Source organism: Balaenoptera musculus, chromosome 14 (genome assembly GCF_009873245.2).
Source record: "Balaenoptera musculus isolate JJ_BM4_2016_0621 chromosome 14, mBalMus1.pri.v3, whole genome shotgun sequence".
Taxonomy (NCBI): domain Eukaryota; kingdom Metazoa; phylum Chordata; class Mammalia; order Artiodactyla; family Balaenopteridae; genus Balaenoptera; species Balaenoptera musculus.
Window position 1 is genome coordinate 51,064,348 of NC_045798.1, and position 144,179 is coordinate 51,208,526.

General features: G+C 39.1%; 1 protein-coding gene across 2 annotated transcripts; it reads left to right on the forward strand.

Moving 5' to 3' along the window:
- The first annotated feature begins 12,146 nt into the window (after positions 1-12,146).
- On the forward strand, positions 12,147-95,206 carry GALNT1 (polypeptide N-acetylgalactosaminyltransferase 1). 2 transcript variants are annotated; one of them, XM_036874174.1, is made up of 13 exons: positions 12,152-12,201; positions 14,763-14,804; positions 24,753-24,996; positions 35,325-35,499; positions 59,006-59,172; positions 64,572-64,779; positions 69,469-69,639; positions 71,756-71,873; positions 73,339-73,519; positions 74,403-74,542; positions 86,453-86,551; positions 87,028-87,162; positions 93,002-95,206. In XM_036874174.1, the coding sequence occupies exons 3-13, from the start codon at positions 24,858-24,860 to the stop codon at positions 93,146-93,148; spliced, it is 1,680 nt and encodes a 559-aa protein (XP_036730069.1). In that variant the 5' UTR covers positions 12,152-12,201; positions 14,763-14,804; positions 24,753-24,857; the 3' UTR covers positions 93,149-95,206. The 2 variants fall into 2 exon arrangements, with proteins under 2 accessions (XP_036730070.1, XP_036730069.1); XM_036874175.1 differs by lacking the exon at positions 14,763-14,804 and having other exon boundaries at positions 12,147-12,201.
- Positions 95,207-144,179: the final 48,973 nt, after the last annotated feature.

A 144,179-nucleotide genomic window follows, 5' to 3' on the forward strand; every position in this document is an offset into this window, starting at 1 on the left:
AAGTTCAGTAATTGTTGCTATGCCTTTATTCTCCTTTAAAAATTTACATTCCTACTAAAAGAAAGGATAACCTTTCTTGCTTTGGGAACTCTAGGTATTTTTTATCCAGCCTTGCACTGCATGTAGTTAACGTGACTGATAGTAAGGCTTGAAATATCCTCACCCTGAAGTCTTGAATAAGGTTTAATTTCTTTTAATTAGCACAGTTCTTGAGACCCTCTGATGTTTTAGTGTCATGTTTAGATCACCAAGCTCCATGTAGCTTGCTAAATACCTGACAAAAACAGTTTCCAGTGTCACTTAACCTTCCTCTGTAGCATTTAGCATTGTGGAAAACTCCTTTCTCAGAACTCTGTCCTTTTTTCGTTTAATGTGCCACGCTCCAGATTCTTCTCTGACCTCTTAGACCTTTCAGTTCTCTAAATGCTGCCCACCCCTAAAATCATGACTTACCAGCTTTTTCATCTGAAAAATGAAGATAAAACCCATTCAGACAATTTTCCCCTCAATCTTATGTGTGTGGCTTCTGTTCTCTATAACTTTCTGTCATACCACCCTGATCACAGATGTTCATACCGACTGTCTCTTCCCTAAGGATAGTGACATTGTCTAACTCATCTTTGTTCTCCTAGGGTCTGGCAACCTGCTTGGCATATAGTACATAGGTGCTGATTATATTCAAGTTAAGTGAATGAATGTATTCATGCCTTGATTTTGTTCATAAAACACCAGTGTTTGCAATATTTGGCCTGCCAAAGTAGGATGTTAAATCTGTTTGTAACCCTAAATTAGCTTTCAGCTAGCTGAAGCAAACTTAAAAGTTATTTCTTTATATTCAAAAAATTCCAACACACATAAAAGTAGAGGAAATAGTAAAATGAACCCCCTGAAACCTGTTTCCATCTTCCAGATTCAGCAGAGGTTAAGATTTGCCACATGTGCTTCACTTCTCAATCCTTCCCACCACCTTCCTGCCAACCCCAAGTATCTTTTTTTTTTTTAAATTAATTTTTATTGGAGTGTAGTTGATTTACATTGTCATGTTAGAAACCTAAGTATCTTAAAGCAGTATGAGACACCATGCTATTTTACCTCTAAAATTCTTCAGTGTGGATCTTTTAAAAGTGAGAACGTTTTCAAATCTAGCCATAATGATGTTATCATTCCTAATAAAACTAACAATAATTCCTTAGTATCATCTTCTACCCAGTCCATAGTCATATTTTCCCAGTGGTCCCTATAGTGTCTGTTTGAGTTGCTTTGTTGATTCAAAAGTCAAACAAATCCACACATTACATTTGGTTTTCATGAGAAAACTCTTCTTATGAAGAAATAAAACAATACCTAGTTTTTATTATTTCTCCCCCCCCCTTCTTTTTCTTTTTTTTAAATACTCTCCCTCAAGATTAGGGTTCTTTATAATAAAACCAGGGGCTTTGCAATTTTAGGTAAAGGTTTCATCTCCCTTGAGACTGCTTTGCTGTTCTTTTTTGTTAATCAAGCACTTTAACGTGTATAGGGCAGTACTGCACTTAACAGCACAGCAAAATGCGAGACTGAAGGTTGTTAAATTTAACTGTTCTCTGCAATACTGTTAGGACTTTTCATTAAGGCTGTAAAATTATTTTATGTTCATTAAAATGTATATGCTCTTTGATAACATTTAAACATACCTTAAATATTTTAGAGTTATTTTTCTTGAATTTATGGTTGTAAGGAGGAAGCTAAATTTAGGCTGTAACACAGTATGTGTATTTGGAAAAATCTGCTCACGGATGAACTTAATTCTTACATTCTCTAAAGCTGAAATAGAGAAATGTCATCTGCAAAAAATTTATCTTTTAGTTATGGTATTTTTGTCGGTAATAAAGAAAAACATGTGTAACTGTTCAGTGTGTAATAAGGGAAGATAACCCAAGTGTTTAGAGGTTTTAGCAGAATGCAATTTTGAGAATTAAGTGGAATTTTAAAAAATAGTGCAGAAGTAATGTTTTGAGTTATTGATGTGAATTAAATAACAGGATTATTTCAGGGACTTTTTCAACAGTTTTCCTGTTAACTTTCTATTATATTGTTAAGTGAATAACATCCTAATTGCAGTGGTTTTGAGGGTTTCTGAGAGCAGGAAGCAAATCCTATGTCTACTCCCAAAGAGCTGAAAAAAATTCCAAGAAAAGGCACTTGGGGTGTTATCTCCTAGCATGGACCTTAGCTAGTGTCAGTGCAGAAGTCCTTAACTAGTATCAGAAGCCATGTGAAACTAGGAGAAAACTAAATTGAGGCAGTGAGGTAGAGAATAGCTATTCACAAAAACAAAAGGCAAGGGGCCAGAAAGTTGAGTAAAAACAGCAAGAGAGAATGCAGAAACAATATAAGCTAAGAAAAGAAGTTAAGTGGCATTAGAGAGTAACCAAATTAGGAAAAAACCCCACAAAAGCCAAAACCAGTGTACCAGCTTGCTGACGAGTTAAGGGAAGAAGATGAAGACTGTGTTGTATAGTGTATGGTGCCTGTGATAAATCTGTGAAGTAGAATTCATGACTGACTAGAGTACCATCTTTCTGTAACACGCTAATACATGAACAAAGGGTTGTGTTTTTTTTTAATGGTAACTATAAATATTTCAGACCATTATCTTGGACCAAAATCTGATATCTACCCCCATCCCAAATTTCTGTTTTCATTTGGTCTGTTGAGCAAATTTAAAACTTTCTCGATTCCAAAAGGTCACTTAAGTTAACCTCCAAGTAACGTAAGACAGTGTTTTAAGTGAAGTAGTTCTCAGAAGACCCTTTATGTTTGCAATCGTAAAAGACAACCAAATTTCATTTGAGGGTACTCTTGTCCTTTGATATTTTTTCTTCCTTCTCTCTTCCCAGATGATTCAGTGGAGGAGGAGGAAAAGTATGGCACTGAGCTCTGGGGAATGCATGGGAGAAGGAAAAATAGGGAAAAGGGAATGACAACAGAGATTTCCATTTAGTCTGCAAATTGTTTTTGGTTTTTCTCATCCCAAGCCCAGAGCCAAGAGACTGTGGGATCTTACAGTCTTGTTTGTTATCCAAACTGGCGGTAGCAGTGCTGGTGGTAATAGCATAGTACTGTCTGCATTCTCGGTGTGGTTGGCCAGTTTCTAGTGGATTCTTCATCCACTCTGGTTGGCCACCTCATAGCACATACACGTTGCCTGTGCATTTTGGCTTGATCTGTGGGCCAGCAGCCATCTGTGGGTAACATCTGAGAATCTCTGTTTAAAATCTGAGAAGTAAAATATATTTTTTAAATAAAAGATTTTAAACATATACTTTACAGTACAGTAGCAGAAGACCAGGAACGGTCATGAACTCACCTTTCCCCTGTGTCTTATCTTTACATTTTTCTCTACTTGATTCTCTTCAGTTAGTATTAGGTTTGGCTGCATCTAAAAGATACCTGTTTCCCTTCTTCCCCCCAAAAAGGTGCTTTTAAAGAGAGTTTTTTCCTCCCAGGACATGGCAGCTGTGTGGTCATCAAGCACCCTACTCCTCTTATCTTTCTGCTTTTCAGTCCTTAGCCTGTGGCTTGCTTTCTCAGGGTCTTCTCATGGTTGCAAAGAATGTCTTTGTAGCTCCATCCTTCATGTTCATGTTCCGGGCAGTGAAGTCAGTTCCCTTTCAATACCTTTCCCATACCCCACCCAGTGATTTCTGGTTTGATCTTACTGGCTACCTTAATCTGCGTGGCAGGCCAGGATATGTAAATTGCCACTCATTAATACAGCAGTTTGATTTGTAAGAAAGAAGAGGAAAGTAGAAATTCAGTGAGGAACTAACAACCTGCCACAATTTAGGTCTTTTATATATGAAAAAAGTTCCTTTATAGTTGAAGCCCTTTCCTTCCTCCTCAGAGTTAACCATGTGTGAATTTGGTATATTATTCTCATGCATATTATTTTATCTTTACAGTATTTATTTATGTCCATGAAGTGTCTTATTTTAATATATTTTAAAACTATATAAATGGAACATACTGTGCATATCCTGCAGATTGCTTTTTTCTTCATTCAGCATTGTTTACCCAGATAGATGCACATAGTTCTAGTTTAATTTTAACTACTATGTAGTATTATACAGTTCATGTATCCTCTTGATGCACATGTATGTTGTTACCTTTTTTCCCCCATCATAAACAATGCTGCAGTCTTTGTACATTTCTCCTTATAAGTACGTGCAGAGTTTCTTCCGGGTGTGTATCTAGAAGTGGAATTACTGAGTGATAGGGTAGTGCTTTCTTCAGCTTTACTAGATACTGTCAGATTGCTCTCTGAAGTGGCTGTGCCAGATTACACTTACAACAACATTGTAGGAGTGGCTTTTTATTCCTTACTGACACTTGTGTTTCTCCTCATCTGTTGAAGTCAAACTCATTTCCCTGAATACTGCTGAGGTTGAGTATATTTTCATATGTTCATTGGCTGTTTATGGTTCCTTGTCTGTGATTTGCCTATTCATACCTTTTGGCTATTTGTCACTTGTGTGTTGTTGTTTGTTTTGATTTGGAGGAGTTTTTGATACATTCTCATACTAATCTTTTGCTGATTATTTCTGTTGTGGATATTTTCCCCTAGTCTCTGGCTTATCATTTAAATGTCTATGATGTCTTTGGTTATATTAAAATTTTTAACTTTCATGTAGTAATTATTTATTTTTTCTTTTATGGTTTGTGCTTTTTGAGTATTCTTTAAGAAATTCTTCTGTAACCAAGGACATAAAGATATTTGCCTATATTTTCTTTTAAAGTTTTAGAGATTTGTATCCTTAAATCTTTAATCCACCTGGAATTGGTTTTTTGTGTGGTGTGAGGTAGGAATTTTATTTTTACATATGGACGAACATTTATTAAATAGCCCATCCCTTTCATACTGATTTGTAGTGCCACTTGTGTCACGTGTTGTTTGTATGTTCATGTAGGTCTGATCCTGGACTCTCTGTTCTGTTTCACTGGTCTTCTAATCTGTCTCTGCCCATGATTCACACTGACTTAATTACTGTAGCTTGATTGATATATGATAGACAGAGTTCCCTCACCTTGTTGTTCGAAATCTTATTGGTTTTCATGGCTTTGCTCTTCAGTATGATTTTAGGATCTGCTTTTAAAGTTCTATAAAAGACTACATTGAGATTTTGATTGGAACTGTAGTAAGTATGTAGATTAATATGAAGAGAATTTACTTCTTTACTATGATAAATCTTCCATGTATGAGCATGCTATATCTTCATTTTTTTAAAAGGTCTTTCTAAGCATTTTCCTAGTTATTATTGGCAAAAGAATTCATTGAATTTTGTTTTTTAAATCTTTATTTATTTATTTATTTATTTATTTTTGGCTGCATTGGGTCTTTGTTGCTGCGTGCGGGCTTTCTCTAGTTGTGGCGAGCAGGGGCTACTCTTCGTTTTGGTGCACAGACTGCTCATTGCGGTGGCTTCTCTTGTTGCAGAGCATGGGCTCTAGGCATGCGGGCTTCAGTAGTTGTAGCATGCGGGCTCAGTAGTTGTGGCTCACAGGCTCTAGAGCACAGGCTCAGTAGTTGTGGCGCACAGGCTTAGTTGCTCCGCGGCACGTGGGATCTTCCTGGACCAGGGCTCGAACCTGTGTCCCCTGCATTGGCAGGCGGATTCTTAACCACTGCGCCACCAGGGAAGCCCAAGAATTCATTGAGTTTTGTGTGTTGATCTTGAATCCAGCAACCTTGCTAAAAGTTCTCATTAGTTCTAATTGTCTTTATTTTCTTGGATTTGCTGTCATTTCTTTTGTTGTTGTTCTGTTCTCGTCTTTCCAATTCTTAAATCTTTTGTTTCTTTTTCTTGTTTTACTGTTCTGGATAGGAATTCTAGTACATTGTTGGAAGGGAAAAGTGATAGAAAGCATTTTTGTCCTTTTCCTAACTTCAAAGGGAATGCTTACAACACTTCATCAATAAGTATTTTGTTTACTGTAGACTTAGGGCAGATATCCTCTATCAGGTTAACAAAATTCATTCTATTTCTAGTTTCCTAGCATTCTTTTGTTTTTGTTTTTGTTTTAAATATCATGAATAGGTGCTAGGTTGTATTACTTCACATAAAATGTTAAGTCCCTTGAAACCATATAGTTAAGCTTCCTCCCACCTCTATCCTTTGCTCTAATTTTGTCATATATTATGTCTTCATATTAATAAATTGTACAATACAAAGTTATAAATTTTGTTTTAATCAACCATGTCTTTTAAGACATCAGGAGGGAAAAAAAACAGGCTTTTGTATTTACTGATATTTACCATTGCTGATGTTCTTCATTTCTCCTTACAGATCTGAGTTTCCATCTGGTGTCATTTTCCTTCTGCCTGAAGAACTTCTGTTAGCATTTCTTGTAGTGCAGGTCTGTGAGGCATGAGTTGTTTTGGCTTTTTCTTTATCTGAAAATGTCTTTGTTTCATGTAATGAGAAGTCATCCATTTTTTTCTCTGTATTTAATATGTCTTTTTTCTCTCTCTGCTGCTTTCAAGAGTTTTTCTGAATCTTTAGTTTTCAGCAGTTTGAATATGATGTGCTCTAGTTGTGATTTTCTTTGTATTTATCTTGCTTAGGGTTCACTGAACTTAGATTTGCAATTTTATGTTTTCTACCAACTGTGGACATTTTCAGCTCTTATTTTTATGTAGACTTTTCTGCGTAATTTTCTCTGTGCCCTACTTTTTGGGACTCCAGTTTCACCTATGTTAAACTTTATGGTTTTGTACCTCTGCTCAGTGAGCTCACTGAGGCTCTTTGTTTATTAAAATATTTTTCTTTCCACTCAGATCTTCAGATTAGGTTATTGTTTTTTTTATCTGTCTTTACGGTGACTGACCCAGTATTCTGTTGTCGCTAATTTGCTTTAAACCTGCCAAGTAAATTTTTCATTTCAGACTGCATCTTTGTGTTCTACATGGTTCTGTACGGTTCCTTTTTTGTGGTTTTCATTTGTCTGATGAGAGTTCCCTCTCTTTATTATTAAGTTTCTGAACATATTTATAGTAGCCACTTTATAGTATTTATAGTAGTCCTCGTCAACTAATTCCAACGTCTGAGTAATCTTGCGTTCGGTGTGTATTGACTGCTTTTTTTTCTTGACTGTGGGTCACATTTTTCTGTTTATTCTCATGTCTAGTAAGTTTTTATTGTAAAATGGGTATTGTGGATATGTTTTTGTGACCTGCAGTTCTGTTTTGTCTTAACGATTATTGACTCTTTGTTGCTCTAGCAGGCAGTCAACTGACTAGACTTAAACTCCAAGCTCTGTTTCCCCTGCACTGGGCAATAGCTGATTTCTTTGTTCAGTTTTTACAGCTGTCTGGCTGTTGCTTTCATTTTGGACCTCTGGAGTCTCTTCCGTGTTGTATGGTCCAGGGCTTACCTAAGGATTGTGGTGGAGGTTATATACGTATTTCGGGGTTCCCTCTTTTCTAGGATATCTCCCCTCGCTTTCCTATTGCTCTTTTAGCTCCAGACTTCATATTTTGATGCCATGAACAAATATGATTATGAATTCCTTCTTGAACTTCAGCTTCTCTACACAGTGTCGGCTGGTGTCTGCCCTCGGCTGGTGTCTGCCCTCAGGCACGCACTTGTATAAAGGCAAATCTCACCTAGCATAGTTCCCCTCTTTCAAGGGTTGGCTTCTGTCTAGTTTCTGCCTTTTGATTGCTCTCCAGTGCATTTAGTTGTTTTTATCTTTCGGCCAGAGTTTATGATTGTTGTTTGTGGGAGCGTTAGTCCAGTATAAGCTGTTCAACCTTTATGTGTGTAAATCTTCTGTGCTTTCAATTTTTTTTAAAAAAAGCCTTTATTTTTGAAAGCAATTTTAGGTTTACCATAAAATTGAGAGGAAAGTACAGAGATTTCAGTCCATATGCCCCCTGCCCCCACAAATGCATAACCTCCTCATTATCAGCATCATTCACCAGAGTGGTGCATTTGGTTTTTTTGGGTTTTTTTTTTTAAACCAAGGATAAACCTACATTGACACATTATAATCAGTCAAAGTATATAGATTACCTAAGGGTTTACTCCTGGAGGTGTGTATATTCTTTGAGTTTGGTCCAATATATAAAGGCACATATCCATCACTATAATATCATACAGAGTATTTTCACTGCCCCCTAAATCCTATTCTCTATTTATCCTGACCTCCAGCCCCCATCCCTGGCAACCACTGATTTTTTTTTTTTTTTTTTTTGCTCCATAATTTTGCCTTTTCTAGAATGTCATACAGTTGGAATCATATAGTATGTAGCCTTTTCAGATTGGCTTTTTTCACAGTAATGTGCATTTATGGTTCCTTCATGGCTTTTCATAGCTTGATAGCTCATTTCTTTTTAACACTGACTAATATTCTGTTGTCTGGATGAACCACAGTTCGTCCATCCATTCACCTGAGGGACATCCCAGTTGCTTCCAGTTTTTTTGCAATTATGAATAAAGCTACTATGTAAACATCCATGTGCACGTTTTTATGTGAACAAAAGGTTTCAGCTTCTTTGGGTGAATACCAAGGAGCATGATTGCTGGATGGTATGATAAGAATATGTTTAGTTTTGTAAGAAACTGCCAAATTGTCTTCTAAAGCGGCTGTACCATTTTGCATTCTCACCAGCAATAGATGATAGTTTCTGTTGGATGAGAGTTCCTTACCAGTATTTGGTGTTGTCAGTGTTCTGGATTTTTGCCATTGTAGTAGGTGTGTAGTGGTATCGCGTTGTTTAAATTGTATTTTCCTGATGATGTATGATGTGCAGCATCTGTTCCTATGTTTATTTGCCATCTGTATATCTTTGGTGAGGTTGCTTTCACTTTTAACTTTTCTGAATCCTTATGTTTTTGATGTATGTATCATAAATAGCATATAGCTTTTATTTAAAAAAATCCAATCTGATAACTTTTAATGAATACATTTAATCTTTTTATCTTCATTTAAATTACTTATGTATGGGGAATTTTTTCTGCCATTTTGTTTTGTGCTTTCTATATTTGTGGGTTTTTTGTATTAGGTTTTTTTTTTTTTTTTTGGCTGCATTGGGTCTTCATTGCTGTGTGCAGGCTTCTCATTGCGGTGGCTTCTCTTGTTGTGGAGCACGGGCTCTAGGTGTGCGGGCTTCAATAGTTGTGGCACACGGGCTTACTTGCTCCGCGACATGTGGGATCTTCCCAGACCAGGGCTCGAACCTGTGTCCCCTGCAGTGGCAGGAGGATTCTTAACCACTGTGCCACTGGGGAAGCCCCGGGTTTTTTTTAATGATTTTAAGTTCCTTCCCATTTTATTCCGAATTGATTGGTTTTCTTATTTCTCCTTTTTGCAGTTTGGTTTTTGATTACACATACTGTTTTTACTTAATTAATTGTTACCTTTTAATTTAAAAAAATATTTAATTTTAAAAAGTCTAAATTTAATCAAATATCTCTGCTCTATACCTAAACACAGCAAGCTTAAAATGCTTTAATTTCAATTACCTTTATTCCTTCTTACATGGCATTGCTTTCTGGTATTTTCATTCATTTACAAATAATTATTGAATTCTTCTACCATGTGCCAAGTTCTCTTCTAGGTGCTGTAGTAATAGCATTAAACAAAATACAGTCTCTGCCCTCATGAAGCTTACAAGATAATTAATAAACTAATTATGATATATTTTGTTGTAAGTTAGTGTTTGGTGCTGGAATGGAAAGTAAAGCATTAGGACAAAATAAAGAATGACTTGGGGTGGAGATGCTATTTTATATATGAGTTTCTGCTGTCTTCAGACATTTGATAAGATTTTTAGGGCTCAAGTGTGTAAAACATGATTCTCATGCTGGAGGAGCTTGCATTCTAACCAGAGTCACAGGAAGAAGTTACAGATGGGGGACCCTTCAGCACATGGTGGGTAATGCTGTACAACTGGTGGATTTCCCAACGAGGCTGTTAGAGCGTCAGGCACCATGCAGACAGATCCCGGGCAGAGTGGGATGAGCCAGAGAAGAAGACTGCAAAGCATGGTCAGAAAAGTGGGAGAACAAGGAATGACCCTGGAGCCAAGAAAAGAAGAGGTTATGTTTTACTTATAGCCTGCCTATTCTGCAAATAAGAGGCTGAGACATAAAGTAGAAGGAGTATGAGAAAGAGACTTGTCTTGGTAGTTAGGACATTAGAGTGACTTGATCAAAAACAGTTTCATTTAAGTGAAGCCAGACTACACTGAGTTGAGAAGTTGAGAAATTGGAGACAGAGAATGAAGACTACTTGCATAGAAGGTGGTAAAGGAAAGAAAAGAGAGAGAGTGATAATTTGAGGGGAAGAGGGCAGCATTGTAGAACTCAGGGCTAAGGTTGGTATTCTGGCAAAAATACAGAACAAAACCTTGGAGACTTTTAGGGACTCTCTGGCCTGGAGGAGGTTTCTGCTGGATCCTTTACTTGCCAGAAACTGCTCCCCAGGATCTCTCGGGTTTTCCATTGCTGATGGTGGCGGTGTATTTCCTTGTATCTCAGTTCATGGTTGGGAGGAAAGATGTACATTTTCTGAAACCTCAGTGTTCTGTTGTAATGATTTGTCATTTGTATTCAGAGATAAAATTAAAAACATGGGAAAACTTCCCGTGACCATTGCTCTTCGAACTCCTTAGCGTGAGAGTCAAGATTTCCCCTGTTCTGAACACACCCTTTCAACCATATCTCCCAGTTTTTCTGTTTGCTGTCCCCGACATGTCCCTTGATTTTCCTGCCTCCCTATTTTAGGTCGCATTGTTTTGTCCACCTGAAACATCCTTTTGCCTTTTCCTAATTGAAACCAGTTCCCGTCATTCTCCTTCACCAGGTTCTCTCCTTTGTGCACTATAGCTCCTTGTAGCTTGGCACCTGTTGCAAAGATAGAAAAGCATTTTGTAAATTGTAAAGTGCCACAAAAACTTATTATCTGTCCTCCTAAACTACAAGCTCATTGAGGGCAGAAACTGAGCCTTCTTCATATTTATGTACATCAAACTACTTAGTTTTGTGTCTTGTACATACTTGGTATTTATTGAAGTTTGAATGAATTAGGGATTTGTGATTCTGTGATAGCTTAAATAATGCTAAGAATGGGCATATTATATACCAGGTTCTATTTTGCAGCTGTTAAATTTATACTGAAATTCTGCTCCTATGCAATCTCCTGTAAAAGTAGATTCCTTAATTTGGATCCTCCACTGGTTTACATCTCATTTTTTTCTTCACAGGATATGTGCCTTTCTAAATCAATAATTGTAGGTTGCAGAGTGATGTATTGGCATGCTTTTGACTATAGTAGCAGAATACCCAGTTAAACAAATAGGGCTTTATCCCCTCTGGTAACAAGAAGTCCAGACCTAGGAGATTTCAGGGCTAGTCTGTTAGTGGCCCCATGATAAACAGGGTCCCTTTTGCTTTCCATGTTTTCATGTTGTCATCCTTAGCATGTTGATGTTGGCTTCCCTCATGACCTCAAGATGGCTGCAGCACTTCTAAGTGTGCTCTGCAAACAATATCCAAAGCCAGAAAAGTATAGTTTCTCCTTCAGCATCTCTATGAGAGAGCATAACTTTTCCTGAATGCTTCCCAATAGATTTCCCCTCAGATCCTATTGGTTGAGATTTGGTTACTTACACTGGCAAGAGGAGTAGAACAGTCACAGTTGACTTGGACTAATCAAGAATAGGTAGTCTAGCAGAGAATGATCACTTGAATTCAGTTAGGGGTCTAATGCCGTGAAAAACATGGGGTGGGAGATAAGGAACAAACAGTTATCTGCCACAGGTGCTGTCTGTGTGTCCTTGGCCTTCCCACCTGGGAAGTTAATATCCTCATAGATTTCTAAGAGAAGGAGAGATACTTTTTACAGTATTTCCACTGAGCTTGGTGTTGGATCTCAGAAATACTTTATTCATTGGCTCACTTATTCATGTAATAAACATTAACTGAACACATAGTTTGTGCCAGGTATTGTGCTCAGCATTGGGGAAGTAGCTGGTAAGACTTGGTTCTTGTCCTCAGGTGGTGGCTGGTGTCTAGTCCAGTGGAAGAGGGTGGCTGAGGTCATGGGGGGAGGAGAGAGTTACTCTGCAATAAACTGATTTTAGGAAATTTATTTTTCAACAGGAGATGTGGGACATGTGGATTTGGGATATGAATTCATTTGAAAAACCACTTTGGGGTAAGTTGATAGCTGGGAGTAAATGACTTGAGGGTTGTACTTCTCTTTACATTGGGATTTGCTCTTATTGTGATGTAGGTTCAAACTTATGTTCATTGGACTTTATGCCTCATATACACAAGAAAATGGCTTGTACTAAAATCCTAGTGTAGTAATTTGAGAAATATAACCATCAAGCATAGCCACAGTACTAGTTAATATTCATGCATTCACTTCTCATTCAGGAGGTCAATTTGAAGACTAAATGAAGACCAGATTTAGAAATAGAACGATACTTATTATATACGGTTTAACCTGCTTGCGCTCAACCAATAATCCTGTCATGTGGACTGGAAAGCTCTCATAGCACCAGTGTTATGGAGATGGAGGGTTAAAGTTTGTCTCTGAGCTTCTCTTTGCAGTACTCCAGATGGCCGTTTGAATTCTCATTGCATCAGTACAAATATAAAAGGTTCCTGATTTTTCATTTCACCTAAGAAAGAGCCTCTAGAAATACTATTTAATATTTACTGAGTGTTTACTATGAGTGTGTTGTGCATTACTTCATTTAATTCAGGGACTATAAGGTGGGTATGTTTTTCTCATTCAGAGGAATGAAGAGGCCCACATTTATGCAAATAAAGTACAATTGTTAGGATCACATAACTAATACGTTTTGGAATTGAAATTTGAATTTCAGCGTTTGGCCTAATAGACCCTCATGTCTGTTTTAAAATGCTGATTGTGTTGGGTGTCCCCAAGACCAACCCCAGATTTAGTGACTGGCTAGGAGGGCTCATAGGATTCAGCATATGATCATAATAATGGCTAAGATTTAGTGCAGCGAAAGGATACACAGCAATATTAGCAAAGGGAAAAAGTGCATGGGGTGAAGTCTGGAGGAGACTAGTCACTAGCTTCCCAGAATCCTCTCCCAGTAGAGGAGTCCCACAGGATGAGCTTAATTCCTCCAACGATGACTTTTGACAACACATGTGAAGTGCTGTCAACCAGGGAAACTCATTAGACTCTGCCAATGTTTTTATTGGACCTGGTAATGGAGGCATCTTCCACCTAGCATGTACCAAAATTTCAGGCTCCCAGAAGGAAAACAGATGTTTTGCATAATGTTTGTATAAACAGTTTAGGCACAGTGAGGCCCACTTATCATTTAATGTAAGTTTTATATCGTTGTAGGGAACTGTTTATCCTTCAAGTCCCCAGACACCAGCCAAGGGCTAACCTTGCAACCAAGCCTTTCTAAGGACAGTAATCTCAGCCTTACATCTTAGCTTTTATCCTGTACACTGATTTATTCATTTAAGGATATTGTTCTTATGATCATTTAGCTTCTGAAAAGTAATGAGAGAAGTAGGTATTATGGCAAACGAAATTCTTTAGTGGTGTTTGTTTTGAGGGTCCCATGACTGCCCACTAGTTTGATTTGCTGGAAGGACTGACACAACTCAACATAATGTTGTACTCATGGCTAAGTTTTTATTACAGCAAAGGCTACCGTGCAAGAACAGCAGGAAAAAGATATATATAGGTGATTGCTAGCGAGATCAGGCACGGACTTCTAAATCTCCCCTCTGTGAGGATCACAGGGACATGATTTCCCCTCTAGCTGTGAGAGATAGAGACACGTACAAGATGTGTCAGACAGGGAAGCCCATGAGTATTCCAGTCCAGAGTTCTTATAGGAAGCTGGTTACATAGGCATACTACTGCCATGTGGCCAGCCATGGCAACTGAAACTTAGGGCCCCAGACCAGATACCAGGTGCACATCATAAATCTTGATGATTACTTTAAACAATGCTGACAGCCTGGTACATCCTGACTCATCACCTCTAACATCCTTAACCAGTGACTGTGAACATTCCAGGAGTTTAGTTCTCAGAGTTTGGCCAGGGGTCATTGCCATGGCTGTAGGCATCCCCCAGGGTTTAGCAAGGACTGGGTAGGACTCTTTGTTAACTTCTTCCTCTCAGACTTCTACATGAAATAATGCTGCATTTGTTGAATGCAAAATTTAATGATGATATATTTTTATAATATGATACTCTATACTTAGAAAAAATAATTGATAGTAGAAATAGTTTACAAATTTCACTTATCTGAGGGGAGGTTTGTAGATTCTTTTCTTTTAGGGTTTTATATAATGGTGACTTTTGGATTTCCCATTTTTGTCCACAATTACTTGTATTATATACAGGTATATGTTATGTTAAAGAACAATACAGAAATATGAACTTAAATTAGTTGAATCAAGATATTACAAAATTAACCTTCTCTCTCTCTGAAGGTCTGCCTCGTGAGAAGCTTTTAAACACAATGGGATCTCTTTTTTATGCAATTTGCAGATTTACAGAAATAACAGTTTTGTAGAAAGAAAATAACCCATAATTTAAAAATTGCCTGGTTCCAGGATTTGAAACCAATCTTTACTAGTTCATTTATTGCTCTTTGAAACCTGGTTTGTGTTATGCAAAAAAGAAAGACAAAGTAGATGGGGAAGGTTCCATGCTTGAATATGAGAAGTTCTGAGTTAACAAACTTACATAGCTTTCCTTATTGCAGGACTTCACAGAACGTTTGGTGCAATGATGTACAGCGAATGGAGTATGTAACATTTCCCTAATTTATTTGACCATGGAATTTCTTAAGTGCGGACTCTCCCTATGGGTCTTGCAGATAGTGTTCTTTAGAACAAAATAACAGGACATCGGGAAGCCCTTAAAGGGATTTAGCTAAAGGAGAGACAGAAACAAAACAACTATAGAAAAAAATTTAAAGAAAACCTTGTTGCAGAAAAGTTTAGTATCTTAACACTGCCTGATAAAACCTATTTAGAAACTTCCCTATCTGGATGTCTCTTTCCTGCCAGGTTTCCTGAGTTGATGTTTCTCTTTTGTAATGTGAATGGCGTGTCTCTCACACTGGTATTTAACAGTGTGATAACAGCTTCTGTGGTGTGGATCACTGCCTTCATGCTCCTGCCATCTGCAGTGTCTGACATGGTATCAAGAAGGTAGTTGGCTAAGACTCAATAAATATCCAGACAGCATGGAATGATTATGACTCTAAAATACTGAAGCCATTTTTTTAAGGATAACAATATAGTAGACATAAAGGTTAGGTGCTGTGCATTTATTTTAATAGTGCTGTCATTTTGAAAAGCATTTTTAGAACTTTTCTTTTAGACTTCTCTTGAATTCCTCTTTTCATCTCCAACTTCTTTTTTTATGACCTTTATGAATTTGTAATTGGTTTATTTTTTCAGAACAGTAGAATTGTTCTACCATAGACATGTAAGCACTTTTAACTACTAGATTTCTTTTGCAGTAGATGGAATATCATTTTAAGTAATTAAATGGTGGTCATAGCTAAGGAAGGCCAGTGGGTCAGAAGTAGCCAAGGCCCTTCTCAAGTAGTGAAAGGTGAGAATACTTGCTTTACTGTGTATCAAAAATTATTATAAAGCTGTAATAATTAAGACAGCCATGTGGTGTAGGGATAGACAGACCAATGGAACAGAACATAGAACCTCAGAAACCTGGTTTATAACAAAGTTGGCATTGCACACTTCTAGGGAGAGGATGAACTTTCCCAAATAGTACTGGGACAATTGGTTATCCACATGGAAGAAGATGACATTGAATCTCTACTTAAACTGGAAAGGTAAAACTTTAAAATTTTTAGACATTAAAACATTATTTTTAATGATCTCTAGATAGAGAAGAGTTTCTTAAGACATAGAAAATGCAAACTATAAAAGACACCTCTTGGGAATTCCCTGGCAGTCCAGTGATTAGAACTCCGAGCTCTCATTGCTTAGGGCCCGGGTTCAATCCCTGGTTGGGAAACTAGGATCCCGCAAACTGTGTGGCGCAGTCAAAAAGAAAAAAATAAAATAATAAAAGACACCTCTTGTTAAGAAGATAAGCTATAAACTGGAAAAGTTACTTGTAGTACATGTAACTGACATGGATTAGAATCTAGACTGTATAAAGATCTTCACAAACTAATAGGAAAAAGACAAAACGATGCCACCCAATAGAATAATGGACTAAACTTCAGTAGGTACATTAGAGAAGAGGAAATGGAATGACCAGTAATGTCAGAGATGGTGGGAAAATGCAGATTAAAACTACATTAAGGTAATAACTACACACTTACCAGATTGTAAAAAAATAAAATAGTTTGACATCAATAACTGTTGCCAAGGTTATAACGCATCCAGAGCTCTCATTTTTCTTTCTAATTTGTTTCAAACACCTGGGAAAACAAATTTGCCATATTAGTCATATTAAAAATATGTATACCCTATGACCTAATTCCCCTAGGTATGTACTCTAGATCAGGGTTGGTGTGACAACTCATGAATTAAGAAAGGTTTTTAACATCTTTAAATGGTTAAAAAAATAAAAATAATGTTTCATAATTTATAATATGAAAATTACATGAGATTCAAATTTCAGTGTCCATAAATAAAGTTCTATTGGAATACTGTCACACTTACTTGGTTACATATCACTTATGGCTGCTTTTGTGGTACAACACCAGATTTGAGTGGTTGCAGTAGAGATCTTATGTCCCGCAAAGCCTAAAATGTTTACAATCCGGCCCTTTGCAGAAGAAGCTTGCTGACCCCTGGCACGTTTGTTCCAGAAAATGTGTTCAGGAATATTCATAGCAGTACTGCTTGTAATAACAGAAACCTAGAAATAACCATATGTTTATTAAGGGTAGAAGGGGTAAAGTGTGGTAAGCCTTATAGTGTACAATTATATAAGCCAATTGAATATTAGACAGTAGTGAAAATGAACTGACTGCAACTACACGCAACAAATGGATGGTTCTCAGGAACGTAGTGTTAGAAGAAAAGCAGGTCTCAGATTTTTCCATTTATAAGTAGTTCAGAAACAGAAAATGTAAACAAGGCATTTTTAAGGATAACAGTGAGGTAAAACTATCAGGAAAAGAAAGAATGTTAAGTTCAGAATAGAGGTGGTCTTTGAGGAGCTAGGGAAGAGATGGTATTGGAGAGGGAACTTTAAAGGTGATGCTCTTATTCTTAAACTGAGTGGTGGATACATGTGTATGTTGTGTTGTGATCCTTTATATCTGTGATTTGTTTTATACCTACTTTTGATATTTGATATGTTTTTGTGATTTGGGGCATTAAAAAGTATCTTTTCAAATAGTGTAGTCTGCCTCATAATGTATAATTGTTTATGACTAGTAGAGGGGAACCTCACCAGTGGACCAGAACCTGTTTGATTTTTACCTGTAGGTCTCCTCTGTCCCCTACCCCCCCATCCCCCCAGTGGCCATCCCAGATGTGTGTTAGGAACCCAATTCAAACTGTCATAAACAGAAAAGGGGATTAATAGAAGGATTCCTGGGTGTTCACAAAAGCCAAAGTAGAGTCAGGGACTCCGTCACCTTTGCCTCTCGTCCTGTGTGCCTCTGGGCTCATCCTCTTGGACTGCAGGTCAGCTTTCTCTACATGTTGGGCAGTGTAGCTGACTGCAGTGCTAGATGAGCACAGGCTTCCAGCTCTGTGACTCGGGAAGCCAAGGGGTGAGGTCCTGTGGTTGGCCTGGCCAGGTCATTTGGCTATCCTGTGGCCAGGGGGCTAAGTCTGTTACCAGAAGAAATCCTTGGGGGAGGGTGGGGAGAGCACAAGTCAGAATCATGAGCCAGGAAGCCATCTCGGTTTGTGTCTATTTTATGTTTGTTCTTTAAGTATAAAACAATATGTGGCATTTTGACATAGCTTTGTGGATATCAGGGCTATTTTGAAGTGACCATTAAGACATTTGTTGCCTAAGACAGGCTAGGCTACTCAGTGGTTGGAGTGGAAAGAGAGGTTAGAAATGTCTGTTGAGCGTATTACTGTAATTAAAAAAAAATCACAACAGCATTATGACAAAGGTCTCTCCTGCTACCCCTTTATAGTCACAGCCATTCCATTCTTTTCCCCCTGATAGGGACATTTAAGACATTAAAATGTTTGAGTCAAAATAGACATTACAAACTTGCTTTAAAACGACATATCTATGAGCTATTCTGAATGACTGGGAGGGCACTTATCCCACTGGTAATAGTGTTTAGTTGGGATGGGGGTTTATAGATGGCTTTGTATCTTTTATTTTACTTCTCTGTGTTTGCCAAGTTCTTTGTATTGAGCATATATTACTTTGTAACTAGGAAAAATGTTCACTTTTAAAGGTATTGCTAGAAGCTAAGTCTGTTTATCACCTTGGAAACTGACATTCCACTTAAGATACCAAACACTGAATGCTCTAAATTAAAACATTTCAGCCAGTAAATTTTATAGGAGTCTGTACTTTGGATACCCCAAATGATAAGCTTGTTCCACCAACCTCTAAACTTGGGGTAACACCTGGGAAATAATTAAGAAAAGAGAATATCCAAATTTATATTGAATGTGGGCATCATTTTGTTACATACGCTAATACCTAAAAATTGGTACTTTTTTTTTTTTTTTAAATAATGTGAGTTTTTTTAAAAAAATTATTTATTTATTTATTTATTTATTTTTGGCTGTGTTGGGTCTTCGTTTCTGTGTGAGGGCTTTCTCTAGTTGTGGCAAGTGGGGGCCACTCTTCATCGCGGTGCACGGGCCTCTCACTATCGCGGCCTCTCTTGTTGCGGAGCACAGGCTCCAGATGCGCAGGCTCAGTAGTTGTGGCTCACGGGCCTAGTTGCTCCGCGGCATGTGGGATCTTCCCAGACCAGGGCTCGAACCCGTGTCCCCTGCATCGGCAGGCAGATTCTCAACCACTGCGCCACCAGGGAAGCCCAAAATTGGTACATTTTTTAAGCTAGTGAATGAGCCTTTTCAGTGTTGTTTTAATTAATAATCACTGGACAACTCAAAGACAGTGGCAGAAATGTAATAGGCCAGAATAGCTGCTACTTTGTTTTGACAACTTTGGCTTCAGTTATTATCTATTCATAGATTTACTTTTGTTATTGGTATATGGTAGGATATAAATTTATTTTTTACCATTTGGAAAGCTGTTTGTTCCTTTATCAGTTTTCTGCTCTGATTTATAGTAGCACATTTCCAATTTTCCACACATGTTTAGGTTTGTTTTGGGGTACCTCACGGCTGTAGCTACTTCTACTTTATAATAGAGGTTTCATTTGTGTTTTGATTAGAATTAAATTAATTTAGGGAAGAAGTTGCTTGTTTGTTTTTCCTGAACATGGTACATCTATCCATTAGTCAGGTGTTCTTTTATGTCCTTCGACAAAGCTCCACAATTTTCTCCATGTCTTGCACATATTTTGTTAAGTTTATTTCCAAATACCTTAGCGTTTTTATAGCTGCTTTGAATGTGATTTGTTTTCCTTTATATATTCTAATTAGTTATTATCATGAAGAAGTATGATTGATGTTATATGTTCACCTTTGTATTCAGCAACCTTGATGAAATAATGAATTAGCTCTAATGGTTTATTTATTGATTTCTTTTAGAGTTCCTATATAGAAGACATGCCATCTGCAGATAATTTTGTCTCTTTTTAATCCCCTAATTCTTATTCCTTTTCTTGTCTTATTGTTTAGACCTCCAGTACAATATCAGATTGGAGTGAGGATGCATAACTTTTCTTATTTACAATGTTACAGAAATGCATTGGGAATCCCATCATTAAATATGTTTGCTATAAGTTAAAGAATTTCCTTTCTAGTCCTAGTTTTCTGTTGAAGTTCTCTATTGATGAGTAATGAACTACCTAACTGCCTCAAAACTTAATGGCTTTAAACAATAAACACTTATTATCTCATATTTTCTTTGGGTCAGGAATGCAGGAGTAGCTTAGCAAGGTGGTATTGACTCAGGATCTTATATGACGTTACAGTCAAGATGAAGGCTTGACTGGGTCTGCTTCCAAAATGGTTCACTTCCATGCCTCGCAAGAGAGTACTCTTTGTTGGCAGGAGGTTTCAGTTTCTCAGCACATGGACCTCTTTATAGGGATGCTTGAGTGTCCTTCTGACATGGTGCTGGCTTTCCCCAGAGTGTGTGATCTGAGAGAGAGCTGGGAAGAACTGTGCTTTATGACTAGTCTTGAAATCACACATCATTACTTCCACCATATTCTATTGGTTAGAAGCAAGTCCCTAAGTCCAGCCCACACTTTAGGAGGGAAATTACACTCCACAAAAATTATTTCATGTATTGATTTTTTTTTAGTCTGTCTGCCCCTACAAAGTTGCACAAGAGCAGGGGCCTCTATCTGTATATCTTACAGAGATATACAGAGAACCCCACTTTGAGCCTCAAACTTTTGTGTCCTCAGCTGTGGTTAACATCTCTTTGAGGGTATCAGAGGTACCTCATACTCAGCATGTCCAAAGTCAAACTTACATTTCTTCCCATCTTTTCCTCCTTTCCAAAAATTGGTCCTCTTTTACCGGTCCCTGTTTCTGTGACTGGCAACACTCTGCATCCACTTGTATAGGCCAGGATTTCCTCCTCTGTACCCCCACCTGACTCATCCTTAAATCCCCTTGAGTTTGTCCCTTAATACCTCTTGAATCTGCCCACTTTTATCCAGCTCCAGCTTTGTCGCAATCACAGTTTTCACCTCTTTTGTCTTTGATCCACTGGCCTTTGAGTGTTGGGCTCCTTCCTGCTATAGAATCCTTGCTACTCACTGCCCCAGATGCTCATTTTCTCTTCAAATCATGTTTTCCTCAGGGAAGCCTTTTTGACAAAGTCAGATCTCTGTTACAGATGTGTATAGTGCTGTGTACCTCCCTCCAAAACAGTAATCACGATTGAAATTTCACGTTTATGTGAGTGTTCGACTAATGCCTGCTTTCCTGGAGCCAACTCTAAACTTCGTAAGGGAAGGAATATTTTGTTCACGTTTGTATTCCTTGCATTTGACACATTCCCTACATTTACTGAGTTTGTGTGTTTTGAATGTATGAAATAATAATAAGTGAATGAATAGGTTTCATTATAGTTCTGAGAAATAGAGCAAATGGAATATATAATTAGTAAATAAAATAATCTTGCTTCTCTTTACAATGTTAGAGGATAAATATCATTTTTTTAAGTCTTCTTAGTTTTTCTGGCAGAAATTTCAGCTACAAATTAAATGAATAGATCTATTGAAGGGTCTCATATCATACCTCTGCCTGGTCAGTACAGTGCAAAATTAGTGATTCTAGGTGTAGGTGCCTGAGAATTCAGTGTTCTTGGGAGAGGGGAGATAAGCACCTTAACATACTCAGAAGACTGAAGTTTTAGGTCCAAGAGAATGATGCTTCTATTTTCTCCAAAGCTGCTTTTGAGCTGAGACTCTCTTTTTAGGCTTGAAATTTCTGGAGAGCCTTGGCTAGAAGTATATGGAGTAAGAGAAAATAATTATCTAGCCCTAGAAAATACTGATCAACCTTTGGAAAAACTTGGCATATGACACGTAGGATAGAACCAGAAGTTTACTGATATAATTGATCACTGTACTTTGACATTAATTCAGATTTTATACCTTCTAAAATAATTAAGGAGTTAAATGCATTTCACATGGAAGGTTTTAATCTATTGTGGTTGAGACAGAAACTCTGAGCTTTTAATAATTTCCAAGATAAATTCTGGTATGTATCACTTGAAGAAATACACAACAGTTTTTCTCCTAAAATTGGAATTGTTTCTTTGAAGGATCCTCACCTCCCCTGTATTTATCTGTGTACAGTAAAATTCACCCTTTTAGGTGTAGTCGTACCAGTTTGGACAAAATGACTGCCGCCACCACAAGCAAGAGGTGGAATGTTTTCATTATCACAAGTTCCTTCACGGCCCTTTGAGAGCAGTCCTCTACTTTTCCACAGCCCCTGGCAACCACTGATCTGATTTGTCTCATATAAATGGAATCATACAGTATACAGTATGCAGCCTTTTGTGACTGACCACTTTCACTTAGCATAAAGCTTTTGAGATTCGTCAGTATTATTGCATATATATCAAGAGTTCTTTTTGATTGCTGGATTTCTGGGTAGTAGTATTTCACTGTTTGGTGTACCACAATTTGTTTATCCATTAACCAGGTGATGGACATTTGGATTGTTTCCAGATTTTGATGATTATGATTAAGCTGCTATAAAGATTTGTGTACAAGCCTTTGTGTAGACGTACGTTTTCCTTTCTCTTAAGTAAATAGCTAGGAATGGAATTGCAGATTCTTGTGGGAAGAAACTGCCGAACTGTTTTCCAGAGAGACTGTACCATTGTGCATTCCACTGGCAATGTATTAGAGGTCCAGTTGCAGCAGTTCCTTGATAGCACTTGGTAGTTTTCTTTTTTCCTTTCACTGTTTATATTGGTGCATAGTGGTGTTTCATTGTGGTCTTAACTTGCAGTTCCCTAATAGCTAATGATGTTGAACATCTTTTCTTGTGCTCTTTTGCCACCTGTATCACTGTTTTGGTAAAGCAACAGTTCAAACCTTTTGCCCATTGTATTGGATCAGGATTTTTAAAAATTGTATTTGGAGAGTTCTTTATATGGTCTGGATACAAGTAATTATCAGATACATAATTTGTAAATATTTTCTCCCAATATGTGACTTGTTTTTTATTTTTTTAACTGTCTTTTGAAGAGCAGATTTTAATTATAAAGTCCAACTTATCAATCTTTTAAAATGATTTGTGCATTTTATTGTTACCATCTAAGGAATCTCTGCATAACTCAAGGTCTCAAAGATGTTTTTGCCTCTCCTTTATCCTCCTTTCTCTCTACACCTCCTGCTTTCTCTGTACCGCTCTCCCAAATACACACACACCCACTGCATTTCATCTTCACTTTTAGAATCTAATTTTGCTGCCTTGGAAAGATTAAATAGGAATGAGTACAGAGTTATAAAGATTTACATTTAAGTGTTCTGGGCTGTAAGCATTGAAAAAAATAACAATCAGCAGATTTTAGAGAACACAAAACTACATTTGAATCCCAGCTATTGCTCTGGCAGTTCGACTGCTTGCTTTGCCAGTGACCAAAAGAGGTAGCCTTTCCTGTAAAGTGGCTTGAAATATATACATATATAATATGTATCTCGCTTCCCTGGAGAGAACTGTTGCTCCGTGACACTGTGCATTATAATGCTTTTGCTCTTCCCCTCACCCTAGTCACCACAGATGTCAGTTGTTGCTCACTGCATGTGACAGATATTGAGTAAGTATGATTTTGAGGCAAGAATATGACAGTAGCATCCCTGTTCTCACTGTGCAGTCAGGGAGTGTTGGTTTGATGAAAGGAGGCCAATAGGCAAGAGAACAAAGTCCCCAGAGAGATGAACAGAAATAATACTTTACATTTATAAGTATTACTTGGTATTTTGGGGTGCTTTTCAGGTTGCTGTTTAGCCACCTTGTGAAGTAGGAAAGAACTATTGTATCTTTTTCATAAATAAACTCTCTGGCCTGCCCTGGATTGTTTAGGTAGAGACATCTCTACTGTCCACCATGGAACATGCTACATAAAACTGCCCTTGTAAGAAGCTGCTATGCTGCCCATCAGCCCAGCCCTTCAGAGCATCTGCTCATTGGCTTTCACCTGTGCCCAGTGTGTGTTTCTTCCAACCACTCCCCTGAATGCACTTGGCTCATCTGTCTCCTGATCAGCAGTGACACAGACCTTTGAGCCTTGATGTCAGCGGCTCGGTGGGATGACTCCTTACCTCTCTGAGGTCCCTCGGACTGCTCCAGAGCTCCCCCAGATGAGTGCCGTATGTGCCAGAAGTGTTTCTGGTCTAGCTATCCCAAAGGACAGTTCCTCCAGTCATTTTCTCATGATATTTTAACAGATTGGGGGTGGGGGGGTGGATAGAAACTAAACATCAGGGAAGTCTGTAAAATTACTGTCAGAGCCAGGACTAGGGCTCAGATGTTTCGATATCCTTTTCTTTTCTGTTATACTTTCCATGAGTCTTGTTTGTGAACGGCTGGTGACTAGCATTTTTAGAATGGGATTCAGTGGGACAGAGGGATAAGAATCATTCCAATTAAACTGCTCTAGAAAAGTACTAGGAGAACTCATATAAATCCTTGGACCGTGGGAACTGAATGTGAGTGGTTAAAATGGACTGGGAATTACTGGTTTCTTAAACTCCTGTGGCAGTTAATGGCTTAGCTTTTGCTTTAGTGTTTAATAGGGCAATTGAATAGAAGGCAGTTAAGCCCCATGTGTTTGATGGATATAAGATAGTAGCTCACTGTTTTAATTTGAATTTTCCTCATTGTAATGAATCGAGCACCTTTTCACTTGTTTATTGGCTATTCAGGTTTCCTTTCTGCAAAGTGCTTGTTTACATCCTTTACCCATTTTTCTATTGGATTGTGTATATTGATTTGTAGGAGTTATTTGCATGTTCTTGTTACTATTTTTATATATTTTACATGTATTCTTTCAAGTCTGATTTTAAAACTTATTCTTTGTAGTAAAATTTCATATTCATATTGAATTAATCCATTGGTTCTTTTTTAGGTTCTGAATTTTTAAGTTAATCTTTTTTCTTTTTCTATAGGTTATGAACGTGATTTCTGATGAAACTGGATTGGAATAATTTTCATGATCTTTGTATATTTATATATATATATATTTTAAAATTTTGCATTTGACTTAAAGTGCCATGAGAAAATTTGCATATTGCAAGGTGGTCCTAGCCACCTCCTTGATTTGGGTACTCTTGGATATGTTCCTGCTGCTTTACTTCAGTGAATGCAACAAATGTGATGAAAAAAAAGAGAGAGGACTTCCTGCTGGGGATGGTGAGTGACATTTTATAATAGTGGACCTGTTTTGATATATATGTCACTTGTTTGTACTAACTAATTTGGAAACTATAAAATTTTAACATTTTTAGATTAATAGTAATCCCTGGCTTCCTATATATGATGATCATAGTTCCATCAGTTCTCCAGTGGGTTCTTCTAACAGTTAAAAGTATTAAAGTATCCTGTATAGAATTGCTAAAGTCAATTTGTTTGTTCAATGTTAAACGTAGTGAATTTTCTGGAAGTTATATAAATACTGTAGGGAATCTCATAGCTGGAACTACCAAAATTGTACAGGAGATTAGTCTAGTGTCATAATGCTGAGTGGAGCGTTAAAATTGCATTATCAAGTATGAGAGAGTTCTCCAGCCTTCCCATCTCAGTCCTAAGGGAAGAAGTCATTTTAGGTAGATGTGGTCTGGTGAGTTTGTTTTGTTAATGCTGTAGATAGCTCCAGTTTGCACTTTTAGGGAGAACTTATGAAAAGATCAGGCTATAAAATCTGGGCTGCAGTGAGAACACTGCAGTATCTGATATGGAAAAGGAAGGAAACACAAATATGAAGCATCTAGTTTGGAAGTACTGACATTTTTGACAGAGGACACCTGAAAAATTCAGTTTTAGACTCTGTGTTTAAACTAAAAAACAAATGCTGCCTTTTATTTATTTTTTTAACAAAATGAAAATGACTTTGCATTGTGAATCAGTAATTCAGCTATTCTGCGCTCTGAACTCTCTGTGATTAGTTATAGAATATCTGGCTAAACAGTAATTCTATTTTTAGGAATTATATGTAAATGATTACTGCTTTATTTGAATATATAGCCACATTTAAATATCTTGCACTTTTATAATGAAAGCACCTGGTCCCTTAAAATTTATAATCTAAAATTATTTATTTGTACTGGTAAGTGTGCCTACTTATTGTAATTTTTACAGATGGGATTGTGTAACCAGTTCTGTTTATTTCATGGGAAATCTGCCTCAAATTAGTCTCAGTTGCTAACACTGGACTTTAGTAATACCTAGGCTAACCCCTGACTTTTTAATTTTCACCTTCCCCATAATTTTTTTGCCTATTAATTTGTTGACTTTCCTGGTTTCCTTTATGGCCCTGCTGTTTAGTAAGTTTGTTGGGTGACAAGACACTACCTCCTTAACTGTTGTTAGAGCTATAACTCTGTCAACATTTAAATCAAATCAAAGGTATTGCCATTCACCAGTAAGAAACTAACATAATTCTTTTACCAAATGGAACAGATTAACTTTCCCCTTACTCCACCTTAATTCATTGCCATTTATAGAGGGAGCTCATGGTGTTCTGTCTTAAATGCAAAGGCATGAGAAGTAAGACAGACTGGGACTGCTGTAGTAGGTGAAGACACACTTAGTGAGTGTTTTTTAAACTCTGATATGTGCTGGGCAGTGTGCTACGTGCTAGTGACATACACTTCAACAATACAAAAAAGTTCCTCCCTTTGGAGAATCCCAATCCAACAGGAGGGAAAGAATATGGTAAAGTAGTGATATGCTAGATAGCCTACTAGAGATGTGCATGAGAGCAGGAGGAAGGAACACCGTGGGGCATCTGAGAAGGTGCAACAAGGAAGTGTAATGCTCAAGCTGTAGTATCAGGGTGAACAGGTGTTTGTTAGGTTTGATGGTTGAGGGGAATACCTTCCAAGCAAAGGAGAGAAGCATGTGCAAGATAAGCAAGTGAGAGACAGAGTTGATGGATAGGAGAATGTGAGGAAAGAGAACGGGATGAAGCTGGGAGGTTAGCAGAGGCCACATCACAGGAGGCCTTTTATGACATGCTAAGGGTTTTGGACTGAATCCTGTAGGTGAGGCATGACATTGAAGGATTTTTTTGGCTGCGTCAGGTCTTAGTTGCGGCACGTGGGATCTTTTGTTGCGGCACACGGGCTCTTTGTTGCGGCGCACGGGCTTCTCTCTAGTTGTGGTGCACAGGCTCCAAGGCGCGTGGGCTCTGTAGTTTGTGGCATGCAGGCTTTCTGGTTGAGGCCCGCGAGCTCAGTAGTTGTGGCTTGCGGGCTTAGTTGCCTTGCAGCATGTGGGATCTTAGTTCCCTGACCAGGGATGGAACCTTTGTCGCCTGCATTGTAAGGCAGATTGTTTACCACTGGACCACCAGGGAAGTCCCACTGAAGGATTTTAAACAAGGGAATAAGTAACCTGATGGGATCCAGACTTTCAGAAGGAAGTTTGGTGGTCACGTGGCTGATGTATTGGCTTGGTGTTTAAAAGACGAGTTCCTTCGGTTTTTAAATAAAAATAAAAGACACATTTTTCATTTTCACCAAGAACTTTATTGAACAACATAGTCACAGTTTTGTACCACTACCTTCTGCCATTTTTCAGGCAACTTCATAATTCCATCTTCCTAAAACTTTTTATCTTTCTGAGCAAAGAAGTGTTTCAGGTGCCTTTTACAGTCTTCCAGGGGATTGAAATTTTTTCCATTAAGAGACTTTTGTAAAGACCGAAAGAAATGGAAATCTGAAGGTGCAATGTCTGGTGAATATGGCGGATTAATCAGAACTTCCCAGCCAAGCTGTAACAGTTTTTGCCTGGTCATCAAAGAAACGTGTGGTTTTGCGTTAATCCTGATGGAAGATTATGCATTTTCTTTTGACTAATTCTGGACCCTTTCGTCGAGTGCTGCTTTCAGTTGGTCTAATTGGGAGCAGTACTTGTTGGAATTAATCATTTGGTTTCTGGAAGGGGCTCATAATAGAGGACTCCCTTCCAATCCCACCATATACACAACATCACCTTCTTTGGATGAAGACCAGCCTTCGGTGTGATTGGTGGTGGTTCATTCACTTGCCCCACGATCTCTTCCATTCCACATTATTGTACAGTATCCACTTTTCATCGTCTGTCACAATTTGTTTTAAAAACGGAACGTTTCGTTACGTTTCAGCAGAGAATCTCATGCAGAAATCCGGTCAAGGTTTTTTTTCGCTTAATTTACATGGAACCCAAACATCAAAGCGATTTACATAACCAAGCTGGTGCAAATGATTTCAGCGCTTGATTTGGATACTTTGAGTATGTTGGCTGTCTCCCATGTGATATAACATTGATTGTTCTCAGTTAATGTCTCGATTTGATCCCTGTCAACTTCAACTGGTCTCCCCGACCTTGGAGCATCGTCCAGCACGAAACTTCGCAGACCACTTTTGACACGTTCGATCAGTCACAGCACCTTCTCCATACACTGCACAAATATTTTTTTGTGTTTCAGTTGCATTTTTACCTTTCTTGTAATAATAAAGCATAACATGCCGAAAATGTTGCTTTTTTTCTTCCGTCCTCAGTATTAAAATGGCTACACAAAAATTCACCAATTTTTTTTTTTTTTTTTAATGCATGCTGATATGACAGCTGTCACAGTACAATCTAACAAAAATGTTTCAAATGAAGTTAAAGACAACTAAGCGCTACCAGAGCCATCGTATGGGAAAAACCATACCATTTGGCCCACCCAATACTAGCAGGGAATGAGACAGCAGAGACTGGTTGTGAGGCCGCTGGGAAGGTTTGGAGAAGTTCTTGGGGCCTACACTAAAATGACACTGGAGATGGGAGGCAGTAAAATATATGAGAAGTTTGTAAATAGTGGCATTTACATAGCATGGGGAGTCACTGAATGTAGGTAATAACGGAAAGTGAAAAGTCGAAGATGATTCTCAGGTCTTCCGCTTTGGATGAATTGACACGACGTGGGGCCCCCAGAGGCGGAGTGGCTTTGGTGAGAAGGCAGAAGGATGAGTTGCGTTTGGAGCATTTCACGTGGAGGTGTTGGGAGGGATGTTCGGCAGCAGAGGGTGGCTGGGGTAGAGCACGGGGGCGGCAGTGTGGGCCCCAGCAGTGTGTGGATGTTGGAAGAGACAGGCCAGTGTTGGAGAGGATCATGGAGGGTCAGCAAAGGGAAATAAGGCTTCTGGAAGTCAGAGTAGGAGGAGAAGCCAGAGGGAGTGGGGTATGGAAATCCAGGAGTGATGTTTGTTCAGAGATTTTACCTGAGATGAAGAAGTGGTTCTGATGTGTTTCCCAACAGGGGGTTTCTTGTGACCCTAGCAAGTGCCATTTCAGTGCCAGTGGATTTGATATTACTGATGTGTAGCTTATCCTTTTAGGAAGCTTCCACACAAAGAGATAGATAGTACAGTAGTTTAAAAGAAAGGAATGGAGCCAAAGTTGGTTTTCTATGTATGTATGTATTTTTTATGTATGTTGAGAGAGAGGTTTAAAATATAAAGGAATGAAGTAATACTTGAAAGAGCCAGTTCTCAGCAGATGAGACAGTGTGGTATCAACCAGAAGAAAAAGATTATCCTTGAAGAGGATTCTAAGGTTAATACAGTTTTGGAAAACCACTAGTAGCATGAGCATCAAAGAAAAGGAGTAGCTTTCATACAAAGTACAGAAGTACGAAGTAAAGGAGAAATGGTCTGAAAGTAACAATGTAGAGCTATGAGAGAGCATCGTTACCTCCTGGGAGACGGAGAATGAAAGTTGTTGAGGGTTGTGAGGTTAGTGGGCTCTGGGGAAGAGCCGGATTTAAGTCTGGTAGATGGGGCCCCTGTTGAGACAAGACGATGTATTGATAGAAGCTTTATAATGGCCTGGGGGCATCAGGGTGTTGAGTGGGACAGACTGAGAAGGACGTGAGCAGCGGAAGGATGAGAGAAGCACTGAGCAGTAAGCCAAGACGTGAGTTAATAGCTGAAGGGAGAGACTTGGAGAGGCCAGCGGTTCCAGATGGGGCCCTAGAGCATCCACTTTTTCAAACTGTGCTCCATGTAGCCTTAAGGGATTGAAGGCAAAGAGCGAGGAAATGATTTAGGGAAGGGGGACAATTGATGCTAAGCAAGAACAGTTTGAAAAATCTGCTCTGATGTGAAGTTTCAGTGCAGTGGGTGCTGAGAGGTCTCAAGTAGCATCCGAGGCCTAAGGTTGTTAAGGCTCTCAACATAAGGCTGCTGAGGAATTGTGGTGCCACTGAACAGATCTTTCTCTAAAATTGTTGGGAGAGGGTTGATAGGTGATGGCACCAAGGATGTGGACCTTCTTAGTGGAATTAGCAAGTACAGTCAGTGACCTAGAGGAATGTAGGTCTCTTTTGATAGAACACATAAGGTCTCCAGGATATTCGTTTTCTATGGCATTTGAAAAACCAAATCAAAACAAAAAAGCAAAAAAAACAATGAGCAGATACAACACTCCAGAGCAATTGACTCAGTATTGTAAGGACCTCATTTCTGAACTTCTTTGAACTGCTTTACAGTGCCAATTTGGTAAAATTTACCAAATTCTGTTCTTTATACTATTGTGTGCAAAAAGGTGTCCTATTTTTAAGCAAAATGGATTCATTATCCTTATGATAATGCTTATAAGATTATCGTTGATATATTTAGTTTTCTAGGATTCTTACATTTACTTGTTACTTGCCTGCGTCAGGTAACAACAGGCCAGTCTTTGGTGTTTCAGAGGGTTGGTTTTGTTTTGTTTTGTTTTATTTTATTTTCCTGAGCAGTTCTCTCTCATAGTTTTATACTTGTATTTTATACCCCAGACTGAGAATGGCAAAATTCTTCTGTTGCTAGAGAATTAGATTAGATTCCCTTTGAAAAAACAGGGTTAGTGTGGGTTATGTCTTGGGAATATTTTTGCAACTCTTCTGCTTTTTAGAATTAACTCATTCATTCAATTTAGGGATTTGGATGTTGCATAGACTATTCACTATTTTTACAGATGCAATTTCAAGTAGGAATTAATCCTTTGTGCCAGCACTGTACTTGATTTTCAGATTATTAAAATGTTGATTATTCAAGTTTTCATGTGCTTCTGCTAGAATTATTTCAGTTGTCAAACAGTAGGAAAAGTTTGAGAACATATTTTATAGAAGAAACTTCTGATGATTAAAAACTTAAAAATATTGTTAGTAAAGGCTTTCAGAAACTCTTTATTACAGACTTTTAGTGTGCTTAGAGTTTTATTTGAACACATTACAAATGAATTGAATATAAAATTGGAATGAAGGTTGAAACTGACAGGTGTTGAGGTAGCAGAGAGTTATCAATGAATTTAGTTACATGCAATAATATTTTGACGTTAAAAAAATGAGGTAATTTGCTTTGTTTCTAGAATACATATTATGTACACTAAGAAAGCAAAAACATTTCAGTTGTCATTGTAAGCCACATCCCAATTTCAGAGATGTTAAAATATGGGAAAAAATATTTTGGAATAAGTGAAATATAGTGCATAAAAATAGTAAAGATAGTTGTATAATAAGATAAGAAAATTGTTTGGGAGAAATGATTTTAGCCTTTTATCTTCCCCATCTTCCCCGAATGGGTATCATGTAACTTTATACCTCCTTATTCCACTTCCATGAGAAAAATACAAATTAGAAATTTGTAAGATTTATTAAAACACATTCATAGGTATGTCATGTGGTTTGTATATGTGAATCTTATTTGGCAGCATTCAGAGTGAACCTACAGTTTTTTCGAAAATTAAATTTTCTAAAACATGAAACTTCTCTACATTGTCATGTAAATGAAGTTTAACTAAAGTGTATGATAAAATGTTTGTTCTCACATAATACTTTGGAATAACACCTTAGTCACCCCCTTGTCAAAGCTGATTTGATTTTTAGAAATGATCTGCCTATAAAATTTTATGGCAACGAAAGTTTGTTTTTCAGTTTGGGAAATGATAATATCCAAACCCATTTCATTTGCTTTCAAACAAGTTTCACTGAACTCTTTTTTAATTTACATGAAAGACTGGTAAGTAGAATACAAGGAAAGTTAATGCTTACTATCTTCTTTGTTAGTTGCTTTTTAATACTGCAAGTGCATTAGTAGTAAAAATATTCACTAGCTAGTTGCATTTTATCCTGGCATCTTTGCCAGAGAAAATTAGTTTACTGGTTGGTGTAATTCTTCAGGATATTATAATTTCTAAATTAGAGTATTGTGGTGGATTCTGTAAGTCATGCAGTAGTCATATAACTTTTGATTAATGGTCATTTTAAATGCGGCTCTGAGATCGCATGTGTATCAGTAGGTTAAAGTATATAATGTAGGTATTATACCAGATATTTAGATTATTAGTAAGTACCAGGTGACCAAATTTGTAAAATATTGCAGCCAGGAGGATTTTATATGTTGAACAGTTTTGCCCAATTCTTTAAGACCTCAAGGCTAGAGTTTTACTTCACTGTGATGGGGCAGGATTTTAACTTTCTGGTCATACAGTCTTTTAGGCTGTAAGCAATCAAGTTTATACTTACTGGTTCTTAAAGTAATAATTCTTGAGTGCTCCTTCATGCTCCCCCCAGTCCTCATGGAAAATTTCCAAACATAAACAAAAGTAGAGAAAAATAGAAAATTGATCTCCCATATACCCATCATCTGGCTTCAACAGTTATCAACTCAAAGCTAGTCTTGTGGCATAGATACATGGATACCTCTTTCTTTTTGTCCTCCCCACCCCCCGTTTTTGGTTGTTGTTGAAGAAGAAGAAATGGTTTTTTTTGTTTTCTCCAGTTTCCCACAGTCAGGATTTGCATCCCTTTAATGTTTTTTTATCATTTCCTCTGTCCCCTATATTTCGTGTGAATTGGTAAGTAAATCCAGAGGCTTGATCAGATTCAGGATCTACCCCACCCTGCCCCCAGCAAAAATATGTTATAGATGGTGTTCTGTATAACTTAATACTCAATTAAAAAACTGAGTAGTGTGAAAATGTTTCCATTATAACTTTTCTTTAAAGCATCATCTTATGCTAAAATAGGGCAAGGTAACTGAAGGATATTTATAATCAGGGTCACTAGATGTCTCCCACCTGCTCTTCAGGTTATCTGTGCCATGCAGATAAAATAACTGTTACCTCTAGAACTCCGCTGCTTTATATTGACCCGTGAATGTCCCAACCCCCAAATCTGTTAATTACTCTTTATTTTCAGAGACAGGTAAGTAAGAATTGACTCTTGAGAGTTTTATAATTTATGATATTTAAAGTTTTAAAAGCTTATATGGGCATTATACTTCTGTACTTACAGTTTTTATTACACTTGGCATTGGAAATTTTTGTCACTGAAAATTTTTAATTCTTATATTTAAAGAGCTTACTTGACAAAAATTAGGCGGGATTTGTTTTTAAAAATTGTGTTATAAGAGTTTCCTATAATTTAAGTTATTTCCTAATATTTTAACTTTCTTCTTGGAATCACAGTTCATTCTGAGAATGGGGAAAGTTATTATCCACCATTTTTTTCCTTGATAGTCCTCTAGAATAGATTTTATATTCTAGACAGAGTTTTTGAGGACACAGTGAATAATATTCTGCAGCTCTGGTATTGGTAGGTTCCTTTGTACCCCATCTGAACAGTCATCCTATAGGTCAGCTTTACCAACTAGAGCTGTTCTTGGGCAGATGAAGCTTGGCTGAAATGAGCTGGTTTGTTGTCTACTGCCTTGATATCTTCATTTTTGTCCAGAGACTTTCGGGGATGCCTAAAAAACAAACTGTAGGAGAATAAAACTTTCAGCTTTAAAAATAAACAAGTAATGTACAAAACAGATATTTTCATCCCATTCTTATCCTCACCTCATTTTCTACCCATCCCTCTTAGATGGAAAGTTTAACAGTTTTTTTTCAAATTTAATATATTCTAGAACATATTTTTCTTGGAACACTTTTCAACATCTCAAAAGCATATAGCAAGGAACAAGATTTGGGAATTGCTGATCAGGAATATTATTCTTTTTACTGATATAGCCGGTCCTCCATATCCATGGGTTATATAGAGGCCTGACCGTACCACAACTTTTTATATAAGGGACTTGTGCGTCTGTGGATTTTGGTATCCGCAGGGCGGGGTGAGGGGGGTATCTTGGAACCAGTCCCCCATGGATACTGAGGGACAACTATATATTACGAGATAACATTACTTCTGATTAGAATTATATTTCTTTTTTTTTCATTAATAAGGTTATTTACTAGATATATTTCAAATATGTAATCTACATATATGGAATACATAATTTTAACACATTCCACTTAGCATTTTTAAAAATGAAGCATTTTTCTAGCCCACAAAGGAAATGTTAATACCTTTCAAAAGGTAGGAAGTTTAAGCCACATGAGGGTAGAGAACATGTAATGTGTTGTCTGCACTGATCCTCAGTGCCTGGCACAGTGGCTGCTATGATGTAGGTGCTCATTAAATATTTATTGTTGGAAGGCTGTATTTTCTCACTTAAGTGCAATAAAGTAAAGAAGTTTACAATGAATGTTTGAACAAATAAAAAGCTCAAAGCATAAAAGAAATTCAAAATAAAAGAAATTCTCAAGAATTATATTTCTTGATGCTCCACCTTGCATAATGCTTATTATAATGTCTACTATTGTCAGTTCTAGGATTTCATTTTGACTTATTTTGAATAACACTTTTACTCACATATTAATTTAGCATGTAGTTATAAAATGCCTATAAAACACTGCTAAACTCCACAGAAGGTACGTGAATGAACAAAAAACTCCAGCTAAAAAAGAGATCATAATCTAGTTAGGGGAGGGTGTCATAGGCAGGTTTAGCGATCATAATAAGAGAGAACTATTGATTAGAGACATAGAGCCCTGGACAAAATGATGTAGTAGTCAAGAGTAGTAAATGATCACTCTAGAGAGATGCAGAAAAGCTGCAGGAGAGAAGCTGTTTTAGCTGGGCCTTGAAGGACAAGTGTGAGTTTGGTATTGCTAGAGGTAGAGGTAGGAAGGAGGTGCCAAGGGAGGGGGCCAGTGTGAGGAAAGGCACCAACGCAAGAAGACATGAGGCACATGGAGGAAAGTAGTGGGTGCTGTTTAACTGGAGGATGAGGATCCGGGGGGTGGGAGGTGGAGAGCCCAGCAGGTGGTGGGTTTGGGAAGTTAGATTAAATTTCCTATTAAAGAGATTGGCCTCTAGGAGACCATGAGAATAACACAATGAAGGCTATGCTTTAGGGAGATTAATGTGGTAAGGATATCCGAGATGGGAGTGCCAAGGCCATGAAGTGGTTCAGGTGAGTGGTGCAAAGTGAGGAGGTCTTGAGTCAGGACGAGGCGTGGAAGCGGAGGACAAGGCAGCCCCTAGGCCGTGTCACAGACTGGGAGAGGATGGTCTCAGAAGTGGCTCTGGTTGTTGAGGGCATAGTTTAAACTCAAATGTTATTAAACAGAAACATGAATCAATTGTTATACAATTAATGTTAGTTAAGTTTCCTCCTTATTCTTAGTTCTAGAGCCAGTACAAAAGCCTCATGAAGGTCCTGGAGAAATGGGGAAACCAGTCATCATTCCTAAAGAGGATCAAGAAAAGATGAAAGAGATGTTTAAAATCAATCAGTTCAATTTAATGGCAAGTGAGATGATTGCACTCAACAGATCTTTACCAGATGTTAGGTTAGAAGGGTAAGTACCTAGTGTGGTCCTAATTGTATTTAATATGAATGAAAAGTATGTTATGAATTCCCAATAAATTGCACTTTAGTGTTGACTGTTCTTAAAGTGATCGTTACATCACTAAGTTACTACTTACCCCCCCCCCCCCCACTTAAATAGTTAAATGCTGATAAAATAATACCTCAAGTTCTAGCGATCATTGGGACTATATATTTTAGGCTTTGGAAGATAATTGTTTATCTTGATAGATTAGTAGGGATTTTAAACTTCATTATTAACAAAACATTTATATAATTAATTTTTTTATTTGAATTTTATTTTATTTTTTTATACAGCAGGTTCTTATTAGTTATCTGTTTTATACATATTAGTGTATATATGTCAGTCCCAATCTCCCCGTTCATCCCACCCACCCACCCCCGCCGCTTTCCCCCCTTGGTGTATATAATTAATTTTTTACAAGATTCTTTTAAGTTGTGTGTAACTTAAAATGGTGAAGTATACAGTCATAAGCATACAGATTACTGAATTTTTACATATGTATGTACCTGTCTAACCATCATCCAAAGCAAGTTACAGAACATTTCCATCACCCCTGAAAGTTCTCTTGTGTTCCTTTCCAGTCAATACTCCAACCACCAGGGGCAGCCATTGTTTTGATCTCTAAACATAGATTAGCTTTGTCCTTCTTTGAACTGTTTATAAATGGACCCATACTGTTTATATTCTTTGGTGTCTCTGAGATCCATATTGTTGCATATATCAGAAACTTATTCTTGTCCATCGCAGTGTTGTGGTTTGTTATGTGAATATACCATAGTTTATTTACATGTTGGTAGATATTTGTGTTGTTTCCACTTTTTGACCATTGTGAATAAAGGCTATGGTGACATTTCTGTGCACATTTTAGGAAGACTTAAGCTCTCATTTCTATTTGGTATACGTACTGGGGAAAGGAATAGGGTATACACTTAAGCAGCTTTAGCACGGGCTGCCAAACATTTTTCCAAGATGGTTGTACCAACTTACACTCCTGCCAGCAATAGAAGGCCCAGTTGTGCCATACGAAGAAGGTAATACAAGGTATCTGGACTGGAGGACAACAGGCCCAGTTAAAAGTAAGGGAACTGTACAGAGAAAGGTAGATCAAATGAACATATACATTCTAGCTGTTGAGACCCCCTAGCCACCTTGCCCTCTATGGCTCCCATTAATGCCAGCAGCCAGGCTTTATCCCTCCAGGCAGGAGATTGGAGGATCTTTTTCAGCAGAATTGGACTAGCCCTAGAGAAAAGCAAAACAACTGCAAACACTGACATCAGAGATTCTCCAACTTAATAGCATAGCCTGGTCACTCCAGTGGAAGATACTCATAGTCACTAAGCCTCACTTAAATATTCAGAGCTTATATTCAGTTTTTTGGCCTTCCATTTTTAGTAATAGATGGCCAAGGAATACTAGACATCACTGGAAACCCTCAAACATGTAAAGTATAATTCAAAACTTTAAGCAACTTGGAGGAAGCAAAGACTGACTATTCAGGGGGAAGAAAACTTAAAAAGAAATAATTAGTAATCCCAATGAAATAAGAAAACATATTTATATTACAACCATAAAACAAGAATAGGATACCATTCAAAAAATAGACTGAGAGAACCAAAAAGAGCTTTTGGGAATTAAAACAAAACAAAACTCAGTAGCAGGTTGGGAGGAAATCTTCCATACAAATAGATCAAAGAGATGGACAATAGTAAAAGCATATGAAATTGAACTGACTATCAATGAGGACCAATATTTGATTAATAGGAGTCTCAAAGAGAACAGCAAAAAAAGTGAGGAGAGGGGTAGGCAGGTGGGAAGGAGAAAATTTATCCACCAGATTTTCCAGAACTGGACTGTACAGGTTTTGGATTGAAAGACCATTAAGTTTTCAGGACAACAGATGAAAACAGACTGCACCCCCAAGGCATTGTGACTTTCAGAACACTGGCAATCGTTCCCTGAAAAAGACCTCTTATAAGTTTCTCTTGAGAAGAAAGCAGATCACAATCAAAGGATTATTTATCAGAATATCTTCAAACTTCTCAGCAGCAACTCTGGAAACAAAGGAGCAAAATTCTAAAGGAAAATAACTGCCAACCTAGAATTCTGTGTGCATCCAAATTAACAATAAAGTGCACAGGTTAAATAAGGACATTTTGGGAATGCAAGGTCTCAAAACATTGAACTGCCGCCACATATCTTTTCTTGGGAAGTTACTGGCTTGTGCTCCACCAAAAGAGGACTTAAATCAAGGAAAAGGTTGACACAGGATGTAGAAGACAGGAGATCTGATGTGCGAGAGATGGTGGGAATCTCTGGAAGATGGTGTAAGGACAGCCACGGGTGAGAGTTGTGCAGGCAGCGAGGCAGCCAGCCCGGGTGGGAGCAGCTCAGAAAATGCTCACCAGGAGAGACTTCAAGGAGATGTTGTTGAAGTCGTACCTGATAAGGCTGAATGTCTTGGAGAGATTTAGACAATTGATGGAGAATTTGGGATTGAATTAGTAATAAGTACATAGAAAACCATTGCAAGAAAAAAATTAAACAATCATTAAATCCAGGGAAAATTTTGTAAAGTTGTTCAGAGAAGGCAAAGGTAATCATAGTTTATTACATGGCACAGCTATGAATAAGTCATAATAAGGTAACCATTGAATATTGTGCATGTAAAAATTAAACTGAGGGGATATAGAGTATTCATCCAGCAAATTGGTTCAGTGGACATCAGTCAAGAGAAGCTTCGTTGTAAACTTAGATTTTCACAAACTGTGTACTTTCCTGAGTAATTTAAGAATTATTGAAGAAAGCTAGACTCCTCAAGGAAGTCTCAGTTAAATTCAGTGATGTGTGCATTAAAAAGAACCTTAACTATTATTGTTTATAGTAGAGTTGTTTCTGCGCTTTTAATAATTCCCCTAAATACATCACCACTCTCAACACATTTTATTGTTTATTTTTTAAAATCTTTTACGTGGTTCTTGAAGATACTTTTATTAATGAGTAGCTTATAAGTATATTAAATATATTATAAACACTAGTTTTTGCACAGTGAACAACTTCATGATATAAAGATGAGTGTTTAAACGGTGTGATATGTATGCTTGTGCACCAAATTTGGGGCTTGATGAGGACTTCTCAGACTTGAAAAAATCCTGCTTTGTGCTGGATTGCTAGTCCAGCTGCTAATACGCGGTCCTTCTGGCCAACCATTGGGTCTCTGTGGGACAGGGCTGCTTCATGAGGTGGCACAAAGTCACTACTACCACTGAATAGCCATTTTTTTGCCTTCTTGTTCCATTTCTGTGCTTTTATCCTTTTTTTTAAAAAAAAAGTTTTGAAAAACTTTTTATTATGGAAATTTTCAAATATATACAAAAATAGAGATAATAGTATGAACCCTAATGTATTCATCACCTTGCTTCGACAGTTCCTAAAAGTTCTCTTTTATACCCTCTAAGATGTCCTGCAACAATCTCCTTCTCCTGGTATTTACACTTCTGTGTGGTCTCTTCCTATGTTGTGCTAGGGTTGGTCTGTATGACCAGCAGAACACCGTACAAGTGATGGAGTGTCATTTTCAGGATTGGGTTATAAAATACACTATGGTTTCCAATTTGGTCTTTTATTCTCACTTGGATCATTGACTCTGGGGTAAGCCAGCTGACATGACAGGAATGGCCCTGTGGAGAAGCCCACATGGTTTGTGGATTTTGGGGATCAACCAGGTGCGTGAGATTAGAAGCAGATTCCCCAACCTCAGGCAAAGACCTACCATTTGCAAATATTACAATATTTGTCTCTGAAAGATAGGACTCATAGTACAAAAAAAAAGGAAAGGGAAAAATCATGATACCGTTTTTCATACCTAAAAAAAGTATTAACAGTGATTCCTTGATAACATGAAATATCCAGTTAAATTTCCCTAGTTATGTCATATATTTTCCTTTTTTAAGAGTGTTTGTATCGGGATGCAAATAAGGTGCACACATTGCAACTGGTAGATATCTATCTCAAGTCTCTCTTAGTCTGTAGGTTCCGTCTTCTTTTTTCCCTTACAGTTTATTATTTGAATACCAGGTAGAGCGTCTTGTATCTTTCCTGAGTCTGCATTTTGCTGATTGCTGGTGCCATTGATTGTGTTCTTCTGTTTCCTCTCGTCCCTGTAGATTGGTAGGTTAAAGGCGTTTTGTACCAATATCCTTGAAGTCAAGTAAGTTGTGACCCATTAGACAGGCCTATTATATGTCCCATCAGTTTGTTTTCTATCATTGAAACTCCTATTAGCCAGGCTTTGGACTGCTTGCATTGATTCTCTTAGTCCCTTTTATTTTTATCTTTTCTCGTCTTTCTGTTCTACTTCCAGGGAGAAATGCTAGGCTACCTTTCAGCTATTCTCTTGAATTTTTTATTTGTTAAATTTTTAATTACTAAGTCGTTGCTGTTGTTTTCCGACTTAAAGATACAGACACAAAACCCTGCAACTTAACTTTTTTATTCACAGAAATATTTTTGAGATGTTTAGTATAACAGTAGCATTTTAATCTTTCTAGTTTTTAAAGTAATTTTAACTTTGGTTTAAAAAATTATCAGTCCTATGAGGCAGGCTGCTGTTAAGTGCCTCAGAGAGATTGCTGTAGCCCAGGACAATTGAATCAGGTTTGAATCCAGGTCTTCTGACTTTTAATTCCCTTCTTTCTCTGCCTAATTGCTGAAGGTTATTTTTTTCTCATTTTCTTAACTATTCCTTTTAATGTTAGATGAAATTCTGGAAACAGATTAAAATCATGTATTTAGTAGAATTCTGTTTATGTTCTCATGTTAGATAAGCTTCTCTAGATGATTTGGATAAACTTCTGGGAGTTGCTGTGCTTATAATTTTTAAGATTTACGGTTTTATAATCTTTTAGATGTTTTCAGTAATGTTGTTATTCTATAAATAGTAATTGGTAGTTCTAAGGCTAATATGTATTTTGTTTTCCGTTAAATACAATTTTGAAAACAATATTCTAACATAAATTTTACTCTTTGTATTTATCCTTTTATAGTATGATTTCTACCTGCTTCATGAAATGTAAATTTTTGTTATACAAGTTTAGTGAGTTCCCTCATTTTTTATCTGTTGCCTCAAAGACACACGTGATAATTAGTAGTTTAAAAATATGCCTTAAAATATTTATCTTGAAGTATTTTTTCTTTTGTGTTTTTTTTTTTTTGGCTGCTTCGGTTGCTGTGCGCGGGCTTTCTTTAGTTGTGGCTAGCGGGGCTACTCTTCATCGCGGTGCGCAGCCTTCTCATTGCGGTGGCTTCTCTTGTTGCGGAGCATGGGCTCTAAGCGCGCGGGCTCAGTAGTTGTGGCTTGCGGGCTCTAGAGCGCAAGCTCAGTAGTTGTGGCGCATGGGCTTAGTTGCTCTGCGGCATGTGGGATCTTCCCAGACCGGGGATCGAACCCATGTCCCCTGCATTGGCAGGCGGATTCTTAACCACTGCGCCACCAGGGAAGCCCTCTTTTGCATTTTCCATCTTTCACTAGTGATCTCTCAGAAATTTTATTCTTTGGAAAACGTAGCTTTCGCTTTCCTTATTTTAGCTATTAATTTTTTTTGAATGAAATAGTGTAAACCTTCAGAAGGCTATAGGAGATAACAAAGCTTTGTATCAACCACTAACTTTATTGAATTTTAACAAGTTGCCATATTCTCTTCATAATTTGTTTTTAAAATAAAACTTTACAGCTACTGTTGAAACCATTTGTGTACCCCTCCCCAGTTGTATTCCATTCCTCTCTAACCATAGGTCTGATTTTTGCATTTATCATTACTGTGCATGTTTATATCTATCTATCTGCCTATTATCTATCTACCTAAATAATATATAGTTTCATATTTTTAACAACAAATTCTAGCCTAACATATGCACATATTCTTCTGCAACTTTAAAATTGTTCAAGCATTGATTTTGAAATTTGGCCATGTCATTACATGTAGTTCTAGGTCATTCATTTTAACTGCTTTGTAGAAGTCCATTGTGGGAATATACACCATAATTTATCTATTTTGCTTTTGCTTAGATGTATATACTTTACAGTTACAGAATGTCTATAAATATCCTTTTTAAACAAGCATGTATTCTCTTGTACAGATATAACAGTTTTCTGTGGAGCAGTGCTTTCCAAATTGTAGGTCATGACCCCTTAGTCATTAATGGATCATGAGATCAATTTAGAAGACCTTAGGCCTCAAGTTTTTTTTTTTGTGGTATTTCATACACAATGTGAATACCTGTTAGCATTTTAATTAGTGAAATAGAAGATATCGGAGTGTATCTCATGTAATAAAAGTTTTTTTTCATTAATCATTGTTTAAGAATGTATGTTTTACGGTGACGTAAAATGTATTTGTTACCATGTGTTATGGTCAGTTGCACAGAGATGCAAAATAATTGTGTTGAGAGGAATGCACTTTTTAATTTCATTTGATGTTTTTAAAAATTGCTCCCACTGTGGTTTCACCAGTTTACATTTTCCAGCTGCAGTGGCTGAGAGATTACATTGCTCTGCATATTCACGCAGAGGATAGTAGTGGCATGAGTGAGATATAATAGTGGCATGGACGAGGCTGGCACAGGTGAAGAAGTTTTCAAATTCTGATTGTATGTTTAAGATGGAAGCTATCAGAATGCTGACAGGTTGGATGTGGAGTAAAAGAGAAAAGGAAAAGTTAAGAATTTAGGCCTGATTAGCTATCTGAATTAAAGTCATACTTGCCAAGATGGAAAGGAGAGGAGAAATATGGGAATAGAGATCAAGAATTGTTAGCACATATTTGTAAAATCTTGGAGTTCAGGGGAGGGATTGAAGCTGGAGTCATTAAGGGATAAGAGAATTTAAAGTCACGGGACTGGTTGACAGCCACTGGAGTGGATGAGGTGAAAAAGGGGTTAGGGAGCTAATGTTCCAGCCTTTGAAGATTGAGAACAGGAGGGAGATCTAGCAAGAGGCTGAGGAGAGGTGAGGTAATGTTTCAAGGGGGAAGTGGCCAGCTGTGTTAAATGCTGCTGAGAGGTTAAGTTGAGATCTCTAAACTGACCGACGGTTTCAGTGTGTGGAGAGGCTGTTGGACAGGATTGTTTCTATGGAGTGATAGGCAATGAAACCGTGGTTTAAAAGAATGGGGAGACTTTCCATTTCTTTAATGGTGGCCTTGGTGATCTGGACCAACTCTCCAAATGAGAACATCTAGAGAGTTAGAAAAATCATCCTCTTGAAAACATCCAGAGGTTAGAAAGCACAGCTTAGAAGGTAGTGAAAAATTACAGAGCCAACATCTGAGAGAAGATGGAAACCCAGAGGAATGAGCATAGAATTTGGAGGCTACTTTTTATCTAGAGGCATCTGCTGAATCCAAAAGGTATATACTGAGAAACTAAATAGTGCTTTCGACAGGAAAGAAAAGATATTGGGAGCAAGAGGGACTTAATGAGGTGCTGGCTGTGTTCTGTTTCTTCACCTGAGTCATGATTACATGAGCATTTACTTGTGATATCTCATTTGCTCTAAATTTATGGTTTTTGCACTCTGTTATGCTTCCCATAAAATCAACTTGAAAAAAGAGTGGGAGAAACAAAGTGGGAGGGAAGCAGTGGAGACAGCAAGTATAGCAGTGCTTTTGAGGTGTAATTGTTGGAAAAAGAGAAATGGGGCAGTTAGCTGGGGAGATTGTGCAATCAAGGGAGACATTTTCTTTTTCTTCTGTAATATGGCATATAGTACAATATGGTTGTATGTTGATAGAAATGATCCCATTGAGGGAAAGTTTGAGAGGGGAGTATTATAGCAAGAGCGTTCAACTTGAGTAGGTGAGAAGGAATGTAGTTGGCTTCAGACAGGAACAGGGATAATGCAGACACTTATAATGGGGAAAAGGCACAATGTTTATCATCACAGATGTCTACAGGATGGTCAGTGTGTTGATGGGAGTATGGAAATCCTCATCTGATGGCTTTTTTCAGTGAAATTAGAAACAAGGTTAACACCTGTGAGTGAGGAGGGTAGGAAAGGTATTGGGAATCTCAGGAGATGTGGAGCAGTTTGCAGGGGTTAACTAGGAAATGTAGTGGGAATACTGGATAGTGCTGAGAGCCTCCTTGAGGTTTGTGTTTGTAAATTGAAAATGAGACCATTCAGCATGCTCATATGTTTTCTTTAGCCATATTCAGCAGCCCTAGTGCAGATGCAGAATCAGCGGAAAGTTGGATTTAGCTATTGGGATATTGCCAAGCAAGTGAGATAGAATAGGGAGATACAAGACAGTGATTGTAATAAAGAGTCCTGGAAAACATGAAGAGGGTCACAGAAAGTAAAAGGATGGAAGGGTCTGGATTTGAGATCCCAATGAAGAAAGCTAAGGATCTGGGATTATTGGAGTAACTGAGTTGGAACAAGCCAGGATGTCAGGGGGAGGGAGTGGGGATGGGAGGTGGAAGGAGCAATGGTGACCAGAGATTGGGATGCTTAAATGGAGATTATCAGTAATGCTGTGGTCTAAGGGTATAGCATGAAAGTAAGTGGATGATATATGGTGGAGGAGAACAGAGCAGAGCAAAGATCTGAGAGGCCAAGTATTGATAAATCGACTGCATGGAAACTAAAATGACTGATAACGTGATGACAAGACTAGTGATGGAACTGGTAGGGAAGGTGACAGATGACTGTACCAAGGATGGGTTGGCAACTTCTGATAGCACCTTCTTTAAAGGACCTGAGGCTTCTTAGGGAAGAGGGAGAAACATAAGTCTTGAAATAGCGATGAGGAACAAGGGAGATACTTGCCCCCACTTCCAGACTCAGTGGTTCAAGGGATGTTGAAGAAAAGCCAGCCTTCTCTTGAAAGACCACCCAGGAGGCAGTATTCTTGGTGATATTTTAATTAGTGTAGAATATGAAGGGAATATTCAGAGAAGAGATTGTGAATATTTGGGAACTTTGCTAATGACAGTAACCATGAATTCCAGAGAGCACAGTGGAAAGGTTTAGAGATTATGAGCTTTAGTTAGCCAAATCTCAATTAGAATTTGGGTAATTCACGATGACCTGGAAGGCTTGGGTTTTTTGTTATTTGTTCATAGCATTATCTTCAGTACCTGATGCTTTTAAAACATTTTCACTAGATCTATAATTATGTGTCTATTCTCATTTCTAATATTGTTTGTTTCTTTTCTCTTTTTTCCTTAGTCAGTCTTGCTAGTGGTTTGCAGTTTTTAAGTTTAAAAGAGGAGTAGCTTTTCCTTTTGTTTATCCAGTTTTTAAAAACTTGTTTTCTATGTAATTATCTTTTCTTCTATTTTGTGTTTAATCTGTTTTCTCACTTCCTTAGTTAAATGCTTAACCTGTTAATTTAAAATATTTTTGTTTTCTAATAAATTCATTAAAGACTCTAAATTTACATCTGTGAATCATGTCAGTGCACCCTGCTAGTTTTATGTGTAGTACTTTCATCCTAATTCATTTACAAGTAGTTTGTAATTTCCATTTGATTTCTATTCAACCCAGGATGACTTAGAAGTACATTTTAAAATTTCTGTTTACATTTCTTTTTGCCTTTTGATTTTCTCATTTTTGTTATTGATTCCTAGATTAATGATCAGTAAGGATTGTCTTTTTGAAATGTGTTGAAACCTTTGTGATCTAGAAAGTGTGCAGGTTTTTTTAAATGTTTCCTCTGCTGTTGAAAATAACATGGTCTGGTTGCCTGTTACTTTTGTTTTTTTTCTGTTTTAGTGTGCATACTCTGTTAGATTCTGATTAATTTGTATAAAAAAAGAACTCCCACTATGATCGTGGATTTGACAATTTCCCTAACTCATTCTATTAGTTTATTTTTCAAGGCTGCATTGTTGGATGCATTTAAGACAATTTACTGTGTGTGTGTGTGTGTGTGTGTGCGCGTGCACACACGCACGCACGTGTGTTTTTTAAACTCAATGTTCGTGTATCTTTATTGACTTTCTTCCGCCTGATTTTGATATTGTTACATCACTTTTAGTCTAACATTTTCCTGGTATGTCTTTTTTCTTTTTCTGTTTTTTTACTTTCAGCCATCTGTATGATTTTTGTTTAAGTGTATCTCTACTAAATGGCTGAATTTTATATTTTTAAATCATATAATCTTTGTTTCTAATAGTTGAGTTTGATGCATGTATATTTATTGTGACTGTTGATATATTTAGACTTATTTCTTTTAGGTTGAACCATATGAAATTGATATTCATTCTTGACCTATGAAAATGACAGTTTTATAAAGTTCCATCTAATAAATCTTGTTTTCTGTTTACCATCATTTTTTTTTTCTTCCTTTCCTGCATTGCTAATGGATACAGTTTCAGTTGATAAAATTTTTAGTATTCATGTTTTTCTCTCTCTTGGTTTGGAAACTTCACATTTTATTTTTATTCCTTTAGTGGTGAGATCTGGGCACATTGTAATGTCTGTCAAGGTGTGAATTCATCTACATAGTCAGTGTACATAGTGTATTTTTGATCTGAGCATTCATGTTCTTCACTTCTAGAACATTTCTAGTTATAATCTCAAGTTTTGCTGTGTCACCATTCCCTCTGGTCTGTTCTTCTGGAACTGCTCGTGTGCATATACTAGAGCTTCTTAATCTATACTCTTATTTTTTCTCCTTTTTTGAATTGTATCTAGATGAATTTCTCATTAATGTCTTGATGTTGGCAAAGTCTGGATCTGCCATTATTGGCTGTGTGGCTTTGGACAAGTTATTCACCTTTCCGTACCTCGGGATCCTTACCTGTACAATCTGGACAGTAACAAGAGCTGCTGGGAGGCTCTGTAGTGCTTTGAATACTCACTGGCCTAGGATGCAGAGAAGGCCTCTGTTCAGGGAGAATGAGCTCCGGGTACCAGTGCAGTTCTCAGGAAAAGCTTACTCCAAGCATGCTTTTCCATCCTCACTCTTTTTCACTCATTACTGTCTGGCTTCTGAAGTGTATTCACAATGAAATGTGAAATGAGAACTGTCAGCCTAATATTTAAATATCCCTACATTGAGATGGACAAAACTGGCCAGCAGGTGGTTTTCAGACCGATTCCCAGAGGTGGAAGGAGGAGTAGTGTGGGACAGCCCCTAGAGAGCAGCTTTTTCACCCCCTTATCTGAATCCAGAAAAGCCTTGGTGGTTCTAAGCTGTAGGGTTAACTGGTAGTGTAGCTGGAGTGTCCAGATCACCCTGTGCCAGAACCTTTACTGCCTTGTAGGGTCTCCAGGGGCACATTTCTGAAGGCAACTGGAGGAAAGAATACCATTGTTCCAGTGTCAAGAAGAGTTCAATAGAATTAAGAGCCAAGGAATAATCTTTGTAACGTATAATCTTAGGGAAGGAGATTAATACAAATTCAAAGCACCTAATTTGGCAATTCCATCCTATATAATTAGTCTCAGATGCTTAAAAAGTAATAATAATACCACTTATTGTTTATTATGTACCCAGGACTATACACATTATCCTATTTAACAGTTGAGCAAAATGGTAGTAGTATGCCCAGTTTACAGATTGGTAAACTCAGCTTGGGGAGCTTAAATAATTTATGCAAAAGTATGGTCAAGAAGTGACTCAAGTGAAATGTGTCAATGATAAAACATGTAATCTTAGTCAGTGTGCTTGGCCATCACTTTTATGGTTAGATCTTCATTGATCTTGCCTGAATGAGAGTACATGGAGGAGAAATTATGTAACATTGCCAAACACTGCCAGACAGTGTTTTAACTTGTCGTTGATAAATGGTAGTGTCAGGTAAATTTGGTGGGTGACAAAGAATACTCTGAAAATCATACTCAAAGGGACATGGAGATGAGGATTAGGTTATTTGTGCATATTCACCTTGATTTGGAATCAAGCTACTTCATTTCTGTAAGCCTCAGTTTTCCCATCTTTAAAATTGGGAGAATAATACCTCTGTCTTAGGGTTGTTGTAAGGATAAAGTGGGATAATGCATATAAAACTCTTAATGCCATTTCACTCCCTAAGAGGGTTAGGATAAGTACAGTGGGACTTTAACTGTTGAAAAATCATAGAAATAATAATTATCAAGGGAATTCTGTTGTTCTGTATTCCTGAATTTTTAGGTATTTGTGTGGATTGATTTCTCTGGTAAGCCTAGTCTTGCTGAGTTGAACACTATCCTAAGCAAATTTATTAATGTCTTTATTTCCTGAAACACTGCTGAGTCACTCAGGCAGGCACTCAAGCTAACTCTCAGACCACATAGTGAATTTCATGCATTAGAGTTTATTCAGTAATCCTCTCACTCGCTTATAAAATGAGTACTCATTATGCAGGACATCTCTTAATTAGTATTGTATATAGGGACATAAATGAAACCACTCGTGTTTTTGCTCATTGTTTAAAAATTATAAAAATGGGATTTTCAGTCTACTCTAGTATATAACTCACTCCCATTAATAGCATCAGCCCACTATGGAAGTGATGGTGTAGTCTGAAACACCTGCCATCTCCCCTCATCCTTTCTCAGTCTGTGCTCTCTGCCAAAACAAAGGAGTAAAACTAAGAGAAAGACATGCTGTGTAGAAGAGAGGAAATCCAGTGTGCAGAGAGAGAACAGAATCCCGGGCAGGGCTGGGGGGCAGGTGGCGAAGGGAGAGCCCCAGATGACAGTGGTGCAAGCATGGAGGGAGGCAGCCCAGAAAACCTCAGGAGAGATTGCTTTAAGAAGATTCCACTGATACTATACTGATAGTTGGTGCTTCTGAACACCTTAAGAGACTTTCAGACAGTTTGTAGAGAGTGTGGGTTTGAATTAGTGACAAATACATAGAAAACTAAGGAAGAGTGGGGGGATAATCCAGGGTGAAATGGAGGGGAATGTTGTGCAGAAAGAGGAATATTATTCATAATATATGACTCAGCTATGAATAGCATTTTACATAGCTCTAATATACATTCAGTAGTGATATATCCAAATTTATAATATAATTTTGGGAGACTGAGAGACTAGCAAGTGTATGTGTTGGGGGAGATAGGAGTGAGATAAATCCTCATATTCTGTAGTAAGAAGTCAATACATAATATCTACAACTAGGGAAAAATCAAGTAAAAATGCAGATATAGTACTTAGAATTATGTCTGCTCTATGGGAAGGGAGAAGTGGCAAAGAGGTGAGGGAACAGCCTTTTTTTAAATAGATCTTTATTGGAGTATAATTGCTTCACAATACTGTGTTAGTTTCTATTGTACAGCCTTTTTAAACAAGCTTTTGACAGCTTATTTTTTAAGCATGTACATGTCCTTTGATCAAAATAAAAACCTAAATAAAGATGCTCAGCTAATTCTGATCTCTGCAGACATCCCACCTCCCAGAGACTCATTACTCCAATCTAGTGCTTCTCAAACTCAAACTTACTAGGGTAGGAGAGGAGGGAGAAAGAAAAATAAGGCTGGGAATATGGATGTGGAGTTTAATCTCTCTCTGGCCTTTGGTCACCCCTTACTAGTTTCCCAGACCAGAAGGAGAGAGCTTATCTTGGGACTCTTTCTTTGTGCTTCTAGTGCATGCTTCCAGTTGTGGAACTGCCTTTGAGTGCAGCCTGACTAATGCCAGAGGGGGAAGAATGGAAAACTCACCACTGGTTAGATGGAACTTCAAATTCTAGTCTCCTTCACTAGTTGACCTGCTACCATTTACATTTCAGTGTCCCCTCAGACAGCTGCTCCATGTATCCTGTCCAGGAGTTATGGTCCCGCCCACTGGGAGTAACAGAGTGGAGTGCACTTACTCCATCTTTCCTGGAGCCAGAAAATGCACCCATTTAAAGTGAATAATTCAATGATTTTGAGTAAATTTGCAGAGTTATGCAAGTATCACCACTTTTAGAAAATTTCCATCACCCCAAAAAGGTCTGTGGTGTAGTCACTCTCCATTCGCACTCTCCATTCCCACTCTCAGCCCTAGGATTAAGTTATCACTAATGTACTCTGTGTATATAGATTTGCCTTATCTGGACACTTCATGTAAGTGGAATCATATAATATGAAGTCTTTTGTGTCTGGGTTCTTTGACGGAGGATAATGTTTCTGGGATTCTCCCGTGTTGTAGCATGTATCCTTTGTTCCTTTTTATTGCCCAGTGTTATTCAGCTGTATGGATAAAACACATTTATTTCTCCTGTCACCAGTTGATGAACATTTGAATTGTTCCCCTTTTCTGGCTATTATGAATAATGTTGCTAAGAACATTTGTGTTACAGGTGTTTGTGTGGATACATAGTTTTGTTTTTCTTGGGCAAATTCCTGATTGCTGGGTCATATGATAACTTTAACTATTTAAGAAATTGCCAAACTATTTTCCAGAGTGGCTGCACCATTTACGTACCCACCAGCAATGTATGAGGGTTCTAGTTTCTCCACATCCTCACCACCACTTATTTTTGACTGTCTTTTTTACTGTAGCCATTCTACTAGGTATGAACTGGTGTCTCATTGTGATTTTAATTTGTGTTTCTCTAATGATTAATGATATTGGGGATCTTTTCATGTACTTAGCCATTCTTATATCTTTGATGAAATGTTTCTTCAAATATGTTGCCCATTTTAAATTGGATTATTTGTCTTCCTGTTACTGAGTTGTAAGAGTTCTTTATGTATTCTGGATACAAATCATTTATCAGACATATGATTTCCAAATCTTTTCTCAGTTTGTGGCTTGTGTTTTACATTTCCTTAATGGTAACTTTAGGCACAGAATGTGCTTAATGGCACACAAAAAGTTAATTTTAATGAAGTCATATTTATCAGTTGTTTCTTTTATGGGTCATGCTTCCAATGTTATATCACACTTCATGGTACAAGACTGGAATCTTCCCCGCTAAGATCAGAAATAAGGAAAGGATGTCTACTTTCCACTTCTATTTAAAATTGTACCAGTCCAAAACTTGGACCTGTGCTGTGGGTACAGAAGGAGAGCCCCAGAAGAAGCCCTCTCTGGTCTGGGATACAAGAAGAGGGTCTCTTAAGGGTTAGAGAGTGGAGTAAAACCCTTATTTCTCCCCCAACCCATCTCTTTAAAAAAATTTTTTTTTACCTGCCCCACAATCTCAGCCCCTAGGCAGTATTGCCAGGCAGCACAGCCATGAGCAGTGGCCAGGGAAGCAACTAAACATCTGAAGGGAATTGTCTCTGACTAGAACAACTCTGGTGTCCAGAGCATGGGTAGAATTCCCATTGCTTTTCTTTTTCTGTCTCTGACAGCGTGACCTGGAACACAGGACAGTCTTGGGAAGTATGCAGCAGAGGGAGGAGACTAAAGCCTCTGCTTTCTAGCTATGTTGGAAGACTCAACATAAAAGATGTCAGTTCTCCCCAATGGATGCTTGGTGAAATTCCATTCAAAATCCCAGCAAGGGATTTAAATTTTTATTTGAAAAGGCAAAGGAAATAGAATAGATAAAATAATTTTGAAAAAGATGAATAAAGTTGGAGGAAATACGGTACCCAATTTAAAGACTTTCTATAAAGCTGCAGTAATCAAGACAGTGTGGTGTTGGCAAAAAGATAGATATATAGATTAGTGGAACAGGACAGAAAACTCAGAAATAGACCCATATAAATATGGCTATTTTTTTTTATTGAAGTATAGTTGATTTACGATGTTGTGTTAGTTTCAGTTGTACAGCAAAGTGATTCACTTTTATATACTCATATTCTTTTCCATTATGGTTTATTATAAGACACTGAATATAGTTCCCTGTGCTGTACAGTAGGACCTTGTTGTTTATGTTTTATGTACAGTAGTTTGTATCTGCTAATCGCAAACTCCTAATAATACCCCTCTCCCAGCCCCTTTCCCCCTTGGTAACCATAAGTTTGTTTTCTATGTCTGTGAGTCTTGTTTTTGTTTTGTAAATAAGTTCATTTGTATCATATTTTAGATTCCACGTATAAGTGATACCATGTGGTATTTGTCTTTCTCTTTCTGACTTATTTCACTTAGTATGATAATCTCTAGTTCCATCCATGTTGGTGCAAATGGCATTATTTCATTCTTTTTTATGGCTGACTAATATTCCATTATATACATACACACACACAAATACATATATATGTATGTATGTATGTATATACCGCATCTTCTTTATCCATTCATCTGTCAGTGGACATTTAGGTTGCTTCCATATCTTGGCTATTGTAAATAGTGCTGCTGTGAACATTGGGATGCTTGTATCTTTCTGAATTAGAGTTTTCTCCAGATATATGCCCAGGAGTGGGATTAGGCTATTTGATCTTTGACAAAGGTAAAAAGCCATTCAATAGAGAAAAGATTTTCTCTTCAACAAATGGTGTTGGAACAGTTAGAAATTCATATGCAAAAACATGACTCTCAACCTGAATCTCATGTATTATATGAAAATTAACTCAAATTGGATCACAGATCTAAATCTAAAACCTAAAATATTATAATTTTTAGGGACAATATTCAGGACCTTACATTAGGCAGAGAGTATTTAGACATGACATCAAAAGCATGATTTCATCAAGGAAAAAAAATGATAAATTGGACTTCATCAAATTTTAAAATTTTCACTCTGTTGAAAACACTGTTAAGAGAATCAAATGACAAGCAACAGACTGGGAGGAAATATTTATAAACTAGATATCCAACAAAGGGCTTGTGTCTAGAATACACAAAGGACTCTCAAACATTCAACCCTTACTCCAATGAAGATGTTAAAAAAATTAAAAAATAATTTTTTAATTAAAAAAACCATTCACCGAATTAAAAAAAATTGAATGCAATAAAAAGTTGTCAAAAGATTTGACACTTCACCCAAGATGCTATATGAATAGCAAATGAGCACATGAAAAGACACCAACCATTGGGGAAATGCCAGTTTAAACCATAATTAGATACCACTCTATACCTATTTAAATGGCTAAAATAAAAAATACTGACAGCATCAAGTACTAACAAAGATGTAGAACAGTTGGAACTCTCATATATTTCTGGTGGGAATGCAAAAATGATACATTCTCTCTGGAAAAGTCTGGCAGTTTAAAAGTTACACTTACATTGTTAACACTTACCATGTAACCCAGCTAGCCCATTACTGAATATTTATTTACTCTAGAGAAATGAGAACATGTTCACACAAAAAGTTTTTTTTTATTGGAGTATAATTGCTTTACAATGTTGTGTTAATTTCTGCTGCATAGCGAAGTGAATCAGCCATACGCATACACACATCCCCTCCCTCTTGGACCTCCCTCCCCCCAGCCCAACATCCCACCCAGCTAGGCCATCACATAGCACTGAGCTGAGCTCCCTGTGCTATACAGCAGGTTCCTACTAGCTATCTATTTTGCACATGGTAGTGTATTTATGTCAAACCTAATCTCAACACAAAAGACCCCGAATAGCCGAAGCAATCTTGAGAAAGAAAAACGGAGCTGGAAGAATCAGGCTCTCCGACTTCAGACTATACTACAAAGCTACAGTAATCAATACAGTATGGTGCTGGCACAAAAACAGAAATATAGATCAATGGAACAGGATAGAGAGCCCAGAGATAAACCCACACACCTGTGGTCACCTAATCTATGACAAAAGAGGCAAGAAGATACAATGGAGAAAAGACAGCCTCTTCAGTAAATGGTGCTGGGAAAACTGGACAGCTACATGTAAAAGAGTGAAATTAGAACACTCCCTAACACCATACACAAAAATAAACTCAAAATGGATTAAAGACCTAAATGTAAGACCAGACACTATAAAATTAGAGGAAAACATAGGAAAAACACTCTTTGACATAAATCACAGCAAGATATTTTTTGACCCACCTCCTAGAGTAATGAAAATAAAAGCACACAAAAATTTGTACGAATATTTATAGCAACCCTATTCATAATGGCCAAAAAAACTGGAAAGAACAGGTGAATGAAGAAACAAACTAATATATCAGAATGGAGTACTATTCAGCAATAAAAAATAACAAACTTCTGATACCACAACTTAAAGGAATCTCAGAGATATTGTCCTGGGTGAAAGAAAGATTATACACCTCATTCATGACATTTGTGGAAAGACAAAACTATAGTAATGGAGAACAGATGTTGGTTGCTGGGGATGTTAGGTGTAGGGGGAGGGTGTGAGTATAAAAGGATAGCACAAAGGAGTTCTTTGGGGAGATGGAACTGTTCTGTTTTCTGATTTTGGTGAATAGCTTTATGAATCTATACATGTGCTAAAACTCATAGAACTTTTCACCACCACCCCAAAAAAAGGTCATTAAAAAAATGACACAATACCAAGTGTTGGTGAGTATGTGGAACAACTCGAACTCTAACAGACTGATGGTGAGAGTGAAAATTATTACACCCTCTTTGGAAGCCTGTTTCTCAGTATTTACTAAAGCTGAGCTTATATATCCTTTATTGCCCAACAATACAGAAATGTATACATGTAGTCACCAAAAGACATACACATGAATATTATCAGAGCACTATTCATTATAGCCCAGACTAGAAAGTACTCTAATGTCCATCAATGGTGAATGGAAAAATAAGTTATGATTATGTTATGATTATGTATTCATATAATGGAATACTGTACGGCAGTATAAATAAACTATGGCATACAACAATATGGACGATACATAACCACACTGTTGAATGAAAGAATTCAGACATAAAAGGATGCTCAGTATCGATAGCTCCCAAAGTGTAGTCCTGAGACTTCTGGGGTCCTTGAAGTCCTTTCAAGAAGTCTGCAAGGTCAAAACAGTTTTCATAATATTACTAAGGTATTATTTGCTCTTTCTGCTCTTAATCAACTAGTGTGCAGTGGAGTTTGAGAGGCTGTGTGGATCAGGGTCCAGGTGGGAGTCAGAAATCACACAATAATTTGAACAGAGAAAGTTTAATATAAATAATTACTAACTATAATGGAATTAACTATAAGGGAGTAAAGATAGTAGTAAAGGAAGGAAAATTATCAAGGAAGGAAAACCTTTGGAAGGGAGACCCCTCCATAAGGCTGGGATTCAGACCTCATTGGAGAAGTTTCAGTAGATGGTAGAGAACTTTGCCAGTTACCCCTGGCCAGACCCGGTGCACAGTACCCTCCAGAGTGGGGACTGGTAAAGCAGGGTAACAAGCATAAAATACACTTCGGAGCTCATTTGGGCAGGAAATCAGAGCCAGAACTGCCAAACAGCAGCCACCCCTCCTGGCTTTAGGCAACCAACTCTGGGAAGCCAACTGCTGGGGTACCTGGGAGACTTACTGAGAGGCTGCCTGTGGGTGCTACTGAAACTCATGCGTTTGGGTGTCTTCCACACACTCCAGGAGCAGCCACCCTATAGGAAGGAGAAGACAACAAATGGAGGCATGCTAGAACCAGGAAGGGAGGTTTCTTCCTCCAGCAGTGTCGCTCCAGCACCCTCGACTGTCAAAGCTTATGTATGCATCTTGCCAACTGCAAAGGAGAAATGCTTATAGGAACCAGTTACACTATCACAGAGCAGGCAGTGGAGGATATATTTGGAGATAAGAGGCAATAAATTCTTAGCGGGTTACTATATGAAAGTGATAAATCATCTCTCTGATAGCTAACGTAATATGTGTTTGTGGATTCTTTATTTTAAAATTTTGTTTTAATTTATAATGTAAATATTAATAGCTATAACCCATAGACAGAAGAACTTAGGGATCCTCAATTTTTAAATGTATAAAGGGGTTTTGAGTCAAAAAGTTTGATAACCACTGCTCTGTATTATTCCTTTTAAATAAGCATTTAAAAAAAGAGGTAAAATTCATCTGTAGTGCTAGAGGTCCAGAGGAGTGGTTACCTTGGGAAGGGGCAGAAAGGAAGCCTCTGGGGTGTTGGTAATGGTCTGTTTCTTTATCTGGGTGCTGACTCCTTGATGCAGTCACTTTGTGGAAACTCATTCACCTGTATACTTACAGTTGTCAACTTGTTTGAATGTATATTATATTTCAGAAAAAAGTTAAGACTCTTCTTTTCCCTCTCTTCCTAACCCACACCCTGTTGTTAAATCTGTGTGTGGTGTTTTTGCTTTGTTTTGTTTTTTTGTTTTTTTAAATTTTTATTTATTTATTTATTTACTTTTGGGTGTGTTGGGTCTTCGTTTCTGTGCGAGGGCTTTCTCTAGTTGTGGCAAGCGGGGGCCACTCTTCATCGCGGTGCGCGGGCCTCTCACTATCGCGGCCTCTCTTGTTGCGGAGCACGGGCTCCAGACGCACAGGCTCAGTAGTTGTGGCTCACGGGCCTAGTTGCTCCGCGGCATGTGGGATCTTCCCAGACCGGGGCTCGGACCCGCATCCCCTGCGTTGGCAGGCAGATTCTCAACCGCTGCGCCACCAGGGAAGCCCCGTTTTGTTTGTTTTTAAAGTAGCACAACTTTACACTGGCTAATTTTCACCCCTGAGGATGAAAGACTCAGTTGGGACAGGGTGGAAGAAAACTGCTTCATAACACTGCCTGTGCTTATCCTCAGCTCCCTACCCCCAGAGGGATCCCTCACCTCCAGCCCCACAAGGACAGGTGGTCCCTCCATGGGAGAAGCTTAGCTAGAATGCTGAAAGCATCTCAGGTCTTCTCAAGTGCTTCATGGCTTTCTCAGGTAGAGGGGAGTGTGTGTGTGTTTACCTGTTTGAGATCAGTTACGAAGATTTTCCCATATTTTCTCTGTATTTTCTGTTTTGCATTGAGAGAATATTTATGAATTTATATGTTCTCTGAATGATTAAATTCAATTGTTTGATTTAGGAAATTGTTTTCCTTTTTGTCATCTGTTCTTCTGGGTCCCAATAATTTGCTCTGCTTTCTGATTCTTCCATCCTGCTGTGAATGATTTCCATTTTAGTCTTCTTTATTTCCAGTGTTCCTGTAGCCTTGCTTCCTTTCCATACAACTTCAGAATTTAATTCTTTAATGTGTCCTCCTAGTAATAAGTCTGGCTTATCACTCCTCTTCTGCAGACCCTGCCATCTCAAGAGTTTTCCGTCGTCTTCCTCTCTGCTTCCTAGCCATGCACATGGCTAGCAGTACTGTTGGTACATGGCGAATTTGCCTAATCATCTTCTGTGTCTCACTTGATTTTGTTCTTTTTGTTGTTTCAGTAAGCTAGCAGCTTTACAGTCACCGTGACTGTTTTCTGTTTCCGAATTCTCCTATAATAATAAGTAGGATTAATTTGTGAAAAAGGATTACATATGACTTAATATGATTCAGTTAAATAATATTAGAAAGTCTTTTTCTGAACGCCCCTTCCCCATACACAAGCTATTCCTGACTTCACAGTCCTGCTCCAGTAGTCTGCGAGTCAGGTATACAGCATGCACCTTCCCATGAAAACATGAGTGTCTTGGCTTGCTCACCTGCAAGGTACCTGAAGCATAGTACTAATGAGATACCTATAATTTGGACGCCATTTGTAACAGAGTTTTGATAAATACTGTCCAAAAGTAATACTATTTGATATAATGCTATTATATCAATACTATCTGAAAATAATAATAAAAAACAAAATGGTACTATTTTCAGATAGTATTATTTGGAATGCCAAGAACCTTCCCATAGTTTTCCTTCCTGTAGCCTAGGCAGCTAGTCTTTTGGACTTCACCTCTAGCCCAGACCTGGAGGGAGGGGATTGTAGAGAGGGTGGCAGGCTGTGTGGCAGCCTTCTCGTGGATCTTGGTGTGAACACAGGGTGAGCGGGGAGTGGACTCTGACGTGGACATGGGGCTGTGGTCTCAGGCGTCGGTGGATAGACAGTGAGGTTGCTGGCGAGAGGAGAGGGAGACCGCGCTGTGAAAGGGAGTCTTGGGAACGGTGAAGAGGTGGGAGGGGCTGAAATGGGATTTAATGAAGAAGGACAATGGAAGCTGTTTGTTTCCCCTTTTCTCCTGGGAGGGAGGAGGGACCAGTGCTGATGCGGCTCCCTAGTGAACTCTCCTTCGTTTCTCCTTATTTCAACCCCTTTATTTTACCTTGCCATCTTTTTCCTCTTCTATTTTCCTTTTCTTCCAGCTGCCAATCAGCAGCCCTAGGGTGCCACATTTAGTGAGTAGGGTTATAGTGGCAGCTTCAGAAGAGGGCTTTTGTTGGTATTTTTTCTCAATTCTTCCCCCTTCTCTCCTTTCTCCGCTCCCATTGACAGGTAATAATAGACGAGATTGGAGAGACCACACAAGGTTTGAGGAGTTTACGAGAGCAAGAAAAAAAAGGTGGATATAGAGGCTGGAACAACTCTTAAAATTTGGGGGTCCCTAAGAAAGAGTAACACATGCACTCTTTAGGAGAGCCTTTGTCCTAAACAGCTGCCTTGATGTCTGGTTACTTAGTGCTGTTGTTGCCCTTGGCTAGTCTGTTTCTAGCGGTTTCATCTAGCTAGCAAGATTGAAAGAAGAGACCATGTAGAATTAGTATATTGCTTCTGTGTGCAGATATTTTGGGTGTGTTTGGTCTTTCTGATGGTTACATTTCTAAAGATAGTCTGTACTAAACAAGATGCATGTGGGAACTTCACCGTGGAGGGGGCAGCATCAGGACTGTGGAGCTCCCAGTCAGGCCCTGCCGCTCCCTCCCTTGGTCCATCCTCTGCTTCTCGTCTGTGAAATGTGGCTTCAGATACCTCACAGGACTATTAGGAGGCTTCAGTGACCAGTACATAATAGATACTCAGTAAATACTAGTTTACTTCCTTTGTGGAAGGTAGTCCTTTGCTTAGATTATTAAACTGTTAGACTGTAGTGGTTCTGATTTTTTGTCTAATGGGATTCTTGAGATACATTCACTTTGGGATTAATATAGCCTTAGTACATTATCCATTAAAACGAATCAACAGAAAACATGTCAGGAAAGAGGTGCCTGATTTTAAGAATATAACTAACATCTTTAAAATAGTTTTAATCTAACCATATAACTCTAAGTAGGTACTATTTTATTAAACATGCAACATTAACCAAAACTTAAATAAATGAAGTACTGAGAGTTGCACCACTAGAGCCACCTGTCTTATTCTTCTATTACCCCTTCTAGTCTGGGTTACTTGATTATGCTATTTGTAACAGTTTTTTTTTTTTTTTTTTTTTTTTTTAATTAATTAATTTATTTATTTATGGCTGTGTTGGGTCTTCGTTTCTGTGCGAGGGCTTTCTCTAGTTGCGGCAAGCGGGGGCCACTCCTCATAGCGGTGCACGTGCCTCTCACTATCGCGGCCTCTCTTGTTGTGGAGCACAGGCCCAGACGCGCAGGCTCAGTAATTTGTGGCTCACGGGCCCAGTTGCTCCGCGGCATGTGGGATCCTCCCAGACCAGGGCTCGAACCCGTGTCCCCTGCATTGGCAGGCAGACTCTCACCCACTGCGCCACCAGGGAAGCCCTATTTGTAACAGTTTTACAAAGGCATTTGCTTTGTCTCTAGGTGTAAAACAAAGGTGTATCCAGATAATCTTCCTACAACAAGTGTGGTGATTGTTTTCCATAATGAGGCTTGGAGCACACTTCTGCGAACTGTCCATAGTGTCCTTAATCGCTCACCAAGACACATGCTAGAAGAAATTGTTCTAGTAGATGATGCCAGTGAAAGAGGTAAATTTTACATTTTAATGCCAATAATATGCTACACCTTTTGTCATTAATGGTTAAAAAACTAGTTGCTATCATTTTAACCTAATAATTTTATACAAACTTCTAATTTATCCTAAAAGTTATTTATGACGTTTGGACTCATTTCACGTACGCAAAAAATTTACACCCTTGTGAAACTTAAAATATTACTTTAATTAGCATTTAGTTTGTGTCACATCTTAATCTTGTTTTAAAAAGAAATCTATAAAAATTTATGCAGAACAGTGAAAAAAAAAACCACGTAATTTTGTCAGGATTTTCTCTGTGGGAAGCTGCAGCCCTGAGTCAGTGGAGAAAGATTGGCTCCTACTGAGAGCCATGAATAGAGAGATTTAGTTCCCTGTACAGTGGGAAGCATCCCTGACAGCAAAACAGAGCCTGAGCTGGGGGAGCCTTAGTTCTCCAGATTCTTCGTAGGTTTTCCGTTTCCTCCATTCCTAAGTTCAGGGATAATTTATAGCTAGGTACATAAAGGGTGACGAAGGAACTTATGAGAAAGTGGTATATAATATGTTTCTGATCTCATGATGAATCTCTACAGTGGCTCTTGCCCAGACGTTCTTCCAAGAATCTCAGAATTTTTCACAGGCTTTTTTTTCACAGCACAGCTGTTCAGGATCATTGGTGTCACGTGTTTCCCCCAATATTCCTGTACTCACATGAGAAAAATTTGGAGGGAACTACGGAAAACGGCTCTTCCTTCCTTCCTTAAGCAGCCTTAAACTTCATGACCCATCTTTTCAACCTTTTTTGTTATTATCTTCAACTTTCTCGCCTATCTCTCATTGCATCTGCTAAAATAGTTTAGTCAAGTATTATACCTTCTCCTCCCTGTGCCCACACTAAATATATACATTTAACCGTGATGAATTTAATCACTTCCTATCTTAATTATTGGGAGTAATTTACTCATTGATAACAATTTAAATCTTCTTACTTTGCCAGGTTGTAGAGGTACAAATGAAGAATTAGTTATAGCCCTGCTGTTTCAAGGGCCTTGTAGCTCACTTCCTTAATCTAATCAAGGAGATAGTTTATAATTACATAAAACATTTAATAATAATATATAATGTAATTAATGTCAAAATGAATGAGAACTGTTATAAATTAAGAATACCACACTTAAATAATTACTGTTGACAGTAGAAGTATAAACCCCACGTGGATAATTGTTAGCTAGGGGTTAATTAATCCCTGTTTAAGAAAATTAACTGAAGTTAATTTTAGCAGTGATTCATACAAACATCTATCCTGCAAGTGACTTTTACTTATATGTTGATATTTGTTAAATGTTCCTCAAGAAGAGATATTTTTCCTCAGATGAAATGATTTATTTTTCCAGTCCCCTCTTTGTTTTCTCCATTATTTTGTTGAGTGCCTGAGAAGGCTGTGAAATAGTAAGTTTTTGTAGGATGTGGCCTAACCAGCAAGACTTACATGTCCGCAACCTGAAGTGACAAAGATAGTCACGTATCCCGGTTATCTTTTACCTCCCTCGTGTAGGCCCTTCTGAATCACCCCAGCCTTTGTAAACCTGTAATTGGAAACGTGTGGGCAGGTGTCTGCCTCCCTGCCCCGTCGGGCTTAGTCACTAAGCAGGACCCTGAGCGTCTCCCCACAGCCCTGATCAGGGACCTGCCTCTTCTATATCTTCCTGCATGGAAAGCCTCAGGCACCTGGGTCACTACTTCTGATATTTGGGAACCCCTGGGCATTGTGTTTTTGTGGTTATAACTGCAGTCTTGCTATCCAGATTGAGAATTATCTAATCTAACTTTCTTGTTTAGGTGGTAACTTTGGGCCCAGGAACCAGAGCCAGCTCTCTAAGTCCGCTCTTTCCTATTCATGAGGCACAGCCATGGCACCCTCATTTCTCACCTGGCCGATGAAACAGACTAATTAGTCTCCCCACAGACATCCTCACCCCATCCTGTCTGTTCATGCTGCGTGCAGAGGGAGCTTTTAAACGTGCAGACCTGACCGTGTCACTTCTCTGATTAAAACCTTTCCTCTAAACAAGGACCTACTGTGTAGCACAGGGAACTATAGTCAGTATCCTGTAATAACCTATAATGGAAAAGAATCTGAAAAAAATATATATGTATATATAACTGAATCACGTTGCTGTACACCTGAAACACTGTAAATCAACTATACTTCAATTAAAAGAAAAAGAAGCCTTCCCTCTAAGGCCTGCAGGACCTGGCCTCTGCCTGCATCTCCAGTCGTATCTCAGATCATTCCCTGCCCACCCCAGCCCCTAGTTCCGCTCGTATGTTTCCTCAGAATCAAGTTGCACTTAGAGAGGCTTTCCTGACCTCCTGCGACCGGGTCATGTCCCTCTGAGCACCTCTCAGAACACTCTATACTCCCACAGCTCTCCCCAGAGATTTACCTGTTTACTTGTCTGTTTAATGACTGTCTCCCCCCACCCTGCCCCCCAGACAGGCACCATGACTCCATCAGGACTATTTGCTCACCATCATCTCCTCGGTGTCCACAGTGCCTACCACACAGTAGACAGTCCAGACAGTGAAGGAAGGAAAGAATAATCTACCAGTCAGCTGATCCTTATTTCTACTCCTTGTCTGCACAGACTTCCTAACTAGGTTGTGTAGTGTGCATAGTCGGCTCATGGCCTCAGGTATTGGATTTCACGGTGAAACTGCTGAGTTGTCAGTAGCTCCATTTATTAAGTATGAAGTAGGTGCTATAATTATCCCTATTTTATTGATTGAGCAAAATGAGACTTCGCATAAACCTAGGGCTTAACCTCTTAACTGCTATGTAGCTCATGTCTGTCATAACTTTACCGTTAAGGGGTCTGTAATGAAGACGGAGTCTGGATGAATCCCTAGTTCATGTTCGAAGTTATGCAGTTGTCATCTCAGAAGGTTATGTTAAGATTTAGAATTGATACAATGTTCTTAATCTGAGATAACTATTGTTTTTCTCATTTTACACAGAAGGAAACAGAGGTTCTTATTTAAGTAGGGATTAGGCGTCAGATTTATTACACTCTAAATTCTTTGCTCTTTCTGCTGCTCTTTAGAGTTCTGGCTAAGATTTCTCAGATGTTGCTGGGAGCAGTGAAATTTTCCCTGACATTCACTCTCTGACAGCCTCACAACTCCCTTATGCAGAGATGCCTAGGGATCCATTTATAGACTAATAGCTGTAAAGATACTCTAATAAAATAAGATTCTCTCTTATTTTTAGATGACATCGTACCTTCTAATCATAATCACTTAACACCCCCCAATGGCTTCATTTTTATAAAATGAGGTTTGAATAAATAGTTCCTAATCCCCCACCTAGCCCTGAGTCCATAATTCTATATCAGGTGTTAGGAAGATACCTATTTCTTAGCCATATTGCATGAAAGCCACAAAGACATCAAACAAAGATACCAAGAAAATTTGTTGAACAGCAACTCTTTTCAACTACCAGACCAGAGAATCATGCATTTTTCATTTTAGTTATAGACAGGACAGAATATTATAACTTTCAAAGATACGGGATTCAGGGATTAGATTGCTTTGATTCTTAATAAGCACTTTAAACTGTCTAATATTTTGGGGAAGACGTATTGGGAGACACAGTGTTTGTGACACAGCCGTATTTGACTGGTCTAAGGTACTAGAATATATCTCACACCTTAACCACATGAGATTCTGTCAAACTCTGGACATAAAGCAATTTAAATTTGGATCAGGTTGGGTGAATCCACAGTCCTGAATTGTTCTCTCAGTAGTTCCCTTCTAGGATTTCTTGCTGTGGGTGAAAAGAGGGGCTTTGAAGTCAGGCAGACCTGGCTTGAATCTTGGATCTACCTCTGAATAAGCTGTGTCATCTTGATCAGTTCATTTAATATTCTGAGCCTTAGAGTTTCATGTCTAAAATATGCTTAATGACATCTCATAGGGTTGTTATGAGGATTAAATGAAATAAAATATGTAAAGAACCTGGCATTGTATTAAATAGACATAAAATGGTAAAATGTTGTTTTTCATTGGGGTTGGCACTGCCCTCACCTTTTTTTACTCAGAATCAAGTTATATATGTTTCTGACCCTAAGATTTGGTTCATAAAATCATGGTGATCAGATAGGAGTTCTCCACATATTTTTCAGATTCTCTTTTTAGCCCAGATATTTTAGGAAGTGTATTAGCAGACATGGAAATGATTGGTGTTCTGGTGTAGTGGGACACAGAGGTCTTTTTTTCTTTCACAGTTTTCATAGTCCTGATTATGCCATTATTGAATCAGTCAGGTCTTACCAGTTCCAATGGACAAGAACCATTTCACTACTATTTGTCTTTCCCTCTCCGCTATGTAGGGAGCCCTTTGGATTCCCACGTTTAGTATTTAAAGAGCCCCTTAATACTTACACCCTGACCTCCGTTACTGGGGTCCCAGGACAGAGCTAATCATAGGAGTCCTAGTAGCTCCATGTCAAATTTTTCCTTCCCTAGAGAGACTGTCCTTGTACCTGTTGTATGGGGGCAAATTGGAAAGACATTTGATCACCATCCGTCACTTCTCTGGCATAAGCACCATGAACTAACCTGATCTGAAAAGTTTCTTGTCTTTGGTTTGAGGAAGTGGACCCTTTTCTGCTTTTTAAAATCAATTATGTACTTTGGAGGCAGGAAAGCCTTGGCTTAGGAGCATAACCTCTATCTGATCTCTCTAGGATAGCTGCTGATTTCATCACCCATTCACTCTCCCTTTCTCTTTTCCTCTTCAATTGCCCTTCCCTCTGGAAACCTTTTTTACTTAGACCGACCGGTCTGGTAAGGGTTCTGTTTGGTCTTGCGGCTCCAGTCCAGCATTCTCATCTAGCTTGACCTCATTTCCCACCTCCTGAAAAAGAACTACATCGAGACTGTGATAATCTATAAGACAATTTGTTTCTGCCTTTGAAGAAACCCCACAATTTTCCGAACCCGAACAGCTATTGCGTATTCTGTTCTTTCTCTCTATTGAGGTCTGGATTTAATTCTGTTGAACTACCTTCTTTCTGTTCCTGATCCTTAAGCATGATTAGAGAAAAGGAGACTTGAGCCTGACGGAGAGCTGCTTAGAGAAGCGTGGTAACGTGCCTTTGACTGAGCCTGAGCCCAGAGGCTCTCCCCTAATTCCTCGTGTAACAAAGGAGAGGCAGTTCTGGTACATTCTCTCAGGAAATAAAAAGGCTTCCTAAGTGAAATGGGTTTGTGAGTCAGGGAGCCTCACTGAAAGTGCTCAGTAGGTATGTGTTGAATGAATATTGCAAACCAAAATTGCCTTCCATCTGGATAATGCCAGCTCGCAGTTTTTTCATGTTATTTTTTAAAATTTGTTTTATTAATTTTCAGACTTTTTGAAAAGACCTCTAGAGAGTTATGTGAAAAAATTAAAAGTACCAGTTCACGTAATTCGAATGGAGCAACGTTCTGGATTGATCAGAGCTAGGTTAAAAGGAGCTGCAGTGTCTAAAGGCCAAGTGATCACCTTTTTAGATGCTCACTGTGAATGTACAGTGGGGTGGCTGGAGCCTCTCTTAGCCAGGATCAAACATGACAGGTAATTTTCTGGAGTCTATAAATTGTTTTCAGTGCGTTTGTCCTAAACTGTGGTAAGTTGCAGAATTCCATGTTTTTAAATAAATGTAAAAATATTTTCCTTTAAAATACCCATGAAGAGTACTCTAAACTAAATATGAATAAGACCACGTTCTAAAGTCTGGAAGGAATGTTTGCAGACTGTCTTGTTAATGAGGATGGATTAGGAAACATGTTAGGATGTATACTGTATGCTCTCTTCACTAAACGGGAGCAGAACAGATAGACACAGATCTCAGGGAAGGTAGGATAAAGCCCTTTACTTGTCCCTGCTCTCTAAGGCTGACACTGGGGCGCGAGCAGGTCATCTCCTCTCTGTCTGCATCCTTACTGGGACTGTATCTCTCAGCCAGTAGCACAAAGTAGAAGAGGGTGGGGATCCTGAAATGCTTGATTGTATATGGAAAAGGACTGTAATCTTGGATAATACAGGTAGAACATTGGGAGCAGCGCAAGCTCATGGTTGTAGTCTTTCATGATGGAAAATTTTCAAAGAATTACCTACTGCTGGGCTTTGGCCTTAGCTCCTAGATATGAGAAGACAACCTAACTTCAGTCTGCAAGACCTATGTTAGTTGAATTTCTGCTTGTCATTGAAGTTTGAACCAGAGGCTGGCTGTGTCAACTTAACATTAAGGTTTAGATTTCAGCAGGATAAACTTTTACTAGTCAAGTAGAGCGTAGTGGGAGCCAAAGTCATTGCATCTATTCTGTTTGTAAGCAAATGCTGGACCTACATCTCTCCCGTCCCACCCCCCCCGACCCCCGTTTTCCCTGACCCGGGATCGAACCTATGTCCCCTGCATTGGGAGCGTGGAGTCTTAACCACTGGACCACCAGGGAAGTCCCCATCTCTCCCCTTTCAAAGATGAATTGCCTGGGCAATGAGAAGATACAGTAGCTTTAGGAAGAAGAACACTGCCTGAAGAAGAAATAGGATATTTCTGTAAATTGTTTTCTATATGTAACAGATGACTGATTTAGGAAGTGTTTGCTTGCGTAAAGACAATGTGTAACCTTTATGAAGCAGGAGCCTGGACCCATGGAGAGAAAGCAATGTGAGGTGATGACAGAAATATGAAAGGGAAATTGGCTGAAATAACAACCACAACAACTTCCAGTTGGGCTGTGTGGTAGATTAGGTGTCCTGAATAACGTTTCCAACTGAAAAAGCTAAGTGCTGGATAAATACAAAACACATTTTTTAAAAAAGATTTATTTATTATTTATTTATTTCATTTATTTTTGGCTACGTCGGGTCTTAGTTGCAGCACGCAGGATCTTCATTGAGGCACGCAGGATTTTTCATTGCGGTGCATGGGCTTCTCTCTAGTTGTGACATGTGGGTTTTTCTCTCTGTAGTTGTGGCGCATGGGCTCCAGAGCACGTGTGCTCTGTAGTTTGCGGCACACAGTGTCTCTAGTAGAGGCGCGAGAGCTCAGTATTTGTGGCGTGCGGGCTTAGTTGCCCTGTAGCATGTGGGGTCTTAAGTTTCCTGACCAGGGTTCGAACCTGTGTCCCCTGCATTGTAAGGTGGATTCTTTACCACTGGACCACCAGGGAAGTCCCCAAAATACATTTTTAAATGCATCACCAAGTTGGCAGCAAAGTAAGAAATTTTGCAGATCTCAGAACAAAGTGCAAACAAGTAAAGCAGTCTGGGCACTAAAGCCAGCTTTCACTTGTAGGGTTTCTGCTGAACTTAGGTGACACTGAGCTTCTGCCTTGAAAGACAAACAGATGGGAGGATGGGAGCCAAGGCCTGGGCCCTGCCTGCAGTGGGAAGACAAATAGCAAACACCTGTATAAAGCTAGGCTCCTGATGTCTGTACTTCTGTGTTAGAATGAGAAATGAATCCCACCACACCAAAGACAACTTGGCTGTTTCAACCTTGGTATGGGGTGGAGGAGGGGATCTCCCCTAAGGGTTTGTAAGCAGAACAAAGAAAAGGGGTACCAATTCAGCTCTTTTTATGAGACTGGTATAACCTTGATATGAAACCAGAACAGATGTGGAAAATTACTCAGACCCACTCATGAATGCTAATACGAAAATCTCAGCACCAGCAAACTGAATCCAACTGAGATTTATTAATATCATATCAACATACATATAAGTAAAACATATCATATATCAATATATGTAACATATCATTACTACTTGGTTTAGTGTAATATTACAAAACCAATTCACATAATATACCCTACTAACATATTTCTGAAACTGTGATTAAAACCCTGTCATTAAAACTCTGTAATCACTTTAATAGATACAGAAAAAAGTGTTCATTTATGATTAAAATGAACATTAATTTATGATTAAAAATACTTAGTAAACTTATAGAATGGAAATTTACTAATTTAAGAAGCTAAACTAATTTAATTTAGCTACACACACACACACCCTTAACTAGCAAACATCATATCAATAGAGAAATGCAGAAAGTATTTTTTGGAAGATATTGCACAAGATAAGAATGCCCTGAATTATTACTGTTACTCAGTATTATTAGAAGCCTTAGATTTTGCAATAATATAAGAAATAAATAAAGGGTATAAGAATTAGAAAGGAAAAAAACAAGTGCTGTCAATTGCAAATGATGTGTTTTTTACGAAGAAAAGTAAACTATACACAAAGTAGTAGAAATAATAAGAATTTAGCAGTGTAGCCAAACATAAGATCACCATAGAAAAGTCAGTTGCCTTCTCCATACCAGCAGGAAGAGTTAGAAAATATAATGTAAAAAGAAGAAAAGGAATGATACCATTTATAATAGCAATGGAAATCATAGGCTATAATTAGGAATATGTTTAACAAATGATGCATGAAATAGAAAACTGTTGAAATTCATTGGAAAATAATCTGAGTGGAAAGAAGGATAATGTTCATGGATAGAAAAGTCAATATAAAAATGTCATTTCTCTCCACATTGATCTATATAAATTCAATGTGTTTCTAATTGAAAATCTCAACAGAATTTTCTTGGAGAAACTGGCTGATTCTAACATTTATCTGGAAATACACATTTTAAAAAATAGCTAAAATACCCCTGAAAAAAGAGGAGTCAAGTACAACTGGGCCTGCCCTACTAGACATCAAGACTTATTTTAAAGCTGTTTTAATTGTGGCAGTGACGTATTGATGCAGGAATTCACAAATAGACTAGTGAAACAGAGCCACTCCATGTTTCTATGAAAACTTGATTTATGACAGAGCAGGCACTTACGATTACAGCAGAAGAAAAAAAAAGACCGTTAGATAAATAGTGCTAGAACAATTGTTCATCCATAAGGAAAATAAACGAAGTTGGATACTTATTGCATGTAATACCCAAAATCAATTTCACAAGGATTAAAGGTAAACGTGAAAGGCAAAAATATAATTCTTTTTGAAGAGAATATGGGAGAATATCTTCATGATTTGGGAGTAGGGAAAGATTTCCTCAAATAAGACACCAGTCAGATGGGGAGGATATCACATACTCTAAAATGTGGCTCCCAAGGGCTCTGAGCAGAGGGCACTGTTTCTTAGAAGGGGCTGTGGGCATGTGTGTTTTTTCAAGTTTATAAAAATCACAATACCAAAAGAAAAATATTTCAGAGTGTGTGTTCAATTTGTATGAAGAAATACAAACTGCAGGAAAAATACTCTTCTAATCATTAGAAAAGATAAATTTTTTAAATCCAGAGATACTATGTAACATTATTATAGTAACAAAATTGCAAGAAAATAGCATCCAAAGTTGATAGTATTATAAGGAATCTGTATATAAATATACATATAACACTTTTGGAAAGCATTTATGAGTAGTGCCACAAAAAGTTCTTTCCTTCAATTCGCTAATCTCACTCCTGGAAGTTCACTCTTAAAGCAAAAGTAAAATATTGTATATATGAACATGGTCACTTAGTATCTTAGTAGCAAAAATCTATAAGAAACACAAATGTCCAGAAGTCATTTATTAAGAAAATTGTTAGCTTAAAATTATTAAATATATAGTCATTAGAATTATTAAATATATAGTCTTTAAAAGTTATTTTTGGGGCTTCCCTGGTGGCGCAGTGGTTGAGAGTCTGCCTGCCAACGCAGGGGACACGGGTTCGGGCCCTGGTCTGGGAGGATCCCACATGCCGCGGAGCAACTGGGCCCGTGAGCCACAACTACTGAGCCTGCGCTTCTGGAGCCTCTGCTCCGCAACAAGAGAGGCCACGATAGTGAGAGGCCCGCGCACCACGATGAAGAGTGGCCCCCGCTCGCCACAACTAGAGAAAGCCCACGCACAGAAACGAAGGCCCAACACAGCCAAAAATAAATAAATAAATAAATAAAGTGTAAAATTTATTAAAAAAAAAAAAGTTATTTTTGAAAACTGTAGAAATATTTGAAGTACTTTTACGTGTGGCAAATATATAAAAGTATGAATGGAAGAGGGATGGAAGGTTATTTTCAATAAGTTATAAATAAATATGATAAATAATTATGATGCTAGCTTGGTAGGATATAGCAGGGAATTTTTTCACCATTGTCCTTAACATAATAGAATGTATTTTTATTTTAAAAACACTTAGTATACACTTGTTATGTAGTTGTTACGATAGCCCTCAAAAAAGAAGGTTTTAAAAGATTTTTAATTTGCTTTTATGATTTTAGGAAGACAGTGGTCTGTCCTATCATTGATGTGATCAGTGATGATACTTTTGAGTACATGGCAGGTTCTGACATGACCTATGGTGGATTCAACTGGAAGCTCAATTTTCGCTGGTATCCTGTTCCCCAAAGAGAAATGGACAGAAGGAAAGGTGATCGAACTCTTCCTGTGAGGTAACTGATTTGTCAAACATTTTCCCTAATGTGTTATTGGCAGGGGATTGTGAAGCTTTGGGGATCATATTAGAAGGATTATACGTGTATTTTGAAAGACACGAAGGATTTGTGCACCATATATGTAGTTAAGAGCCATCTTTCATGTATATCATTATTTCAAAGAGGGATTTTTTTCCTCTGATGAATTAATAAAATATGACTTTTTCATTTCTATAAATCTAGTGCCTGTGAGAAATGATGGTGACATGCATATGTTCTTTCATTCCTATATGAACAACGTTTTGCAGATCTATAATTTATGCTTTAATTCAGTTGTTAGGGATAATAATATTTAACTTAAACCATCCCTTAATTAATTGTAAGTGCCAATATGTGAAAATAATACCTAAAACTGGGTAATAAAATGTAAAATGTAAGATTTTAAATTCAGACATGTACCATCTGATAAGGTTAGAAAAAGCTTGTTTCAAATATAAAAATAACTAGAATTGACAAAAGTATAAAAAAGGATTTCCATTAATGCATTTCTGCTTTTTTTTTTGTTCTATATTTGGTCTTATATAGATTTTTTTCAGAAAGGGATAAAAACCTTCATGCTATTCAGGACCTTTAGATAGAGACCTTGAGCCTTCTGAGCCATCCTAGGATTCCAGTTGCATCAGCCTGTTGCTTCTGTAGTAACTGAGAGTTCCTGCAGCACCAGGCTTTTTAGCCTTCTCCTCTCCAGGAGAGGAGAAGGCTTCCCAGATCTTTCTTCCTTTGAATTAAGTCCAGTTCTGACAAAGTTGAATAGCGGTTTCACTAATTCTTTGCTCTTTCTCCCTAGCCAACCCAAGTCCTTTCCTAGTAAAGGGGCTTTGCCACTCTTTTGGTGACAGTTCAAACCACCATCTAAACCAAGGGTCACTAAACATTTCATACATGATGGACTTCTTTGAAAAACCTGATAAAAGCTTTGAGTCTTCTCTAAAGTGGGACTGGGGGTGGGAGGCAGGGATGCACATGTGCAAACAGAAGGGTTTACATACAAGTCTAGGAAATTTAGAGAGATCCCCAAACCTAGGTCAAGAAACCCCTGCACTAAATGATAGTGCTGGGTGTCAGCCTGTTTCCTTTGACTCCTAAGATATTAGACTTTCTCATTCTTTTTTCTCTTCTAAAATCAAAGTAAGTCCTGACTTCTTTGTGGAAACAACTATTTCTACTGGAAAAGCAAATGCTGCCACCCTCACCAGTGCATGGAATGAGTATGTTTTAGGGTTACATAGGTAGCCAGTTCATCCTAAAATATGATCTCCATAGTGTCCTCTGTCCCTGGAACTTAATTACGGTCTCCTAGTTGGAACCCAATTTTTCCCCATATTCATTCTTCAAGGAAACCAATATTTGGTATTCGTTTATTTAAATCCTCCTTCATTATCATTTCTCTGCTTAATTCTACCTATTCCCACCCACTCTACATACCTAGGCCATGTTTTGAGGCAGAGAATTTACCATACTTGGTCAGGATGATGATCTCCTTACTTACGAGGAGTATATTGATTTTATTCTGTACTTCATCCCCTTCCTTAAAGGCTGAGGGAAAGGGCTGCGTTGCTTTCATCCTGTTTAGTCTTACATCTTTGTAATATTTGCCACCCCTTAGAACCTGGCGTGTTAGAGCTGCTAACATGAGTCTAGTTGGTTAATGTGGTCAACTGCATTTATGGTTGCTTGGAACTATGGAGTAGATACACAGTCAGATAGAGAGGATTATGAGAAATAGCTTCAATTTAAGGAGTTTGGGGTAGAAGCTCAGTCAGCACCTGAGGATCAAGAAAGGTACTGAAGACAGTAAGAGCCCTTGGGACTGGGCAGGGAAGGGTGTCCAGGCAGAGAAGGGTGTCCAGGCAGAGAAGGATGTCCAGGCAGGAGCTGTGACAGCAGGAGTGGGGTGCAGGTCCAGCATAAAAACAAAGAAAGCCCTGGGAGCCTGTGAAAGTTTCTGAAGAGTGTGAGAATAAGCATTTATTCTGTAGTTACAAACAGTTATAAAACTACTTTTAAAAACAAAAACTGATAGTAAATTTTAAATTGTTACAATTAACGGCATAGTATTATGATTGAATTTCAGAACACCTACAATGGCAGGAGGCCTTTTTTCAATAGACAGAGATTACTTTCAGGAAATTGGAACATATGATGCTGGAATGGATATTTGGGGAGGAGAAAACCTAGAAATTTCCTTTAGGGTAAGTTCCCTTTGAAAAAAGTAATCTGTATAAACTCAAATATGGATATGCTTTAAATATTTATGTTATCTCTAAATAAAAATTAAAAAGTGAAATTAATATGAGTTTAATCAGACTTCACAGCCTTCAGCCCATAAAAAGTTTGGTGATACTATTAAAGGTTCATTATAAACTATTTTAAGCAAATAATTCAGTTATATTACTAGTCCACCTTTAAAACTTATACAAGATTCCCCTGTTGTCTTTAATTTGTTACTTTCAAGGAAGTAATTCAAACTCTAAAAATAAACAAAAATAACACATAGTTTGTAGATGCTACTTTGTTACTTAACTGCCAAAAACATAATTTCACTTTCTTTAATATGCTTTGTCCTTCTGGTTTGAAAATTGTTCTCTCTTATTTAAACCTGGTCACTTTACCAGCTTTATATTTTTCCGTAAAAAGAAAAAGGCAAAAGAATTCTGAAATTATTCTAAATTAATGTAACCCAGTCAACCTTAAGTCTTATGCATTTCCTGTTCACAAAAATCAACATATTTTTAAAATGACGTCGTGTATTTCTGAAAATAATGAACTTTAGACACGTGGCCTATAGTGGAAATCACACTGAACTGCACTGAAGTCTAACCCAGCTAGCTTGCTGTGTTCCTGGTAGATAGCTTTGCTCTTTATAAAAGGAGAGTTTTGAACTCCAGATCATCTTGGAGATCCTACTTAGCTGTATCACTTTTTGATCCTGTGAAAATGTTAAGGTAGGCACACTGAATATTTAACAAAATCAAAATTTTTCAAAATGTATTTTAATTGAAAATAGTAGATTTTTGACTTACGGAAAAATGTATTTTGAAAGGATAATTTCGTTAAGGATGTGAAACCACAGTTAATGATCTTTCTTTTACCCCTTTTTTGTTTTTATCCTCACAAACACCATAGAGTGTGCTCTCACTGTCCACTGAATAACTCACGAGTAATCAAGTTAAGATTCCTAGGTTCTGTTTAATGTACAGGTTGTGACAGGTTTGGAGAAGGAGGAACAGATAGGACTCTGGCTGAATACTGCATGGTCAAAGTTTTTTGACCACGAACCATATTAATAAACATACACACAACCCATAACATTTCATGAAACAGTATGTCCTTGCTAGTACTGGTTGCAATTCATCAAATTTGAATTTTATGACCCTTGTAAGAGTGACGGCCTGCAGTTAGAGAAATACTGCTGTGGACCTCAAGTCTTTTCTGTATTTTGCATTTACCTATCTTTCTGAATTTAACCTTCAGCTTCTGGTTTGATCAGAACCAAAAATTGAGGAAGCACTGGCTTTGGGACCATATAGCAGGAGCTCCGCTGTACGCCCTTGAGTCTGTGAAATTCCAGCTATGAAACTCAATAGATGTGAACCGTTTTTTTTTTTTTTATAATTATCAGTGTTTAAAACTGGTCTTCTTTGCTGTTGTTTTCAGATTTGGCAGTGTGGAGGAACTTTGGAGATTGTTACTTGCTCACATGTTGGACATGTGTTTCGGAAAGCTACACCCTACACGTTTCCAGGAGGCACAGGGCAGATTATCAATAAAAATAACAGACGACTTGCAGAAGTGTGGATGGATGAATTCAAGAATTTCTTCTATATAATTTCTCCAGGTTAGCATTATTTTGCATTAGAAATACAAAACTAACTTTCTTGGTCTGATCCTAATGCATTCTGAAGAGAGATAAGAAGGAGTGGAAGAGAACCTCTGAGCAGAGGCGAGACACCTACCTCACAGGTTGTTGTAAGGAGTAAAGGAAGTCACATACAGTATAGGAGGTGCTTAGCAGAATGCCGGCATATGTCATTAACAATAACAATACACGATCCAGTCTTGCAGAAGTCACTATTGGTCCAGGTGCTTTCCATGTTCTTTTTTTTTTAAACCTAACTGCAACAATTAAGTTTATATGAAAGCATCAAGTATTTCAAGGCCAGTGCAGAGCCCTGTAACATGCCTCCAGGGATTTCCCTCCAGGAGCTTTTCTCTGCTCTTCTGAGTTTTGCGGCAACAGCTGTTCCATCAGCTATAAATCTGCCTGACATTGTTACCATTCCATCCTCTTCCAATCACCACAAGACTATGCAGTGGCAGCGCACACAATTCAGTGAGCTGTGCGAGAGAAACCTGACCGGAAACAATTGCTCTGTTTAACCTCTGTTTCATATATTGGGCAATATTGGTCTTTATTTTTGTTTTTGCCTTAACAAATATTAAACTTTTCTGACCCCATCCATATAACTTACATTTGTGTGTAATATTATTAGCATGTATATCGTTCTCAGATAAATTTAATTTTTCTTTGAAAAACACATTTATATATTTCCTTGTTTTATATTTTGGGAGGTGGATTTATGGTATGTCACTTGTGTAGTCACACATCACCAAAATGATACTACTTTTCTCATTTGACTGGCTTTTTAGATGCAATATATAAATAGAAATGTGTTACCTAACAGAACATTAATAATTCAGTCACTTATTTCTTTTAACAGGTGTTACAAAGGTAGATTATGGAGATATATCATCAAGACTTGGTCTACGACACAAACTCCGATGCAGACCTTTCTCTTGGTACCTAGAGAATATTTATCCCGATTCTCAGATTCCACGTCACTATTTCTCTTTGGGAGAGGTAAAAAAAAAAAATATATGTATATATATATATTCTGTGTGGTTATTATGTTCTCACTGATTTATAAAAAATAATAGAGGTTAAATTTCTAACAAGGGAGTACCTTCATATTAAAGTTACCTCAAATGTGAGAAAGTTCTTGTTAGTTGACAAAGTCTACCTTATTAATTTTTTATCATGTTATATTTTATTAAAATAAGAATGCTCTACCTCTCACCTTTCAGAGTTGGACTTTTGTTACAGTATATTAGTGTCTTCGATAGACTTCTTATTTTAACAAACTGGCCCATTTAGTTGAAACCATATATTCCTAAAGCTAATGTCCTAGCATTAATTAGCCCAAATCAAAGTGTGAGGAACTTCAAAGTAAAGATAAATTGTAAAGAACTGACAAGGAAACTTGAAAGACCATTTATAATAAGTTGTATTTTTAACACCCATTTATTTTCCCTGGGGAGTCCAAAATCTCAGTGTGGGCATGGAGGTTGGAAAGACTGTTGGTTAGCATGCTTATCTCTGATGATGCCTTTAGTCATTGCTCTTAGAATTCAGCAGCAGATCTTCTTGAAACTGAAATAATTTACTTATTAGTGCTTATAATTAGCCAACACAATTAGTTGTGCTTTGGAGTTTGGCCTTTTTAATCTTTGTGGGTGCCCATAGTATAGGGTCTGGTGTGAGGGAGTCTTGCCTTCTTACCTTCTGGTATAACTACCAGGATGGTCACTTCTTGTGCCCTGTCCCACTGTTTTCCTAGAATGTCGATAGCCATTCTTTCTGGTTCCCAGCCAAAGCTGTGCTCTGTGTGTAGGAAATCTAAATGGGTCCTTCTGTTTAGTCCAGGGGTCTGATCAAGTCAGGGGTTTTAGTAGTTTCATAGGGCTGCCATAATAAAATACCACTTCTGGCTTAAACACAGAAATGTATTGTCTCACAGTTCTAAAGACTAGAAATCCAAGATCAAAGTGTGGGCAGGTTTGGTTCCTTCTGAGGTCTGTGAGGAAGAATCTGTTCTCTGCCTCTTTCTAGCTTCTAGTGGTTTGCCGACAATCTTTGGTGTTCCTTGGCGTGTAGAAGCGTCACCCTGATCTCTGCCTTCATCTTCACATGGCATTCTCCTGTGTACGTGTCTGTCTCCAAATTTGCCCTCTTTATAAGGACACCAGTCATATTGGATTAAGGCCTACCCTAATGACCTCGTTTTAACTTGATTACCTCTGTAAAGAACCTATCTCCAAATAATGTCACATTCTGAGGTACGGGGGGTTAGGACTCCAACATGTGAATTTGGAGGGGGGACACAATTCAATCCATAACAAAAATTGAGCTAGGTGGGGCTGGGTTGCAGTTTTAGGAAGACTTAGTTCACTTCTGGCTCATGTATGCTTCTTGGAGGGGTCTCTGTCTCTTCAACCCTGAAAGTTTTGCCTTTCTGAGGTTTTGAGATTAGTATACTTTAGCCTCCCACCTTGTTCAGTGGAGGGGGGACCAGTTGTTATTTTTTCAGGTCTTCTGTCTAGCAGGAATTTGTCTCCTAAGCACCAGGAGATGTGGAAGATTTTTTTTTTTTTAATTTTATTGAAGTATAGTTGATGTACAATGTTGTGTTAATTTCTACTATACAGCAAAGTGATTCAGTTATATATATATACACACACACATTCTTTTTCATATCCTTTTCCATTATGGTTTATCACAGGATATTGAGTAGAGTTCCCTGTGCTATACAGTAGGACCTTGTTGTTTATCCATCCTATATATAATAGTTTACATCTACTAATCCCATACTCCCTATCCATCCCTCCTCCACACCCCCCCATTGGCAACCACAAGTCTGTTCTCTATATCTGCGAGATTGTTTCTGTTCTGTAGATAAGTTCATTTGTGTCATAATTTGGATTCCACATATAAGTGATATCATATGGTATCTGTCTTTCTCTTTCTGACTTACCCTGCTTAGTATGATAATCTCTAGGTCCATCCATGTTGCTGCAAATGGCATTATTTCATTCTTTTTCATGGCTGAGTAGTATTCCATTGTATATATGTACCGTATCTTCTTTATCCATTCATCTGTCGATGGACATTTAGGTTGCTTCCATGTCTTGGCTATCGTAAGTAGTGCTGCAGTGAACACTGGGGTGCATTTATCTTTTCAAATTACAGTTTTCTCCAGATATATGACCAGTTGTGGGATTGCAGGATCATATGGCAACTCTGTTTTTAGTTTTTTGAGGAACCTCATTACTGTTTTCCATAGTGGCTGCACCAATTTACATTCCCACCAACAGTGTAGGAGGGTTCCCTTTTCTCCATACCCTCTCCAGCATTTGTTATTTGTAGACTTTTTAATGATGGCCATTCTGACCAGTGTTAGGTGATACCTCATTGTAGTTTTGATTTGCATTTCTCTAATAATTAGCTATGTTGATCATCTTTTCATGTGCCTCTTGGCCATCTGTATGTATTATTTGGAGAAATATTTATTTAGGTCTTCTGCTCATTTTTTTTTTTTTAATTTATTTATTTATTTTTGGCTGTGTTGGGTCTTCGTTTCTGTGCGAGGGCTTTCTCTAGTTGCGGCAAGCGGGGGCCACTCTTCATCGCAGTGTGTGGGCCTCTCACTGTCGCGGCCTCTCTTGTTGCGGAGCACATGCTCCAGACACGCAGGCTCAGTAGTTGTGGCTCACGGGCCTAGTTGCTCCGCGGCATGTGGGATCTTCCCAGACCAGGGCTCAAACCCGTGTCCCCTGCATTAGCAGGCAGATTCTCAACCACTGTGCCACCAGGGAAGCCCTGCTCATTTTTTGATTGGGTTTTTTTGCTGCTGTTGTTGTTGTTATTGAGTTGTATGAGCTGTTTGTACAGTTTGGAAGTCCTTGTCAGTCACATCATTTGCAAATATTTTCTCCCAGTCCATAGATTGTCTTTTCGTTTTGTTTAGGTTTCCTTTGCTGTGCAAAAGCTTATAGGTTTGATTAGGTCCCATTTGTTTATTTTTGTTTATATTTCTATTGCCTTGAGTGACTGACTTAAAACACTGGTATGATTTATGTCAGAGAATGTTTTGCCTATATTCTCTTCTAAGAGTTTTATGGTGTCATGTCTTATATTTAAGTCTTTAAGCCATTTTGAGTTTATTTTTGTGTATGGTATGAGGGTGTGTTCTAATTTCATTGATTTACATGCAGCTGTCTGTCCAACTTTCCCAGTACCACTTGCTGAAGAGACTTTCTCTTCTCCATTGTGTATTGTAGGCTCCTTTGTCAAAGATTAATTGACCACAGGTGTGCAGGTTTATTTCTGGGCTCACTATTTCATTCCGTTGATCCATATGTCTGTTTTTGTGCCAATACCACACTGTTTTGATTACTGTAGCTTTGTAGAATTGTCTGAAGTCTGGGAGAGTTATGCCTCCTGCTGTGTTCTTTTTCCTCAGGATTGCGTTGGCAATTCTGGGTCTTTTATGGTTCCATATAAATTTTAGGATTATTTGTTCTCGTTCTGTGAAAAATGTCATGGGTAATTTGATAGGAATTGCATAAATCTATAGATTGCTTTGGTAGTATGGCCACTTTAACAATATTAATTCTTTCAATCCAAGAGCATATAAAATATCTTTCCATTTCTTTGAATCATCTTCAGTTTCCTTTATTAATGTTTTATAGTTCTCAGCATATAAGTCTTTCACCGCATTGGTCAGGTTTATTCCTAGGTGTTTTTTTTAATGCAGTTTTGAAAGGGATTGTTTTTTTTTCCCTTTCTGATATTTCATTGTTAGTGTAAAGAAATGCACCCGATTTCTGTTATGCTAATCTTGTATCCTGCTACCTTGCTGAATTCGTTCATCAGTTCTAGTAGTTTTTGTGTGGAGTCTTTAGGGTTTTCTATATATATAGTATCATGGCATCTGCATATCATGACAGTTTTCCCTCTTGAGATGTGGAGGATTTCATTCTGCCTTTCTAGCCACAGCTTCCCACCCACTGACAGCACAGCAAATGTCCCATGAGGAGAATGGCCTTGTATTTGGGGCTCCTCTGATTTTTATTTTGTCATGCTAGCCTTCACATAACCAACATCACTGTGCTCTTTCCTTGAGGAAAAGGCCCATTTGGGCCACACCCTGTCCTCAGCCTGCACCATCAGCAAATGTCCTTACAGAGGAAGACATCTGGTGATTGTCAGCTCACCCAGGGAGGGCTCTTCCCTTTCTGGGATTACAGTTCACCTCACCCTACTTGCTTCCATTGCTCTCTAATAGACTCAAAAATAGGATTTCTGCAATTTAGCTGTTTTTCCCTCTACTTGTTGGAGCAGAAGTGTTGGGCTACTATGTGTTACTACTGAGAAAGTGTTTTTCCTCTTCTTTACTACAGTGCAATACCCCAAGCCAGGGGGCCATAAAGATTCTGGTTCTCCTTTCTTAATAATCTTCTAATTCCCCAAAGTCCCTCTTTTTATTAGGTCAAGGCAGTGATTTTCAATTTTCTGATTACAGCCCAGAAGTGGTTTATATATCAATTTAGCTACTTATGGCCAACATTTTTTAATAGCTTAGGAAATACTGTATGAAAGTGCATTGCTTATAGTAAAGAAATTTTGTTTTTACTGGGTCTGTCTGCAGTTCATTGTAAATCTTTATAAACCTTTAAATTATAATATTGACTTTTTGAAAGCATGTGAATCCAAATAGAAGAAAAGAAAAACCCAACACTTCTGTGACAGGAATTGATAGCAGGGCAAAATTTTCTTTGTAAGTCACAGCAGGGAATGATGATTTGTGTGGACAGGGCCACATCCAGGTCCCATCCCAGGACTGAATCTTCCTGACACTCAGGAAAAGTCGACCCCCCCCCCCACCCCTGATCTGCAGGAGGTTGTCACTTCTTCCTTCCTTTCATTCATTCAACAAATATTTGCATACCTACTATTTGATAGATACTATTTTAAGTACTGGGAATACAGTGAATAAAATAAAGTCTCTGCTCTTGTGGATCTTGCAGTCTCTGGAGGAAGACAGATTTTTTTTTTTTTTTTTTTAATATTCACGGTGTCAGGTGGTGGTAAGGACAAAGGGGATAGAATGACTTGTGGGTGGGAGTGGTGGTGCTCTTTTATGTGGAGTAGTTGAAAAAGTCCTCTCTTATAATGTGATTTTTGAGCAGAGATCTGAAGGAAGTGAAGGAGCAAGTCAGATGAATTTCTGGGGAAAGAGTGTTCCAGGCACAAGGAAAACAAGTGCCAAGGCCCTAAGACAGGAATGTACTTTGGCACATTCCAGAAGCAGCAGAGAGGCCAGTTGACTGGGTATAGTGGACAGGGGGAGAGCAGAAGAAGATAAGGTCAAGACGTAGTGAGGGCCAAATCACATAGAGCTTGTAGGCCATAGTAAGGACTTTGGGTTTTGTTCTGAGGTGGGAAGTTGCAGGGAGAGATGAGCAGACTTTCACTAAAAGGATCAGATTGTCTGCTATGTCAGAAAGAACTCTGTGGGAACAAGCATAGAACTGGTGTATTGGTGAAAGGAAGAGAATAGCCAAGGATTATATTAAGATTTTGAGCGAGACACTGGGGCAGTGAAGTTGGCCTTCCTGAGATGGGAAGGCCTGTAGAGCAGGTGCAGAAGGCGCTCAGCAGTGCAGCCTGGGACGTGTTACATTTGATCCGGGTAAAGACAGTGGATAGATATTTGCATTAAAAAACCTGCAGCTTGGACACAAGTTTGGGATGGAGATCTACAGTTAGGGGTTGGCAGTATATAGGTGGTTTTTAAAACCACAAAACTTCATGAGAGCGCCTTGGGGGGAGTGAATGTATTGTAGATGGACAAGAGGACTGAGGACAAGCCATAAAAGACTCCACAATTTAGAAATTGTGAAGGTGAGAAGGCATCAGCCAAAATGACTGAGAAGGAGAGAGCATTGAAATAGGAAGAGAGGGAATTCCCTGGCAGTCCAGTGGTTACGACTCTGCGCGTCCACTGCAGGGGGCACGGGTTCCATCCCTGGTCGGGGAACTAAGGTCCCACAAACCACGTGGCATGGCCAAAAAAAAAAAAAAAGTTACTATTTCTGAAATAGGAAGAGAACTAAGAGAGTGATGCCCCAGTAAGTGAAGGACTTGCTTCAAGAAAGAGGGAAGTGACCCATCGTGTGGAACACTGCAGAGAAAGGAGGGGGACAAGTCCTGAGAACTGGCCGTTGGATTGGTGAGGGAGACATTGTCAGGAGGCTCCATCTCACTGTGTCAAGTGGGTTCCGGTGGAGACTGGTAGGGACAGAATCTCTGATGGCTTCACAGGAGATCAGGAGAAGAGGAAGTGGAGATCATGAGTGTGGATAAGAAATTTTGCTGTAAAGCTGAACAGAGAAGTGAGCGGTAGCTGGAGGGGTAAATGGAGTTAAAGAAGGGTTTTTCTGTGTATTTTTGCTAAGATGAAACTGTGCTGATGCCAAGGACACAAAAGAGAAAATGTGAAGATAGAAAAGAGCCACTGCTGGCAGGAGCCCAGGAGTCACGTTTAGTAGGCGGGGGATGGGCTGTGGTGCACAGTGGAGGTAGAGGCTGGAGACGGGGCAGTTCATCCACGCAGCTGGAAGGAAGCGGGGCCAGGCCAAGTCAGGCGAATTGTGGGTTGAGGGCTGGAGGCTGGTAGTTTGAGGTGGGAGTGTGAGGGGCTTCTCTGGTGAGCTTTGTTTCTTCAGCTGAACACAAGATCGTTGGCTGAGAGTGAAGAGGGGGTGTTGGTGATGGGGGAAAGAAGAGGAGATGTAACGTGGAAAAGTAGGATGCGGTAGAGCAGCTAGATCACAGCAGGGAGCTGCGTGGTGGTGAGTGAGAAACCGATCGGCCTGGTTGCAGTGTCTCCAGTGCCAGAGCAAGCACAGACTCCTTGTTTGTCCTTGGTAGTTCCTGAGGCTACTTTACGGTTGACCTGAGCTCCCTGCCTCTGAACTTTGTCGTGGTTTAAGGAAGTCACCTCAAACAAGCGAGGGTATGCGGAGTTCCTTGTCTCATCAGTGAGTATCCATTCCCTTTGCCGGAGCCTCATTCCAGTCAGGAAAGGCCCAGCGTGGGTGATGCCATGGGAAGATTGATAGCAGTTGCTTGCCTTCAGAATAAAGAATGAGGAGTTGTTTTTTTTTTTTCTTTTAGAACTGACCCAATTTTGGACAACACCTAGGCATTGTTAGCTAGGTCAGAATATAGGCGTATTACAAAGAGCCACTTGTCTAACACACAGTAGATGATTGCCAAGGCAAGCTTGCCTTTTACCTGCCTCTTGCCAGCTGGCTTTCTATATAAGGAACAGATTTTACCCTCTGTGGCCTGCTTGTTATTACCTTAGTAACTAAGCAGCTGGTCTTAAGCATTTATGTCCTTAATACTAGGCCACACTATCAGGTCGAAGCTCTGATTTGGGGACTGGGGTTGTTCTCGAGCACCAGCCAAAGTGCAGCTAGGGAGCTTGTGCTTGTGATCATAGCTCCATCTCTGTGAGCCTTCCTTTGCTAGGACTGGAATTTAGCCTATCAGGTACCTCTTGTCATATTACAAGGACCCAGGGAAACCTGAAGTCATAGGATTTTAGAGCAGGAAGGGAAATCGGAATGTGTACATTTAGCACGTCTGGCTTCACAAAGTCTGGCTCTCATAGCTCCTGTAGGGACCTGGAACCGAATAAATGTGTTTCATTGTGATATCTAATTGTTGTTAATCCAAGAGGTGAATTGTCTAAACAGCAGACACAGAAAGCAAATAATCCAGACTCGTACAGTTTAGCCAGGCTTATGGACTGACCATTTACTTTTCCACCCTAAAATTTACTGAGCATGGACTTTATGTCAAGCACCAGTCTGAGGCTTTACAAATATTAACTCATTTCCCAGCATTCCGAGATAGGTGCTATTTTCCCCCACTTCACGGGTAAGTAAATTAAGGCACAAATAAATGGTTTAAGCAACATGGCTCAGGTCACAACCACAAAATGGAAGAGACAGGATTTGAGCACAGGCAGTCTGGCTTGAGAGCTTGTGCTAATCTTAACGACCAACACTCACACCCTTTCTCATATCTAACCAGTATTACCCTCATGGCAGAGAGTGAAAAAGTAAATCTAGATTCCGTAATAGTAGATTCCAAGAATCCCTTAACTGCTTATTACATTGTCCACCCTAATGAAGGTGCCAGGATTCTGGAGGAGACTATAGCAGAAACCAAGAAACTTAGGCTCTAATTTCTTGCCTGGTTTCCCAGGAATGAGTGCATTCACAATCATCAACTCAGAAGGTTGAAAATAGTATTTTAGTGACAGCTGTATACACCTGAGTTAAGGAGAACCAACAGCTATTGTGGGCCTACTAGGTGTCGGTTTCCTGCTAGGCCTCTGTATGTGTTACCTCGCTGAGGGATCTCAGCAAACGCGCGAGAGAGTGTTGTCCCTGTTTTACAGATGAGAAAATGAGGTCTGTACAGCAAAGTTTCCCACTTACTATGTTCTAAGGAATGCTGATGTCTGGTATCTCTCAAGGTGCCTGTTAGAAAGGCAAGGGGTAGGGGAGGAGGGGTGGATTTTATGGCCAAAAATGTTTGGGAAATGCTGCTTTATAAAAAGCAGCATTATATCCTTCTGTACTATCAGTCCCTACCCCTACCAAGAGTCTTAATTAGTATGTTAAAAGGCTTTGAGAAGTCCTTCAGTAAAGAAAACCTATTCAAATTTGTTAATCTGGTTATTTCCCAAACATACTTGATCACAAAATCTTTTTTTCAGTGGCAGATACTGAAAAAAAGTTTATTCAGTTGTTCAAATCATGGTTTTGGGAATCACTGTCTTAGAGTACTGACCTGCCAAGGTCGCATGGCAGGTGGAGCCGGGCGTGGGGCCCAGCTCTGCGCGTCCCCCCACCCTAAGCTCTCATGCCTACCCATCTGCCTCCAGACACCTTGAAAGTGCGGCTATTTTTCCCTGACTGCATCGTTCAGATATTGTTATGACTTTAAGTGTCAGATTTTGAGTAACCAAGTCTGGTACCTATTTCCATTCCAATATGAACATTGAAACAAGTATTATCACCACCATTCCTACCTTCCATAGTTCACTAGAAAGCTGGTAATTGGTTACATAGCGTTAAAGCTATATAGAATTACAATTTTGAACATCTGATTCAACTTTTTTTTTAAAATGTTTGTTCCTAATTTTTCCATTCCCCAAAGACTCTTCAAAGTTAACTCCCACCAAACAAACCTATTAAATGATCTACTGCCTACTGACATCATAAAGAACAGAATTGTTCCCAAAACTCACCCCTAGTCATCCTGGTTTTTCATGTCCTTCAGAAATCATCTCACACACTCTGTAGGTGAGGTAGCCCACATGTATTCCTACAAAGGAGGAGGACATTCCCTGAAAACTGTCTTCTCTAGCAATCTAACGTGGAAAAACCAGCCTGGAGAGCAGCTCAAAGATGCCACTTTATGCGTTGAGCCAGACAGAATCCTCTCTGCCCAGGCACCAAACATCACAGCTCCCCTTCTGCGGAAGTTCCTTCCTCACCGAGTGTGCGGGGCTTCTCTCCATCCCTCCCCTGCACTTTGGAGAAGTGTCATCAGGCCCCAGCAGAGGCCCACCCACTCTCTGACCACTCGTCTCAGCTGGGCCACATCTTGCTAATCAAGGTTCATTGTCACCAAAACAGTTGTCGGGAAGCAGTGGTTTCCAATCCTTGGAGAACTCTACTTTTAACATCTAGTTGTCAGTAGTATCCTCAAGGGTTGGAGGCTCAGATCTCTTATGTCAGAAAACAATCCAGAATTGTTCATAGGAATGGTGTAAGGGTGGTATAAGCTGTTACAGGTTAAAAACTCATGGAACAATGCCTAGTGCAGAGTAAGTGTAATTTATTTGCCGTAATTTTTAGCAACGTCAGTTATGGAAACAGAATAGCCAAAGTTGATTTATTATAAGATAGTTACTGAGTGATAGGAAGTCCAATTACATTTGGGGAGAATTTTATTTTTTTAATTTTTATTATATTAAGTTTGATAAAAGATAATTATTTAACCAAAAAAAAAACATTCCATGTGAGAGGGAGAAGCTGACAATAATGGTGGTTCTTCCCTAATCATTTCTGTGACATTTATCACCTTTCTTCAGAAACCTCTACATCTGTATTTGAAAGAAAAAAATTGAGGAAAGCAAAGGACTGGGGAGTTTGTAACTTTTTCAAAAGTATAAGGAAATAATTGTTTTATATGAATATATGAGATAAAGACTCACCTTGTCAAAATTCGAACTACATTTTTTGTCAAGTAAGATAGCCATGATCATCAAGTATTAATTGATTATCCATTGAGGTGCAGAAAGGTGTTTTATGTAAAATTGTATCTAACTATAAAACCTTTTATAAAATTTATTTATGAGGTAATAGGTTTCTGCTTTAAAATAATGGATAAAAAGATGATGTGCATTATGTGGTAAAAGAATTCCTGGATACTGATGCAATATGTTACACCCAGGAAGAAAAGGCCTTGGGATTTCCAGCTTGAATAATTGGACAACTTGTGGGATTATTAATAAAACTAGGGGTGTCAGGGGACAAGGGGAATATATGGAGGAATGATGATGGAGGTTTGTTTTAGATAGCAATCCTCAGGGTCAGGGGTGGAGTGGCAGGGGTATGTTAAGATGTTCGGGTGAAGAAGTATTAGCATTAAGGAGTTGGAAAATCCTGTTTTTGCATGAACTGAGTTTGAGGTTTTGATGGAATAGCCAGATGGAGTTGACTAGTGATAAGGCGGCAGCGCAGATTATTATTATTTCTGAGTCCACTACATGCTAGACTCCGAAGTAGGTATGTGGATGCATTGTCTTACCCAACCTCAACATAGAGCTGACTAGTCTCTCTTAGGAAATTGTTCTCAGAGGGTTTGGATCATTTGGACTTAAACCCAGGCCTCTCTTTTGCCAAAGCCCCAGTTCTTATTCTGATCCCCTGGGAATAATACAGTTATTCATACTTATGCTATTGTATCTTTATAAGAAAAAAATGCATCTGGACTTGTTAGTGCCTTATTAAAATAGTGGAATAATATGTAGACTGTACATGTTTATAAAAATAAATGGGTTATTTGTGGTTTTAACTTTGCCCCCAGTTTATCTATCACAGACAATTACCCCTTTTCTATCTACATGACATGACAGATATAGTTTGTCCTACTTCTCCCTTCCGGCTTACCTGCTGACAATACCACCCATGAGAATAGATTTAGGACTTTACAAATGTCTATTAATTTGCCATATGCTTTTAAACTCTAGTGGTTCAGAGGGAAAAAATATATCAAAGGACAGTGCTTAAAATATTCTTCCTAATTCTGATGACGTGATTCAATTTTTTTATGTAACTGACAAATACCTAATGGAAGAATGGTGTTTACACTACACCATGCTTAGGCTTTCCAGTTAAGCCAAGTTCCACATTCTTTGCTTAGAAAATACCCACCTTGAGCCTCCTAAGAAGTCATCAAAGTAGTTATCAATAGTAATGCCCCCTTATCTTGGTGGCAGTGTCCACAGGGAGTTGTTAAGTTGCTTTAAATTATTAGGCAAACTAGAGCTTACTGAGTTAAATACAAATCATAGAAGAACAGTTTGGGATGAAAGAAAAAAGAACTTAAAGGATTTCCCATGAAACACAAAAATTACTTATATAAATAGTAAGACCTTTCTAGATCACAGAGTCTTAGATAGCCAGTGATTTTTTTCCCTCCCAACTCATAGCCCTTACCTCAGGAATTAGAGATTTAGTGGGAAGTTTAGATCGATTTTAATGTGTGTGTTAGATCTGTATGTGTCTGTCTAGTTAACCTCTCTAACTCATGATATTTTCATTATTCATTGTCCCCTAGATACGAAATGTGGAAACAAATCAGTGTCTAGATAACATGGCTAGAAAAGAGAATGAAAAAGTTGGAATTTTTAACTGTCACGGTATGGGAGGTAATCAGGTGAGTATTTTAGTAAAGCTTTAAAGGGGTAATTTGGATTTGTTTTAATCTTCCTTTTTTATTTCATGACATCATTCAGGAAATATTTTTCTACCTTTAAAGAGAAAATAGTAAAGACCTTTAGGAGAATAGAGCCTTCAATCTAATGATTATTTTTTAAATGAAGCATTTGTAAAAGGCCCTTTCTGAGACCTGTGTTTACATTGTTGTACATGAGATTTATTCTGCCCTTTTTAGTCAAACAGATGACAACCCTTGACAACTCAGTATATGCAGAGAACCTAAGATCATTTTTTTTTCTTCTCTGCAAAAACAGTGGTGTCTTTTCTGAGTCATTTATTCTCCATTACACTAATAAAGTTCAAAAAAGCATGTATCTTGAAATACTTGTTTTTTTCCCTGCCAGATTCTTAGGCATATAAAACGCTAATTTATTTTGCTGTTAAAGCTTATATGTGTGCATTTTTGTTTTTCAGGTTTTCTCTTACACTGCCAACAAAGAAATTAGAACAGATGACCTTTGCTTGGATGTCTCCAAACTTAATGGCCCAGTCACAATGCTCAAATGCCACCACCTAAAAGGCAACCAACTTTGGGAGTATGACCCGGTGGTAAGTTATCCAGTTGAATATAGGAATAAGATTGGGTGTCATTTGGTGTATTGTATAAAATACTTTATATCTAAAAGAACGAGTTTTTGTGGAATCTGCATATGGATCAAATTGTTCTTAAACTCCAAGAATTGACAGATAGGAAAAGCAATATAAGTAAAATAAACATGTTTTAATCTCTTCAGTAAATTAGTATTGCCTCCAGTCCCTGGGTCCTTGTTGTTACTGTGTAGCCACTCTTCCCTCTGTATGTCCTTAAGCTTTGCCAGCCACTGTGGTAGAAATGGAACAGTAAGTAGGCATTTAAAATTACCGAATTAAACATTTAGGTAAAAGGTGAGCTTTAATTAATGAAATTCTCTGGCTCAATGATTTTTCAGTGACATATATAATAAAACTATTTGTCTTTGCTTTCCTCTGGAGCCACTCCCTCTCCCCACCTGCTATATGTTGTACTCAAATAGAGGTACTTAAAAGCATCTCCAGTAAACCTCTCTTCCTTTCCTCATACCTGGCTAACCTCCCAACTTATGCTTTTTTGCTCTATGGTTCTGGAACCAGCACCAGCATCTTCAATATATCTTTCTCTGGTTCTTTTTCTTCCGCCTACAAGCACTGGTTTTCTTCTTCATGTTGGGACAGACTTTTGTTCCTATTTTATTTTCTACATACCATCCTGCTTTTCTCCTGTGCTGTATGATGGCGAGTGAATGGCTGGCACTTGTGCCTCTGGTTCTTCAACCTGGCTCCTGCCTTGGTCTGACACTATATAGAAACAGCCCCTGGATGCAAAGCCAGGACATTCTCGTCTCTTTTTCTTAACTTCTCTGTAGCATTTACTATTGCTAAGCAGATGATCTTTTAAAATCCTCTTATCCGTTGGCTTTAGATGCACTACTGTTTAGTTTCTTCTCTTAGCTTTTTCTCTACTTCTTTTTCTGCTTGGCTCACTCTGCTGCTTCATTCTACCCCCTCAATGGAGATGTCCAAACCAAGTTGTGACTCTGGCTGTCTTTTCTCCTTATACTGCATCACATACAAACCCTGGTCTACTTTTCATCTTCGACCAGCTATTCCCTGAACATATCCTGTACTTTCCCACTTTACATTTAAGATCATACAGTTCCACCTGCCTAACAAATCCTGCCTGTTCTTGAGGGCCCAGAATTGACATCACTTCCGTGGATCCCAGCCAGAAATTAGCTCTCTCTGTCTTAATTACAATTGTCTCTGACCCCTGTAATTCTGTGCTTCTTTGTAGTTATTTATCTACCAGTCTTTTTCTCCACTATTAGATAGTTAGATCCTGGAGGGCAAAGACCATGTTTTATAAATCCTGGGTCTCCCTTCACAATATCAAACCATAGTTAAAAAAAAAATTGTGTGTGTGTGTGTATGGGAGAGAGAGAGAGTGCAGTAGCTCAGTTAATATGACTATTGGAAGTGGCCTGAATATTCTGTTGCAGGGTTTTCCATGGTGCATGCTATTGCCATTTTGGGTGTAGCTGCCCCAGGTCCTGCAGGATATATGGCATCTCTGAGTCCAGACAGTAAATGCCAGTGGCACCCCACAGTCATTGCGAAGCCAAAATATTTTGAAAATTAAAAAGCCTCCCAATTGTATATGTTCATTGAAAAATGATGGTATATTTAATTAGGTAACATAAACCTATTTATAGTAGCATGAACAAATAGTGGTTTATTTTTTTCTTAAGTCTGGATGTAAGTGGCTTCTGGCATGGATTCAGTGACACAATGATGTCAGGGATGACATTGCAGCAATATTCTTGGCTTTTTCTTGTGGCCTCTAGAAGGCTGCTGCAGTGCTCACCATCACGCCCAACTCAAGACAGGAAGAAGGGAAGAGGAATGTTGCACTACTGCTTGAATTGCTCTTTATCAGGAAAGCCAAAGCTTTTCCTGGATCCCCCGCAGCAGGCTCTGCTGTGTCCCATGGGCCAGAACTTCATCTCATAGTGATCCCCCAGCTGCAAGGGGAGGCTGGGAAAGCAGGCATTTGCATTTCCAGTCTTTATGGTGTGCTGTGGCCAGGAGACAGGAAGTGGGAATGGCCATTGGCAGACTGTGTATAAGATATACAGTCTACCACAACAGTTATTCAAAAGTAGATGTTTGCTTAGAAATTAAGGAGCTAGAAGTGATTTAGGATATTTTGAAAGAACCAGTTATGAGTGTAAAGTTTTAAAACCCCTGGAGCACTTTGCAAGGTGTCTTCCCTGAGATTAAATTCTAGTATTGCAGGCTGGGTTCTCCCAGAAGCTGACTCCACTCCAAGGTCAAGCTTAGTGTTCAGGATGTTTATTAGGGAGCACCCTTCAGATCAACACCTGCGAAAAGGGAGACAGAAGAATAGTCAGAGGGAGGAGTCAAGCTGTGATGTGGGTCCCACAGTCTGAGCCGACTGCACAGGGAGCTCCGGACGGCCCATCAGAGTTGTCCTGCCTCCATCAGTTGAAAACTGCAGTCTGGAAGAATAACACTTATGTCAGTAATGTATAATCTAAACCTAAAGTCGTGAACTCTTAGATTTCAAAGGAACCCTAGAAATAAAATTCAGGACCTTGTTTTTAATACATGTAGACATTGAAGCCCAGAATGGAAGTTCATTGCCCAAGGTCACAGAGCAGGTAAATGGTGTTACCAGATCTCAGACCTGGGATTCTTTTTTTTTTTTTTTTTATATATATATATATTTTTTTTTTTAATTTTTATTTATTTTTTATTTTTATGGCTGTGTTGGGTCTTCGTTTCCGCGCGAGGGCTCTCTCTAGTTGTGGCAAGCGGGGGTCACTCTTCATCGCGGTGCACGGGCCTCTCACTATCGCGGCCTCTCCTGTTGCGGAGCACAGGCTCCAGACGCGCAGGCTCAGTAATTGTGGCTCACGGGCCCAGTTGCTCCGCGGCATGTGGGATCCCCCCAGCCCAGGGCTCGAACCCGTGTCCCCTGCACTGGCAGGCAGACTCTCAACCACTGCGCCACCAGGGAAGCCCCAGACCTGGGATTCTTAATCCAGGATTCTTTGCACAATACCATACTATCTTGTATTAAATTGTATATTCTTATATCTTTAAGTCTTGTTTATAGTATATATTGCAGAGAGTTTATGACACCAAGCTCTTTTGCTTTGACTACTTGTAGCTGTCCTTTCTGGAATGAAAATGTAGATTTTGACACAGTTATATCTAGAGATTAGGGGTAGAGGGCGGCAAATTATTTTTTTCTAGGTTGCAGGTGGACTTTATGCAATGATAACTATAGCTTTCATCCTCCTTTCAGAGGTTACAGTTAGCCTGTTGCCTTAGTTACACTCTTTCTGTGTGGAAACTAGTCCGTGCTGACAGATCCTCTGCTGAGTACGGTGACCACAGTCCCCACAGAGTCACGAGCCACAGGACTCTGCCCCTGCTGTCAGCAGCCGGAGAGCTGTGTCTGGAACAGGGCTCTTCACCAGAGTCCTGGTCTCCTGAAGGGACGTTAGCTTCCTGAAATTATAGGGATTCTGTCTTAATTTTGAGCAGTTAAATACCCAGCATGTATCAATAACCTCTGTCTTTGTTACAAGTTTATTTTAATGATTCTAAATAAGTGAAATAATAACATTTTTAAAAATTAGGGTGATAAAGACCAATTTCCCAACTAAGTTTTTTGTTGTGTTTTTTTTGTTTTTATTAGTACTGACAGTGGGCCTGATGAAGGTGGCCACTCAGAGAAGCTTTGAAGGGCCTTCTGGAATGTTTGGGGGTTTCTTTTTAAAGTGCTTTGTTTTTGTCTTACAAATGACCGAAGGCCTTAGCAGCAAGCTGTGTGCTTCCGCTCTCTCGGGGCTGCCAGACTGTGTCCGTGGCTGCTCAGGATGTTGTAGCGAGTGCCCCTGAGCTGGGTGGCACTTTCTGTTCATTATCTTAATGTTTCTGCACAACTCGAGAAGTATTCTTGTCCCCATTTTATAGATGAGGAACCTGGGGCTGAGAGAGGTTTCTGCTCAGGGGCATATTGTTGGTACGTGGCAAATCTGGGGTTCACTACAGAAATGTCTGGCTGCAAAGTGCATCCCCTCAAAACAAACTACACAGCATCTGCATAAAAGTGAAAACAGCCCCAGCCATGCTGACTTTTCCCGGTCTTTTTATTTACGTATGTATGCATGTATGCATGTATGGCTGCGTTGGGTCTTTACGCAGGCTCTCTCTAGTTGCAGAGAGCAGGGGCTACTCTTCGTTGCAGTGCGCGGGCTTCTCATTGCCGTGACTTCTCTTGTTGCAGAGCATGGGCTCTAAAGCGCAGGCTCAGTGGTTGTGGCGCACGGGCTTAGCTGCTCTGCGGCATGTGGGATCTTCCCGGACCAGGGCTCGAACCCGTGTCCCCTGCATTAGCAGGCAGATTCTTAACCACTGCGCCACCAGGGAAACCCTTCCTGGTCTTCTTGTTATGCATTTATTGGAACTAAAGTATCTAACACTGACCCTTCGATATTACTGAAGTCAGTGTTGAGAGTAAACTGTGACATCTGCGAATGTGCACTGCTTTTTGCCAGCTTCCACATGGACCATAACACAGAAGTGACTGAAAGCTAAAGTAGCTGTATTGTATACAGTCATTAGGTTTTGATTTGTTTGAAGTTCAAATAGGTACAAAAGAGGCCTTATGAAAATGAAATGTTCCTTATGAAAATTAAATGAGATAAAAGAATTACATTAAAATAGAGCCGTGAGTAAAAATGTGTTAATAAACATATTTCTTGGGCTTCCCTGGTGGTGCAGTGGTTGAGAATCTGCCTGCCAATGCAGGGGACACGGGTTCGAGCCCTGGTCTGGGAAGATCCCACATGCCACGGAGCAACTAGGCCCGTGAGCCACAACTACTGAACCTGCGCGTCTGGAGCCTGTGCTCCACAACAGGAGAGGCCGCGATAATGGGAGGCCTGCGCACCGCGATGAAGAGTGGCCCCCACTTGCCACAACTAGAGAAAGCCCTCGCACAGAAACGAAGACCCAACACAGCCATAAATAAATAAATAAATAAAAATTAAACTTTAAAAAAAAAAAAGTTAATCGATAACATTAAAAAAAAAATATTTCCTTATAGTTGCATACTTATTAGGATAACGCTTAATGCAAATTCCTACATAGCTGCTTTGGAGTTCTTCTCCTGACCAGGGCTTGGTATCGGATTCATTAGTATGGTCAGTATGTGTCTGTTAACTCTCATCTGTCAGTTCTTTTGAAATTATCCTAAAAATCAACATGACAGCATCAAGTCTGGAATGCAGACAAGTAGAGAGGAAGATATATAGCCACATCTATCAGCCACTTATTAAGGACTGTTTTATAAATCTTATGATTTCGAGTCTTCAAAAAGACCTGAGTTTCTAAGGACTTGAAGCTTGGAATCACAGAATTAATAATTTGAACAGCCTTATCATGGGAAAATGAAGCAGTTTTGGGATAGCTTTTTGAAAATAGGTTGAGGATCCTAAATTAGGAATCACTAATCTGATCACTTTTTTAGGAAACTGAAGCACAAAAAAGTAAAATTTCTCACAGCATTGCAGAGCTTATGGCAGAATTGGGACTTAGAATTGAGGTCATCTGACTGCAAATCCAGCAGAATGCACTGTACCCCGAGTGCCTTTCTCCCCGACATAGCTCTTAATGCTGTCTTTACACGGACACATTTCTCCATTGTCTTAAATAATTTATATTTCAGAAACAAAACCCTTTTCTACAGAGGAATTTCATAATCACAAAAAATGATGGTTGAGGTGTTTTGGTTTTGTTTTCCACTTTGATACTAAGACTTCTTTCCTGTCATTTTCAGAAATTAACCCTGCAGCATGTGAACAGTAATCAGTGCCTGGATAAAGCCACGGAAGAGGACAGCCAGGTGCCCAGCATTAGAGACTGCAATGGAAGCCGGTCCCAGCAGTGGCTTCTTCGAAATGTCACCCTTCCAGAAATATTCTGAGACCAAATTTACAAAAAAAGAAGAAAATAAATAAGGATTGACTGGGCTACCTCAGCATACATTTCTGCCACATTCTTAAGTAGCAAAAAAGGAAAAGTGCTTTCCTCCTGCAGGATGTAAGGTTTATCAGCCATTAAAACTTAAACTGCTCTCGCTTTCACTAGCTGTGAACCGGCCTTCCTGCCCAAGGACGTGAAACTATGTAGTAGCGAGATTGTGCACACTGATGTTTACAAGATTAAAAGAGTCTTTCGTCAAGAATCATTGTAAAGAATATTCAGACTGAAACAATCTACGAAATGTGCTTTCCAGAGAGCTGCACCTTTTATGGTTTGCTTGCACATCAGTAATTTCTGCTGAATGTGCTGTTATAATGAAGAGATGTCCAAGATTTTTTTTCTGATTAGAACTGGTAGCCAGTATATTAAATATTGATATAAAAATAAATGAAAAAGAACTGGAACCAGATTCAGAATCATGAAAACATTTTTACAACAATTAAAGAAACTATATTAAACAGGGTTTAAAGGAAATTAAAACAGAACTATGAGAAGTACAATTTGTTATAGTATAGTATCAAATTTCTATATAGATTTTATACCTCAGTGGGGGAAAATAACTGATTCCAATGACATTCATTCTGTTTTCATCTGTGATAGTCATGGATGCTTTTTTTTTCCTTGGGGTGCTGAAATTGAGCTGAAAAAGTGGCTCCTTGAACGTAGTTTTAATTGCTTTCTACAGTTTTTTTTATTTGGTTTGTGGGCTGTTGGAATTGTAATTTTTAATTGCCTTCAAAAAATGGAGATTTAAAATAATGTCTGGTTTCACTGAACAAGTTTGATATCTCAGTTGCTCTTGGGTCAACTGGCTTATAGACTTTCTCTCACACACAAATTTCTTATTAGATTTTCAACTTCCTAACTTGATTCAACTGATTATGTTTAATACCCAAGATTCATACTACTGTACTACAGATTTGTTTTCACAGCAATAAATCTTCTGTTCTTTGTTTATGATTCCACTCAACAGACGGCCTGCAGAAGTGATTTATTTGGGTATTTGGAGATGATACGTTTGATGGTTTTTTGGAAAAAACTTTTTTCACTCCATACTCAGATGTGCTTCATTGTCAAGTGCATATTTAGATTAGGTTCTTGAATTGTAATGTTGATCTGCTGCTTTTTTTTTTAATAAAATTTGACTGAAAATGTTTAATTGGTATTTTTTAATGAGTTAGTTAGCTGAAGAAGTGCAGCTATTATTCCATATTATTAGTCCTGCATTTCTTCCCTAAATTCCATTTAGGTTCAATCTGTTTTATTTTTCTGATTTTTAATACAAGATGATGATAACCTGAGTATTGATTAAAGTTGAGTATCAATTAAATTGTTTTAATCATCGAAAGAAAATCTGATTGTGACATTTTTCCTGATACGTGAAGCAATCCATTGGCAAAAGTGCATATATTTTTCTTCCTATTTGTAAGATGATTATATTTAATGATATTTTCTTTGTCAAAGGCTCTCACTGCAGGCAGTGCTATTTCTTGTGCCTAAAAATGTTTCTGAAAGTTGTTGCATCACTAACAACAATGCTTGCCAAGTTGAGTGTACAGAAAGTTTCTCACATCCTATTCAAGTTAATATCAAGCACATGTGGATGCTTTAGGGTGAGGCTATAGTACAGAATGCGTAAATTTTGTCCCCAGGAAATCTGAGACAAAGGAAGTGCTGGATGGGGTTTTTTTCCTATTCCATGAGCTGTGTTAATTCTATCTTTGGTAGGCCTTATGCTTGAATAAACCAGATGTCTAATCAATAAATTATTTTCATGCTCAGAATTTCAGGTTTTTGTACTCTAGTGTAGGTTGGTCTTATTTCTTACTGTAAGAAAACTTAACAGCAATGTGATTTAAGGTTTTGTTGTGTTTTTTAAGAGGGGGATGTGAGTGATTTAATTCATGGGTACTTTTAGAATCCGATAGATAATCCCATTGCCTTTATTTTTCTAATTAAAGAATTCCTAAGTACTTTGAAAATATAAAATATTCCTGAATAGTTTTGCTTTACATTGGTTTTATTTGAAGTTAAAATAGATACCTGTTCTTTATAGCTATTTGTAGATTAGGCAGTGTGCTAAACACTGTTAAAAATTAAATTGGGAAGAAAGGAATGAAAAAGAAAGCAAAGGATGAAAAGATGGGATTATTACTTGACTAGTGAATAATTCGTAAATGTGACAGTTCAGGACAATTTGAATCTCACCAATCTATTCACCCTACTCCAATCCCAACCCATTTTAATATGTCTTTCTGTTCTAATTGGGATCTTGAAAATAGTACTTTGTTCACCATTCTGCAAATAAAAGGCAGCATGTAGGTCATGTCCTCATTTCCCTATTCTACATTCAGCTGGAAAACAAAGGTTCCTCTGTAAAGATTTGGTGCTGTCTCCGATTTTTAAGAACTATACCAAGAACAAATTTAACTCAAGAATTACATATTCTGCAAAGGATAAGGAAATCAGAAAGAAGGTAGTATTTCTGAGGTGATACCTGTAAAAAGAGGTATACAAAGTGAATCACATTTTACTGTTCGGAAAATCAGATGTTTCCAATTATATGACACTGCTCCTATTCTCTGATTTCTTGAAGTGTTTGCTTGATAAATCTACCAGAACTGACAATTTTGCAGGATATGAGGCAAAACTCAGTTGTACTGTCTATACACTAGCAACAAACAATTGAGAATTAAATTTTAAATACATAATTTATCATCAAAGAAGTCATATACCTCAAAAGTAAGGTAACAAGAGAGGTGCAAGACTTCTACCCAGAAAACTACAAAACATTGCTGAGAGAAACTGTAGAACACTGCAATCGATATGTTCATGAATTGAAAGAGTACATACTGTTAAGATCTCATTGCCCACAGATTGATCTACAGATTCAATGAAATCAAAATATGAGGCTTTCTTGTAGAAATTGGCAAATATATATGAAATGCAGCAGACCCAAAATAGCCAAGAAAATCTTGAAGAAGGAAAAAAAAGGTTGGAAGACTTTACACTACTCGATTTTATGACTTGCTTTAAAGCTACAGAAATTGAGTGTGGTACTAGAGTTAGGACAGACATAGATCAATGGATAGAATAGAGAGTCCAGAAATAGATCCACACATATATAATTACTGACTTTTCAACAAAAACACCAAGCAATTCAGTAAGTTGTTATGGAATGTGTTTTCAGTTGGACCTGGAGTAATGATACCTGTATGAGAAAACACCAAACATTGATGCTTAAATGCAATGTGCATTTATTCAAAATGGATCAGAGACCTAAATGTGAAGGGCAAAGCAAATCTTCTAGAAGAAAACAGAGTATTTCCATGACTCTCAGGATAGGCAGGTATTTTAGGACACAAAAGATGTCAACTGTAAAAGATAAAAACTGATAAATTTCACCAAAATTAAACCCTTCTCATCAAGAAGATACTGTTAAGGTGAAAAGGCAAGCCATGACCAAGGAGAAAACATTTGCAATGCATGTAAATGACAAAGGATTCATATGCAGAAAAACAACTTGTAAAAGCCATTTCAGAAGCAACACAATATAAAAATCAATGACTTGAATACACACTTCACAGAAGCTATCCAAATGTGCAATTAGCACAGGAAAAGGTGCCCAACATCAGTCATCAGGGAATGCAAAATGAAACCACAAGGAAATCACACTGTATACCTGCTGAATGGTGAGAATGTGGAGCAACTGGTGCATGCCAATTGGTATTGTCACCTTGGGAAACAGCTTGCCAGTTCCTCATAAAGGTAAACATATGCCTACCCCATGACTCAGTGACTCCACTTCCACAGATAAAACCAAGACAGATGAGTATATGGGCCCACAGCAAGATTTGTGCAAGAATATTGTCATAGTTCCAAATTGGGAACTACCCAAATATCCATCAAGTTAGTGGATAATCAAACTAATGGTATATTTATACACTGGGATATTAGTCTGCAATTTTAAAAAGTGAATTCCTGATAGAACAACAAGGATAAGTCTAAAACATGTTGAACAAAGAAAGCTAGACATGTTGCATTTATATCAAGTTCAAGAACAGGCAAAGCAAATACAGAGTGGTTACCTCTGGGTGAGCATAGGGTGGAAACAAGCATGAGAGAACTTTCTGGAATGATGGGAGTATTCTATAAAGTGATTTAGATGATGGTAACATGCATAAACATTATTTAAAATTTTCTTGAGCTGTGTACTTAGGATATATGCATTTTATTGTATGTGAATTATACCTCAATAAAGTACTGGGGGAAATAAGGAAGATAGCAAGATTTTCTCCACTGCTACAAAACACCCAGAGGCTGAATAAATTACACCAAACATATTTCCTAGTGGAATGCTGAGCTCAGAAGAAAATATAGAAAATCCTTAATGTCTGGGGGAAAAAAGGATACATAAACTTAAGCCACAGATGTAACTGCTAAACATGAAAGCCCTTCCTCTCCAAGGACAAAATATAGTAACCAGAGTTTGGGGAATAGGAGCTTAGGCCTGAACCAAGTTGGAGAATTGAAGATCTGCATAAAGCTGGGATAGTCAGAGGAGTTACATCTAAGGATAGGTAAAGAAGTCTGCCACCTTGTGAAGGAAACCAAAAAGTGACTAACTCTGCCCCTCTTCCGAGCGTAAATGGTGATGAGGATGATGCCACCCCTGTAATCATAAGGCCTGCTTTTACATAGGTCAAGGGTTTAATGCCACAATCATGAGGTCTGCAGATCAAGAAAAAGTGAGTAGATTTATGGCCTTTGCTGGGAATCATTGGAATACAAGTCTTTTTGAAAAAAATCCAATTCCCTACACTCCACAAATTATGAAATCACTATATAAAAGAGGAAGTGAGTCCCCAGTATGAATGTTAAAAAAAAAAAAAAAAGTTTGCTGAAGATAAAGATGGTGGAATAGGAGGCTGCTGAGCTCACCTCCCCTCACAAACACATCAAAACTGCAAATACACATTGAGCGACTCTCACTGAGGTCAGCGCGGGGAGTAGCAGAACAGCTCGTCCACAACCAAGGCTGTGAGGAAAGATCCACACAGAGCCTGGTAGGAAGGGAAAAGAAGCAATCTGGTGGAGACCTGCATCCCTAGTGGGGGATACAGAAGAGGAGGGAGAGATCACAGGCTCAAGGATCCTCCCTGGATAGTGAGGGCTTCCAACCACTTATGAGGCACGCCAGCCCAGGGGTCTGACACCACAAAGATGAGCCCTTTTAGTCTGAAAACCAGTGGGGCTTACCTGAGGGCCATAGGAAACTGAGACCCCATTCTTGAAGAACACACGCATGGACTTGCTTACTTCCGATCACAGTGTGGAGGCAGCAGATTGAAAACTGCCTGGGGCTCTGGCCAGCTTGCCAGGACCACCGTAGCACCCTCCCGAGCCTGCACTTGGCTCCTGCTCCAGCCCCTCTTGCTCTGGTGCTGCTTGCCACTAAGGCAGAAGCTGCCGTTTTCAATGAGCCTATGCACACTTGGAGAGAACTGAGCCAGCTCAGACCCGGCCCCACCTCTGACCAGCCATTACCAGCGAGCCCTTCGGAGCACACACACAGGAGGGAGCAAGGCTGTCTCCAGGGCGGAGACCATCACGAGAGCCCCAGTCCCTGCGCAGACTCGGAAGGGAGTGAAGCTAGCTCCAGGGCAGAGACGAGCATCACTGGAGCTTTGTATACATGTGGGAGGGGGCTGGGCCAGCTCAGTGGCATGCCATCAACCCCTCCTTCGCCAACCCAGCCTCTAACCAAGGCGTGCACACCAGGGAAAAAGTGAAACCACGGAAGTGTAGCCCCAAGTCCTCAGGCCTCAGCCATATCCCAAACCAAGGTGGAGGCTGCTACCACACCTGGGAGAAACCCAACTCCCTTGCAGCCCCTGCTCCATCCCCTTAGGCCCCAGCCCTGGCCCCAGGAGAGCAGTTACAGCCATTGAGCATAGGAAAGCCCCAGCTTGCACCTGGCTCTGGCTCTAGCCCCACCAACTCCATTCTTACCTCCCACCAAAGAGGTGGCTCCCAGAACACCCCAGGGAAAGAGGCAGCTCATGCTCTTTTGAGAACCAGCTCTGCACCAAAGCTACTGGGCACACTCAGACTGCACAGAATGCTCCCATACAAGGACACACCTTCAAGACCAGGATAGGTAACTGTTTCACCTAATTTCATAGAGACATGGAAAGTTAAAATGAGCATACAGAGGAATATGTTTCAAACAAAAGATCAAGGGAAAAAAACCCTGAAAAGACCCTAATGAAACAGAGATAAATAATTTACCTGAGAAAGAGTTCAAAGCAATAGTAATAAGAATGCTAACTGAACTAGGGGAAAGAATAGAATTGACACTGTAAGAATTTTAATAAGGAACTAGAAAACATAAAAAGAACTGGTCAGAGCTGATGGATACAATAACTGAAATGAAAAACACACAGAGGGAATTAACAGCACATTAAGTGATACAGAAGAACTCATAGCAATCTGGAAGACAGAACAACGGAAATTACTCGATCAGAACAACAAAAAGAAAAACAAATTTTAAAAGCTGAGAATAGTTTAAGGGACCTCTAGGACATCAGGCATACTAAGATTTGCATTATAGGGGTCCCAGAAGGAGAAGAAAGAGTAAAAGGGGTAGAAAATATATTTGATGAAATGATGGCTGAAAACTTCCTAACCTAAAGGAGATAGATATCCAGGTACAAGAAACACAGAGTGCCAAACAAGATGAACCCAAAGACACCTACAACAAGGCATATCGTAATTAAAATGTCAAAAGTTAAAGAGAATTCTAAAAGCCACAAGAGAAAAAGAGTCACATATAAGGGAAGCTCCATAAAGCTATCAGCTGACTTTTCAGCAGAAACTTTGTAGGCCAGAAGGGAGTGGCATGATATATTTAAAGTGCCGAAAGGAGAAAACCTATAACCTAGGATACTCTACCCAGCAAGGTTATCACTGAGAACTGAAGGAGAGAGAAAGGGCTTCTCACACAAGTAAAAACTAAAAGAGTTCATCAATACTAAACTGACCTTACAGAAGTGTTAAAGGGTCTTCTTTAAGTAAAAAAGAAAAAGCTGCAACAAGAAATAAATTATAGGAAGTGAAAAATCCCACTGGTAAAGGCAAATATATAGTAAAGTCTGTGGATCAACCACTTAAATAACCTAGTACAAAGGCAAAAACATTGTAAAATTAACTATAACTACAATAAACAGTTAATGGCTAAGCATGAAAATGTAAAATATGACATCAAAAACATGAAACAAGGGACTTCCCTAGTGGTCCAGTGGTTAAGACTATGCATTTCCACTGCAGAGGGCGCAGGTTCAATCCCTGGTTGGGGAACTAAGATCCCACATGCTGCATGGCACAGCCAAAAAATAGAAGGAAAAAAAAAAAAACCACACAAAACATGAAACAAGGTGGAGGTGGTAAAAAATGCAGAGCTTTTAGAATGTGTTTTAACATTTTTAAACAAATAGATCAAGTAGATACAGTTATAGGTCAGTTATAGGTCAACATATATGAACTACACACTAACCACAAATCAAAAACTTACAATAGACATAAAAAACCTAGAGAGAGGGCTTCCCTGGTGGCGCAGTGGTTGAGAGTCTGCCTGCCAATGCAGGGGACACGGGTTTGAGCCCTGGTCTGGGAAGATCCCACATGCCGCGGAGCAACTAGGCCCGTGAGCCACAGCTGCTGAGCCTGCGCGTCTGGAGCCTGTGCTCCACAACGGGAGAGGCCGCGATAGTGAGAGGCCCGCGCACCGCGATGAAGAGTGGCCCCCGCTTGCCACAACTGGAGAAAGCCCTCGCACAGAAACGAAGACCCAACACACCCAAAAATAAATAAATAAATTTATAAAAAAAAAAAAAAAGAAAAAAAAGACAACTAAAATCAATGACTCTTTAAAAAAAAAAAAAAAAAAAAACAACCTAGAGAGAAAGGAAAGGAACACAAACATGACATTAAAGAAAATCATCAAACCACAAGAGAAGAGACTAAAAGAAGAACAAAAGACCAGAGAACTACAAAAACAACCAGAAAGTGAATAACAAAATGGCATGCCGCAAAAAGAACATACCTGTCAAAAATCATTTTAAATATCAATGGACTAGGACTTCCCTGGTGGCACAGTGGTTAAGAATCCACCTGCCAATGCAGGAGACACAGGTTTGAGCCCTTGTCCAGGAAGATCCCACATGCTGCAGAGCAACTAAGCTGGTGCACCACAACTACTGAGCCTGCACTCTAGAGCCCACGTGCCACAACTAGAGCCCATGAGCTCTGGAACCTGCACACCACAACTAAAGAGCCTGCACACCACAACTAGAGAAGCCCACGCACCACAATGAAGAGCCCACGGGCCGCAACAAAAGATCCCACGTGCCACGCTGAAGATACCACGTGCCGCAACTAAGACCCAACGCAGCCAAAAATAATAATTTTTTTAAAAAGTCTATAAAAAAGACAAAGGAAGACTTTATATAAAGGGATCAATACAAGAAAGGGACATAATATTTGTAAGCAAATATGCACGTAATATAGGAGCACCTAAATATATAAAGCAGATATTAACAGACAAAAAGGGAGAAACTGACAATAATATAATAATAGTAGGGGACTTTAACACCCCACTTACATTAATGGAGAGATCATCACACAGAAAATCAATAAGAAAGCAGTGGCCTCAAATGACACGTTGGACCAGTTGGATTTAACAGATACATAATGGAACATTCCATCCAAAAACTGCAGAATACACATTCTTTTCAAGTGCTCATGAAGCATTCTCCAGGATAGATCACATGTTAGGCCACAATACAAGTCTCAAAAAATTTAAGAGGATAGAAACTATATCAAGCGTCTTTTCCAACCACAATGGTATGAAGCCAGAAATTAATTACAGGAAGAAAAACGGGGAAAACAAAAACACTAGGAGATTAAACAACATGCTAATAAAAAACTAATGGGTCAGTATAGAAATAAAAGAGGAAATCAGAAAATACATTGAGACATGAAAATAAAAACACAACTTTCCAAAATCTACAAGATGCAGCAAAAGCAGTTCTAAGAGGAAACTTTATAGTGATGCAGGCATACTTCAAGAAACAAGAAAAATCTCAATCAACCTAACCCACCATCGAAAGGAATTAGAAAAAGAAATACAAACAAAGCCCAGAGCCAGAAGAAGGAAAGAAATAATAAAGATCAGTGAGGAAATAAATAAAATTGAGGTCAAAAAAACAATAGAAGAGATCAATGAAACCCAATCATAAGAGACACATATTAATCAAACTAACAAAAATTAAATTCAAAGACAAAATATTCAAAGCAGCAAAGGAAAAGCAACAAATAAGGGGATCCCAACATACAAGGGAATCCCCATAAGGTTATCAGCTGATTTTTCAGCATAAACTCTGCAGGCCAGAAAGGAGTGGCAGGATATATTTAAAGTCATGAAAGGGAAAAGCCTACAACCAAGATTACTCTACCTGGCAAGGATATCATTCAGATTCAATGGAGAAATCAAAAGCTGTACAGACAAGCAAAAGGTAAAAGAATTCAGCAGCACCAAGCGAGCTTTACAACAAATGCTAAAGCAACTTCTCTAGGAGGGAAACACAAGAGAAGAAAAAGACCTACAAAAACAAACCCAAAACAATTAAGAAAATGGTAATAGGAACATACATATCGATAATTACCTTAAGTGTAAATGGATTAAATGCTCCAATGAAAAGACACAGACTGGCTGAATGGATACAAAAACAAGACCCATATATATGCTGTCTACAAGAGACCCACTTCAGACGTAGAGACACATACAGACTGAAAGTGAGGGGATGGAAAAAGATATTCCATGCAAATGGAAATCAAAAGAAAGCTGGAGTAGCAATACTCATACCAGACAAAATAGACTTTGAAATAAAGAATGTTACAAGAGACAAGGAAGGACACTACATAATGATCAAGGGATCAATCCAAGAAGAAGATATAACAATTGTAAATATTTATGCACCCAGCATAGGAGAACCTCAATACATAAGGCAAATACTAATAGCCATAAAGGGAGAAACTGACAGTAACACAATAATAGTGGGGGACTTTAACACACCACTTACCAATGGACAGATCATCCAGACAGATAATTAATGAGGAAATACAAGCTTTAAATGACACATTAGACCAGATAGACTTAATTGATATTTATAGAACATTCCATCCAAAAGCAGCAGAATACATTTTCTTCTCAAGTGCACACAGTACATTCTCCAGGATAGATCACATCTTGGGTCACACATGAAAAGATGCTAAACATCGCTAATTATTACAGAAATGCAAGTCAAAACTACAATAAGGTATCATCTCACACCAGTCAGAATGGTCATCATCAAAAAATCTACAAACAATAAATGCTGGACAGGGTGTGGAGAAAAGGGAACCCTCTTACACTGTTGATGGGAATGTAAATTGATACAGCCACTATGGAAAACAGTATGGAGGTTCCTTAGAAAACTAAAAATAGAATTACCATATGACCCAGCAATCCCACTCCTGGGCATATACCCAGAGAAAACATAATTCCAAAAGATACATGCACCCCAATGTTCATTGCAGCACTATTTACAATAGCCAGGAAATGGAAGCAACCTAAATGTCCATCAACAGAGGAATGGATAAAGAAGTTGTGGTACATATATACAATGGAATATTACTCAGCCATAAGAAGGAACGAAATTGTGCCATTTGCAGAGACACAGATGGACCTAGAGACTGTCATACAGAGTGAAATAAGTCAGAAAGAGCAAAACAAATATCATATATTAATGTATATCATAGAGAACAAATGTATGGACGCCAAGGGGGGAAAGGGGGGGTGGGATGAATTGGGTGACTGGGATTGACATATATACACTACTATGTATAAAATAGATAACCAATGAGAACCTACTATATAGCACAGGGAACTCTACTCAATGCTCTGTGGTGACCTAAATGGGAAGGAAATCAAAAAAGGAGGGAATATATGTATACATATAACTGATTCACTTTGCTGTACAGCAGAAACTAACACAACATAGTAAAGCAACTATATTCCAATAAAACAAAATAAAATAAAATAGTTGGTGGCGACTGCCTCTTAAATGTCTTAAAGCCACTACCCTTCTTAAAAAAAAAAAAAAACACAATGCGATTTCACCTCACACCTGTCAGGATACCTATCACTAAAAAGACAACAGAAAATAAGTGTTGGCAAGGGTGTGGTGAAAAGGGAACCCTATTTCACTATTGGTAGGAATGTAAATTGGTACAGCCACTATGAAAAACAATGGAGGTTCCTCAAAAAATAAAAAATAGAACTATCATCTGATCCAGCAGTACCACTCCTGGGTATATATCTGAAGAAAACAAGAGCACTAATTAGAAAAGATACGTGCACCCAATATTCATAGCAGCATTATTTACAATAGCCAAGACATAGAAGCAACCTAAGTGTCCATCAACATACTAATGGATAAAGAAGCTGTGGCGCACACACACACACACACACACACACACACACACACACACAAATGGAATATTACTCAACCATAAAAAAGAATGAAATTTGCCATTTGCAACAACGTGGGTGGACCTGGAAGGTTTACGCTTAGTAAAACAAATCAGACAGAGAAAGGCAAACACTGTTTTCACTTATATGTGGAATCTAAAAGAGCACATGAATGAATATAACAAAACAGAAACAAACTCATAGCTACAGAGAACAAACTAGTGGTTACCAGTGGGGAGAGTGGTGGGGAGAGGAGCAAGATAGGGGAAGGGGACTAAGAAATACAAACTATTAGATACAAAATAAGTAAGATACAAGGATGTAAGGTGTAGCACAGGGAATATAACCAATATTTTATAATAACTTTAAATGGAGTATAATCTATAAAAATATCAAATCACTATGTTGTACACCTGAAACTAATATAACATTGTAAATCAACTACACTTTAATTAACAAAAAAAGAATTTAAAAGAAGTTCGGGCAAAGTGAGGATAGCTTGGGTCAGGCTAAACCTCTTCCCAATAAATCAATAAGTTAATGACCCTGGACAAAAATTTTTTGCGGGGGCGGGGGCCATGCCACTTGGCTTGTGGGATCTTGTTCCTCGACCAGGGATTGAACCCGGGCCCCCTGCAGTGGAAGCACAGAGTCCTAACCAGTGGACCACCAGGGAATTCCCCAGGACAATTTTTTAAAAGAAAGTTTGAAGGCCCTGGAGAGTGAACAAAAGACAGAAAATGTAGGGGATTCGACCCTTGTTTAGCAGGACCTTCATTGGATAAAATGACATATATATAGCTTTTCCACAGAGAGGATCCCCAATGCACACAGCTCACTAAAGTAGTGTTCATACAGGCAGTGACTGTTGTCTTATGCTGAAGAGTTAAGAGATCTTATTTAGAAGGAAACAGAGTGGCTGGAAATGGAGGGAGGAAGTCCCAACAGGAAGGAGCCATAGGGGAACCCCCAAATCTGCATACAAAATTTTCCTCAAATCCTTGGCTTATTCAACTAAGTATGAACAGGATGAGACTCCAGGAAGCCCAGGGAAAAACAGCTGGAAGGCAGAAGATCTGAGCAGAGATCTTAGAGGTTGCCTGGTACCAAGAATACAAAGTTTCAAGTTCACATTCTTCCAATTTCCAGAGGCCTGATAAACACTTTAGACTTTATGTTGAAACCCAATAAGAGCCATAGGAATAAAGACCATTTTTCTTAAGGATTTAGAGCTATTCCTAGGGCCAAGAACAAAGTGGGAAAAGACCAGACTTAACAAAGTGTAAAACCAAGCCTCTGTAACATCAAGTTGATCTGCCAATAATTTAATTGACTTCTTGGACAAAACTCAATAGTCTTCTGAGGAAGAAAACAGAATACAGAATCTCTTCAATACATCAGTCACAATGCTCAGTACAAAATGAAAAAGTAATAGATAAAGAGACAAGAAAGTGATCTTTATTTTTTTAAATAGTCAATAAAAGCAGACCCACTGATAACCTAGATAATGGAATTAGCAGAGGAGCTCTTCAAAATAAGTATGTGTTTTTTTAAAATAGATATTGAAAAAATGGCTATAATAAAAATGGGAAATTTCAGAAGATGTAGAAATTAGAAAAGAGAAAAATTAGAATCCTAATATTGAAAAATATCAAAGAATTTATTGAATGAGATTAATATCAAATAGGACACAACAGAAAAAGGGTCAGTGAACACAAGTCAATAAAATTTTTTCAAACTGAACCACGGGTAGTGAAGAAGATGAGGAAGAGAAAGACAGTCTGAGAGGCAGGGGCTTGGCCAAGATGGCAGAGCAGGAAGACCCTGGGCTTACCTCCTTCCATGGGCACCCCGGCCCCACTTGCAGCTAACCAGCACCAGCTTTGAGACACCCAGGACCCTGCAGCCAACCATGTCAGGAACTGGCCCCACCTGCCAAAAGGCCAATACCAGATCCTGGAAGCCCAGCCCCCAAACCACCCACCCGAGAACCCAGCTCAGCCCACCAGTGGGCCAGCACTAGCCACAGGACCACCACCCCACAACGGCGCGGCAGCCCGCCACCTCGTGTCCCGGCCCTGCCAACCAGCAGCCCACATAAAGAGCACCCCTAGAGCATATGGCTCTGGTGATGAGAGTGTAATGCACTGCTGGGACGCACAGGACATCTACAAAAGGCCACTTCTCCAAGGCTGGGAAAAGTAACCAACCTAACAAATAACACAGAAATAAAAACAGCAGTTAGGCAAAATGAGGAGAAAGGAACATGGTCCAAACAAAGAATAAGATAAAACCCCAGAAGAACTAAATGCACTGGAGATAGGCAATCAGATCCAAAGAAAATGAAAACACTAATTTCAAAAAGATACAGGTACTCCAGTGTTCATGGCAGCATTATTCACAATAGCCAATATACGCAAGCAAGTGCCCATCAATAGATTAATGGATAAAGAAGCTATGGTATATATATATATATATATAGACACACACACATACACACACATACATACATACAATGCAATACTACTCAGCCACAAAAAAGAATACAATTTTGCTATTTGCAACAACATGGATGGACATGGAGGGCATTGTGCTTAGTGAACTAAGTCAGACAGAAAAAGACAATATTGTATGTTATCACTTACAAGTGGAATCTAAAAACAAAACAAATGAATATAATAAACAAAAACAGGCTCACAGATATAGAGAACAAACTAGTGGTTACCAGTTACCTCCCTAGCTACCTCTCCAGTGGGGAGAGGAAAGGGAGGAAGGGCAAGAGAGGGGTAGAGAATTAAGAGGTACAAAGTACTATATATAAAAGAAATAAGCTACAAGGATATTGCACAGCTCAGGAAATACAGCCCATATTTTAAAATACCTTTAAATGAAATATAAGCTATAAAAATTTTGAATCACTATGTTGTACACTCAAAACTAATATAATATTGTAAATCAGCTATATAATTCAATTAAAATGAAATATTTATCAAGTGACATTTTAAATATTTGAAGGTGTTTAAGTTTGTAAATGAAACAAACATCATCCAAAAGCCCCGTAAAAAGACTGCTATCTCATTGTAGTTTTGATTTGCATCAAAACTACAATGAGATATCATCTCACACTGGCCAGAATGGCCATCATCAAAAAATCTACAAACAATAAAGGCTGGAGAGGGTGTGGAGAAAAGGGAACACTCTTGCACTGTTGGTGGGAATGTAAATTGATACAGCCACTATGGAGAACAGTATGGAGGTTCCTTAAAAAACTAAAAATAGAACTACCATACGACCCAGCAATCCCACTACTGGGCATACACCCTGACAAAACCATAATTCAAAAAGAGTCATGTACCAAAATGTTCATTGCAGCTCTATTTACAATAGCCAGGACATGGAAGCAACCTAAGTGTCCATCATCGGATGAATGGATAAAGAAGATGTGGCGCATATATACGACGGAATATTACTCAGCCATAAAAAGAAACGAAATTGAGTTATTTGTAGTGAGGTGGATGGAGTTAGAGTCTGTCATACAGAGTGAAGTAAGTCAGAAAGAGAAAAATAAATACAGTATGCAACACATATATATGGAATCTAAGGGGGAAAAAAAAAAAAAAGGTCATGAAGAACCTAGTGGCAAGATGGGAATAAAGACACAGACCTACTAGAGAATGGACTTGAGGATATGGGGAGGGGGAAGGAAAAAACAAACAAAAAAATGACTGCTAAATTTTGATAGACTTATACATAGAAAAATAAAAAGAAAAATTATAAACTAAATCTTAAAACTTAAGAAGGAACTAGATTTTTATAAAATTTATAACTTTAATAAATAAAATATTATTTTCAAAAAAATTAGTGGCTTCTAATTGTGTTAATAATAAAATGCATCATCTATAGAAAAGCCTATCTCCCTCTTCAACATCATTTTCAGCTTCTTTCCTTTTTGTTCATTATGATCCAACCACCATGGTCTTTCAGTTCCTCCAACAAACCAAGCTCTTTTTCACATGAAGGCTTTTACATGTGCCTTGCCTTGATTTTCCTAAAAAGTCCCCCACACACCAGCTATTTTCCATTATTATTCATACCTTAAATAAATGCCCCTTCCTTAGCAAGACCTTCCCTGACTACACAATTCCAAACAGGCACCCCTTTTATTCACTATATAATCTTTTCCTTTGTTGCTCTTAACAAAATGTTTGATCATATAATTATTTGGGGGTTTACCCTATCTTACCACTAATGATAAGCTGTATAAACAACCAAACCTCATTGATAGAATTTAGTGACAAATATAGTGCTTGGAACATAGATAATAAATATATATTTGTTGAAAGAGTAAACCAATAATTTTTATTTGTTTCTATTGTTCTGTAATAAATATGCACTTCGCAGAAAAAAATTATTTCTTCTTAGTTCTTCATTAGGTGGCACAGTTTAATAAAAATCTGTAATTATAAAAAATTTATATATATATCATTTAATAAAATGATATTTTTTAAAAAGAGGAAAAGTCATGATAATCAAGCACATGCATTTGATACTCAGAAGGAGGTAAGACAGAGAATGAAGGCTGAGGGAGAAGTTGTGTCATGCCTTTCTCCTCACTTCCATGATTGCTGGCAATCCCTGGCTTGTAGATGCATCACTCCAATTTCTGCCTTTTTCTATACATGGCATTATACTGTGTCTGTGTCTGTCCTCTTAAAGGACACTAAATATACTGGACTGAGGGCCCACCCTAATCTAATTTGACCTCTTAGCTAACTACATCTGCAATACTGTTATGGGTTGAATTGTGTCCACCCAAGAAAGATATGTTAAAGTCTAACCGTCAATTCCTCAGAATATAAACCTTATTTGGAAATAGCATCTTTACAGAGGTAATCAAGTTATAATAAGGTCATTAGGGTGGGCCCTAATCCAATATGCCTTATGTCCTTATAGAAATGGGAAATTTGAACACAGAGAGGGACACAGATAGAAGATGATGAGAAGAAACAGACAGAACATCATCTACAAGCCAAGGAATGCCTCAGAGTAACAGAACCTAGGAGAGAAGCAAGGAACAGATTATCCCTTACAACCCTCTGAAGGAATCAACTCTGCTAACCCCTTGATTTGGGTCTTCTAGTCTCCAAACTCCAGAACAATAAATTTCTGTTGTTTAAGCCACTCAGTGTGTGGTACTTTGTTATGGCAGCTCCAGGAAACTTACACAGACCTTATTTCAAAATTAGGTCCCATTCTGAAGTTCTGAGTAGATGTGAATTTTGGGGAAACACTATTTTAAATCAGTACATCCACTAAACATTTAAAGAAGAATTAACACCAATCCTTCACAAACTGTCCCATAAAAGAATAGGAAGGAACGCCTCAATTCATTTTATGGGACTAGCATTACCCTGATACCAAATCCAGACAAAGATATCGCAAGAAAAGGAAAGGAAAAAAACCTAAAGAGAAATATCTCTGATGATTATTGATGAAAATACCTTCAACAAAAGATATTAGTAAACCAAAGATACTAGTAAACCAAACCCAGCAGTATATTAAAACAATTACACACCATGATGAAGTGGGATTTATCCTAGGAATGCAAAGTTGGTTCAACATATGAAATCCATGTAATACACCGTAGTAATATAATAAAGGACAAAAACCACATGATCATTTCAACAGATGCAGTAGAGATATTTGATAAAATCCAACACCCTTTCATGATAAAAACAGTCAACAAACTGGGAATAGAAGGGAACTTCCTCAATCTAACAAAGGGCCTCTATGAAAAATCCACAGCTAGCATGATATTTAACAGTGAAAGACTGGATGTTTTCTACCTAAGATCTGGAAAACAAACAACAAGGTTGTTCAATCTTGCCATGTCTATTCACCATTGTACTGGAGATACTACCCAAGGCATTTAAGCAAGAAAAAGCATCCAGATTGAAAAGGAAAAAACTAAAACTATCTTTATTTGCAGATGACATGATCTCATATATAGAAAATTCTAAGGAGTACACCAAAAAAAAAAAAATTAGAAATAATAAATGAGTTCAGCAAGGTTGCAAGACAAGATCAATACTCAAAAATCAGTTGTATTTCTATACCCTAGCAATGAACAATTCAAAAATAAAATTAATAAAACAATTAATTTAAAATAGTATCAAAAAGAAATAAATACTCAGGAATAGATTCAACAAAACAGTGCAAGACTTATACATTGAAAACTTTTTTTAAAAAATCACTGAAAGAAGACCTAAAAAAATCACATGTTCATGAATCAAGACTTAAAATTGTTAAAATGGTGATATTTCCCAAATTGAGCTACAATTTCAATAAGTCTCTATCAAAATCCCAGGTGCCTTTTTGTTGTTGTCGTTGCAGAAATTGACAAGCTTATCCTAAAATTCATATGGAAATTCAAAAGGCCCAGAATAACCAAAGTAATCTTGGAAAGAGGACAAAAGTTGGAGTGTTAAGCTTCTTGATTTTCAGCCTTACTACAAAGCTACAGTAATCAAGACAGTGTGGGGCTTACATATGGATAGACAAACAGATCAATGGAATAGAACTGTGAGTCCATTAAAAATCTCTTACATTTGGTCAATTGATTTTTCAACAAGAGTGCCAGGAAAATTTAATGGAAAGAGTAGTTTTTTAAACAAATGGTAGTGGGACAACTGGAAGTCTACATGCAAAAGAAGGAAGTTTGACCTGTATATTATACCATACAAAAATTAACTCAAAATGGATAAAAGACCCAAATGTAAGAGCTAAAATTATAAAACTCTTAAAAGAAAACATAAGCATGATCTTCATTACCTTGGATTAGGCAATGATCTCTAAGATATGAAACTAAAAAGTGCCAGTAAAAAGAGAAAGAAATACAGAAATTGAAATTCATCAAAATGAAAAGCTTTTGTGCTTTCAAAGGTCCCCATCAAGAAAGTGAAAAGACAACCCAGAGAATGGGAAAAAAATATTGGTCAATCATATATTCAATAAGGGACTTTTATCCAGAATATATGAAAAGTGCTTACAACTAAACAATAAAAAGACAAATAATCCAATTAAATAATGGACAAAAGAATCAAATAGACATTTCTCCAAAGAAGATACACAAATGGCCAATAAGAATATGAAAATATGCTCAACATCATTAACCATCAGGGAAATACAAATCAAAACCACAGTAAGATACCACTTCATACCCACTAGGATGACTATTAAGAAAAACACAATAAGTTCTGCTGAGGATATAAAGAAATCAGGACCTTCATACATTGCTGGTAGAAGTGTAAAATGGTGCAGGTGCCATGGGAAACATTTGGCAGGTTCCTTAAAAAGTTAAACATAGAGTGATCATAAGACCCAGTAATTTCTTTTTTTTTTAACTTTTAATTTTATATTGGAGTATAGTTGATTAACAATGTTGTGTTAGTTTCAGTTGTACAACAAAGTGATTCAGGTATACATAGACATGTATCTATTCTTTTTCAAATTCTTTTCCCAATTAGGTTGTTACATAATACTGAGCAGAGTTCTCTGTGCTATACAGTAGATCCTTGTTGGTTATCCATTTTCAATATAGCAGTGTGTACATGTCAATTCCAAACTCTCTAACTATTCCTCCCCCCAACTCTTCTCCCCTGGAACCATAAGTTCATTCTCTAGGTCTGTGAGTCTGTTTCTGTTTTGTAAATAAGTTCATTTGTACCATTTTTGTTACATTCCGCATATAAGCGATATATTTCTGTTTGTCTGTCTGACTTACTTCACTCAGTATGACAATCTCTAAGTCCATCCATGTTGCTGCAAGAAACCTAGTAATTTCACTCCTAGGTTTATACCCAAGAGAACTGAAAACATGTCTACACAAAAATTTATTCATAAACAGTCATAGCAGCATTATTCATAATAGCCAAAGCGTGGCAAAAACCCAATGTCCATCAACTGATGAATGGATGAATAAAATATATCTTCATACAACAGAATGTTATTCAGTCACAAAAAAGAATTAACCACTGGAGAGTGACATCAGCAAGATGGTGGACTAGGAAGCTACAGGTCCACCTTCCCCCACAAAGACATTGAGTTAACAATATACAGACCAGAGAACCTCTCTGAGAACTCTAGAGACCAACTGAGAAGCTACGGCACCCAGGCTATTGTAAAATCAAGAAGGAACTCCAGCAAAAGGGGTAGGAAAATTCACATTGGATGCACCTGTTCATGCCCCTTCCTTTATGTAGCACAGCATAGAGGAAATCCTTGTTCCTCCCTCAGGATAGAAACAAAAGAGTGGACCATGTAGCCAACACTCTGGCTTGCTTGGGAGCAGCCTGAGGGACTGCTTTCTGTCTTGCCTGACTCAGAGTGTTTAACAGGATCAGTACCAGAATTTGGGAAGCTGCTGAAATCAGAGGCAAGCAGCATATCAGAGCAGCAGTTTTGCAGGAAGACACCAAGGGGAGCAAGAGATAAAAAATTGAGAGGTCTTAGAACCTACAGCTAGGCTGATTGGTGAAGGTCTTCCCTGTGTAAAGCTAGTATGCAAAGATTGGGAGAGGTGGTTATTTTTTCCAAATGCTCAAATCTCAGAAAAAAAATTGTAAGGCATACAAAGACACAGGAAAATGTTGGTCAAAGGAAAAAAATAAAACTCTAGAAACTAACCCTAAAGAAATACAGATCTATGAGCTTCCTGACAAAAAATTAAAATAACTGTTATAAAGATAGTGAACTAAAAGAAAACACAAACAACTAAACTAAATTAAGAAAATGATGAACAAAATAATATTAACAAAGAGACAAACTATTTTTTTTAAAAAGCAAACAAATTCTGGAGCTGAAAAATACAATAACTGAACAAAAAATTCAATAGAGTGGGGACATCCCAGGTGGTGCAGTGGTTAAGAATCCTCCTGCCAATGCAGGGGACATGGGTTCGAGCCCTGGTCTGGGAAGATCCCACATGCTGTGGAGCAACTAAGCCTGTGTGCCACAACTACTGAGCCTGTGCTCTAGAGCCCACAAGCCACAACTACTGAGCCCGTGTGCCACAACTACTGAAGTCCGTGTGCCTACAGCGCATGCTCAACAAGAGAAGCCACCACAATGAGAAGCCCACACACCGCAATGAAGAGTAGCCCCTGCTCGCCATGGCTAGAGAAAGCCCACGTGCAGCAACAAAAGCCCAACACAGCCAAAAATAAATAAATAAATTTATTCAAAAAAAATTCAATAGAGGGGTTCAACAGCTGACTTGACCAAGCTAGCAAAAGTGAAGACAGGTCATCTGAAATTATTGAGTCAGAGGAGCAAATAAGAAAATATTAAAAAAACCAAAGATAGCCTAAGGGACTTATGGTACATTCTCAGGGGGACCAATGTACACATTAAGGAAATCCCAGAAGGAGAAGAAAGAGAGAAAGGGGCAAAGAGTTTCTGTGAAGAAATGACAGTCAAAAGCTTCCCAAATCTAAGAAAATAGACATACAGATTTTAAGAAATTTAAAGAACTCCAACTAGAGTAAATCCAAAGAGAACTTCATCAAGACACATTACAATCAAATTGTCTAAAGTCAAAGACAGAAGATCTTGAAAGCAGTTAGAGGAAAGCAATATATCATTTACAAAGGAGCTTCCATAAGATTATCAGCAGATTTCTCAGCATAACCTTTGAAGGCCAGAAGGGAGTAGTATGATATATTCAAAGTACTAAAAGAAAAGAATTCAACCAAGAATACTGTATGTGGCAAGACTGTCCTTCAAAATGAAGGAGAAATTAAGACCTTCCTAGATAAATAAAAGCTGAGGGATTTCATTAGCACTAGAACTACTCTACAAGGAATGCTAAAAGAGTCCTTCAAGTTGAAGCAAAAAGATGATAGACAGCAACATGAAGCTGTTGCTGAAATTATAAGGCTCTTCAATAAAGGTAAATGCATGAACAAATATAGTAACCTCTTCTATTGTAATTTTAATGCATAGAATTTAAATGACAAAAATTTAAATAACCATAAATCTATATTACACAATATTTAAAGATGTCATTGGTGACATCAATAGTACAAAGTGTGTGAGGTGAAGCTGTAAACGAATAGAGTTGCAACTGAAGCTAAGTTGTTAACAGTTTAAAACAGAAAGCTACAATTTTAAGATATTTGATTGCAATGGTAACCACAAGGAAAATATCTATAGAATATACACAAAAGGAAATGAGAAAGAAATCAAAGCATATCACTACCAAAAAAATGAAACACAAAGTAAGAAATGAAAGACAATAAAGCTACAAGACATACAGAAAACGATGAACAAAATGGCAATCGTAAGTCCCTCCCTGTCAATAATTACTTTAAATACATGTAAATGCATTACACTCCCCAATCAAAAGACATAGAGTGGCTTAATGGATTTAAAAAAGTGATCCAACTATATTCTGTCTACAAGAGACTTTAGATCTAAGGACACACATAGGCTGAAAGTGAAAGGGTGGAAAAAGATATTCCATACAAACGGTAACCAAAAAGGAGCAGGAGTGACCATACTAAAACCAGACAGACTTTAAAGCAAAAACTGTTACAAAAGACAAAGAAGGACATTGTACAATAATAAAAGGGTCGATTCACCAAGAAGATTTATCAGTTATAAATATTTATGTACCAAACCTCAGAACTCCTAAATATATGAAGCAAACCTTGATAGAATTGAAGGGAGAAATAGACAGAAACACAATACTAGTAAGAGAGTTCAATTCCCCACTTTCAATAATGGATAGAACAACCAGACAGAAAGTCAGCAAGCAAATGGAGGAACTGAACAACACTATAGACCAACTGGACCTAACAGACATATACAGAACATTTTACCCAACTATAGCAGAATGTACATTCTTATCAAGTGCACATGGTACATTCTCCAGGATAGACCACATATTAGGCCACAAAACAACTCTTAATAAATTCAAGACTATTGAAATCATACAAAGTATCTTTTTCCATCACAATGGAATGAAACTAGAAATCAACAGCACAAGAAAAACTGGAAAATCCACGAATATGTGGAAATTAAACAATACATTTTTAAACAACCAATGCAACAAAGAATTCACAAGGAAAATTATAAAACACCTGAGACAAGTCAAAATTAAAACATGACATACCAAAACCTATGGAATGCAGTGAAAGCAGTGCTAAGAGGGAAATTTACAGCTATAAATGAGTACTACAATAAAGTAGAAAGACCTCAACCCAAATTTACACCTCAAGAAACTAGAAAAAGAAGAAAAAACTTAATCCAAAGAGAGCATAAGGAAGAAAATAATAAAGATTAGAGCAGAGATAAACTAGAGAACAGAAAAACAGAAAACAATCAATGAAGCTAAGAGTTGAATTTTAAAAGATCAACAAAATTATCAAATCCTTAGCTAGATTACGAAAAAAGAGAGAAGACTCAAATAACTAAAATTAGAAATGAAAGAGGGCATTACAATGACAGGAAGAAAAGGATTATAGGAGAATACTATGAACAATTGTACACCAAGTTGTACAACAAATTAGTTAACCTAGAAGAAATGAATAAAATCCTAGAAACACTTAAACTGCCAAGACTGAATCATGAAGAAATAGAAAATCTAAACAGACGAATACTGAGTAAAAAGATTGAATCGGGAATCAAAAGCCTCCCAACAAAGAAAAGCCCAGGACCAGATAGATTCACTGGTGAATTCTACCAAACATTTAAAAAAGTAACACCAATTCTCCTGAAACTCTTCAAAAAAACTTAAGAGGAGGGTACACGTCCAAATTCATTCTATGAAGCTAGCATTATCCTGATACCAAAGCCAGATGAAGACACTACAAGAAATTATAACTATGACCAATATCCCTGATGACTACTGATGCAAAAATTCTTAACAAAATACTAGCAAAAAGAATTCAACAGAACTTTAAAAGGAGTATACACCATGACCAAGTGGGATTTGTTCCTGGAATGCTTAAATGGCTCAACCTATAAAAATCAATTAATGCAATACACCACAATAACAGAATGAAGGATGAAAAAGGATCATCTCAATTGATGTGGAAAAGCATATGACAAGGTTCAACATCCTTTCATGATAAAAAAAAAATCAACAAACTAAAAAAAGAAAGAATTATTGCAACATAATAAAGCCCATATATGAAAAGCCCACAGCTATCAATCATACTTAAGGGTGAAAGACTGAGTTTTCCCTCTGAGATCAGGAACAAGGCAAGGATATCTGCTCTTACCACTTTTTTTTTTTTTTCAATATAGTATTGGAAATCCTAGCTAGAGCACTTAGGCACTTAGACCTAAAACTATAAAACTCCTAGAGGAAAACAAAAGGGAAAAGTTTCATGACATTGGACTTGGCAATGATTTCTTGGATATGGCACCAAAATCACAAGCAACAAGAGCAAAAAAATAGACTATATTAAACTTAAAAACTTTTGTGTGTCAAAGGACAAAATCAACGAAGTGAAAGGCAAACTATGTAATGGGAGAAAATATTTGCAAAAGCACATATCTGAAAAAGGCATTAATATCCAGAATATATAAAGAAATCCTACAAATCAATAAAAAAAATAGCCTAACTAAAAAATGGGCACAAATTTTAATAGACATTTCTCCAAAGATGATATATAAATCGCCAAAAAGCATATGAAAAGATGCTCAACATCACTAATCATCAGAGAAATGCAAATCAGAACCACATTAGATATCACCTCATACCCATTAGTATGGGTAATATCAAAAAGACAGAAAATAACAAATGTTGGCAGGGATGTGGAGAAGTTGGAACTTGTGCATTGTTGGTGGGATTGTAAAATCGTGCAACCATTATGGAAAACAGTATGGAGGTTCTTCAAAAAATTTAAAATAGAACTACCATATGATCCCACAATCCTATTTATGGGCATATATCAAAAAAAATTGAAAGCAGGGTCTCCAAAAGATACTTGCATACCCATGCTTATAGCACACTATTAACAACAGCCAAGATGTAGAAGCAACACAAATGTGAATGGATAAACAAAATGTGAGATAGATATAATCACACAGTGGATTATTACTCAGCCTTAAAATGGAAAGAAATCCTGACACATGCTTCAACATGGACGAACCTTGAGGACATTATGCTAAGTGAAATATGCCAGTCACAAAAAGACAAATATTGTATGTTTCTGCTTATATGAAATATCTAAAGTAGTCAAATTCATTGAAATAGAAAGTAGAATTGTGGTTACCAGGGGCTGGGGGGAGGGGGGAAAAGGGAGTTGCTGTTTAATGGGTATTTTCACAACAATGTGAATATACTTAACACTAAAGTACAGTTAAAATGGTTAAAATGGTAAATTTTATGTGTTTTTTACCACACGCACAAAAAGGAATGCACCAAATGCTGGTGAGTATACAGGATAACAGGAACTCTCATTTATTGCTGGTGGGGATGCAGAATGGTACAGCCACTTTGGAAGACAGTTGGGCAGTTTCTTACAAAACTAAACATATTCTTACCACACCATCCAGTAATCATTCTCCTTGGTATTTATCCAAAGGATTTGGAAACTTTCGTCCACACAAAAACCTCCACACGGATGTTTACAGTAGCTCTATTCATAAGTGCCAAAACTTGGAAGCAACCAAGGTGAATGGATAAACCGTGGTACATTACAACAACGGACTGTTATTCAGCCCTTAAAAAAAAAAAAGCTACCAAGCCAAAAAAAGGCATGGGGGAACCTTAAATGCACATTACTAGGTGAAAAAAAGCCAACCTGAAAAAGCTACCTACTGTAGGATTCCAACTGTATGACATTCCGGAAAATCAAAACTATGGAGACAATAAAAATATCTGTAGTTGCCAGGGGGAAAGGGTCGGGGGGAGGAATAAATAGGCAGAGCACAGAGAATTCTTAGGGCAGTGAAAATACTCTGTATGATGTTATAATGATGGATACATGTCTTTATACATTTGTCCAAACCCATAGAATTTACACCACCAAGAGTGAACCCTAAGGTAAACTATGGACTTTGAGTGATTATGGTTTGCCAATATAGGGTCACCCTTGGTAACAAATGTACCACTATGGTGAGTGAAGTTGGAGGCTATACATGTGTGGGAGAAAGGGGGTATATGGGAAATCTCTGTACCTCCCTCTCAATTTTGTTGTGAACCTAAAAACTGCTCTTAAAAATGTTTTTTTAATAAAAGGAATTAAGTACTTATTAATGCATGTTACAACATGGATGCACTTTGAAAATATGCTGCATGAAAGAAGCCAGACAGAACACATTTTATGATTCCATTTATGTGAAGTGTTCTGATTAGGCACCCACAGAGACAGAAAATAGGTTAGTGGTTGGCAGGACCCTGGGGAAGAGGGAATGGGGAATGACTGGAAATGGGTATGTGTGTATTTTTGCGATTATAAAAATGTTCTGGAATTAGATAGTGGATATGGTGCACAACGTCGTAAATATACTAAAACCATTGAACTGTATACTTTAAAAAGTAAATAAACAAGTAAGCAAAAAATCGAAGGTGAAATAAAGACATTTTCATATAAATGGAACCTGAGAGCCTCTGTGGCCAACAGTCCTGCACTATAAGAAATGCTAAAAGAAGTTCTTCATACTGAAAGGCAATGGTAGCGGGTAGGCATTCAGATCTACAAAAGGGAAAAAAGAGCAATAGTAATGATAATTATACCTAATAGCAGTAGTGTGGGGTGGGAACTGCCCTCTGAAGCCAACTCCCAGGTGGTGGGTTCCTTTGCCATCTTGCTCCTTCGCTCTTAGGAATTAGGGACCTCTCCACAGGCAGCTCTCACCATACACTCTCTCTCTGTTATGCCGGTGGTGGAGGGAACCCCAGTTAAGTCCACCATCTAAGCAGATGAGCAGAGCGTGCAGGGCCAGTGCCCGGCTCCCCTCAGGCAAGCACCCCATTCTACCCTAGGGGGACACACTTGGGAAAGGGAGAGGCGGACGTCCCTCAAAAGCCCCCCCTCCCACCTTCGGACTCTGGGGTTGAGCTGCTACAGGTCCGAAGGCAGAAGGGCTGGGTTGCACATAGGAACTTCCCTATAAGCCTGTGCAGAGGGGCCACCCTGAGGGCCTCAGCTCCTGCCTCATAGGCCAGGAAGAACCTTCACTTTCTGTCCTCAGCTTTGGGCCTTTGCCAGATTTCAAGACATCAGGAAATATTGTACTGCACATCCTGTCAAGAGAGGGGAGAAGGAGAGGGACACGGTCTCTACACAATTGTGCCATTTCAGTGGCCAAAGTGAGACGGTCAGTTGTGAAAGGAGACAGTGGCCCTGTGGAAAGAGCACGGGCTTGGAAGTCAGATAATCATAGGTTCAAATCCAAAGTGGGCCATCTGTCAGCTGAGGGACCTTTAGCAAGGCCCTTCATCTCTCCGGGCCTCTGTTTTGTCATGTCTAAACTGCCTGCCTCGTTGGGGAGTTATAACACCTTGACAGAGATGGCATTAACAGATGGTTTTTCCCTTCCGCTGCTCTCATCATTTGCTTCTGCTAAGGCTGGTGCCTGTGGTGAGGGCAGCTGCACTGAGCTGTGTGCCAGACCAGACCAAGGACACTGTGCACCGGGCCGCTGGAAGGGGATCCAATCCAGAAGGATGGAAATCCAGTCCTCCTTAACCAATGCATGCCTTGGTTTGACTTCAGCAAAGAAACATGTAAAACTGCAAAAAGTTAAAAGAAACAAGGTAGTATTTACTCTTCAGCACTTCCACTGTTACTCAGTCCAGCCCACCTGATTCCATCCTGCACCCTGAGTGTGTGGCCTTCCCTGATCCACAGGCCACAGGCAGGTTTAGACATAAAGAGCTTGACTTGAAACAGTGGACCAAAGAGAGAAAAGTCTCAGCCAGACTCACAGACACAGAGAACAGACTTGTGGTTGCCAAGGGGGAGGGGGGTAGGGGAGGGATGGATAGGGAGTTTGGGATTAGCAGAGGCAAACTATTATATATAGAATGGATAAACAACAAGGTCTTACTGTATAGCACAGGGAACTACTATATTCAATATCCTGTGATAAACTGTAGTGGGAAAGAATATGAAAAAGAATGTATATGTATGTGTGTGTGTGTGTATGTGTGTGTGTGTATATATATACATATATACATATATATATATATATATATACACACACACACACATATATTTAACTGAATCACTGTGTTGTACACCAGAAACTCACACAACATTGGAAATCAACTATACTAGAATAAAATAAATTTTTAAGAAAGGAAAAGTCTCAGCCAATCTCCCTCATGATTGCAGACTCAAAACTCCTAGACACAACATAAAAAGAAAGAATTCAACATTAGATTAAAAGAAGTATTCACTTCAACTAAGTTGGGATTGTCTCAAAATTTAACTAAGATTTAAGAGAAAATCTATGAATGTATTGGGCCAGTAGATGTTTGATAAAACCTTACTAGTAAACACTTGTTGCAAAAGCTGTGTTTAACATGTTTGTTTTTTTTAAAGTACTCTTGTACTTTAACTTACATTTTTTCAAACCAAAAGCCAAATTTCTATTTAACGATAAAACCCTAGAGACTTTGTTATTTAAATCAAACAAAAGAAGGATGCCTGCTGTCACCACTACCACTTAACAGTGTTCAGGAAGTTCTGACAATACATTAAGATCTGAAACAGAACGGAGGTAAAAAACATCATCAAGAACAACGTGTTCTCATTATTTGCAGATGATTGTCATTTATTTGTTTCTTAATTCACCAAATATACACCCGAGAGCCTCCTCTATGTCCCACACCATTCAGGGAAACAGAAGGCAAACTCCCTGCCTTCACAGAGCTGACAGGAGGGAGGGTTGGAGACAGATAAACAAACAAGTGAAACAAAATAAAGAATGTGCCTTGAAGAAAACTAAAACAGTTGACAGAGTGACAGGGCAGAAGGAGCCATTCCATAGCAGGTGGTCAGCCTAACTAAAGAAGGGATATTTGACCATAGTCTGAAAGGTACAAAAGAGCAAGCCATGGGGCAAGTAGACAGTGTTCCAGGTTGGGGAGCAGCGAGGGCAAAGGCCCTGGGACAGGAACAAGGTCAGCAAGCTGATTAGCAGGGCAGTGTGGACAGGGAATAGTTAGGTGAAGGGGAAGAGCCTAAGATAGAGCCAAAAAGCAGGCAATGGGAGGGCTAATTATAGGCAGAATAATGGCGCCCAAAGATGGCCATGTCCTAATCCCTGGAACCTGTGAATATGTTAGTTTACTTTGCAAAGGAGAATTAAGTTTGCAAATGGATATAAGGTTGCTAATCAGCTGACCCTGAGGTGGGGAAATTATCCTAGATTATCTGGCTGGTCCCAATGCAATCACAAGTCTCCTTAAATGTAAAAGACAGTGAATCAGTGTTAGAGTGATGTGATATAAGAAAGACTCAACTGGACCTTGCTGGCTTTGAAGATGGAAGGGGGCCATGAGCCAAGGATGCAAGCAGCCCCTAGCAGCTAGAAAAGGTGAAAAAACAGATTATCCCTTAAAATCTACAGAAAGGAACATAGCCCTACTGACACCTTGATTTTAAGCCAGTAAAACCCATTTTGGACTTCTGGCCTCTAGAATGGTAAGATAATAAATTTGTGCTTTTACACCACTAGTTTGTGTTGTTACACCAGCAATAAGAAACAAACATAATGGTGTATTACACTATTTTCAAATATTAATTTGAAATTAATTAGCATTCCATCCCTGGAATAAACCCCATTTAGTCATAGTGTATAATTCTTTTACAGACTGGTGAATTCTGCTTGCTAATGTCTTGTTAAGAGTTTTTGTATCTATATTCATGAGGGATATTGATTTACAGATTTCCCTTTTTGTGTTATCATTGTGTAGTTTAAGAGTTCTTTGTAAATTGTGGATAACAGTCCTTTATTAGATGTGTCTTTTGCAAATATTTTCTCCCAGTCTGTCTTGTCTTCCCATTTTCTTGATTGTCTTTCACAGAGCAGAAGTTTTTAACCTTAAGGAAGTCCAACTTATCCATTATTTCTTTCATGGATCATGTCTTTGTTGTTCTGTCTAAAAAAAGGCACCACAATACCCAAAGTCATAGGTTTTCTCCTGTGTTGTTTTCCAGGAGTTTTATAGTTTTGCATTTTACAGTTAGATCTATGATCCATTTTAAGTTAATTTTTGTGAAGGGTGTAAGGTCTCTGTCTAGGTTATTTTTTTTTTGTATGTAAATGTCCAGTTGTTCCAACATCAACTGTTGAAGAGACTATCTTTGTTCCACTGCATCGCCTTTGCTTCTTTGTCAAAGAGTAGTTGACCATATTTATGGGGCACTATTTCTGGGCTTTTGATTCCGTTCTATTGATTTATCTGTCTCTTTTCACCAATACCATACTGTCTTAATTTTTATAGCTATATAATAAGGCTTGAAGTCAGGTAGAATCAGTTGCCCAATATTGTTCTTCTTCAATTTTGTGTTGGCTATTCTTAGTCTTTTGTCTCTCCATATAAACTTTAGAATCAGCTTGTTGATAATCCATAAAATAAACTGCTAGTTTCCCCTGAGGGTAGGTCTTGTTAAGAAGAACAGATTTCTTGGCATATTTCAAAATGGTTTCTTTTCCCCTCCTCATGCCAGATGCCCGGAGGTAATTCTTCTCTGATATCTACTGTGGGGATCTGATTGAGCTCCTGGGGGTAAATCTCACAATACTGTGAGGGTCCCTCTGTGCCTGGGTGCCCTGGAGTTTTTAACTCTCAGATTTGTCCACACTGAGCCTCCAGCCATTACAGTTCAGATTTTCCTACCCTGACTCTGGTTCCTGCAGTGAATTCTGCTCATGAGACTCCACTCCTCTGGTAAGCTGGGACTCCCTGTATTCGCCTGACTCTTCAATCCTGGGGCAGTGGTTTGCCCTGTGTCCTCCCCTCTTCTATGGATCCAAGAAGAGTTGTTGATTTTTCAGTCTGCCCAGCTTTTTACATGTTGTTAGAATGGATGGCGACTTCCAAGTTCCTTACATGTGGAACTGGAAACCAGAACTCCTTCCTGTAGGTCTTAGACTTCCACTTTTACTTACCTTCTAGAGTTTTTATTTTCTTATAGTTTTTCTTTTTTTTAATTTAATTTTTTATACAGCAGGTTCTTATTAGTCATCAATTTTATACACATCAGTGTATACATGTCAATCCCAATCTCCCAATTCATCACACCACCACCACCACCAACACCCCCCCTTTCCCCCCTTGGTGTCCATACATTTGTTCTCTACATCTGTGTCTCTATTTCTGCCTTGTAAACCAGTTCATCTGTACCATTTTTCTAGATTCCACATATACGCATTAATATACAATATTTGTTTTTCTCTTTCTGACTTACTTCACTCTGTATGACAGTCTCTAGGTCCATCCACGTCTCTACAAATGACCCAATTTCATTCCTCTTTACGGATGAGTGAAATTCCATTGTATATACATACCACATCTCCTTTACCCATTTGCCTGTTGATGGGCATTTAGGTTGCTTCCATGACCTGGCTATCGTAAACAGTGCTGCAATGAACATTGGGGTGCATGTGCCTTTTTGAATAGTTTTTCTTTTTAAGGCACCTCTTTGTATAGTATTTTTTTCAGCAGTTTGCTCAAGATATTATACTATATGTATATAACATCAGTCTACTGAGGTCAACATTTTTCAGTCCAAGTGAAGTGTTATGTTTTTAGCACTCATCCTCTTTAATTGTGTCCTGAATGTACACATGGGATTTTTAGATCAGGAGTAGATTTCTTATTATTTACCTTACAGAAAATAACAAGCATGTGCTTCTCCCATGTCCTTGGAACAATACAATGAGAGCCAGGTCAAATACAAAGACACATGCAAAGTCTACATTGTAAGTGAGAAACACAGAGGACTGAATTTTGGCCATTTATATGCAGGAGAAAGAGACAGATGCCTCTCTCTCCCCTTCTGAAAGAGTCTCCTTGGAAATGTCTTACTTGAACACATTGAAATAAATATCTCAAGGGTCCAAATAGCCCAATTCTCAGCTTTTACAATGTACAAATATCTGTGTGTCCTGGGTTTCATCCCTTTTGAAATTTCAAAAGCCACTACCTAGAAAAATAATGCTCAAACCTAGATATCTATCCTGAAATGTAACTTTTTTGCTCTTGGGTGGATAAAACAAGGCTAATGGATGGAAGCAATTAGTTCTACTATTAGGGAAACAGATGACTTCAGATCTAGTTTCTGAGCGAAGTGAAAACAAACATTATGTTTATTGAACACTGATTCCCGAGTCTCTGGAGTCTGAGACTTTTATAGGAACACTGAGAAATTCACGTGATTTATTTACCAAAGAAACTTTACCTCCCTTTGATTCCTTTTACTCTTCCCCATCTACATAATGATTGTCTTAGCTATTTTCTCCAAATACACTGAGAACTACATCAGAAAACGTAGTAATTTTAGATAATAAAAACTTTAACTAAACAGAAAAAAAAATGTAGTAATTTTTGCTTCAACCACCAAACATAATTTAGAAAACTTAAGAGGAAAAGGAAAATCTATTGTATTTACTCATAGTTTTACTCTTTCTGTTTTTCTTTCTTCCTTACTGATGTTCCACGAATTCTTTTATTTTTTTGGTAACAGCTTTATTGAGATATAATTCACAGAATACAATTTACTCATTATAAGTGTACAACTCAATAGTTTTTTAGTATATTAACAGAGTTGTGCAACCATCATCACAATTTTAGAACATTTTTATCACCTCAGAAAGAAACCCCATACTCTTTAGCCATCACCCCCCAAGTCCTAGGCAACCACTAATCTACTTTTTCTCTCTGTAGATTTACCTATTCTGGAGATTTTATATAAATGGAATATAGTGTTTTCTGATCGGCTTCTTTCATTTGGCTTATATTTTCAAGATTCATCCATGTTGTAGCATGTATCAATATTTCATTCCTTTCTATTGCCAAATAATATTACATTGTGTGGATATACCACACTTGATTTATCCATTCATCAGTTAACAGATATTTGGGTTGTTTCCACTTTTGACTATGAATAATGCAGGTATGAACATTTATGTACAAATTTTTTTGCAGGACATTTTCCTTGGGTATATACCTAGGAGTGAAATTGCTGGGTCATATGATAACTCTATGTTTAATTTTTTGAGGACCTGCCAAACTGTTTTTCAAAGCAGTTGCACCATTTTACATTCCCACCAGCAATGTATGAGGGATCCAGTTTCTCCACATCATCAAAACTTGTTATTATCTTTTTTTTTCTTTATTTTTTTGACTGCATTGGGTCTTAGTTGCGGCATGCAGGATCTTCGTTGAGGCATGCAGTAAACTTTCATTGCAGTGCGCAGTCTCTTTGTTGTGACACGCGGGCTTCTTTCTAGTTGTGGCGTGTGGGTTTCTCTCTAGTGGTGTGCAGGTTTCTCTCTACTTGTGGTGTGCGGGTTTTCTCTTTCTTGTTGTGGCATGCAGGCTCCAGGGAGCATGGGCTCTACAGTTGTGGCACGCGGGCTCCAGAGCACATGGGCTCTGTAGTTTGTGGCACGAGGGCTCTCTTGTTGAGGCATGTGAGCTCAGAAGTTGTGGTGCGCAGCATGTGGGAAATATGAACAGACCAATAACAAGTACTGAAATTGAAACTTTGATTAAAAAACCCCCAACAGGTTGTAGGAATGTAAATTGATACAGCCACTATGGAGAACAGTGTGGAGGTTCCTTAAAAAACTAAAAATAGAACTACCATATGACCCAGCAATCCCACTACTGGGTATATACCCTGAGAAAACCATAATTCAAAAAGAGTCATGCACCACAATGTTCACTGCACCTCTATTTACAATAGCCAGGACATGGAAGCAACATAAGTGTCCATCGACAGATGAATGGATAAAGAAGATGTGGCACATATATACAATGGAATATTACTCAGCCATAAAAAGAAATGGAGGCTACAAAGAAGTCTCGCTTCCCATCGGTCAAAAGGGCCATGCTGAATAAAGTGTCAAAACCAGGAATGCGAAACAAGATGGCGGAGTAGAAGGACGTGCTCTCACTCCCTCTTGCGAGAGCACCAGAATCACAACTGGCTGCTGGACAATCATTGACAGGAAGACCCTGGACTTCACCAAGGAGGATACCCCACGTCCAAGGACAGAGGAGAAGCCACAGTGAGACGGTAGGAGGGGCGCAATCAGAGTAAAATCGAATCCCATAACTGCTGGGTGGGTGGCTCACAGACTGGCGAACACTTATACCACAGAAGTCCACCCACTGGAGTGAAGGTTCTGAGCCCCACGTCAGGCTTCCCAACCTGGGGGTCCGGCTACGGGAGGAGGAATTCCTAGAGAATCAGACTTTGAAACCTAGTGGGAATTGATTGCAGGACTTTGACAGGACTGGGGGAAACAGAGACCCCACTCTTGGAGGGCACACACAAAGTAATGTGTGCATCGGGACCCAGGGGAAGGAGCAGTGACCCTGGGGGAGACTGAATCAGACCTACCTGCTGGTGTTGGGGGGTCCCCTGCAGAGGCGAGTGGTGGCTCTGTTTCACCGTGGGGATAAGGACACTGGCAGCAGAGGTTCTGGGAAGTTCTCCTTGGCGTGAGCCCTCCCAGAGTCTGCCATTAACCCCACCAAAGAGCACGGGTAGGCTCCAGTGTTGGGTTGCCTCAGGCAAAACAACCAACAGGGAGGGAACCCAGCCCCACCCATCAACAGTCAAGTGGATTAAGGTTTTACTGAGCTCTGTCCGCCACAGCAACAGTCAGCTCTACCCACCATCAGAGCCTCCCATCAAGCCTCTTAGATAGCCTCAACCACCAGAGGGCAGACAACAGAAGCAAGAAAAACTATAATCCTGCAGCCTGTGGACCAAAAACCACAGTTACAGAAAGATAGAGAAGACGAAAAGGCAGAGGGCTATGTACCAGATGAAGGAACAAGAAAAAACCCCAGAAAAACAACTAAATGAAGTGGAGATAGGCAACCTTCCAGAAAAAGAATTCAGAATAATGATAGTGAAGATGATCCAGGACCTCGGAATAAGAATGGAGGCAAAGATTGAGAAGATGCAAGAAATGATTAACAAAGACCTAGAAGAATTAAAGAACAAACAAACAGAGATCACCAATACAATAACTGAAATGAAAACTACACTAGAAGGAATCAATAGCAGAATAACTGAGGCAGAAGAACGGATAAGTGACCTGGAAGACAGAATGGTGGAATTCACTGCTGCGGAACAGACTAAAGAAAAAGAATGAAAAGAAATGAAGACAGCCTAAGAGACCTCTGGGACAACATTAAACGCAACAACATTCGCATTATAGGGGTCCCAGAAGGAGAAGAGAGAGAGAAAGGACCAGAGAAAATATTTGAAGAGATTATAGTCGAAAACTTCCCTAACATGGGAAAGGAAATAGCCACCCAAGTCCAGGAAGCGCAGAGAGTCCCATACAGAATAAACCCAAGGAGAAACACGCCGAGACACATAGTAATCAAAGTGGCAAAAATTAAAGACAAAGAAAAATTATTGAAAGCAGCAAGGGAAAAACGACAAATAACATACAAGGGAACTCCCATAAGGTTAACAGCTGATTTCTCAGCAGAAACTCTGCAAGCCAGAAGGGAGTGGCATGATATACTTAAAGTGATGAAAGGGAAGAACCTACAACCAAGATTACTCTACCCGGCAAGGATCTCATTTAGATTTGATGGAGAAATCAAAAGCTTTGCAGAAAAGCAAAAGCTAAGAGAATTCAGCACCACCAAACCAGCTCTACAACAAATGCTAAAGGAACTTCTCTAAGTGGGAAACACAAGAGAAGAAAAGGACCTACAAAAACAAACCCAAAACAATTAAGAAAATGGTCATAGGAACATACATATCGATAATTACCTTAAACGTGAATGGATTAAATGCCCCAACCAAAAGACATAGACTGGCTGAATGGATACAAAAACAAGACCCATATATATGCTGTCTACAAGAGACCCACTTTAGACCTAGGGACACATACAGACTGAAAGTGAGGGGATGGAAAAAGATATTCCATGCAAATGGAAATCAAAAGAAAGCTGGAGTAGCTATACTCATATCAGATAAAATAGACTTTAAAATAAAGAATGTTACAAGAGACAAGGAAGGACACTACATAATGATCCAGGGATCAATCCAAGAAGAAGATATAACAATTATAAATATTTATGCACCCAACATAGGAGCACCTCAATACATAAGGCAACTGCTAACAGCTATAAAAGAGGAAATCGACAGTAACACAATAATAGTGGGGGACTTTAACACCTCACTTACACCAATGGACAGATCATCCAAAATGAAAATAAATAAGGAAACAGAAGCTTTAAATGACACAATAGACCAGATAGATTTAATTGATATATATAGGACATTCCATCCAAAAACAGCAGATTACACGTTCTTCTCAAGTGCGCACGGAACATTCTCCAGGATAGATCACATCTTGGGTCACAAATCAAGCCTCAGTAAATTTAAGAAAATTGAAATCATATCAAGCATCTTTTCTGACCACAACGCTATGAGATTAGAAATGAATTACAGGGAAAAAAACATAAAAAGGACAAACACATGGAGGCTAAACAATACGTTACTAAATAACCAAGAGATCACTGAAGAAATCAAAGAGGAAATAAAAAAATACCTAGAGACAAATGACAATGAAAACACGACGACCCAAAACCTATGGGATGCAGCAAAAGCGGTTCTAAGAGGGAAGTTTATAGCTATACAAGCCTACCTCAAGAAACAAGAAAAATCTCAAGTAAACAATCTAAACTTACACCTAAAGAAACTAGAGAAAGAAGAACAAACAAAACCCAAAGTTAGCAGAAGGAAAGAAATCATAAAGATCAGAGCAGAAATAAATGAAATAGAAACAAAGAAAACAATAGCAAAGATCAATAAAACTAAAAGTTGGTTCTTTGAGAAGATAAACAAAATTGATAAGCCATTAGCCAGACTCATCAAGAAAAAGAGGGAGAGGACTCAAATCAATAAAATCAGAAATGAAAAAGGAGAAGTTACAACAGACACCGCAGAAATACAAAGCATCCTAAGAGACTACTACAAGCAACTTTATGCCAATAAAATGGACAACCTGGAAGAAATGGACAAATTCTTAGAAAGGTATAACCTTCCCAGACTGAATCAGGAAGAAACAGAAAATATGAACAGACCAATCACAAGTAATGAAATTGAAACTGTGATTAAAAATCTTCCAACAAACAAAAGTCCAGGACCAGATGGCTTCACAGGTGAATTCTATCAAACATTTAGAGAAGAGCTAACACCCATCCTTCTCAAACTCTTCCAAAAAATTGCAGAGGAAGGAACACTCCCAAACTCATTCTATGAGGCCACCATCACCCTGATACCAAAACCAGACAAAGACACTACAAAAAAAGAAAATTACAGACCAATATCACTGATGAATATAGATGCAAAAATCCTCAACAAAATACTAGCAAACAGAATCCAGCAACACATTAAAAGGATCATACACCACGATCAAGTGGGATTTATCCCAGGGATGCAAGGATTCTTCAATATACGCAAATCAATCAATGTGATACACCATATTAACAAACTGAAGAATAAAAACCATATGATCATCTCAATAGATGCAGAAAAAGCTTTTGACAAAATTCAACACCCATTTCTGATAAAAACTCTCCAGAAAGTGGGCATAGAGGGAACCTACCTCAACATAATAAAGGCCATATATGACAAACCCACAGCAAACATCATTCTCAATGGTGAAAAACTGAAAGCATTTCCTCTAAGATCAGGAACGAGACAAGGATGTCCACTCTCACCACTATTATTCAACATAGTTCTGGAAGTCCTAGCCACGGCAATCAGGGAAGAAAAAGAAATAAAAGGAATACAAATTGGAAAAGAAGAAGTAAAACTGTCACTGTTTGCGGATGACATGATACTATACATAGAGAATCCTAAAACTGCCACCAGAAAACTGCTAGAGCTAATTAATGAATATGGTAAAGTTGCAGGATACAAAATTAATGCACAGAAATCTCTTGCATTCCTATACACTAATGATGAAAAATCTGAAAGAGAAATTATGGAAACACTCCCATTTACCATTGCAACAAAAAGAATAAAATACCTAGGAATAAACCTACCTAGGGAGACAAAAGACCTGTATGCAGAAAACTATAAGACACTGATGAAAGAAATTAAAGATGATACCAACAGATGGAGAGATATACCATGTTCTTGGATTGGAAGAATCAACATTGTGAAAATGAGTATACTACCCAAAGCAATCTACAGATTCAATGCAATCCCTATCAAATTACCAATGGCATTTTTTACGGAGCTAGAACAAATCATCTTAAAATTTGTATGGAGACACAAAAGACCCCGAATAGCCAAAGCAGTCTTGAGGGAAAAAAACAGAGCTGGAGGAATCAGACTCCCTGACTTCAGACTATACTACAAAGCTACAGTAATCAAGACAATATGGTACTGGCACAAAAACAGAAACATAGATCAATGGAACAAGATAGAAAGCCCAGAGATTAACCCACGCACCTATGGTCAACTAATCTATGACAAAGGAGGCAAAGATATACAATGGAGAAAAGACAGTCTCTTCAATAAGTGGTGCTGGGAAAACTGGACAGCTACATGTAAAACAATGAAATTAGAATACTCCCTAACACCATACACAAAAATAAACTCAAAATGGATTAGAGACCTAAATATAAGACTGGACACTATAAAACTCTTAGAGGAAAACATAGGAAGAACACTCTTTGACATAAATCACAGCAAGATCTTTTTTGATCCACCTCCTAGAGTAATGGAAATAAAAACAAAAATAAACAAGTGGGACCTAATGAAACTTCAAAGCTTTTGCACAGCAAAGGAAACCATAAACAAGACGAAAAGACAAACCTCAGAATGGGAGAAAATATTTGCAAATGAATCAACGGACAAAGGATTAATCTCCAAAATATATAAACAGCTCATTCAGCTCAATATCAAAGAAACAAACACCCCAATCCAAAAATGGGCAGAAGACCTAAATAGACATTTCTCCAAAGAAGACATACAGACGGCCACGAAGCACATGAAAAGATGCTCAACATCACTAATTATTAGAGAAATGCAAATCAAAACTACAATGAGGTATCACCTCACTCCTGTTAGAATGGGCATCATCAGAAAATCTACAAACAACAAATGCTGGAGAGGGTGTGGAGAAAAGGGAACCCTCTTGCACTGTTGGTGGGAATGTAAATTGATACAGGCACTATGGAGAACAATATGGAGTTTCCTTAAAAAACTAAAAATAGAATTACCATATGACCCAGCAATCCCACTACTGGGCATATACCCAGAGAAAACCGTAATTCAAAAAGACACATGCACCCGAATGTTCATTGCAGCACTATTTACAATAGCCAGGTCATGGAAGCAACCTAAATGCCCATCGACAGACAAATGGATAAAGAAGATGTGGTACATATATACAATGGAATATTACTCAGCCATAAAAAGGAACGAAATTGAGTCATTTGTTGAGACGTGGATGGATCTAGAGACTGTCATACAGAGTGAAGTAAGTCAGAAAGAGAAAAACAAATATCGTATATTAATGCATATATGTGGAACCTAGAAAAATGGTACAGATGAGCCAGTTTGCAGGGCAGAAGTTGAGACACAGATGTAGAGAATGGACATATGGACACCAAGGGGGGAAAACTGCGGTGAGGTTGGGATGGTGGTGTGCTGAATTGGGCGATTGGGATTGACATGTATACACTGATGTGTATAAAATTGATGCCTAATAAGAACCTGCAGTATAAAAAAACAAACAAAACAACTAATACTAAACTTTCATTGGGTTATTTATATGGAAATATGTTAATATAAATGTTTCAGACATTACATGAAATTTCTAAAAATCTTATATTTGTATTTGTATGGAAATATGTATGGAAATATGTTAATATAAATGTTTCAGACATTACATGAAATTTCTAAAAATCTTATATTTGTATTTGTATGGAAATATGTATGGAAATATGTTAATATAAATGTTTCAGACATTACATGAAATTTCTAAAAATCTTATATGTTCTGGTATAATGTTATAAGTAATAATCCTAGTTATTACTTTAAAATGTATATCTCAGAAATAACTAATTTTCTTGTCAACTGCATTATTATGAACTCTCATCAAATCTTTAACCGTGGTCATTTTTAAGTCTTTTGTCATTTACAGACAGTTCTGGGTGTACTCTGATGATTTTGCAAATATGTTCCTATAAAAGGGTTTCATCTTCAAGAAATTCATGGAAAAGACTCTGACAAGTACAGGTTTCTGGTAACTGACTGTACTGCTGAACTGAATGAATAAGCATTTTCAGAACTCTAATGAAAAACTGATGAACTAATAAAAGTGCTAACAAAATATCAAGATGAAAAAAAAATGAATTACATGGGACTGAGTGAACTGATGAGGATGAGTATAATTTTTGTGACTTTCTGTCTGAATTTAAAAAAAAAAAAAATCCCACAAGGACTCAGAGGCAAAGAATATACAAATCAATTTTCACTGCAAAGTAAAGGAGCTGTTACAGTGGAGGATTACTGGACTGAATGTCAATATTATGACATAGTATGAGTGTGTTTCATGTTTGGTAATTGCAATCATTGTTGCTTTTGTTGTGGTCATCCATGTACAATGCTTGGTGTCAGTCTATTTATCTCTTATAAAAATAAAATACAGTGTGTGTGTGTGAAAAAAAAAAAAAAAGAAATGGAATTGAGTTATTGGTAGTGAGGTGGATGGACATAGAGTCTGTCATACAGAATGAAGTAAGTCAGAAAGAGAAAAACAAATACCATATGCTAACACATATATATGGAATCTAAAAAAAAAAAAAATGGTTATGAGGAACCTAGGGCAGGACGGGAATAAAGATGCAGATGTAGAGAATGGACTTGAGGACACGGGGAGGGGGAAGGGTAACCTGGGACAAAGTGAGAGAGTGGCATGGACTTATATATACTACCAAATGTAAAATAGATAGCTAGTGGGAAGCAGCTACATAGCACAGGGAGATCAGCTCGGTGCTTTGTGACCACCTAGAGGGGTCATAAAACAGTATGATACTGACACAAAAATAGAAATATAGATCAGTGGAACAGGATAGAAAGCCCAGAAATAAACCCATGCCCCTATGGTCAATTAATCTACAACAAAGCAGGCAAGACTATACAACGGAGGAAAGACAGTCTCTTCAATAAATGGTGCTGGGAAAACTAGAGAGCTACATGTTAAAAAAATGAAATTAGAACACTCTAACACCATACAAAAAAATAAACTCAAAATAGATTAAAGACCTAAATGTAAGGCCGGAAGCTATAAAACCCTTAGAGGAAAACATAGGTAGAACACTCTCTGACATAAATCACAGCAATATGTTTTTCAATCCGTCTGTCAGAGTAATGGAAATAAAAACAAAAATAAACAAATGGGACCTGATTAAACTCAAAAGCTTTTGCACAGCAAAGGAAACCATAAACAAAAAGACAACCCACAGAATTGGAGAAAATATTTACAAATGATGTGAGACAAGAGATTAGTCTCCAAAATTTACAAACAGCTCATGCAGCTTAATATCATAAAAACAAACAACCCAATCAAAAAATGGTCAGAAGACCTAAATAGATACTTCTCCAAAGAAGATATACAGATGGCCAAGAGGCATATTAAAAGATGTTCAACATCGCTAATTATTAGAGAAATGAAGATCAAAACTACAATGAGATATCACCTCACATCAGTCAGAATGGCCATCATCAAAAAAATCCACAAACAGTAAATGCTGGAGATGGTGTGGAGAAAAGGGAACCCTCCTACACTGTTGATGGGAATGTAAATTGATACAGTCACTATGGAGAACAGTATGGAGGTTTCTTAAAAAGCTAAAAATAGAGCTACCATATGATACTGCAATCCCACTCCTGGGCATATATCCAGAGAAAGACATGGTCCAAAAGGATACATGCACCCCAATGTTCATTGCAGCACTGTTTACAATAGCCAAGAAACCTAATTGGAAGCAACCTCAATGTCCATTGACAGATGAATGGATAAAAAAGATGTGGTACATATATCCATTGGAATATTACTCAGCCATTAAAAAGAATGAAACAATGCCATTTGCAGCAACATGGATGGACCTAGAGATTATCATACTGAGTGAAGTAAGTCAGACAGAGAAAGACAAATATCGTATGATATCACTTATATGCAGAATCTAAAAAAAATGATACAAATGAACGTACTTACAAAACAGAAACAGACTCACAGACTTAGAGAACAAACTTATGGTTACCAGAGGGGAAGGGTTGGGGGGAGGGATAGTTAGGGAATTTGGGATTGACATGTACACATTACTATATTTAAAATGGATAATCAATAAGGACCTACTGTATAGCACAGGGAACTCTGCTCAATATTATGTAACAACCTAAATGGGAAAAGAATTTGAAAAAGAATGATACATGTATATGGATAACCGAATCACTTTCCTGTATACCTGAAACTAACATAACATTGTTAATCAACTTATACTCCAAAATACAATAAAAAGTTAAAAAAAAAAAAACTTCCTTTAGCTATTCTTTTAGAGTAGTTCTACTGGAAACAGATTCTCTTAGTTTTTCTTCATCTGAGAATGTCTTAATTTACCATTCCTTCCTAAAGGATATTTTCACTGGATATAGAATTGTGAGTTGATGATTCTTTACTTTTAGCACTTGAAAAATGTTATGGTACTTCCTCTGGCCTCTAAGATTTCTGATCAGAAATTCACTGTCATTTGAATTATTTTTCCTTTATGGGTGTCACTTCTCTCTCATTGATAAAGAATTTTTTCTTTGTCTTTAGTTTGCAGAATTTTTATCATAATATGTTTTGATTTGGCTTTCTTTGGGCTTATCCTGTTGGGGATTTGCTCAGTTTCTTAAATCTGTAGATGTATATCTTTTGTCATATTTGGGATATTTTCAGCTACAATTTTTTTGAATACCTTTTAAGCCCCATACTTTTTCTCATCTCCTTCTGAGACTCCAGTGACACAAATATTTGATCTGTTTATAATCCTACAGGTCTGTGAGGGTCTGTTATTAATTTTTTAACCTGTTTTTCTTTATTGTTCAGATTAGGTAATTTTCCTATTATCCTTTTTTTTAATAAATTTATTTATTTATTTATTTTTTGGCTGTGTTGGGTCTTCATTGCTGTGCATGGGCTTTCTCTAGTTGCGGTGAGTGGGGGCTACTCTTCGTAGCAGTGCATGGGCTTCTCATTGCGGTGGCTTCTCTTATTGCACAGCATGGGCTCTAGGCACGCGGGCTTCAGTAGTTGTGGCACGTGGGCTCAGTAGTTGCGGCTCGCGGGGTCTAGAGTGGAGGCTCAGTAGTTGTGGTGCACGGGCTTAGTTGCTCTGTGGCATGTGGGACCTTTCCGGACCAGGGCTCAAACCCATGTCTCCTGCATTGGCAGGCAGATTCTTAACCACTGTCCCACCAGGGAACCCCTGTTATCCTTTTTCTAATTGCTCACATATTTGTTTACTTTTTACATAGATGCATAATTTATGGTAGTCTATGTTTATTAAGGTTATATATGTATAAATAAATATTTATACTAATCATTATTACTATACTTGCTATTTGCCTATAAATCTCATCCCAGTCGAATAATTAATCTCAGTGTTAGATGCCTACTTGCCCATTTGGGCTGCTGTGTCACCTCAAATCAGGATCCACCACCCTCTCACCCTCACACTCCCACCTTCACTCACATCTGCTCAATCTCAGGAAACGATGTCAAAGCAATTTTGCCACAATCATATTAACAAGATGACCTCTTGATCTGGTATCTCAAAGCAAGAAGCTAAGTACAGGACAGTGCCAACAGACAATTGGTTGACAAGGCATTTGGGTGCCTCTACCCAGGCTCTTCAGTACAGAGTCTGGCTCATGCCACCTGTCAGAGTCACACTGCAATGGTGGCTCTTCCCAGGGGCCCAGAAAGGAGGGACCAGGCTTTGTCCCAAAGGAGGTACAAGGGCAGGAATATCTGAGACTCGGTCAGGGGAGAGAACTTCACACATGAATACCGGGAGCCTATCACTTTCCAGGAGTCCCAGAGCCCCAGGGACCAAAGCCCAGGATACCAGCACAGGCTCCAGTGGCACAAAGCCTATGTCTGGAAAGGTGAAAGTCTGCAGCAACCTGACACACTGTTATATTCTCAAATCAGAAAATAAGGAATCTCAGAGCAACTGAATGGGAGCCCGCCTGATAATACCTGGTGTTGTCAGCCTTGGCCATCTTCCACTGCACAGCTGCAGCCAATCTCCTTCTTCACAGCACAAACCAGTCCCAAGGGAAAAAATGGCCCTTACTCTCAGAACCCAAGGCACACTAACGAGTACACAGGTTACAGCTGGTCCTAATGCACCTTGGGCTACCCATCCTGAACACTCTTATCCAGAAAGAACTAGAGCTAAGTCACTTTAGTACACTTCTCGCAGTAGGTTTTTGGGGGAAAAAAAAGAAAAAAGAAACACGTGCAAACACACACACACACTCCCTCACTCACAGACATATGCAAACAAACAAACAAAAATCCCAGGCACTCACCCACATCCTTGGGGCCGGTTGTTCCTGCCAGCAGCTGTGAGGTGTCCCGAATTCGTCCTTGCCTACTCCTGGAGCCTTTCCTCTGCAGAACAGCCTTAATGCATTGCTTTCTCTTTGAAACCGGCCCAACTGCCAGCGCCCTGCGATGGGAGAGCTGGCCCCTTCACCCAAGCCCCTCCATCAGGAAATGTTTTCCTCTTTGAACACCATGACGGACACCTGAGGGCCAAGGATAGGGCCTGGGGAGGGAGGGATGGCGTGTGGGGCTTCCCAGGAAGGCAAACAGGAGCCCCAAAGGTGTGCTGTGCGGCTCAGGTGGCGTGGCGGTTAAGCGCGGGGCCTGATGGAGGAGCGGGCAGAGGATGGGCTGGAACGCACCGAGCGGTAGGGGAGGCTCAGAGAATGGCGGAACCGGGCCCAACGCCCCGCTCCTTTCACCTCTCTTCCCGGAGGAAGCGCGATCTCGTAGGATCTCGAGAGATCAACCGGGAGACCTGCGGTCCTGGGATGAAAACACCTGGGTGCCCCAGGGGCTGCAGGCCCTGCCTCCCAGACTCCTTCTTAAAGAGTCTGGCTCACGCCACCTATCAACCAGACCCCAGTTCTCATCAATGCCTCTTCGCCCAACTCAGAGTCACAGGGAAGGGGTGCGTCGCCTGGCGCTGGCTGGGCTGCCGACACCCCACGCTGACCCCGTGCGCTCGCCTCACTGTGCTTTGGTCGCCGTGTGGCGCCTGGCAAACCCCCAGGCCCACAGCGCGACCCACCCAGGGCGCCCTGGGGCCAGTCCTCCTCGCTCGCCCACCCGCGCACCCGGCCCCCCCAAACACCGGCGAGCTCCCGTGGGGGACCCCCTAGCCGGAGAGCCCCCGCGGAGGTGGGCGCAGGGAGCGGGGAGAACACGGCGACCGTCTCTCCACCGGCCCGGGATTCGACGAGCGCTGCTGCTGGGGGTGTAATGCTGGGGGTGTAATGCTGGGGGTGGGGTGGGCGGCCCCGAGAGATAGTATAATATTTTACACTGAAATGAACCTGCAAGTGGATCCAAAACTGTCTTTTCCATCCGGGGGTGGGGTCCGGCAGAGAAAAGCTATTTGCATGCCTTTAGACAAGAATCATTTTGCATTGTTAACAGTCATCTACAATTTAGAGTTATAAAATAGCACTTCGGCAATAAAAGGCCAGAATCAGATAATCCCAAAGGATGTGATCTAAACAATTCATAGTTTCTATGAAAGCACACATTTCCCCCTACATGTGAGAACCCCCAGGTGAAAGGACCCAGAAGAATGTGGTCACTCCATAGCCTGGCCCACTGGGGCCACACCCACATCGAGGCCCCAGGCTCTTAGTTAACCCTGGAAACCCCGGGTCCATCACCCCTCCGGATGAGCTGGAGAGACTCCGGCAGACCCCCCCCCTCGAGTTGCATGTTGCTTGTCACCTTAACAAGAACCTTGGATTCCCATAGTGAGGATCGTCACGGCTTTGTAGTAACACCTCTGAATGTCTCCGAACCCACTGGAAATAAGAAATTTATTTTATTGAAGCCTGTGAAATAATCTTTTAAAAGAAATGAGCTTGCCAAGGAACACCCGGTTTTAATAACGACAGACATTGCAGATCTTTAGAGCAAATATCTACCAAAATGACTAGAATTGTCTCTAGGTGTGGGGTTTTTTACAGCTCTCCACCTATTCTTAGCAGTGAGAAGAGAGGAGTCAGAGCTTCTGGAGGAATCGGCTTTTGTGAAAGATGTCAATTTATCAGGACCTCAGTGAGAGAGACTGGAGTGAGGGGCGTGGGGGGCTGGGGGGCAGACCCCAGGACTGCAGTGAACTGTCACCGCTGCTCCCAAGCTCCAAGCCCCACTCCCACCCCATCCCGCGTGTGTCACTGTTTGCCTTTTCTCCGCCTGGCCCAGACCCCTGCCCTGCGCTGCCTGAGGTGGGAGGTGCTGGAGAATGAGGCCCAGGTGTGGTTGATCTACAGAAAGGGTGAGCCAGAAGGGGTCAGTGTCCTTCCTGGATCAATAATGCACTTCCCAAAGCAATGAGAACTTCTTAGCGCAGAAAATGTGCCCCAAAGTGACCACCCAGTCAGTGCCTGGCACACAGTAGTTCCTGGAGAAACGCGTTTAACCAATCCCTGTCCTTACGGAAATCGGACTCCCCACCCCCCTTTTACCCTGGGGGGAGGAGGGTCAACCTTAGCTTAACAATGAGCAGCTGATCTAGGCTCGTGCGGAGGCCACGGTGGATCAGCCTCAGCGCAGCCCTTGCACAGGCCCCACGGGAGCCTGGGCTTAGGTCGGGAGGAGTCAGAGCCCGGCCCCGAGGGGGATGGGAGGGAAGGACCCAACCCTACAAGCCTAAAATGGAAAAAAAGGTCTTCGAGGAGTTTCCCAGTCTGGATTCCATGGCCTCGTAAAAGGTGTTCTGTGGAAAATGCACATTCCGGTTACGTAGGTCTGGGGAACTACGGGTTAAACAAACTTAGGCGAGTCTCTCGTGTTTCGCCGAGCCTTTCTCACCAGAGGTGACTCCGGCCAGAGATGCAAGATGAAGGTGCCGGATTCTGTGAGCAGAGCGCCCTCTGGGGGAAATACCGATGGATGCAATAGGGAGGGCTTGTCTGTGCCAAACTTCTGCTTCCAATACGGACCCTGAGGCTCCAGGGAGCTTGAGAGGCTCAACTGGGGCCCTACTGAGCTGTGAAAAAGTCCCTGATTCTGAGAGAGAAGGAGAGGCCTTCTCCCCACCTGCCCGCAGTGTCTCTGGGGATCCTTGGAGTTGGAGCTGGGGCCGGTAGGTACAAGGTCCCTGGTGGGGGTCCTCCCCATAGGCTCTACTCCCCGAGACACTTGCAGGCGCCCGCTGTGCACGGGGGGGGGCGGCAGGAGGAGACGGCCTGGGGCGCAGATGGGTGGATTCCTTCGTTCCAAGGCGACAGCGTACAGCGTGAGGAGGACCCGGCTGTGGAAGGCAGAGGATGATGAAGGAGCTGACGGAGGCGGCCTCCCAACCAGATCTCCCTTCCCCAGGGTGGTCCCTGAGGAGCACAGGGGCCCCCTAGAGGTCGGGGAGCTTCTAAGCGGACAGGCCTGGGGTCCCTGTCCTGGCCCCTTCACTCCCCCAGTCGGTAGCGGAAGAACGAGTCTCAAGGCTCTCCCGGCTGTAGCCTCATGCGGAGCTCGGTGTTCTGGGCCTGGCCCAGGAGGTGCTCAGCCCCGACAGTTCCCCAGGGGCTGCCGGAAGAGCACCAGGCAGCCTGCAGGAGGTTAACGAACAACATCAGAAGGTCGCATGTTGGGACTCCCTCATCCCCAAGGTCTCAAAACGGTCCAGGCAGTGTCTGCCTCCACTCTAGAGTCCAGCCCTGCCCCTCAGGCCCCGGCTACAGCGTGGTCAGGGCCTCCTTTGGGCTATTATAGCAGATCCTGGCCTGGCCTCTCTGCCACCTGCCCCTTCTCCCTGTAAACACACACACACACATGCACACACAGCCAGAACCACCTTTGGGCAGGCAGTCAGTTAACACTGGGCTCAGCGTTTGTGCCGGCAACAGGCAGACAGCAGTGGGCAAGGTCGACACCTCGTCCTTGGGAACACTGGTGCCCAGGACAATGGTGGGCACAGAGCAGGTTCTCCCTACAGGTTTGCTGACTGACTGATCGACCTAAGCAATTAACGAGATCTATGTGGATGTTGCCCTCATGTTCCCACAGTCCAGTAGGGGAAACTGGTGTGAATTAAACAATTGCAAATGCTTAATTAACAATTGCCACCATGATAAGGACCAGGGGAAAAGTACAGAATTCTGTGGGATCTATGGTCAGGTAGGCTTCCCTGAGGAAATGAGATTTCAGCTGACACCTGAGGATGAGAAAGAGTTGGCTGGGTGAAGATCAGAAGGAGTGTTCCAGGTGAAGGCAACAGCACGTTTGGGGCCTGAAGCACACACAGCTCCTGCCTTGGCTCTCTCGGCTTGGTTCCCCTCAGTGGCTCCCCCGTGATGGCTGCCCACCTGGGCCCACAGCACTCGGCCCAAGCCCTTCTGCCAGATTTCTCTCCCTCTGCTCTCCTTCAGGGCTCAGGACCCAGCCTGTCCTGTGTTCCCAGCTCTATGCCTTTGCCCTGGTGCTGGGGCTCCCCTATCTCCACCTGTTCAAAGCTTTCCCTGGGTTCCAGGTCTGGGTGAGATGGAGTAAGCACACGCCACCCTGTCTGTCCCACTCAATACAACTGTACCCCCAGAGAGCAGGCATGGAGCAGCTATCTGAAGACTCTGAGAAGTACATAGCAGCAGGGGGATTGGGGAAGGAGAGCAGAATTTGAAGCACCCAAGCACTAGCAGTGAGTTCACTACTTTTGTTCTCCAGTACAGCATACCTTGTTTTATTGCCCTTCGCAGATACTGCAGGGTTTTTTCTTTTATAAATTGAAGGTTTGTGATGACTCTGTGTTATCAGATGATGGTTAACATTTTTTTTTTACCAATAAAGTATGTTTTAATTAAGGTATGTGCATTGTTTTTTAAACATAATGCTATTGCACACTTAATATGTGACAGTATAGAGTCAACATAACTTTTATATGCACTGGGAAACAAAAAAATTCATGTGACTTGCTTTATTGCAATATTCAGTTTATTGTGGTGGTCTGGAAGGGAACCCGCCATATCTCTGAGCCTTGGCTCCAGGCTGCCGGATATCTGCAAGTGGACGTGGGTAGTGACGGCTGTGATCTGGGCAATGAAGGCTTGATCAGCAGCTTGCTTCCAGTGGGTCTCATCAGAGAATCCTTACTGAATACATCTGCATCAGTGGCACCACTGTCCCATCAGCAGTGGCAATACGTTTCCCCGATTTACTGCCCCACGGAGGGGTGTCTGTAATCTGCCAGTCCAGAATCTCCCCAGTAGCAGGCCAGGTGGTGGGCCATCAGCAACTCAGGCTCAGGGGAGGACTGGCCAGTACGATTAGGACTGTGGTGAGCTCTGGCCCTTGAGAGAACAATCGCGGTCACTTTCTGCCTGATGGATATGGTGCTGAGCAGCTGCAACAGTGCTGACGCCATCAACTTAGCTAAACCACCAGTGCACCAGGCCCAGGAGTTTAGGGGTTTCTTTGTGAAGCCAGGACCCCTTTGTGTCAGTGGCTTTGCTTTAGGGGACATGGCAGGGGATACTGTTTCCCCTAAAGGTGTCAATGCCCCTTTTTATGTGAAGGTGAGATGCCAGGAGGGCCAGGCAAACTGGTTCTTTAATATATATGCCATTTCCTTTTGAACAGAGAGATCTTTTGGGCTCTTTCCACCTTGTTAGTCATTGAGTCTGATTTGATACGCCCCAAAATGGACATTCAGGCCAAAGAGCCACACGCCATGCATGGGTCAGACATGCAGTTTCCACAAGAGCTTGGTAATAACTTGCTCAAAAACAAAACCAAAAGGCCACCGGTGGCTTGTCCGGCAGGTGGCGCTGTTATACCAGGAAATGCCCCAGCATAGTCTGACGGCCATTAAAACATTAAAATTGATTTCTCCTCTTGCAGGAATTCTGTATTGTTTCTGCCGGACCAGCAGGGATGGTTTAGGGAGGAAAAGATAGAGGGGAGGTTGTAGTCTACACGTACCTCCAGCACTTCTGTACACGCAGCAATCCCGGATGGGAGAGGCCCCTCTGTCACTCACCTGACAGGAAGGCAGACTAGAACCCTCGGTACTTACCATCCGTTCAGTGGTGGAAGCCACAACAGTACAGTGAATGGCCCACAGGACCCCGCCCAAAGGCCCCTTAGGGTTTCCTTCCCTTCTGCAAACTTCACCAAAACCCCATCGTTTGAATTCGGGAGCCTTTTTACTCCATGAGAACATGAACCAAGGAGTCTAACATGCACAAGAGTCAGGGACTACAGTGATGTGAGTCCCTAACACCAGGACAACACATCCCCTGGCTGGCAGTTCACGGAGCACAGTGGGTGGTGGAGGCTAGCCCCTGGGGGACAGTGGGAGCAGCAGGAAGGAAACAATGTCAGCTTCTTTTCTCCATTCCTCCAGGGTCTACACCTGAGCATGCCACTTATTGCTCCCAGCGTCCGGTGCGTGGGCCCAGGGGCTTCTTTCTTCCTCTGCACAGGCCACCACCTTCCAACCTGCATCCTCTGTGCTTTGGGCACCATGCAGTGCTGAGAAATGGCCCAGGCAAAACAGGGGTCAGGACTTTACAGTCTTGGCACACACAGTAGGAGAGGCAGGAGAGCAAGAAGCTCAAAGAGAATTGTCTCTCCCAAAACTGAAAAAAATTATATGAAGAGATAATGTCAAAACCATACTAGATAACTTAAAATGGAATACTAAAAAAAATTTTTTTAAGTAACCTAAACAAAGGTAGGAAAGGGGAAACAGAAGAATGAAAAATAGAGGGAACAAACCGAAAACAAATGATAAAATGGTCTAGATCCATACATACCAATAATTACATTAAATGTAAATAACGTAAACACACCAATTCAAGATAGAGATTGGCAGAATGGATTTTAAAAAAAATCCCCCAAGTACCTGCTGTCT

Coding starts and splice junctions, on each gene's coding strand:
- GALNT1 (XM_036874175.1), top strand. CDS start 24,858: ATGAGAAAATTTGCATATTGCAAGGTGGTCCTAGCCACCTCCTTGATT. Junction 24,997..35,324: donor AGGACTTCCTGCTGGGGATG/GTGAGTGACATT, acceptor CCTTATTCTTAG/TTCTAGAGCCAGTACAAAAG. Junction 87,163..93,001: donor TTTGGGAGTATGACCCGGTG/GTAAGTTATCCA, acceptor TGTCATTTTCAG/AAATTAACCCTGCAGCATGT.